Source organism: Pseudoliparis swirei, chromosome 5, assembly GCF_029220125.1.
Source record: "Pseudoliparis swirei isolate HS2019 ecotype Mariana Trench chromosome 5, NWPU_hadal_v1, whole genome shotgun sequence".
Lineage (NCBI taxonomy): Eukaryota > Metazoa > Chordata > Actinopteri > Perciformes > Liparidae > Pseudoliparis > Pseudoliparis swirei.
In genome coordinates this window covers 2,590,515-2,714,298 of record NC_079392.1, presented here as the reverse complement: position 1 = coordinate 2,714,298, position 123,784 = coordinate 2,590,515, and the positions used below count along the sequence as shown (strand labels likewise).

At 43.0% G+C, this 123,784-nt stretch overlaps 7 protein-coding genes across 11 annotated transcripts; 4 read left to right on the top strand and 3 right to left on the bottom strand.

The window, feature by feature from the left end:
- Positions 1-2,477: 2,477 nt before the first annotated feature.
- lsm4 (LSM4 homolog, U6 small nuclear RNA and mRNA degradation associated) lies at positions 2,478-6,941 on the bottom strand. Of its 2 annotated transcripts, XM_056414665.1 has the most exons (5): positions 6,849-6,941; positions 6,400-6,441; positions 5,126-5,224; positions 3,955-4,156; positions 2,478-3,288 (listed from the first exon to the last, which is right to left on the bottom strand). In XM_056414665.1, exons 1-5 carry the CDS (start codon positions 6,849-6,851, stop codon positions 3,167-3,169), a joined length of 468 nt encoding a protein of 155 aa, XP_056270640.1. In that variant the 5' UTR covers positions 6,852-6,941; the 3' UTR covers positions 2,478-3,166. The 2 variants fall into 2 exon arrangements, with proteins under 2 accessions (XP_056270640.1, XP_056270639.1); XM_056414664.1 differs by lacking the exons at positions 6,400-6,441; positions 6,849-6,941 and having other exon boundaries at positions 5,126-6,393.
- A 556-nt stretch (positions 6,942-7,497) lies between these two features.
- Positions 7,498-15,433, top strand: LOC130193867 (pyroglutamyl-peptidase 1-like). The gene is made up of 5 exons (XM_056414667.1): positions 7,498-7,669; positions 9,441-9,493; positions 11,508-11,624; positions 12,107-12,339; positions 15,151-15,433. Exons 1-5 carry the CDS (start codon positions 7,636-7,638, stop codon positions 15,344-15,346), a joined length of 633 nt encoding a protein of 210 aa, XP_056270642.1. The 5' UTR covers positions 7,498-7,635; the 3' UTR covers positions 15,347-15,433.
- A 4,004-nt stretch (positions 15,434-19,437) lies between these two features.
- Positions 19,438-34,867, top strand: LOC130193608 (regulator of nonsense transcripts 1). Of its 2 annotated transcripts, none has more exons than XM_056414173.1 (24): positions 19,438-19,823; positions 20,246-20,388; positions 21,741-21,830; positions 22,212-22,379; positions 23,052-23,232; positions 23,373-23,534; positions 23,753-23,840; positions 24,114-24,212; positions 24,614-24,722; positions 24,879-25,038; positions 26,008-26,126; positions 26,217-26,381; positions 27,499-27,613; positions 28,975-29,118; positions 29,801-30,014; positions 30,111-30,228; positions 31,332-31,488; positions 31,591-31,733; positions 32,031-32,205; positions 32,928-33,009; positions 33,102-33,266; positions 33,359-33,579; positions 34,055-34,177; positions 34,784-34,867. In XM_056414173.1, exons 1-23 carry the CDS (start codon positions 19,653-19,655, stop codon positions 34,172-34,174), a joined length of 3,309 nt encoding a protein of 1,102 aa, XP_056270148.1. In that variant the 5' UTR covers positions 19,438-19,652; the 3' UTR covers positions 34,175-34,177; positions 34,784-34,867. The 2 variants fall into 2 exon arrangements, with proteins under 2 accessions (XP_056270148.1, XP_056270147.1); XM_056414172.1 differs by having other exon boundaries at positions 24,114-24,226; positions 24,601-24,722.
- A 2,138-nt stretch (positions 34,868-37,005) lies between these two features.
- ddx49 (DEAD (Asp-Glu-Ala-Asp) box polypeptide 49) lies at positions 37,006-43,108 on the bottom strand. Its single transcript, XM_056414174.1, has 13 exons — positions 42,863-43,108; positions 42,328-42,451; positions 41,860-41,945; positions 41,651-41,772; positions 40,576-40,763; positions 39,762-39,902; positions 39,165-39,240; positions 38,909-38,985; positions 38,454-38,551; positions 38,004-38,078; positions 37,829-37,917; positions 37,601-37,672; positions 37,006-37,241 (listed from the first exon to the last, which is right to left on the bottom strand). Exons 1-13 carry the CDS (start codon positions 42,975-42,977, stop codon positions 37,089-37,091), a joined length of 1,416 nt encoding a protein of 471 aa, XP_056270149.1. The 5' UTR covers positions 42,978-43,108; the 3' UTR covers positions 37,006-37,088.
- A 1,711-nt stretch (positions 43,109-44,819) lies between these two features.
- LOC130193594 (homer protein homolog 3-like) lies at positions 44,820-77,241 on the top strand. The gene is made up of 11 exons (XM_056414147.1): positions 44,820-44,957; positions 46,793-46,837; positions 56,339-56,495; positions 58,166-58,297; positions 59,441-59,548; positions 63,881-63,889; positions 64,161-64,297; positions 66,166-66,322; positions 68,878-68,988; positions 72,638-72,718; positions 74,496-77,241. Exons 2-11 carry the CDS (start codon positions 46,815-46,817, stop codon positions 74,679-74,681), a joined length of 1,101 nt encoding a protein of 366 aa, XP_056270122.1. The 5' UTR covers positions 44,820-44,957; positions 46,793-46,814; the 3' UTR covers positions 74,682-77,241.
- Positions 77,242-77,795: 554 nt separating this feature from the next.
- Positions 77,796-79,493, bottom strand: uba52 (ubiquitin A-52 residue ribosomal protein fusion product 1). 2 transcript variants are annotated; one of them, XM_056414146.1, is made up of 5 exons: positions 79,447-79,493; positions 78,931-79,042; positions 78,552-78,638; positions 78,345-78,447; positions 77,796-77,988 (listed from the first exon to the last, which is right to left on the bottom strand). In XM_056414146.1, exons 2-5 carry the CDS (start codon positions 79,031-79,033, stop codon positions 77,961-77,963), a joined length of 321 nt encoding a protein of 106 aa, XP_056270121.1. In that variant the 5' UTR covers positions 79,034-79,042; positions 79,447-79,493; the 3' UTR covers positions 77,796-77,960. The 2 variants fall into 2 exon arrangements, with proteins under 2 accessions (XP_056270121.1, XP_056270120.1); XM_056414145.1 differs by having other exon boundaries at positions 77,796-77,945; positions 79,447-79,486.
- A 6,034-nt stretch (positions 79,494-85,527) lies between these two features.
- Positions 85,528-100,865, top strand: arrdc2 (arrestin domain containing 2). Of its 2 annotated transcripts, XM_056415135.1 has the most exons (8): positions 85,528-85,633; positions 86,528-86,782; positions 94,735-94,952; positions 95,591-95,693; positions 96,198-96,454; positions 96,576-96,738; positions 97,654-97,811; positions 99,567-100,865. In XM_056415135.1, exons 2-8 carry the CDS (start codon positions 86,533-86,535, stop codon positions 99,618-99,620), a joined length of 1,203 nt encoding a protein of 400 aa, XP_056271110.1. In that variant the 5' UTR covers positions 85,528-85,633; positions 86,528-86,532; the 3' UTR covers positions 99,621-100,865. The 2 variants fall into 2 exon arrangements, with proteins under 2 accessions (XP_056271110.1, XP_056271109.1); XM_056415134.1 differs by lacking the exons at positions 85,528-85,633; positions 86,528-86,782 and adding an exon at positions 91,247-92,432.
- The last annotated feature ends 22,919 nt before the right edge of the window (positions 100,866-123,784 follow it).

Genomic DNA, 123,784 nt, shown 5'->3' with positions numbered 1-123,784 from the left:
AGAGAGAGAGAGAGAGAGAGAGAGAGAGAGGGAGAGAGAGGAGAGAGAGAGAGGGGGAGGGAGAGAGAGAGAGAGAGAGGGAGAGAGAGAGAGAGAGAGAGAGAGAGAGAGAGAGAGAGAGAGAGAGAGAGGGATGTGTTTCCAGGCTGCGATTAGCTGCGGTTCCATAAATATGTTGGCGGCGTGGCTACGTTGTGCCCGCCGGTAAAAATAAACCTCAGCTCCCGAGGGAAACGATGACGTGTGCGGGGCCCGCCCGCATCATCGGCTTCATCCTCCTCTACCGAGAGAGGCGAGTGTGGGTGGAGCGATCGGCGATCGCCATGGCAACACATGCAGAGTGACGCAGGTGGAGGGAACAGGAAAGGAGGAGAGGCTGTGATTGGCTGGATGGTTTGTGTCTGTGTGTGGAAGAGATGTGTGGGTGGTGAAGAAGAAGAAGAAGAGGAGGAGGAGGACTCAATGACCCAGCAGTGAGATTAGCTCCCCCCCCACACACACACACACACACAGACCAAGCCTGTCAGCACGTGTACCTCCAGCGACACGGTGATATGATGTCGCCGCTTCAGAGGCAGAGGAGCGCAGAGATGTTTATTTATTTTCCTCCCTCACAAATACATCCTGGGTATTATGCGTGGACCTCGGGAGAAAGATATTCATTCCCCCCCCCTCCCCCCCCACACACACACACATGAACCAAATGCATCCTGCTCTTTCGTTTCAGGGCCATTAAAATAAACCTTTTGGCAGAAAGCCTTCGTTCTGGTTTAAATTACATTTCAGAGGTTGTTCTGTTTTTTTACTTTCTTCCACTTCTCTGTTCATCCCTGTTTTAAACCACTCACAGTTTAGATGCAGTTGGTTTCAAAAGAAAAGTCCCCCTGTTGTCTAGTATTGGCTATACATGACATGTAATGTAATGTGATATATAACTCATTTACAGAAATGATCAGTTTGATCTTGGACTGCTGCGAGATTTAAATCAACATTTACTCAAACAATACGGAGACCCGATGGTAAAGGAAAAGGAATGTATCACTTAAAAATAACCTCCACAAAGGCAGTGGTTTGAGAATTGTATCAGGAACAACTTTATAACTTTTGAAATCTTCTTTTATACACTCTGGATCTCCATAATTCCCATCAACATCTGCAGGGGCGATAGTCAGCGATGTCCATTCCAGTTCCAGGTGTGAGTCAGAGCAGGATGGATGCCTTCTGTCTTCCTGTGAACGTCTTTAACGCTGATCAGCCACGACTTCTGAACGGCTCGACAACATTCGACGACATGAGACGAGACTTTGAGCCCAGAAGGGAAAGTGGGTGAGAACAGGAAGAGGAAATGGAAAAGGGAAGTACACTAGAACCACTATCACAGGTTTGACTCTATTGAACTATATAATTTAGATAAATGAATATTGCCACCTAGTGGTGAGTATAGGATCTATTGAGTGTTAGTCACTCAACATTTTAACGTAATACTTCTATTTTGATTAAGTTTCCATTTGTTTACACATTATTTGTTACACATTATTTACTGTGTTTGGTGCATTAGAGAGAAAATACTGGTTTTAAAAGCCTCTTTGTTCATCTCTCAGTAAAATGTATTTTTTATTATTGAACTCTAACATTTATTTGACTATTGACCACCAGAATATGATATATATATATGGATATATATATATTATATATACATAAATATATATATATACACACATATATGCATTGGTACAATAAACTAGCACAAAACAATTATTTAACATTTGATATTTCCTACACATGTAAGCATATGTACCGAATGGTTTCTTTGATGTTTTATGAGTTATGTTTACTTAATTTGGGGTTATAGATGTTATGTGGATGAACTTTTCACTGAGAGCTCTCAGCTCCAGAAAAACTAAATCAGGAAATGTGAAGCGAATATCTCAGAGCTTTTATATTTAAATGGTTTTAGTGAAATATCTCATTTACTTTCTTTATAAATGTCAAATAATTGTGTTCCAAAGTTACCAAAATGTGCTTTTGGCCAACAGCCAGAGGATCAGAGCATAACACAAGTACGCTTTCAAAATTGTTAATCTGAGTAAGTGTTTATTAAAATGGGAAAATAATGACGTAATGAATAATCATTACATCATAAACATGTTTTTTTGGGTGATATAGTCACTGAATTAAAACAATAAAAATGTTTATTATAGCGTAATATCTTAATGTGGTGGTGATGGCAAAATATATCTATTAGCTTGGTCTTGGTCCCATTCAAGATATGAACTAATATCAACCTCTCCATTTTAACATTAGTCTTTTTTATCCAGCCCATTGTCAACATAAACTATTACTTCTGTCTTACTTAAAGAGCATAGTTAGCTAATCATGGCTTTAAAATTAAGAATTATAATTGATGTAAAAGCACTTATTGAAAAAGAAAAGTAAAGCGGAACAAACAGACGAGATAAATAAATAAATACGACCACTTTAACAAAAGGTATTTTATTCTCGTGTTCATAAATTACACCGTCTTTCTTTTACTAAAATAAAAAAGAAATCCAACCAACAAAAGACACATTGGACTTTTCCACTTCAGGTTTAAGAACGAGAGAATATTTGTTTTGATGGAAACCCTAATGATGACGACGCGTCGTCTTACAGATGCTTTAACCAAAGTGTTCCCGTCCAGGGACTGAAGTCTCGTCCCCTCTAACGGCCGCCGGCCGGTCCGCCTGCCGCGATCAAACCGCCCGGCGCTAAAATAAAGAGCTCGAGTTAAAAAAAAATAATACGATGCAACAGCAGTTGGGGGCGGGGCAAACGTCTTTACCTTGAAGCGTACACCCGAGGAGAGAAAGAACTACAATTAAAAACCTCATTCCAGTGTTCCAACAATGAGATTCACGACACTAAATGTTCCTGCAAAGCTGTAATAACATTATCGATGAAGCTAAAGACGGGCTCGGATACACTGGCATCGGGTCGGACTAAAAAAAAAAAAAAATCGTTAATACCAACTTACAGATGCTAAAAAAACAAAACTCTGTGCAAAGGGCACAGCTTCTCTTAACGTCTCCCGGTGGTCGGTCCAGACGAGCGTCAGCGCAGAAGGAGTTACTTTTTCTTTTTTTAAGGAGAAGTGGCTCGGGGGAACCGGACGCGTCCTGCTGGTCCGTCAGTGCTGGTTCTTGGCGCCCTGCGGTTTGCCCGTCTTCTTGTCGGGCGGCTGCAGCTGCAGCTGCTGCTGCTGACCCCGGCTGGGACCCGACATCCCTCGGCCGCGGCCGCCGAACAGACCTGCGGACGGGGAGGAGGAGCGTCAGTTCGGTTAGCCGAGGGAGAATTATTGTTCGGCCGAGTCGGTGAATGAGAAAGAGGCACAAAAGTTATTATTCGAGATCAGGGGCCGGGAACCTTTTTGACTGGGAGAGCCATAAAAGCCAAATATTTCTCTATATATTTAATTGAGCCATATACTATTTTTAACGTATAATAAATTAAATATGTCTTGCTTTTAATGCGACTTCTGGTGCTGCATGGTGCTCGGGGGTGAGGTGGGGGTGACTTTTGTTGTTGCTCCGCGAGCCGGAGAGCCGAGAAGTGTTAACGCGACACGTAGAGACAGAGTGACATGCTGCTCGTTAGATACGATCGATAAGACGTTTAGTTTAATAAAAGAACAAAGACGTCTTTAAGAAGAGGACCTTAAATTACTTCTGCTGTAATCTGGCGCGATAGAGAAAATTACAGGGTGGTGGGCAGAGATTTTTTTTTTCAACTCAAAATTGTCTGGGAGCCATATGCCGTCACCGGAAGAGCCAGATATGGCTCGCGAGCCTTAGGCTCCCGACCGCTGCTCTAGATGCTCCTGAGAGAGCGTGGACTTCAGAATAGCAGAGACATTGGGAAACGACCATAAACAGTCACGTTGACACTTCTATGAAGACGGTGTTGTTCAGTCACCTCGGCCTGCGCCTCCCCCTTGGCCTCCCTGTCCTCCTCTTCCTTTGCCCTGCTGCTTGTTCTGCTGGGGGCCTCCGCGCCCACGCCCCTTTGACACCACCTCCTCCTTCACCATGTCAATGATTTCATCGGGGATTCGCAGGTACTTGATGGTGCTGCCTCTGATGTAGCACTCGGGCATCCTCCAGAACTTGTCTCCATCCTGTTAAGAAGGGAGACGGTCGTTTAGGAAACCTCTCCGACCTCCATCCCTCTCTCACTCTCGTCTCACCCTTGTCTGATGTATTTCTCTGTTTGTATGGACACTCTCCCAAAATGTTCAATTTTACGTAATTTGAAAAACTGGATGGTATATTTTGAATACTACACCTGTGCTGATGTATACTTTGTAAATTAAGCTACTGTCCAAAAACAAAAAACTATAAAAAAGGGAGACGGGTACAATTATTACAAATGGGGGGGGGGGGGGGGGGCAGCAGCTGCTGGGAACTCAAACATGTGGTTTGAGGCGAGTTCCTCAACACAAGAACTCCTCTGATTGACCCCGCAGGAGACGTGGAACTCGTTTTTGAATAGAAAGAAAAGGAAGGGGATGAAGACAATGACGAGGAAGAAGAGGATGAAGAGGAAGATGATGATTAAGAAGAAGCGGAAGAGGAAGATGATGAAGAGAATGACGAGTAAGAGGATGAAGGGAAAGAAAAGGAAGAGGATGAAGAGTAAGAGAATGAAGACAATGAAGAGGATGATTAGGAAGAAGCGGAAGAGGAAGATGATGAAGAGGATGACGAGTAAGAAGAGAAAGAAAAGGAAGAGGATGAAGAGTAAGAGAATGAAGACAATGTAGAGGAAGATGATGATTAGGAAGAAGAGGAAGATGATGAAGAGGAAGAGAATGAAGACAATGAAGAGGAAGATGATGATTAGGAAGAAGCGGAAGAGGAAGATCATAAAGAGGAAGAAGCGGAAGAGAATGACGAGTAAGAGGATGAAGAGAAAGAAAAGTAAGAGGATGAAGAGGAAGAGGATGAAGAGTAAGATGATATTTTTCCATCTTGTGTAATTATTCATAGTCACGGAAACAAAACACTGACACCTCCATGTAAAAGAGCACAGAAGCAGTGTGTACAGTTTTAGTGAGAGAACACGTGACTCTAGAGCGCCGCTTTACCCGCGAGGTGCAGATGACTTCTCTCAGGTTGATGTTCATCCAGTTGTCACAGCTCACCAGGTGGCCGTTGTACGTCTCTCCGTTCTTCAGCTCCACCAGCTGAGGAGAGAAAGGACACGCAAAGAAGACGCCGGCTGCTTTAGAGCCTCGACGACACGACGCAGGACGGATGGTAGGAACCAGAAAACGAGACACTTCAATTATGGGACGCACGGAGCGCAACGACGACTCGCACTTCAGCCCGGTACATTTGAAACACTGATTTATATAGTGGACCAATACAAGATAAAAAAAAGCTAAATAACTGTAAAGTTGTATGCAGTTGTTTTCACCCACTTTGCTAAATATACCATAAATAATATCAGGTGTTACCATTTACTTTTAAAAGTGCAGGGACAACATTCAGGGTGGAGTTATACATTAAAATAACTTTAAATGTTTAGTTTTTTGTATTTATCTCAGTGCACGAATAAATCCATTATATTACAAAATGGAAATCAATACAGGGTTCTTACACATCTTGACCAATGGATTTCCAGGACTTTAAAACCAAATTTCAATGACCAAACTGAAATCTCGGTTTATACATGAAAAAGTGAGAACATTTAGTATTTAAACTGTGAATTCCAACGCAACAGTATACATTAAATTAAACACAGAAAAAAAATATTAACATTTCAAAATTCCATGACATTTCCAGGTTTTCCATGACCGTAGGAACCCTGCACACACCTGCCAGGAGGACCACTACGAACACCAGACTAGCACTTCAGTGGCACTTGCTTCTGGTTATTTTGTAGTTTGGCTTTCTTTAAGAAAAGCTACTTTCTTGATTCACGTTGTTCTGAGTTTGTTCTCATGGTTGAATTCACTTATTTTAAGTCGCTGTGGATAAAAGAGTCTGCTCAATGACATGTCACGCAATATGTTTTTGTTTTATTTATCTACAGTGAATAAATCCATTAGCACACAAAATGGAAATATAGCACCACGACGAGGATCAATACTAAGAGCAGACATAACCCTGGAGGAGCTGCAGAGCGGAGTCAACATGTGGGGTTAGGGTAAAAAATACATCTTTTCCGACTATATCTGGATTAAAACACAGATTAGCACTTCAGTGGCATTTAAATAGCTCTTATTATGGTACTTTTGTAGTTCGACTATGTTGAGGAAATGTTACTTTCTGTATTCTTGTTGTTCTTAGTTTGTACTCGAGGTTGATGCACTTATTGTAAGTCGCAACAACGAGCAGCAGGTCCGCGTGTGCTCACCATGGGATGGTTCTGGGCCGTTTTCAGCAGAGATAGTGGAAGCTGCAAAATAAACACACAAAAACAACAACAGGTGAACCGTCTGAACTCATCTGCCGTGAACAGTATGGAGTTACCAGAGTAAACGTGCCTCTTCATACACAGCTGTTCTCAGTTAAAACCCATCGTTCACACCGCTTAGCTTCTAGCGAAAGAGTAGTTGCTATTTGCAGCTTCTAATGGTGCGTTTTTAAATGTAGTTAGAATCCAGGAAACGTTTATACTGAGGTTTGTAAACCTTATTCACAGCGTAAAGCTAACGTGAGCTAACGTTAGCTTCTTTTAATGTAGCGAGCACACTTAGCATTAAGCTACGCAGTCTCGCGCCGCGGTGCTGTGAACGCGGTTGGATATAATATAAATATAACAGCTATCATGGTTTGATCTGAACACCGCAGGTGAATACTTACCATCGTGAAGGTAAGTATTTCAGGTTGTGTGTCTCGCGTGCTGCACGATTGATGATTTTAGCTGCTATTCTTCTTCTTCGTCTTCTACTCGTGAGCTTCCGGCGCGCGGTATGTAATCACGGCTGTGATGTTAGATGCTGCCCTCTACTGGCAGGAAGCAGGCACTGCGACATATTGGCTTATATTCAGACTTTTGATAAATATTTTTAAATTATATGAAAAAGATTTTGTTTCATTATTACAGCCGATTGTTGTAAATGACTATAAAAGTAATTACTTGGAAATAGTATATTTTAGTTGCAAAACCAGCGAAATAATACATAAATAAAATGAATGAGAAACAAAAAAAGTACAACGAGGTGCCTCGACGAATGTGTACACAGAAAACGGTTAATATAAAATCATAAATATGATTTACGGCAACAATAGGCGTTCACCATGAAATGTGGCTCCACCCACTCAGCTCGGCAGCTTCTTGATGATTTTTTAAATTATTTATTCAACAATTGTACAATTTAACAAAAAAAATGTGAAATACATTTAAACTAACATGCTAAAGACGGGCGCCGAACGAGTTTTCGCGGCCCTGTCGTGACGCCTGCCACTTTAAATCGCGCTCGCGCTTCTCTCCACGTCAACGTGCTTACGTCACGTCTCACGCAACGTCTCGCGCAGCCAGCCGCGAGCGGGTCCCCTCCGTGGATGTGTCCGTGTCCCCGCAGACGGAGAAGAGGCGGAGGGTGCTGGCTCAACAAGACCGACCGGAACACGGGCGACGGGACGGGAGATGGACAACGGCAAACGGACTGTGGTCGTTACAGGTGTGTGTGTGTGTGTGTGTGTGTGTGTGTGTGTGTGTGTACTCTTCCCAACCTTTGTTGTTGTTATTGTTGTTGTTGTCGGCGAAGTGAACATTTGGGCGAAGTGGTAGAAAAGTTGAGCCGCTGACTCTAATGGCGTCAGGCTGCTTCACTCCGATGGATTTGTACACACTTGAAACGAGTTACAGTTGTAATAACAACGTCACACCAGGGTATTTGTTTCTATATTATTATTTTTAATCGCTGCTGACAACCTCGGGGGACATTATTTTATTGTTGTTTACGGGTCTTTCTTCAAAAGCAACAACAAACAACATATAATAATAATAATTATAAATGTGGCCGCCATTCGTGTGGAGTAAAAACAAAGTTATCTCAAACAATAGTTTGCGATTATCTGGATATCAGAGACAACCATCACGTCGATGTGTGTCCATACATAAGAATCAGTGTTTTGTTGTGATGGTATTTTCAATATTCAGAGTGTCTGACAAAGAAAGTGGGTCAATGTGTTTCTTCTGACTTTTTCACAACAGTTGAAACAGCTGGACAAAGTAGTTAAAGTAAACAACACAAGTATTACAGTATTCATCTATCACTATTACTCCAGATTGCATCACATGTTTAATTTAAGGGAAAACAAAGCCCCACTTTGCATCCCTATTGATTAAATAATAATAGGAAAAACAAGATTAATTGTAACTTCACTTCCAGGCACTTTTTTAAATATAATATTTCCCTGCACATTGACGCCTGAGCTCAGACGCCTCAGACACAAAGGGGGTGCGGAGGCTCGCTGGGCCCAGCTGATGGGAAGATGTGTAGATTGCCTGGGAACCAGCGCCTTCACAATGGCGGGTCGGCCGGCAGCTGCCGGCGGCCCCTCGCTCGGCTCCTTTTCAGCAGCCTGTCAGACAGACTGATCCCCCTCCGCCCTCCACCCTCCACCCTCCACCCAACCCCCAGGGACCCGCTGACCCTGGGAAGGGTGGTGGAAGGGGATCAGGTATAGATCCCTACATAAACAAGCCGGAGTGAATATCCAGGGGCCGCTGCTGTGGTTTTATGGGTTTTACGGAGTGATGCGTGGGAGGGACTTGGTTTTTTTATTTGGTAATTCAAGTAAAGCCGGATGCTGCAATGATCTAGACATTTACATTTGTCTTATAGGAGTGCTTGTTTTCTGAAAATCTAGTTTTTTGGGAATCACCATGTCTTTTTCAACAGTTTTTAATACCTGTTTCCCCAGAATTAAATGTACATTTAGTTTTACGAGTATAATGTGTCTTAGAGATCCCACCAAAACTACAAACTAAAGAACAAACTCATTCCTTTCTGTTTGTGAAAATGCTTTTTTTTTTCTCTTGTCATTTAAATTTTGTATTTGTTTAGTGATATAAACATAAAACAAGTACAACAATGTCAGACATAAACATAAACATATATATACACACATATACATACACCTACCCCCCCCCCCCACACACACACACATATACATATACACACATACATATACACATGCATACATCCACACACATATATACACGTACACACACATACCACCCCCCCCCCAAAATAAAAAATAAATAAAATAAAAAGCAGCCCCAGCACCCCCTTAATTATCTTTTACTTGTAAGTATGTATACACCACCCTGCATCTGTATTTGCAATTCCCTCAAAATGCATATTTATGTCGTCGTCGTGTGCAGAAGCCAAACATAACTTTGTCGTTCACATAAAGTTAAATAATAATGTCCGTGTTTCTCAGGTTTTGAGCCGTTTGGTGAGCACACAGTCAACGCCAGCTGGGTAGCAGTCCAGGTGGGTTTGACCCCTCTATTGCTCGATATTGTATTTATTAATTATTTTTTGCCACAACATACAACATTAAGAGCAACTGTGACTTTTTCTCTCTCCTTTGATGACTCGCCTGTTTACGTGACGCTCTCCTAGTTCCCGGCCGGCGTCCCATCGGGCAGCCGTGTGTCCTGCTAACGGGCCGTGTGTGTGTGTGTGGGGGGGGTGACGCTGGTTGTCAGGGTGTCTAGACGGACTTGATAAGGATATTAAAAGGCAAACAAAAGGCCGCTTTGTGCCGGGGGGTCACAGCCGTGGTCAAACAAGCCCCTTTTTCAAATCGAGTGTGCGGGGGGGGTCAGTGTCCAGGAACCTGGGGGGGGGGGGGGGGGGAGCCTGTCCACTGGCTGTGGAGTTGACCATTTATCTTACTAATAATATGTACGATTGCATCTTTTTATTTCTTGCTTTTTTGTGGGGGGGGTGGGTGAGTTTTTGGACACAATTTTTTTTTGCTGTGTTTTCTTACTAATATTTGTAAGTGTAAAAATAATGTTATTTTGAAAGAACAACCAAAACAGAAACAGCTGCTTGAAGTTTAATTAAGTTTCACAAAATTACATCTGGCCGTGAGCATTGGCTCTGAATGGTTTTGTGCATCGCTAAAAAGAAAGTAAAGTTAAAATAGAAACCCATCCGCCGTTCCCCTCTCGATCCGGGGTCGGGTCTCAGACCCAGCCGGCCGACCCAGACTTCAACTCTCACCCGCGACGCTCTCCGGCTAATTCCGGGGATCCCGAGGCCAGCTGGGAGAAATAATCTCTACTTCTAAAAATAAAAATGTATAATGAAAATAATATGTAAAATATATACAGGACTGTCTCAGAAAATTAGAATATTGTGATAAAGTTCTTTATTTTCTGTAATGCTATTAAAAAAATATTAAAAGAATAAAAGGCTTGCAATATTTCAGTTGATTTGTAATGAATCCAGAATGCATGACATTTTTGTTTTTTTAATTGCATTACAGAAAATAAAGAACTTTATCACAATATTCTAATTTTCTGAGACAGTCCTGTATATATTTTTTAATGAAATAAGTAGAGCGTAAAAACAAAGAGAACCCAATGTGTTGCATTAATGTTTGAAGTGGAGACTTGACGTCATTATAAGATGTCATTAGAGTCTTCTTCAGTTATTTGTCTTGTTTTTTTTAAAGTATTATTTTTAGGTATTGGTTTAAATTTAAGATTATACATATTTTGCTATCGACTCTTAAGCTGACAAATCTTTGAACATATTTTCCGTGGAGAGAGATGAGGCTAAATTAATAGTGAATAAAAGGATAATATCAAGTTTCTCTACTTCACTTTTATAACTTGTGTGTTCTCTACACTTAAAGGTCCTCATTGACTTATTGTCACCGTGACCACGGGAACATGTTTGTAATAAACCATTTATTTATGGATGCAAAAAAGTATTTATTTAAAAAAACTTTATTGATAATGCACAATATGATATACAGTGATCACGTATTTTCATTTTTTGTGTGTGTTTCAATCAGATTACAATTTTAAAAAATAAAACAGGAAAAATAAATAAATAAAAATAACAAAGGCAAAACAAAATAAAAAATTATAATAATAAATAAAAATTAAATAAAATTTGTTTTTATATATATGTATGTGTCTATGCATGTACGTGGAATTTAAATTTATTTTCAGGCAAGGGAATATAAAAAAATTAAGATTAATTAATTAATCAATAAGATGGGTTGTGTCAAGTTTGTAAAAACATAGTTTTTCTAAGAAATATATTCAGTCATTAAATTAAAAAAAGTACTCATAATAAAAATAATATATCCTTTATTGATCCCACAGTGGGTAAATTCTTCTCTGCATTCGACCCATCCTTATTTATTCAGGAGCAGTGGGCTGCAGTGAAGCAACTGGGGGTTCACTGCCTTGCTCAAGGACTATTCAACATGACCTCCAGCCGCCCTTAATGGTATGTTTTGTGTTGTTGTTTGTCCTGACAGGAGCTGAAGAAGCTGGGTCTGGGTGGGGAGGTGGACCTGCACGTGTCCGAGGTCCCTGTGGAGTACCAGAGGGTCCAGAGTCTGGTTCCTACGCTCCTGAAGAAGCATCACCCGTTGGTAAGAAGAACACCTGATCTCGCTTTATTCCACATTCACAGGTGAAGCACAGGAACTCTCGTCCGTCCCAGGTTCGCTCTGATTTTATATTTTCTAGTGTAAAGGGGAAATTTATTATTTAATTTTAATTTTTAAATTTGTATTTAATTTAAATTTTTACATTTGTATTTTATTAAAAATTGTATTACATTTATAATGTTATTAAAAGTTGTAATTTGCTAGGCATGACAACAACAAAATTATAATAAATATTTTCAACACGTTAAATTAAAGCACAAACACACGTCTAATTGTGTGTTTTAGCTTGTAAAAATGTGAACTTTTTATACTTAAATCTGTATTTTGGATCAAATAAAAGAGTTTTTCTGCTCATTTTTAGACGCTTGAGGTTCAAGTCAGACAGAGATGCCACAGGCGCGTCGTGATTAATTAATTATATTATAATTCTGAGCTGTGTTTGTACTGTTTCCTCTGTTCTCCAGCTGGTGGTCCATGTCGGGGTCTCGGGGATGGCCACCACCGTCACGTTGGAGAAGTGTGGCAGAAACCACGGCTACAAGGGCCTCGACAACAGCAGCTTCTGTCCCGACTCGCAGTGTTGCATTGTGGGAGGCCCGGACTGCATCAACTCGGTGATCGACATGGAGTCGGTCTGTAAGCGAGTGACCGCCTCGGGGCTGGGAGTCGCTGTGTCCGTCTCCAAAGACGCCGGACGGTCAGTATTTACTTTTTATTTAGTTCAACCTAGTGATTCAAGTAATTCGATCATTGGGGGCAAACAGCGTGGGCTTTACACCTCTAGGGGGCGCTATAGGTGCATTTTTGTGTACCCAAAGTCTTTTTCAAAGTCTTTTTTAAATTTGTAATTTAAAAAAAAAAAATTTTATTGTCAGATGCACAGAATGACACAGGGTCAGACTGGGCACTGAAATTCTTATGACAAGGCACCACACAACAACTACCATAGCATAATATAACATAACATAACATGACATACACTCTGTACAAGTACTCTGAACATAATACTAACATATATACATATAACACACATATAGTAACATATAATAAACTAAACTACAGACAAATGGGAGTAGCAGGTAGTGAAAGCAGGTAGTGCAATAAAAAGTGTAAGTACAAGGCTGAAAGTGACAGTGTATGTAAAGTGACGAGTGCAAAAGTGTCGAGTGCAAAAGTGTCGATCGTGTGTCAGTGTCCATTTAGCAGCCTGATGGCTCTCGGGAAGAAACTGTTCTCCAGTCTCTGTGTGCGAGACCGGATCCTACGGTACCGCCTTCCAGAAGGCAGCGGGGTGAACAGTCTGAAGGCTGATGATGGCAGTCCTTTAGGATCCAGTTCTCCTGAGGCATCGTGTGGTCTGTGTCCTGCTGGGAGCTCCCTACTGATGATGAACTCCTCAGTCCTGACCACACTGCGTCGGGCCTTGCGGTCCTTGGCTGTGCAGCTCCCATACCACACTGTGATGCACCCAGTCAGGATGCTTTCTATTGTGCATCTGTAGAAATTGGTGAGGATGACTGAATCCATGCCAAACTTCTTCAGTCTCCTCAGGAAGAAGAGGCGCTTCCGGGCCGCTTTGACCACCTTGTCTGTGTGAGCAGACCAGGTGAGTTCGTTGCTGATGTTGACCCCGAGGAACCTGAAGCAGCTGACCATCTCCACTGCAGAGCCGTTGATATGCAGGGGTGCTCCTCCACCTGCCGTCTCCTGAAGTCCACAATCATCTCCCTTGTCTTGCTGATGTTGAGAGAGAGGCTATTATCCTGACACCATGTAGTCAGGGTAGCAACCTCCTCTCTGGAGGCTGACTCATCATTGCCAGTGATGAGGCCCACAATGGTTGTGTCATCAGCAAACTTGACAATGAGGTTGGAGCTGTGCATGGCTACACAGTCATGTGTGAACAAGGAGAACAGGAGGGGGCTGAGCACACAGCCCTGGGGGGTGCCTGTGTTGGTGATGACTGTAGATGAGGTGCGGTCACCGATTCTCACCACCTGTGGCCTCCTCCCCGTCAGGAAGTCGAAGATCCATTTGCATAGGGAGGTGCTGAGTCCCAGGTCCACGAGCTTCGAGACGAGTCTGGAGGGGATGATGGTATTGAATGCTGAACTGTAGTCAATGAACAGCATTCTCACATATGTTGATATGAATGTCAAATTTAACAACTTTTGGGATATAATAAAAGCCTCAAAAGGGTAAAAAAACATACAATATTCTTTCCATTTTATTTTCTTGTAACTTATGCTGCATTCAAGTGACCTTGGAAAAAATAAATAAAGACTGTGATACACCCATCAACATGTGGATGAACCTGTTCATTGGTCATGAGGATGAACCTGTTCATTGGTCATGAGGATGAACCTGTTCATTGGTCATGAGGATGAACCTGTTCATTGATCATGGTGATGAACCTGTTCATTGGTCATGAGGATGAACCTGTTCATTGATCATGGTGATGAACCTGTTCATTGGTCATGAGGATGAACCTGTTCATTGGTCATGAGGATGAACCTGTTCATTGGTCGTGTGGATGAACCCTGTTCATTGGTCATGTGGATGAACCTGTTCATTGGTCGTGTGGATGAACCCTGTTCATTGGTCATGTGGATGAACCTGTTCATTGGTCGTGTGGATGAACCCTGTTCATTGGTCATGAGGATGAACCTGTTCATTGGTCATGAGGATGAACCTGTTCATTGGTCATGTGGATGAACCTGTTCATTGGTCATGAGGATGAACCTGTTCATTGGTCATGTGGATGAACCTGTTCATTGGTCATGAGGATGAACCTGTTCATTGGTCATGGTGATGAACCTGTTCATTGGTCATGTGGATGAACCTGTTCATTGGTCATGAGGATGAACCTGTTCATTGGTCATGAGGATGAACCTGTTCATTGGTCATGAGGATGAACCTGTTCATTGGTCATGAGGATGAACCTGTTCATTGGTCATGTGGATGAACCTGTTCATTGGTCATGAGGATGAACCTGTTCATTGGTCATGGTGATGAACCTGTTCATTGGTCATGTAGATGAACCTGTTCATTGGTCGTGTGGATGAACCTGTTCATTGGTCATGAGGATGAACCTGTTCATTGGTCATGTGGATGAACCTGTTCATTGGTCATGAGGATGAACCTGTTCATTGATCATGTGGATGAACCTGTTCATTGGTCATGAGGATGAACCTGTTCATTGGTCATGGTGATGAACCTGTTCATTGGTCATGTAGATGAACCTGTTCATTGGTCGTGTGGATGAACCCTGTTCATTGGTCATGAGGATGAACCTGTTCATTGGTCATGTGGATGAACCTGTTCATTGGTCATGAGGATGAACCTGTTCATTGATCATGAGGATGAACCTGTTCATTGGTCATGAGGATGAACCTGTTCATTGGTCATGAGGATGAACCTGTTCATTGGTCGTGTGGATGAACCCTGTAACCTGTATAACTAATCTACGTTGGGTATGCAGAGACTGACGCGCTCCCCTCCCCCGCAGGTACCTGTGTGACTTCACCTACTACACGTCTCTGTACCTGAGCCGCGGCCGCTCCGCCTTCGTCCACGTGCCTCCTCTCGGGAAGCCGTACAGCGGGGAGGACCTGGGCCGCGCGCTGCAGGCCATCATCCACAAGATGCTGGAGCTCCTGGACCAGAAAGAGGAGAAGATCCACTGCCAGAAGCACTTCCACTGAGGGCCTCCGCCCCGAGCCCTCGACACACGAGAGAAAATGCACTTAACCACGAGCAGCCAAACGTTCCTCCTTCATCGCATCACCTGTTTGTTCCTCTTCTTTTTCGGTTTTTCTAGCCCCGACTCGGTTCTGTTTTTAAAGTCTCCCGATGGCGAGAAGATACGAAGGGAGTCTCAAACTGTTTCACTGGATGTTGAGTTGTTTCTTGAGTCCTTTTTCTTTATAAGAAGTTGTAATGTTGCCTTCTTTTACAAAGGTTATTTAAATCGGGGAACGGGTTGGTTCCAGCTCAGATTTCCCCAACGACAACGATAATAAAACTCAAAACTCCAGGCCCTGAGAAGTGTCCCGAGGCCGGCGGTGAAATGCTATTTTACAGGTTCATCAGAATTGTAATATGGCTGCACAGTTATTCTCAGGAGATTCGCTTCATTAAATCCGATATATCTGAGGATTTGATTTGGTGAAGCTGGAGTTGGGCCTGACATTTTTTATTTCTGTAGCACTTTCTTCATTTGGTTTTTTAAATGTTTACTTTGTATAGAATGTGGGCAGCAGCGCAGCCACACGGAGGCTTGCATTCAGTATTTTTATTTGTAACATACACACTTTTATTTTTTACGCCGCACAACAATGATAATAATGCACGTGAGGTGTCCTGCTTCATGGGCGGGTTTTGCTTAATTTTCCTGAGCTTTGGTTTGACCTCTTAAAGACTCAAATGATGGCGTACGTGTTCCGTTTTAAGGCGTTTTGATTGGACGGTCCAGTGTGGCCCCGCCTCCACAGCCCAGGTCCTCCACCTCCGCTTCAGCATCCCGTGTGTCCCCCGGAAGAACCGTCTGTCTGTTGTGAAGTGTCTAGTTTTCAGTCACCACCACTCAGAGCCTTTCTGTACATGTGTATTCAAATGTTTCTCCAGGTGAGCAAGTTGACAGTGACTTTAAGCAAATGTATTATTTTTAGCAGTGAATCGGTTCGCTTCTGACCTGAAAAACACTCGACTGCTTCTCACGCCTGCATTTTGATATCTTTTGTGATTCAACTTAAATCCGAGTCGTAGTGTTTTTAAATAAAATATCAAAACAGAACCTGTGAAATGTCCGTCGGGTGCTGATGTCTCAGCGTGTGGCCGAACCCTAAAAGCCTCAACTGTACGTGCGAGGTGACCTCTGACCCTGTGCCTTGATGTGGTTCATGTGTTTTAGGCCTTAAACATGCTCCTCGGGTCGGCTCAGAGATATGTTATTGATGTCGGATGTGCGCCTACCTCAACTATCCTCTGTTCTCGTTCTCTTGTACGATAATGTGACGGCTCTGGGGTTTATTGTGACATTCTCTGTCTGCTTCTGACATTTACAATGAGTAACCTTGGCTTTTAAAAGGAAATGCTTTGAATAAATAAAGGATTACAAAGAAACACGTTTGTGTTTTATAACTTATTGGTCCACTCCTTCGTTAAAACGCATTAAAGACATTTAAGTTAGGAGAGTTTTAAAGTTCAGAGATGTTTCTTTGAGGCACCATTGCGTCAATCGCATCTGCAGTCGTAGATGTAACATATTGCCTATTTATCAATATTATTTATCAATATTATGCTGTTTTATCACTCGGTCTGCATAAATCCACAACCATCTCAAATCAAACAGTCTGTATGAGAAATTCCAGTCTGGTTTTCGCTCTGGCCACAGTACTGTAACTGCTCTGGTCAGGGTCACAAATGACCTGCTGATGACGGCTGATGCTGGCTCTCCATCACTACTTATCCTTCTTGACCTCACCGCAGCATTTGACACCGTGGACCACTGCATTCTTCTACACCGCCTCCACTCCTCCATCGGACTCTCTGACTCTACCTTGGCCTGGTTCACATCATATCTCACGGACAGAACGGAGTATGTGTCCCTCGGAGGTGCTAAGTCAGAAATGCACCCTGTCAGCTGTGGTGTCCCTCAAGGATCAGTCCTTGGCCCCATCCTCTTCACTCTGTACATGCTCCCCCTTGGTCGTGTCATCAGCCGGCATGGAATATTTTTCCACTGTTACGCTGATGACACCCAACTCTACATCAAAACCAACCCAACCCCCTCTGCAGCCCTATCCACACTCTCCACCTGCCTGGAGGAGATAAAGGCATGGATGACGGCTAACTTTCTGCAACTTAACAGTTCAAAAACGGAAGCCATTCTCATTGGCACCCCACACCAGACCCGGTCATCCACTATCACCAGCATCAACTTCTCCGGCCACGACATCCACCTTTCATCCTCAGTCACTAACCTCGGTGTCAGAATGGACCCTCACCTGACCTATGAGGCCCACATCAAACATCTTTGCAAGACCTCCTTTTTCCACCTCAGGAACATTGCAAAACTCCGCCCCACACTCACTCTCTCTGATGCCGAAAAACTTGTCCATGCCTTTGTCTCCTCCAGGCTGGATTACTGCAACGCACTCCTCATCGGGATCCCTAGCAAGAACATCCAGCAGCTGCAGTACATCCAGAACTGTGCTGCTAGGATCCTGATGAGGGTGCGGAAGTACGACCACATCACACCCGCCCTCAAATCCCTCCACTGGCTACCGGTCCAGTACAGGATTAAATTCAAAGTCTCCTGCTGACCCACCAGTGCCTCCATGGCACTGCCCCTCTACCTTAAAGAACTCATCACCCCCCAATCCTCCCCACGCCATCTCCGCTCTGGACTGGCCAACCTCCTCCAGCCTCGGAGGACAAGGCTCCGAACCATGGGCGACCGCGCCTTCTGTACAGCTGCTCCCAGTCTGTGGAATGCTCTCCCCGACCATTTAAGGGCACCGCAGACTGTGGATTCTTTTAAAAAAGGCCTGAAAACCTATCTTTTTAGAAAAGCGTTTGATTGACTACTTTTTAAACTCTAAAGTCATTTATGTTTGGTTTTATTTTATTTATTTTAATTCTTCTCCTTTGTTTGTTTTTAGTTTTTCCCCTTTTTGTGCAATGTAGCACTTTGAGATCCTTCGTTGGATGTAAAGTGCGTTATAAATTAAATTTATTATTATTATTATTATTATTAAATAAACTGTTCAGGTGTGAGACAATTTAATAAAGGTTATCACACATCACAGGGGTGACAACTACAGCTAGTTTACAGTGTTCACTTTATTTCCAATTCCAACCAGAATGTAGAGATGTTGGTATTAATTACATTATGTTTACATACTTTGCCAAAAGTCCAGTGTAATATTGAATGGCTGGTAAAGTACTCTATAATATAATACATATTGATGCACTTTAATGTTGCAGTGGGGTAAACTTGACAGATTTATAAACTGCCTGGTCACTTAATCTATAATAATAATACATTGTCATGTATGTGTTGGATTATATGTTGTGTTAATAATCTGAACCTGTAAAGTAACAACACTTTTCTGATACATTTAGTGGCATGAAGAGTAAAATATTTGCCTTTGAGTAGAAGGATATATGATATGATATGATATGATATTCCTTTATTCATCCCACAGTGGGGAAATTTAAAAAATCACAGCAGCGGTGCACATCAGAGCATCAATGAAAATAAATATATAACACAAAACTAAATACTAAAAACTAAATACTAATACTAAATATACAGGGGGGGAATAAAGTGAAGTGCTGAGTTTGTTGCAGTGTTGCAGTGGGGTTAACTTTACAGATGTGTAAACTGCCTGGTTACTTAATCTATAATAATAATACATTTCCATTTATGTGTTGGATTATATGTTGTGTTAATAATCTGAACCTGTAAAGTAACAACAATTTTCAGATAAATTGAATGTCATGAAGAGTAAAATATTTGCCTTTGAGAAGAAGGATATAGTAGCAGAGAAATACCTAAAATGTCTACTGTATTAAAGTAGTTGAGTGAATGGTAATCAGTTCCCTTCCACCACTGGTATTTCCCACAGTTTATATAAAGTATTTCCACATTTGCCCTACAGGAGATTCACGATTCTGTTTTGGTACCCGGGAAAAAGATCAGAGTGAGAGCTCTTCCTCTTTCCGCGATCGGCCTCTGTGGTCCAGCCCACGGCAGCCCGGCCTTCAGAGAACGTCACACGTTGAGCGGCGCAGAGAAGTTCGTCACCGTTGGACCCGCTGAAAGCTTTCGAGGTTCCGATCGGTTCCATTTTTGTTTTGGTTCATATCCTTCCTCCGAGCGTCGGCCTTTCTACACCAGCATTTTCGCTACGCAAAACACCACCAGCGGAGGATATTATTGTCCATCTTTCAGGCCCGAACACCGGAAACGCGGCTCGCGTGAAGCGAAAGTTGAGACTCGCGATGAGCGTGGAGGCGTACGGGCCGAGCTCCCAGACCCTCACCTTCCTGGACACCGAGGAAACGGAGCTGCTCGGCGCGGACACCCAGGGCTCCGAGTACGACTTCACCGACTTCACCCTCCCCAGCCAGACGCAGACCCAAGGCCAGACCCAGAGCCAGCTGGACAGCCAGGTGCGAGGCGTTCACTCGTTCAGGAAGGCGCATTAAAGCGCGGTTTACCGACGGTTAGCCGCGTTAGCTACATGCTAACCCCGCTCCCATTGGCTCTAACGGGTTCATGCTAGCTCTATGCTAGCTGGAGCGGCTAACGCGCTGCTAGCTCACGAGCCCGCTTCTTAAAACATCCCAAAGTAACGCGAGGTGACGGGAGAGCGTTTCTTTTTTTCTAACCGCTCGATGCAAACCAGACACACGGGCTGTACTTTAATACCCAGAGATGAGAGTTAAGAGCAATGTCAGCATGTTAACTTTGTAATTTAGTGAACTGCCTTTCTTTTTTCTTTTTTTTTTCCGCGCTGCGTCTCCTAGCCGCTAGCTGCTGCTAACCGCTCGGCGTTCGGTTTGTTGTGTAACTGCTCCCGTCGTGCTCGCAGGTGAACGGTCCTGATGAGGGTCTTCTCAACGGGGGGGTCGAGGACTCCGTGGCCAAAGCCAGCCAGCTGCTGGCCGAGCTCAACTTCGAGGAGGACGAAGAAGACACGTACTACACCAAAGACCTGCCGCTGCACGCGTGCAGGTACACGGGCGGCGCGCCGCGCTGCTGTTAATGTTATTAAAGAAGTGGCGGGTTTCTCTTGATGATTAGATAATCACGACTGTATACACGGTGTTTATTTATAGTGTAGTCCCTGGTCGTGCACACCACATGCATAACCCAACATTCATTATTCTCACTAACTGTTACGACCGTTCTGACTGTACAAGTGGGACTCGTGTAACCCTCCTATCGCCTTTGGGGTCAATTTGACCTCATTCAATGTTTGACGTCTCTAAAAAAACTATTAACATCATTTTTTTGCTTAATATTTCATGACTTTTCCTAATTTATTGGGAACAACTGTGGAAAACATAAAATTCACATGAAGATACGTGTTTAATGTCCTGGACACAACTCGTACGCATCGGTGTTCTTTGGGGTCAATTTGACCCCAGGCTGTTTTTCACTGTGTAAAAAATATAAGATATCAACATTTCTATTTATTTAAAGGGCTATTTAGGTAGTAAACAAACAAACACGTGACACTTAAACTTGGGAAACAATATTAATTCTAATCATTTTCTGGAGGTTTTAACTGCTGTGGTCAAAAAGGGTAAAATATGTTAGTACATGTGAAGGTAACAGGAGGGTTAAGACACCAATGAAGCACACCACCCAGCTACAGTTACGGTTTTTATATCGTTATTCTAATTGCAAAGCTGTTGCCTATTCTATTTATTATTTACAGACGATTATACACAATTTAACCATAATTTGCCTTCAATATTTGTACAAAATATACATTTATACGGCTATTTATATGCATAGGTGTTCGATGTGATCTTATGAAAGGGAAAGTTAATATTATATTACTGTTTGTTATACTTGTATTGTCTTGGGATGGCTTGTTATGAACAGATCTGGTTTGAGTGTAACGTTAGAATTTACAGACACAATTAAAGTTGTTGACAAAAAGGCAATCATTAATATGCATTTCCTGCTTGCTGTATAATTTCTATTAGAGACAAAATAATGACATTTTCGTCAGTTTTCATAATTGTTTTTGGAATTAAATTAGTTGTGTACACAATGGAAATGAACATTTCAAGATTACCATTTTAACCGAGTGTTTACGAGTATTGTATGTCGAGAGCAGGAGCACACACGATGTCGTGTGACATGTGAAAACCTTTCTAGTGTTACATTTTTAAAAAATTAGCATGTTGCATACAATCTACTAACTGCTCCGACACTATCATGTGTGTATTATTTAAATAATTCATCCGTTTGTCGTGTCGGCTCGGCCTCGCTTCGTGATCTGTGTCCTCGTGCCTCTTTTTGACTAACTGCTGTCATTCAGATGCGGTTTTTAAAACATGTTGTTTTTGCAGCTACTGCGGTATTCACGATCCGGCATGTGTGGTGTACTGCAACACCAGCAAGAAGTGGTTCTGTAACGGACGTGGCAACACATCTGGCAGGTGTGTAGTCTCCTCGTCTTCGCCCGATTACCTCAAACGTAGCACCAGAACACGATGCTCCTGACATGTAAACTTGATGTAATAATTCAAATAACTAACTACAATAAATGTGAGTTATTCTACAATTAACACAATCGCATAATCTGTATGATGTGGTGACTGTTCTGTCAGCTGTTGACGTAAGCAAGCGATGCAATAAGGAACATACCATTGTTTGAAATTGAAGTCGTCTCTGATGTCTGTCGGGTTTCTGTGGGTCAATATGTGTTGTGCAAACTGTCAACAGATTTCTGAAGCGATGCTACTAGGAAAATGACGCGGAGATCTGAGTGTTTCTGATTATTTTCTCAATCATTTAACCCCCCCGACTCTGAATTGCAGCCACATTGTGAACCACCTGGTGAGGGCGAAATGCAAAGAGGTGACGCTGCACAAAGACGGGCCGCTGGGCGAGACGGTGCTGGAGTGTTACAACTGCGGCTGCCGCAACGTCTTCCTCCTGGGCTTCATCCCGGCCAAGGCCGATTCTGTGGTGGTTCTGCTCTGCAGGTGAGTGCGCGCCGGGCAGCGGTTCTGTGAGCGATCGCAGTCCTAGTCTGATCCGTCTTGAGGTTCCTCCAGGATGGAGTTGACGGTCACGTGCTACCCTGCATCCAAATATGCAAATCCTCTCTTTGACACTGGAGGCTCGTTCAGGTTTCAGCCCTCGTGTGTCACATGAGTCGTCATCGGGCCGTCTGACGCCCAGGAAACGGATGCAATGCTCCTCCTGAATAATCAGCCGGATAAGAAGAATAACAACATTATAAGCTTATGGAAAAAAACGTATTTCCCATATCTCCAAAAATCTCTCAATTAAGATTAAACTCATAATTCAAAGACACTTCTATTATGTCCTCCTCTGTAAATACTGTGTAATGGTGACGCTGGTTCAACCTCAAACATAACTTTTCACAATTTATCAACAACCTGTGAGGCAATTCACATTTTCGGGGAATCTGTCGGACAGAAGTGACACATCAGGTGTTTAGTCTGCAGCTGTTTTGTTTGTGGAACATCCACAGACCTTCATCAGCGCGTCCTGCTCTGTGGACATTACTTTATCTGTCTCGTGGTCGTGCAGATAGAAGTTCTTTTTAGAAATCAACTTGAGGCAGGAAGACCAAATATATTTTCCGTGCGCTAAGTGTCCGTCCGTCCGGACGCCGTGTCTCCGTGCAGGCAGCCCTGCGCCAGCCAGAGCAGCCTGAAGGACATCAACTGGGACAGCTCTCAGTGGCAGCCGCTGATCCAGGACCGCTGCTTTCTGTCCTGGCTGGTGAAGATCCCGTCTGAGCAGGAGCAGCTGCGGGCCCGTCAGATCACCGCCCAGCAGATCAACAAGCTGGAGGAGCTCTGGAAGGTACGCGGCTGGCGGGGGGGGGCGTGTTCAGAGCGACGCTCGCCGCACACGTCGAGTTCACGTGTGTGTGTGAGAAGACTTTGTGACAGGATGTTGGATGTACTTTAGGATTGACAATCGCCTTGACTGTTTCCGCTCAGGACAACCCCACCGCCACCCTGGAAGACCTGGAGAAACCTGGAGTGGACGAGGAGCCGCAGCACGTGCTGCTGCGCTACGAGGACGCCTACCAGTACCAGAACATCTTCGGCCCGCTGGTCAAACTGGAGGCCGACTACGACAAGAAGCTCAAGGAGTCCCAGGTACCCGATGTCCACTTTGTTACTCGGCGACTGATGTTTTTCATCCTTGAATATATGTTGTTGTTTATTCGTCTCAATTCAGGCGACAGAAACCCAGTCGGTCAGCTTAAAATCTACTTTTACGCGTTTATAATTTTTCTGGACGCCTAAATGTGAAGCAGGACTTGACGCGACCGTTGGTTTCATATGTTTGTGTGTTTTTGTTCTTCATCCTGCAGACTCAAGACAATATAACAGTCAGGTGGGACCTGGGGCTGAATAAAAAGCGGATTGCCTATTTCACTCTGCCCAAGACGGACTCAGGTGGTAATTCTCCAAGCTTGACTTCCTCCCAGTGGTTCTGTGGTGCCGATAGAAGCCCCGCCCATCTCCCTTCAACCCCGAGATTTGCACGCAACCCGCCCCCAAAACCCTTTAGTTTTTATTTTGCCTCTTTGTTTTTTTCCGTAATGGGTTGTTGTGCGTGCACGGTACTGTATCATTTGATTTGCGGCGATAGCCCCGCCCCCTTTAGTTTATTTCGTGGGTTATTTTGGGTGTAGAGCGTCGTCTAACTCGCGTGTCTTTCATCGATCCCAGATATGCGGCTGATGCAAGGGGATGAGATCTGCTTGCGCTACAAGGGAGACCTCGCCCCGCTGTGGAAAGGCATCGGACACGTCATCAAAGTCCCCGACAGTATCCTTTACACTGTGAGCAGCTGCATAAGTATCATCCATCCGTCACCTCATTGCCACAAAATACAGATACACAGATTCACACTTCCGCATCACACCTCTCCCCCTTTTCTGTGAGCCCCACTCCTCACCACCGGGGTCTTTAAGCTCATGACACAGCCAAATGTGTACATTTGAACATTTAAAGGGCTAGTCCCGGTGTTTTGAAGTGGGGTTCTGTCATGTATCCACAGTCGGTGTCTTACTGAAATGTAGGTGAAACTTCAGTGCACTGTTGAAAAACATAACAAATGTAGCGCACACTTTGAACTGATGTAAACACATGCAAAATCCCGTTTAACTATAAGACTAGACTGGTAAAGATAACATACTGTTTACTCCCTTAACAGCCTGTCTTTAAAGACTATGGGGACGAAATTGCCATCGAGCTGCGCAGCAGCGTCGGAGCGCCCGTGGAAATCCCCCACAACTTCCAGGTTGACTTTGTGTGGAAGTCCACGTCCTTCGACAGGTAAGCTCACGCGTGTGGCGCCTCGCCGCTCGCACTATTTACTCTCGTGTGAATGTGCCCCGTCCATCATTCGTAAAGACGTCGGGCCGAAGTCGCCCTCTCGGTCGGGTCGGCGGTTCAACGACGCGCTGACGACTCGAGTTTGTGTCGCCGCAGGATGCAGAGCGCCCTGAAGACCTTCGCGGTGGACGAGACCTCCGTGTCCGGCTACATTTACCACAAGCTGCTGGGCCACGAGGTCGAGGACGTCACCATCAAGTGCCAGCTGCCCAAGCGCTTCACCGCCCAGGGCCTGCCCGACCTCAACCACTCACAGGTCAGACCCCCCCCCCTGTGGTTCAGCTCATCATTCTGTCATTAAGTTTCCTCAGAATTGGACAGCAGGGGGGGGAAAGACAGTTAAGTTGTCTGTGATTTATCGTGTACATCCATACAGGGTTCCTACGGTCATGGAAAGCCTGGAAAAGTCATGGAATTTGTAAAGGGTTACTTCCAGGCCTGGAATAGTCACCTACGTTTTGGAAAAATCATGGAAATGTGTCATATTCAAAAGTGCATTTAAGCTGAGTTTTAATTCATTAATATGCTTTTAAAAGAACGACGCTCAAAATATAATCCAGCATACTTACACAATCTTGAACGCACCTCAACTAAAAATACATAAATGTTTATTCTTTTAATCTCAACTATTGTCTCTCATTCATTTGAGTCATTTACGGTTATTTACTGTATTCTTTGGAATTCTCATTGTAAGTGTGAATACGACATGTTCTCTTTTTTTAACCGAGATTTCACAAAATGTTTGGTCATGGAAATTTGGTTTAAAGTCCTGGAAACCCATCAACATGTGGATGAACCTGTTCATTGGTCATGTGGATGAACCTGTTCATTGGTCATGAGGATGAACCTGTTCATTGGTCATGTGGATGAACCTGTTCATTGGTCATGAGGATGAACCTGTTCATTGGTCATGAGAATGAACCTGTTCATTGGTCATGAGGATGAACCTGTTCATTGGTCATGAGGATGAACCTGTTCATTGGTCATGTGGATGAACCTGTTCATTGGTCATGAGGATGAACCTGTTCATTGGTCATGAGGATGAACCTGTTCATTGGTCATGTGGATGAACCTGTTCATTGGTCATGTGGATGAACCTGTTCATTGGTCATGTGGATGAACCTGTTCATTGGTCATGAGGATGAACCTGTTCATTGGTCATGTGGATGAACCCTGCATTTGACTCAGTAGGACGAGCAGTATTTTAAGCGATCGTCTCGTTCAGGTGTACGCGGTGAAGACGGTGCTCCAGAGGCCCCTGAGCCTGATCCAAGGCCCCCCCGGCACCGGGAAGACCGTCACCTCGGCCACCATCGTCTACCACCTGTCCCGTCAAGGCAACGGGTAAAAATGTTTTTATTTTTTTATAAATACTTACAGAAATCCGTCGTTATTCCACCAGTTGTTATCGTTTCACCTCTCCGTTGCGTGTAGGCCGGTGCTGGTGTGCGCTCCCAGTAACATCGCCGTGGACCAGCTGACGGAGAAGATCGACAAGACCGGACTGAAGGTCGTCCGGCTGTGCGCGAAGAGCCGGGAGGCCATCGAGTCGCCGGTTTCCTTCCTGGCGCTGCACAACCAGATCAGCAACATGGACAGGTGAGCGGCTCAACGGTCCTGAACACCTGCGGTCTGCTTCACACACACGCACACACACACTAATCATACCAACACGTCTAGTCGGTCACTTTTACATCAAATATCACCACGGTCGCTTCCTCGTACTCTCCAGTCGAAGCACCAGGTGCTGTCGTCATGTATTCACTTAAATAAAAGACGGATGGTATAAAGGAGGTATACATAAACGGATCTATGATGTCACTGCTTGGTCTTTGAGTGTTCCATTCATGCGTGTGCTTGGCTGTATTCTTACGGTGTGTGTATGTATAATTTTAGCGGCTAAATTATTGTTATCCACACCGTAAGAATTATAGTCGGCTCTATCGCGCTCCAGATGAGACGGTGATATGTTGTGTAATTTTCTTTTTTGTTGGTGTATTTTATTTAGTCAATCATTGCAATACAATATTATTCTATATAAAACAAAAATGCTTATATATTACTGTTATAAATTATAATCAAATAAATCAAAAAATGTATATGAAATAAATAAAAATACTAATTTTTAAAAAAAATATATATATATCCACATACATCAAATAAATCAGAAAATTAATATGAAATTAAGAAAAATAATAACGAAATAAAAAAATAATATATGCGTGTGTGTATATATCTCCACAGACATCTTTCATATGCAGAGTTGACCATTCTTATATCCATTTTAATGTTGTTCCATAATTGGACTCTTACAATAGAAATGCATCTTCTTTTAATCCCTTTTTTTTAGCCTTTTGTGCAGGAAATTTACAAACATCTCTCAAATCATGTTTACACTTCTATATGAATCTGTTTACACAGTCAATGGTGAACGCCGGGTGTATTTTAAGTCTGAACACAGACATAAATACATGTTTATATTCAGTGTAAAATCCATTAATTCACTGAATACATGGAAAGACGTTCCTTAAAGCGATACACTGCGTTCGAGTGTTCTTCAGTATGGTAGTAATCTACTAAACTGACTCCCAGGTCCACAAGATCCATTGTGGTTACCTTGAGGACTCGTGCCCTTGAGCACAGGTGATCTCATCCCTGTACTGCTCCGCTGTTTCCTGGCGTAACCGCGGTGACGTGTGTGTGTGTGTCCTCCTAGCATGCCGGAGCTTCAGAAACTGCAGCAGCTGAAGGACGAGACCGGCGAGCTGTCGTCCGCCGACGAGAAGCGCTACCGGGCTCTGAAGCGCACGGCGGAGAGGGAGCTGCTCATGGTGAGGGGAGCTTCAGAGCGTTCAGCCAAAACAACTCGGGGAGGAGATTTAAAACGGGCTCTGGTTGTTCTTATTGTTCATTATTCACCCGGGTCGGAGCCTTCAGCTTTTCATAAAAATAAAATAAAAGTTGTATTGACCAGTTGCATTTCATTTTTATTTACCGTATTTTCCGCACTATAGGGCGCACTGGATTATAAGGCGCACTGTCAATGAATGGTCTATTTTCGATCTTTTTTCATATATAAAGCGCACCGGACTATAAGGCGCATTAAGCGGAAAAAAAACAGTCAGATAAGTCAGTCGATCAAACTTTATTAAACGCGTTCACAATAATTCTCAACATTATTCAAACGTTAATGAGCGTATTCACAATAACTACCAACCTTATTCGGTTGTATTTTGGGATCCTTATACACACACTGTAATATCATGGTGAAGCACAGTATTGTAACGGACTGAGGGAAATGTTATGTCCGGATGTAACTGAACGTCTCACGAGCTGGTAGCTGTGAGGCGTGTCTGTGATTGGACAGCGAGTGATGTTGTTGTGTGTGTGTTGTTGTGTTCCGCGGGTTCGGATCGGAGCTATGACCCGGAGCAGACGTGAAGCTGGTTTTGAGGTTTCACGGCGGTTTGTTGTCGTTTTGGCGTAGGCTACGGCCAACAGTAGCTTGTTCTATGTTCCTTGAATAAACACCCTATAAGCCATCTATGTCTCGTAGCGTTCCTGACCCAGGGTCGCTACAGTATGTATGACGCTCCTGGCTACGGTAGCCGTAATGCTGCAAGCGGTGCGGCTTTGTAGTTTACCAAAGTCGTACTAAAACATTTTGACTTAGCGCCGTGAGCGCCTTGTACCACACAAAATCGCTTAGAGGTCAGTAAGCAAAACCAGAATTAATCCATATATAACCCGGATTATAAGGCGCACTGTCGTTTTTTGAGAAAATTAAAGGCTTTTAAGTGCGCCCTATAGTGCAAAAAATACGGTACATGACCTGCTAAGATTGTTTTAAAACAAGTCTTTACGGATCTCTATTGGTTGAGTTTGTTGGTAGTATTGGAGGAATTTTGATTGATATTTGGTATTATTTTATTAGTATTTGATACTATTTTGTATATAGTTATCAATGGCCCACACTCATATGTAGTCTTGTGTGTTCATAGCAGTTGTGTAGTTGCTGTCCACTGCTCCTCATTAAGATGCATGTGCTCCAGTGTGTGACAGTAAAAGTAGATTTACCCTGATCACCAGAAACCGTTCCATCCGACGCATCCTGAGCACGGGGACGCACCTTCTCGTTCCTCCTCCCTCTCTCTCCTGTTTTAACCCTTGTGAACTCTTCTTCGGGGTCCAGAATGCCGACGTCATCTGCTGCACCTGCGTCGGCGCCGGAGATCCTCGTCTGGCCAAGATGCAGTTCCGCTCCATCCTGATCGACGAGAGCACCCAGGCCACGGAGCCCGAGTGCATGGTGCCCGTGGTGCTCGGGGCCAAGCAGGTAAAACTCCCTCTCCCTCGGCTTAATAACGACTAATAAGAAGGAAGTCAGGCTAATGCAAGGGGTCAATTGCCCGTGATTTATAATTTAACTTTACCTGTAAAAAGGAAAAACAATTTAACTTTAATGTTTTCTATTGAAATCAGTGCATTAAAGCATCAACTGACAGTAAAGAATGATAGTTGTGCCGGGCGTCAGAGGAACATCTGCCACTGTCGCCATTTACTCAGGTTTTTAATCGATGTGTCAATTAAATGATATCACTAACAATAATATTGAAATCTTGTCGAGTTGGAGAAAAGTTATTTACACCATAGGAAGAACAACTTCCTCCATTCAGAAAAATATCATGAGTACTCTTTATTATTTATTTCAGGAAGACAGAACAGATCTGCACTTTTTATGCCTGAATCACAATTTCCCTTTTTAATTTATTTATTTTAAAGAAGATTCAAATGTATTTTTGTGTATGTGTATATATTTATATATAAATTTTTATATACACATTTTATTTTATATTTTTATACATTTCCTTTTAAATATCTATATTATAATAACTTTTTAATATTATTATTTCTCTTTTTAAATGTATTTTTATTGCACTTTTCTGTGTTTTGGAGTCCCGTTTTTATTTTATTTGGTTGTATTAACACCACTGTGTGACTCGCTGTCCTCCCCCCAGCTCATTCTGGTGGGTGACCACTGCCAGCTGGGCCCCGTGGTGATGTGTAAGAAGGCGGCCAAGGCCGGTCTGTCCCAGTCCCTGTTTGAGCGCCTGGTGGTTCTGGGGATCCGGCCGATCCGCCTGCAGGTCCAGTACCGCATGCACCCGGCTCTCAGCGCCTTCCCCTCCAACATCTTCTACGAGGGCTCCCTGCAGAACGGCGTCACTGCAGGTGTGCAACCGTCACGCAGTTCATTTTTAAATGTACGTCGGCGGGTGACTCGACGTTAGCGCTGCGAACGTGACGCTGCCTGTGTTCTCTCCTCAGCTGACCGCATCAAGAAGGGCTTTGACTTCCAGTGGCCGCAGCCAGACAAGCCCATGTTCTTCTACGTGACCCAGGGTCAAGAGGAGATCGCCAGCTCTGGAACCTCCTACCTCAACAGGTAACCCTAACCCCACGCCGGCTTCGGTTACTTTGCCCAATTTACCTTAAAAGCTCTAAATAATTCACAGTAGACAAAGTGCATCGACGACATTGGCGTATGGTCACATTGGTAATGGAAGAAATAATACAAATGTATATTAGATCAAATATATGTCTGCATTAGAAGAGATTTGGAGCTTCTGTCATTGATCTCACTAATTTTATTTTAATTAGATTTATATATTTATATATATATACATTTTTATATATTTCTTTTAAAATATATTTTTTTTTATATAGATTTTTTAAATAAATATATATATCTTTTTTTATATTATTATATCTCTTTTTAAATGTATTTTTATTGCACTTTTCTGTGTTTTGGATTCTCATTTTGATTTTCTTTTCTTTTTAATACATATTTAACTAGAACGGGCACTCGGTAGAGCGCATACCTTCGCATATCAAAAGATTGGGCATTGAATTATGAACATTTTGGCAAGAGTTGCATGCCAATTGGATAAAGATTGACCGTGCTATGGTAAAAAGAAGATTTTGACCTATCATGACCTTAACCTTTGACCCGATTGATCCCAATATCTAATCAAATGGTCCCCGGATAATAACCAATCATGCCACCAAATGTCATGCGATTCGGTTTAAAACTTTTTTTGTCATGCGAATAACACGCATACAAATAAATAAATAAATACACGGCGATCAAAACATAACCTTCCGCATTTTCAATGCGAAGGTAATAAGGATTGTTGGCGGGAACCAGATCTTTGTTGTTGTTGTTGAAGCCAACCACTAGGGGGCGCTCTCTTAGTCATCAGAACACTGAAGGAGAATTTCCATTTAATCTGGATCACAATATCTGGATATTCTGAAATGAACCGAGTTGACGGGAGGCTGTGATAAATAATCAGTCAAGAGAATCTCGATAGGATTATATTAAATATGAATAGTGCCGTGAAAGTTGCATCAAACCAACCCAAACAAATTGAAGGAAAATAACCACGACGGAAAGATGAGCGGCCATTCGTCTAAATGGCTTTCAGGAGGCGGAGCGGCACGACGTGTGCTCTATCCGTAGTGTTCATGTGATGTTTTGTTTTTCAGGACGGAGGCCGCGAACGTGGAGAAGATCACCACCAGGCTGCTGAAGGCCGGAGCCAAGCCGGACCAGATCGGCATCATCACGCCGTACGAGGGCCAGCGCTCCTACCTGGTCCAGTACATGCAGTTCAGCGGCTCCCTGCACACCAAACTCTACCAGGTAGCTGATCCTCCCCCAGCGGAGGCGTCTCGCGTTGAATGACCTCCCGTGGGCTTCTCTCCGTGGCGTTGACGGTCTCCCTTCCTCTGTTGTATTCCACAGCAAGTGGAGATTGCCAGCGTGGACGCCTTCCAGGGCCGAGAGAAGGACTTCATCATCCTGTCCTGCGTCCGCGCCAACGAGCACCAGGGCATCGGCTTCCTGAACGACCCGCGCCGCCTCAACGTGGCGCTGACCAGAGCCAAGTGAGAACCGCGGTTTATCATTATCTGGATTAAAACACAGATTAGCACTTCAGTGGCACTTATATAGCTCTTATTATGGTACTTTTGTCATTCGACTATGTTAAGGAAATGTTACTTTCTGAATTGTTGTTGTTCTTAGTTTGTACTCTCGGTTGATGCACTGGATAAAAGCGTCTGCTAAATGACATGTAATGTAATTATCGGCTCTTTAGATTAGACTCGCCTGCTATTAATGGGATGGTCTTCATGGTGTCTATGTGCAGTAGAAAGGTTCTGAGCGTGTGTGTGTGTGTGTAGGTACGGCGTGATCATCGTGGGGAACCCCAAGGCGCTGTCCAAGCAGCCGCTGTGGAACAACCTGCTGAACAACTACAAGGAGCAGAAGGTGCTGGTGGAGGGGCCCCTGAACAACCTGCGGGAGAGCCTGATGCAGTTCAGCAAGCCGCGCAAGCTGGTCAACACCATCAACCCCGTGAGTGGAGCGCACTACCCAGCATGCCCTGGGGCAGACGTCATCACGATACATGCGCCGTTTAAGGACTTTTACTTGAGCTCTTTCAAAAAAGTTCAGTGTGAGCACCGTGTCTCGTTTACTTGAGATCCGTTGGGCTCCGTCGGGAACACCAGGTTATAAATACTTTCTTACACAAAAGAAGTCCGCGTGTGCACGGCGACGCTCTTACAGGGTTCCTACGGTCGTGGAAAACCTGGAAAGGTCCTGGAATTTCTGGAAATGGTTATTTCCAGGACTGAAAAGTCCTGAAAATAAAATAAAAAGGCAACTTGTTATATTCACATGTTCATTTACGCTGAGTTTTACAGAATTAATATGCTTTTAAAAGAAGGTAATCTAAATATAAGCCGGCATTACGCTCTTTCATACTCACGGTGCACATTTTTCCGCGCTGCAAGTGAACGCACCTTAACAGAAAAGACGCGTATTTATCCTTTTATTCATACTAATGTCTCTCTCGTGTCATTTAAGGTTATATACTGGATGCTTTGGAATTCTCAATTCTTAATTTTCTCACTTTTTCATGTCTGCGCCTGAGATTTCACAAAAATGTGGTTCATGGAAATTTGGTTTAAAGTCCTGGAAAACCATCAAAATGTGTATGAACCCTGTTTGTTGTTAGTTGAAGCCCTGAATCTGTGAATGATGCCACCGTATGAAACGTGTACTTCCTGTTCCAGGGCGGCCGCTTCATGAGCACCGCGATGTACGACGCCCGCGAGGCGCTCATCCCCGGCTCCGCTTACGACCGCAGCAACGCCGGTATTCATTTAATATTCGTTCCCGGCATCGCGTGGTTTTATTAACGGTGCGGCGCGATGAGGAGCTGACGCCTCGTTCTCGCTCTCTTTCAGCCGGACGCCCGTCCAACATGTACTTCCAGACTCACGACCAGATCGGGATGATCGGCGCCGGCCTCAGTCACATGTCCGCCATGAACATCCCCATTCCCTTCAACCTGGTGATGCCCCCAATGCCTCCGCCCAGCTACCTGGGTCAGACCAACGTCCCTGCTGCAGGTACACGGCACTGAGATGGTCCACGATGAGAAAACTTGGGTCCAATGTTGTTGTTTTTTACTCTCGTGCTGATCTCCTCTTCTCCCCTCAAGGTCGTGGAGCCATGAAGGGTAAGCCGGGCCGCGGCGGGCGGCAGCGGGTCCGCGGATCGGCCCACCAGGGCGCCAGTCAAGGGAACGGACCGAACAGCCAGGCCAGCCAGGACGGGGCCTCCCAGCCGTTCTCCCAGGGGCCGCTGACCCAGGGCTACATCTCCATGAGCCAGCCCTCCCAGATGAGCCAGCCTGGCCTCTCCCAGCCGGAGCTGTCCCAGGTACCACTTCACCAACACGTGCTCGCTAGTTAATGGTCTTTATCAGTGGTACGGGAAGAAATAATACAAATGTATATTAGATCAAATATATATGTCAGATTTGGAGCTTCTCTCATTGATCTCACTGGTTTTATTTTAATTCGATTTATTTATTTATATATATATTATATATACGTTTTATTATATATTTTTATTTTATTTATTTTAATATATATATATATATTTTTTTATTAATATGTTATATATATATACTATATTAAATTATTATATATATTATTATACATTTTATTATATGTTTTTATATGTGTTTTTATTGCACTATGTGTTTTGGATTTTTATTTTTAATACATATTTAATTTAAAGCATTGTTGGCAGGAGCCTGATTTTTAAATACCAACGACTGCTGCGTAGATTAATTAAGACTTTAGACGTAATTAAGTGTCTGCAATGATGTTCCTGTCCTCCGGGCCTCCAGGACAGTTACCTGGGCGACGAGTTCAAGTCCCAGATCGACGTGGCTCTGTCCCAGGACTCGACTTACCAGGGCGAACGAGCGTACCAGCATGGCGGGGTGACTGGACTGTCACAGTACTAAAGTGTAAGTACATAAAACATAAAGTACATAAACCTCCGAGGCTTAGGGAGTAGTCATTGTGGTTCATTACCAAGTTTTATGGTTATTTAGTCAGACTTTAAGTTTATTTTCATGGAAATTACATTTATTTATTTATACCTAAACACCTAACTGAGCACGAGACTTTATAACAGGAGCTGAGCTGAGGTGCGTTCAAGCTCCACTCAGTAAAAAGAAGCTTTGAACTAAAGTAAATAACTTTTTTGATGATAAACTTAAAAATCTAGTTGTTTTAAGGAGATATTTTCACCGCAACATATTAGATGTTTACCACTAAGCAGCTGGTAAATACTTATCAGACTAAACATCGTTATTGTTTCTATTTAGTTTTTTTACCACGTCAAGTGCCGTGACTTTTAATACAATTTATTTTTAGAAAGTAGCAATGCCAATCTTCTCACGGCGTATTCTTACTCGGTAGAAGATGGTGATGTTTTTAATTTAGCAGATTATTAAACGATGTCTGACTATTAGTTAATTATTGTCGCAGTATTTCCCTCCGTGTTGTTTCTATTTAAATCTAAAGTCCACGTTGAGGACCAGAGGTCATGACCCCGTTGTGTGTTGCAGGTCACTTGAAGAAGGGAGCTAGGCTTGAACTGAGCTTAGTTCATCAGCTTTTTAATCTGGGAAATAATAAAAACATAAAATGGATCCCTGTTTTCCTCTGCTACAACCGAAGCACCACCGAGTGAAAGCGACGGGATAGCGAAACCAAACCAATGACCAGCGAGAGAAATAAGAGGGTAGACGAGGAGGAGGAGGAAGAGGGCGTGGCGATGGCGAGAGGCCGAGTGAACACGCGAAGGAGGCGGCGACCGACGACGCCCGGGAGGCGAGGCGGCGTCCGCCAACCCCTTCAAACCCGCCGGCGCCTCCGGGGACGGGAAGGAACGCCACCGCAACCGTCAGGCGGCGCCAGAGCTGACATTTTTGAAGAACTTGTTCTCCAAAAAAAGTTGCAGACGAGGAGGAGGGGGAAGACGGGACGCCATCGGACAGGAAACGCCTCCTCGTGCTCAAAGTCGGCTGGTTTCTCAACCTGCATCTCTTGAATTTGGTTTGTCGCGGGAGGAGAGCGGCGGCGGCGGCAACGATGATCTTCTCGACGGCTGGGGAAACAAATAGTTTTAAAAAAGCCTCGCCGGCCTCCCGGAGGACGCGGCGGTCGACACGCGGAGAACTCGTTCTCTGTGGTCTTTGAGTCTGAGATTAAAGAGCCTTGACTTGAACCTTCCACTGGCTCCTGCACCGGGGGCCTCCACCCGGGGGCCTCCACCCTGGGCTCCACCCGGGGGCCTCCACCCTAGGCTCCACCCGGGGGCCTCCACCCAGGTCTGCCACGGGGAGCTCGGACTGTTCCGCAAGGCGCGATAGTGACATCATCACGGGACAGTTCTCTTTCTTCTTTGAAGTACCTTTCTGATTTGTTTTTTTGTTCTTCTTCTTCTCACGGAGCAGATATTCGCAAATAAGTCATTTTTTAAACTTCTCCAAACACGACCAGCATTGGATATTCAACTCGATGTCATTTTGGTGTTTCAGCGGGGGGGGGGGGGAAATGCTTATTATCCTTATTTTAATCTTTAGGAAGCGGACGGCGTCGCCACCGTTATTTGTGTGTACGCTTCGAACGCTTTGCATTGATTGGTTAGTGGGAGGGGGATTGTGGGCGGGGCCACACTCGTCTCACACACACACACACACACACACATCCCTGCTCGAGGTGAAAAGCCAAACGAGAGGAGGATGAAGGTAGTCGAAAGAGGAAGGTGGCTGAGGAGGAAAAGGACTTCAGGAAAATGTTGAGCTTTAGGACCGAAGTCCCGAGACGCCAGCACACATTAGATGTCGCCCATTTTGATTTGGTGAATAATGTTCACGCGCTGACGGCCACACACACACACACACGACTCAAGACACCCGGGGTTGAAGAATTGAGGCGTTCACAAATGAGTAAAAACACGACCTACGTAAATCTAAAGGATCGTCGGGTCCTGTGGCTGAAATACGTCGAAACTAGTAAAACCCCAGTTTCACACGGGATTAAAACCATCAGTCCTGATTTTTAAATGACGGCCAGCAGCTGCAGACGAGTGAGTCGACCAATCACAGGCGTGAATGGAGTCAGGAATCCAACTGCCAGCGTAAACAAACAAACCAGGAATCCACAAGAAGAGGTGTGATGTGTTTGATTAAATCAGGCCGGGGAGATGAAGCCACCTTCCTTCCTTCCTTCCTTCCTTCCACGTGGAGTGAAACACGGCGGCGGCCGGTAGAATAACTTTCCTTCTGTGGACTCGATTGGTGGAACGCCGCATCGTGTGTTAACGGATTCCTCGAGTTCTTCTCGCGGATCCTGAACTGCGAGTCGATCCAAACTTTTTTGTGTGCTTTTTGTCGTTGTGGGATTCGCCGCTTTGTGTGTGTTATTTAGCCACGTCGTGTAGTTTATTTTATTAAAACATCTGTTGTCGTAGCGACTCGCCGGACGACTTCCCGTCGGCGTCTTCTCCCCGTGGGGTTTTTCAAAACCTCTTCCGGGAAAGACGCTGGGCGAGCGGCGAGGACGCGTCGGCCGACGTGACAATCATGTTCCATGTAGACGTTTCCATGTTTAAGTGACGTAGAAATATATATAAATGGCTGTTTTTGTCGATTCACTCTTTAGTTCCACCTGTAAAACGTGTCCCGGCTTTAGGAAGTGTTCCCCACCGGGGCTCACCTGTAGAACATGTGCATCCTGACTCCTTGTTAAACTGAATCAATAAAATGCTCCATTTGAGACGTGATGGTATGAAATTTCGATTTATTTGCATTGCAGATGCTGACACACACGATATAGATGATAAAACGTTCTATTTATATACATATTTCAGGCTGTTTTCTGTGCCTCCTTGTTGTTTTTCTTCTTGGCCGGTCCGCGCTGCTGGTGCTGGATCGTCTCCTGGATTCTCTGCTTAAACTTCTTCTTCTGACTCCGGATCTTCTCCAGCTCGGCCTTCCTCTTGGCCTCCAGGTCCGGGTCCTGAGCGCAAAACAACAACAAGTCAGATCCTCCTACTGAGACTCACGGGGAACAATTCAAGCTGATAAGACAGAATTACATTTTAATGTTCTATTTGTACAACATGACCTGAACTATGCTACAGATTGTTGGGGGGAAATGACAACCCTCATCAAGATGTTTAAATACTTTATTACTTAATTTAGCATGTCTTAAGGGCTCATTGTAGTGGATTACATTTTAAATATAACCACTGGCACACACACTTTCCAAAAAACCTTTAAAGTTTGTTTTGGAGGAAATCACAGGATTAACATAAACTGAAGTTTGTTTTGTAGCTTCATCGTGGTAATGCTGTTAAAAGTAATAAATTAACGTACCTTTCCCTCCAAGATCAGCTGTTTCCTCTTGTTGATTTCCTTTTTCTCATCAAAGTCTGTTGACTCGAGTTTCTACGACACAAAAACACAGTTATGCTCCAGCCTGAAAACATTGTGACGGGACTTTTATCTTAATATAGACATCAAGTTGAAGAAAACAAATGTTCTGGTTCCGACATCTAGACGGCTTCAACACTCAGTGGACAGAAGACGAAAATGGCGTCGCACTATTTCACACTTCCGCCTGGTCACGTTGACCTGGGTGAGGATCTTCAGGACGTCTTTCTCCACCACAGGATATTCCTTCAGCTTCGTCTCTGGAAACGGGAATAAATAAACGTCTTCCTGCGGGACTGAAGTTGACTCGCAGAAGGAAGAAGTCTTTCCCGTGTTCGGGACTCACGGGTCAGTCCTTCGATGGCGTGGACCAGGTGGATGTCGTACTGCGTGACCAGCGTGATGGACACGCCGTGCCGCCCTGCAGAGGAAGGAGAAGGCGTCGGGCGTGAGCTCCAGAGCGAGTGCAGGACCCACGAGAGGTCACCGTACAGACGAGGGCAAGCTCAAGACAACCGTTTAGTTTAAAGGCCGTCCACTACGCCGTGTCTTTAATGAATCGGGATGCCTCGTGTTCCACTGAGAACGTCTTTGGTTCCAACACCTTTAGTTATTTTTTAGATTCATCATCTTTCTGATGGTCATCTTCAGGTTTTGTGTGTTTCTTGTCTGTTGTGTCTATTTTTATTTATCTGTATGACTTGTTGGTGGCAAATGAGATTAATAAAGTTTTCTAATCCAACACATTTCAGATCTCGTCCCTTTAAGCAGGGCGCCGAAGGTGACGGAAGGTTACCGGCTCTCGCTGTCCGCCCCACTCTGTGGATGTAGGTCTTGGGGAGGCCGGGCGTGTTGTGGTTGATGACCACCTGGACGGTGGGAATATCCAAACCCCTGAGAGGCAGAACGGGAGGGTCAAAACACACCGACTCACCGTCGACAACGTTTAACTTCATCTAAACTCAAAGCGTGTATTTGACTTTCTTTTTCAAGAGCTTTCAACCACGCGTCACCGCCAGTAAATGGATTTTGGTGGAAGACGTTAAGTGAATCTTTAGTGACAGTATAAAGTTATTCAAATCAATAATATGTTCTAGTTTTATATACAAATGTGACATTAAATGTCTCCTTTGAGGAGTCTATTTTCATTGGAGCGTAGTTGTGCTCGAGTCAATATCTTAATTCTGAAACTGAGGGCTTGAGGAAACGTCTTGTTTTTTAAAGTGTCAAAATGAAGGCGGAGCTTCTTACCGAGAAGCCACGTCGGTCGCAATCAGGATTTTGAAGACGCTGGCCTTGAACTTGGCGAGGTTCGCAAATCTTTGTTTCTGTGACGATAAAGAGAAAACGTTTATTCTGCTTTCATCTCTATTACCACAAAGGCTTTGTGCATGCTGCGTGTTTCTTTAATGAGACTTACAACAGCAGCTTGTCGAGGAGTTCGGAGGACGAGCAATAAGAAACTCCAACACAAAATAAAAAGAGTATTGAGCAGCACTCGTCTCACCTGTTTCATCATGGAGTGCAGCGAGATGGTTTGAAAGTGGAATTCCCGCAGCATCATGGTGAGGATTTGGCAGTTCCTGTTCAAGAGACAACTAGTGAACATGTTTTCATGTGAACCACAACATGCACAGTGCGCCCCCTGGCTGCGGATTGCATGCAGTTTCACATTTTAAAAGATATAAGAAAAAAAATCTATTTTTTAAATATATATATTATTAATTATTAAATTACTTATTTATATCTCTTACATTTTTTATTTATATATATTTATTTATTTATATATATTTTTTAATTAATTATTTTTATATTTATTATTTATATATATACTTTTTAAATATATATATTTATATATATTTTAAATAGATTTATATACATTTTTTACATATATATATAGAGAGAGTTTTTAATATTTGTTTTATATATATATATATAGATTTTTAAAATCTATATATATATATATACATACGTATGTAGGGTGAATTTCTTTCCCCTGTATGCTGCAGGTAACCACAGCCTCAACCATCATCATGGAGTTCAATCAACAGCTCCATAAAGCTCCGCGGTTCCCTTGATGATGCAACACAGCCGGGCTCCTTACTTGCATGTGTTGGTGAAGATCATGAGGGACCAGTCGTCGTGCTCGTCAGTGAACTTCTGGATCAGGTGCACCAGGTAGGCGTCCTTCACCTTCTCCGGCGTGAGGATGTACCTCTGGTCCAGCTCCTCCACGGTCCGGGTCCTGTGGACAACAACATGTCAACGTTCCCGACGGATGGAGAAGAGGACACGGAACAGAAGCCCTCGACTCGGGGTCACGTGTCTGAAGATGATCCAATCAGAACGCCTTCACAGGCAGCAGCAGGAAGCGGAAATCTGCCCGACGACACACTTCAATAGCCCCGTGAGCTGCCGCCGTGGACAAAACAGATGTAATTTGCAGCATTTTGCATATAATGTATAATACATACAATTCAGTTCATGAACCTACACTTCTACTTTATTAAAGAACTATTTTCAAAGGCTTTTTTAAAATAGATGTTCATTTTAAATATGTCTAAAACAAATCTCACGTAACCCCATTGAGAACCACTGCCCTGCACCAACAGTCCAGACACGTTGGACTTCATGAGCTCTCAGTTACAGTTATTAGAAATAACACAATAATAATAAGAAAAAAACACTATTCAGAAAGTGCTTATATGTTCAGCTATGCTAATTTTGACAGTTTTAAATTGCAGAGGATAACATGTCACATATTGCACATGATAAGTGTAGCGAGGTGCTCCTGTTTTATAAATATCACGCAAGATGTCTCACAAAAAAAATTTACCCGAAAACTGAAATAAGTGGCGTCTCTGCACGCGGAGACCAGAAGGTCAGAATGAGACGGGCGATGGCCGCCGGTCACTCACTCGGAGACGCTCTCCCAGAAGAAGGGCCGGTTCATGGCGATGCTCTTCAGCTCGTGCAGCGTGTCGGTGAGCGTGGCGCTGAACAGCAGCGTCTGGCGTTTGGCCGGCACCGCCCCCAGGATGGTCTCCAGGTCCGCGGTGAAGTCGGTGCTGCCCAGCTCCAGCAGGCGGTCCGCCTCGTCCAGAATCTGAATTTCCATGACCAAACATTTTGTGAACTCTCGATACAGACATGAAAAAGTGATAAAATGTTGTATTTAAACTAGGGCTGTGAAACGATTAAAATTTTTAATCAGGTTAATCACAGGTTTCTGTGGATTAATCATGATTAATCACATATATACATTTACAGGCTCTCAAGACAGGCAAGAGCTCCGAGAAGAGTTGTTGGGGGGTGCTAGTGACTTTTTTTCGTCCCGATGTGCGCGCACACGCCGGCATCCGAGCTCTGCGGCGCGCGAGACGGAGATCGGAGTCGTGTTAACGCGACACTAGAGACAGAATGACATGCTGCTGGAGAGACGACCAACAACAGACGGACTGGAAGCTCATTCTGCGCATGCGTTAAATGCGTTAAAAATAAATAACTAGTTAAACCTGTAATTGAATTAACGCGTTATTTTTCACAGCACTAATTTAAACTAACAATGAGAATTCCAAAGCATACAATATATAACCGTAAATGACTCAAATGAATGAAACAATAATTTAAGTAAAAGAATAAACAATTTACAACTTTTCAGTTGCGGTGCGTTCACTTGCAGCGCGGAAAAATGTGCGAATATGAAAGAGCGTATGCCGGCTTATATTTAAAGCGTCGTTCTTTTAAAAGCATTATTTAAAACTAAATATAATACAAAATATGAATACGACACATTTCCATGACTTTTCCAAAACCTCTGGGATTGTATTTTTTCCCAGGAATTTTCCAGGTATAACCATTTGACAAATTCCAGGACTTTTCCAGGTTTTCCATGTCTGTACGAACCCTGTAAACGCATCATCTTGCACACGTAGACTTCTCTTTTAGCATAATAATGCATTTATGACCCAATGTTCCTCGTCCTGAACTCACCAGGAACTGCAGCTTGCTCATGCTGAAGGTGTCGGAGCTGCGGATGTGGTCGGCCAGCCGGCCGGGCGTGGCCACGACCACGTGGGGCTGGTTGGAGAGCTCGATGGCCTGACTCACCATGTCTGAGGAGAGGGGGCGCGCGGCTCAGAGGGAATACGCACAGCTTGTCATTTAACTTACGGCGTTAACGCTCGTGATGAATGGGTTACCCATTCCACCGACGATGATGCAATCTCTCAGACCCAGCGGCTTGCCCAGCACCCGGAACTGCTCTGCAATCTGATAGGCCAGCTCCCTGCATGACGTCACACACACGACATCAATACACCTCGACGTAAAACTCGTTCCAGCCCGACGTGCCGAGGACTCGATCGTTGTGTTTAGAGACACATGCTTTTATTTTGAAGCTAACCAGTTTTTGTTTTTATATTATACATATATGTCTGTATCCTGTTGTCTTTAAAGTCTTTTTTAATATATTTATCCTACTGTTGGTAAATGACGACCGGAGTCAAAGTCACGTACATGGCCAATAAAGCCGATTCTGATTCTCATTCTTCTCACAAAATATTTCATCTTAAAATCAGCAGCCTAGAAATAACCGGAAGTGAAAAGTTGGAACCGTGACATAAACAATCCCACGCAGATGGAGCTCTCCCAGAACACTCAGCACTGACCTGGTGGGAGTGAGCACCAGGCAGTAGATGCCGTATGGGTCCTCTGACAGTTTCTGCACTACTGGAAGCACAAAGGCGGCCGTCTTCCCACTTCCGGTCTTCGCACAGCCCATACAGTCCCGACCTGGGTGGAAAAGTACACGTAAAACAACACCTTCCTCATCGTGAGGTACATCCCTAACTCAACGAAAACACAGATAATGTGTTTATCGACAAGCTCCCACGAGAGGTTTTTATGATACATTTAAAAATAAAATAGTTTTAGTTGACTACTGATTGTTTATTTTGAAGGAAATATTGGAAAAAAGTAAATAAACAATATTAATTATTGAAATAAAGCTCAGCGTCACATTTATGATACTTTCAGAAAACTATCGTTGGCTGCATTCGGACTGTTTATCTTCTTCTAGGTGTCCTCCGCCCTGCCTGACCAAAACTGACCCTATAAGTAATGTATATATTTTTTCATGGAGACCTGCACTACTTCATAGAGCAGTCCAGGTAGATGCCGGGGGTCTGTTCGCCGCGGTCTTACCTTCGAGGATCGCCGGGATGCAGTGCTCCTGCACCGGCATCGGTTTGTTGACTCCGAGCTGTTTACACTGTTTCACGAGCCAGTCCGAGAGGCCCAGCGACGAGAAGTCCGCCATTTATAATGTGACCTCGTTCTCTGGGGCAATAGTTCCGTTAACTTTATTCTACTCGACGTTAGCTGGAATACTCGATGTTAACGCGGAGTAAAACAACATCCTCGTGTTGTTACGCGACGCTGAACTAAGATCGTCGCACTTTGATGACGTAACAGGGGGGGGCCGTTCATCTTCGTCTTCTTCTTCTCGGAGTTGGAGGCGGCGCATGCGCGGTACCGCCCTCTGTCGGCTGAAACGAGTATTGTTTTGGCCCTGCATACATTTTGAACTTAAAATTACTAAACACAAGTTTTACCTTTTAAAATAAATACATAAATAAGCTTATTTTAACTTTAACTTAGGTTAGTAAGTAATTAAAGTACTTATATGAGAATTACGTACCATTGTAGTAAAACCCAAGTTTTACGTGAATCACATATTTTGATAAGCTGAGCTCACCTTTAAAATAAATAAATTGATTAGCTCCTTTAACTAAGGTCACATATTGGTATGTTGTAGAGGGGACATGCCGTCATTATATGACACAAGTAAAGTAGCAATACCACAGTGTATACATACTATGTCACAAGCATTATCTTTATTCATAATAATACAATAATACAACATAATAATTGACTGTGTGGTATGTGTTGTATTAGTAAACTGAATCTGCAGAGTAACTAGTAAATAAAGTTAATCAATTATGATGTGGAGGAGAACAAAATGTTCCTCTGAAATGTAGAAGTAGACGTGTAAAGCATAAAGTAATTAAAGTAGTTATATGAGAGTTAAGTACCTACGAGTGAATGTACTTAGTTACTTTCTGAAAATGTCCGACATACCCTTTGAGTTAAAGGCCTGGAGGTTCAGCCCAGACCTCGGACCCCCCCCCCCCTTTAAAAATAAGTAAATGGTTCACGTGTTCTCCAGATTCCTCGTCAATTCTTGCCTATTAACTTTTTGATTTGATGTTCTTTGTGATATTTTAAGGATTATATTTGTGTTGTAATTTAATCCTTAATAGTATGGGATGTTTAGGAATATGAACACATGACTGCAGTTGTTTTGTGACAATGATTACCATGAAATATGCTCCCCTGCTCAATGAATACATCCCATTAGAGTAATACATAACATTCCTATAAATATTAAGGGCCTTAATGTAGTGAGTTTAATGAGCTTTGTAGGATTTCACAAGCACATTTCCACTCAGATATTTTCTCATCCTATTAACAGCAAGATATTTATTTTGCTGTTGATTTATTAGATTATAGCCCTCATAATATGTGATAGGATTACAATCAAATACTTTATGGACCGATTTATATAGAATAATCTGATTTAACGTGAGATGCACGTTGTACATCTGACGGATTATTTGCTTTATTGTAAACAACCGATTGACGATCCTAGAAACGTATCACTGAGCCTTCAGGACGTCTCCACATTCTGTGAGGAATACGTGTGGCCATGGGGGTCGGGGCTGTAGTTCGCTATTGCGGCCACCAGATGGCGCTGCAGAGGCTCCGCGGTCCCATCGAGAGAGTTGAATGGGATCCCAGTGAGGTCTGGCACGGAGGCGGGAAGGGGGCACAGCACTGAGTCCCGGACGAGGTTTGAGCCAGAAGGACTCTGCTGCCCGACGCGTGTCGACGTTCCTCCGTCAGTCGGCCCGGACTCAGCCAAACGAACCGCGGCGCGTAATTACGCACCGAGGACGACGTATCCGCGGCGTGTTTCTGCGCGGAAAGCCGCGGCGGACAAAGGAAGGAAAGCGGGCAGGAGTACAAGTGACTTGAGGAGAGAGGAGTTCTGCTGGAGGGGAAACCGGGGAGGCTGGAGTCGGAAGTGATTTGTCTTTTCTTTCTTTTCTTTTTTTCTTTCGGAAATGTGAGTTGCGTTCAGGATTTCGGGGAAATAAGCGAATCCGTTTCGAGAAAAGACTCAAAGTGTTTGTGAGTTCGAGCTCCAGCAGCTCCGGAGCCTCTGGACCATGATGGGGTGAGTTCACGTCTCTGCTGTCTGGGGAACTTCACGGTGACTTCATGTTCTGACGGTGACGCGTCGCTCTGATGTTATCGATCATAACATTCACATCAGTTCACTTATGAAAATACCTTTATTAATATTATTGTTTTCCAATCTGAAAGCCGTTTGCGACGTCTGATGTTTGTTTATGTAATAATAACTCGTGTTGCTCACAGGCAGAAACATCGGAGTGACATTTAACACTCAGACAATTAGTTTAAAATGTAATCGATCAGTTTAGAGTCAGATGATAACACACATAACCAGATTACTCAGCTCACAGCGTGATTTCCTGTTCTCTATTCTTGAGTTGTTATCACACACACACACACACACACACACACACACACACACTTCCACTGGACCACTTCCAGGTCGATTGTTGTGCAGGGGATCCTGGGTGCGTTTGCTTTGGGTGTCAAGGTGTGTGTGTGTGTGTGTGTGTGTGTGTGTGTGTGTGTGCGTGTGTGTGTGTGGGAGAGTGAGAGAGTGTGTGTGTGTGTGAGAGAGTGTGTGTGTGTGTGTGTGTGAGAGAGTGTGTGAGTGTGTGTGGGAGAATGAGAGAGTGTGTGTGTGTGTGTGTGTGTGTGCGTGTGTGTGTGTGGGAGAGTGAGTGTGTGTGTGTGTGAGAGAGTGTGTGTGTGTGTGTGAGAGAGAGTGTGTGTGTGTGTGTGTGAGAGAGTGAGTGTGTGTGTGAGAGAGTGAGTGTGTGTGTGTGTGAGAGAGAGTGTGTGTGTGTGTGAGAGAGTGTGAGAGAGTGTGTGAGTGAGAGTGTGTGTGTGTGAGAGAGTGTGTGAGTGTGTGAGAGTGTGTGTGTGAGAGAGAGTGTGAGTGTGTGTGAGAGTGTGTGTGTGTGAGAGAGTGTGTGTGAGAGTGTGTGTGTGTGTGTGAGAGAGAGTGTGTGAGTGAGAGAGAGTGTGTGAGAGAGTGTGAGAGAGTGTGTGTGAGAGAGAGAGTGTGTGTGTGTGAGAGAGTGTGTGAGTGTGTGTGGGAGAGAGAATGTGTGAGAGAGAGAGTGTGTGTGTGTAAGAGTGTGTGTGAGTGTGAGAGAGAGAGAATGTGTGAGAGAGTGTGTGTGTGTGTTGAATTCTACCTGCAGGCCTTCAACTGAACCCTCCTCACATTACTGTCCCCCCCCCCCACACACACACCTCTAGTGAACTTTAATGCAGAAGCTCCACAAACGAAGGGATGTGATTAATATTAAAACATCCTCGGTGCTCATGTGAAACGTGGTGTTTTATCTCCTCTTATGTTTTATTGACATGGTGGTGAACACTTTCCGTCCACCGGGGTTTCCAGAACCCTCCAGACGGAGACTCACTGCAGCGTCGGCTCGGCTCCCGGATCCCTCTGGAGTCCTGAAACCCGACGCTCGTCCACCATCAGAAAAATCTCTTTTCTTAATCCCACTTCAGGAAACTCTGCAGTGAGACGCCATTATTATCACGAGAGCTCCTCACGATCCCTGAAGAGTCCGTCAGTTTGTCAATGAAAGCCTGAGAGTCAGATTATTGACTGGGAGGAGACTCCGGGGAAGACCCAGGACCCGCTAGAGGGATTATATTTTATACATATTATCTCCCGGCTGGCCTGTGAACGCCTCGGGATCCCCAGAATGAGCTGGAACATGTTGAACATGGATGGATGGATTATTGACTCTTGAAGTACATTCCACCCTCTTTGAGTTGTGTTTTCCAGCCTCGGTCTCGTGGAGGTGTGGCTATCGGAGGACGCTTGCTATCGGAAGGATTTTAATCTGAATCTCTAACAAGTGTAACTTTCCTCTCTCTCTCCTCGCGCTGCAGACGAGTTCTCTGAGCCGTCAAAATGTTCGCGGTCCATCGAGAAAGGTACAAACACGTCGTCTCCGCATCGTCTCTGCATGGCGGGATGGGCGGGGGGGGAAAGACGGCGGGCCTCAGGCGACGGTTATCGACCGCTATCGACCGTTATTGACCTTTATTGTCCGTTATCGACCGCTATCGACCGTTATTGACCTTTATTGACCGTTATTGACCTTTATTGTCCGTTATCGACCGCTATCGACCGTTATTGACCTTTATTGACCTTTATTGTCCGTTATGGACCGTTATTGACCGTTATCAGCCGTTATTGACCTTTATTGACCGTTATTGACCTTTATTGTCCGTTATCGACCTTTATTGTCCGTTATCGACCGCTATCGACCTTTATTGACCTTTATCGACCTTTATTGTCCGTTATTGACCGTTATTGACCGTTAATGACCTTTATTGTCTGTTATTGTCCGTTATTGTCTGTTATTGTTCGTTATTGACCGTTATCGACCTTTATTGTCCGTTATCGACCGCTATCGACCGTTATTGACCTTTATTGACCGTTATTGACCTTTATTGTCCGTTATCGACCGCTATCGACCGTTATTAACCTTTATTGTCCGTTATCAACCGTTATTGACCTTTATTGACCGTTATTGACCTTTATTGTCCGTTATCGACCGCTATCGACCGTTATTGACCTTTATTGACCTTTATTGTCCGTTATGGACCGTTATCAACCGTTATTGACCTTTATTGTCCGTTATCGACCGCTATCGACCTTTATTGACCTTTATCGACCTTTATTGTCCGTTATTGTCTGTTATTGTCCGTTATTGACCGTTATTGACCATTAATGACCTTTATTGTCTGTTATTGTCCGTTATTGTCTGTTATTGTTCGTTATTGACCGTTATCGACCGCTATTGACCATTATTGTCCGTATGAAACAGCTTTTAAAGGAACTTTAAATCACGATACTGACTAAACCTCCTCACGAGGATCTTTCGCTCTGTTTCATAAGTCAGAAGTGAACTGTCGATGCTTCGGGGGTCACGCCACTCATCCCCCTCTTCATCACACCTCATCGCATCCCTGAAGTATCTGGATACTGTGAGATGTGAAGTGGAGGTTTCATGATGTCTTCATACAGCGTCTCCTCTCGACGTCTGTCCTCTTTCATCGTCTCGTCCCGCCGGCTGCTCCGCCGGTTGGATTCTTTAACGGCGACATTGTGTTTCACAAGTTGTGTTTTGCATGTAATTTTATGATTTAAAAAAAATATTTCCGCCGGTTTGGAGACGCCGAGAGGCGCAGCGAGCTCCGAGCGTCACGGCGGTTTAGTTTGTGGAGGGAACGTAATCGGTTGATGTTGAGCAATAAGAGCATCAGATGGTCGGGGTCCGCTCCCTCCCACCGGGGTCCGGGGGAGACAGCAGCTGCTCTGTGGGGACGAGAGCTTCTTAATGTCACTTTGAATAACGCTGACTCATCATCTCGGCAAACTAACGGAGATCCAGATAAAAGATCATCTGGTTTCTTTCGGCCTCTCCCTGACCTTCATATCTGACACTTCAAACACTTCAGCCATGTGTCGCCTCCTCGGTGTGAGAATGAGTCCTCAGTCCGGTGACCTTCAGATAACGGAGGTCGCGTGTCTGGCCTCCTTCCAGCTGCTCTCCCGCTGCAGCGGGAACGTCATTCAGGACGCCGGCCGACGACCTCGTTCCTCTTTCTACTTTTCACACAGAGAACTAGTGTGAACGCTTTGTGTGTGTGTTGTGTGTGTTGTGTGTGTGTGTGTGTTGTGTGTGTGTGTGTGTGTTCTACAGATACTCGCTGGACAGCTCCAGTTTGAGCGATGCTAATCTGGTGTGTGTGTGTGTGTGTGTGTGTGTAGTCGGGTGCAGCAGCGCGGAGTTGCGTGTAGTTGTGTGTAGTTGTGTGTAGTTGTGTGTAGTTGTGTGCAGCGTGTGTAGTTGTGTGTAGTTGTGTGTAGTTGTGTGTAGTTGTGTGCAGCGTGTGTAGTTGTGTGCAGCGTGTGTAGTTGTGTGTAGTTGTGTTGTGTAGTTGTGTGTAGTTGTGTGTAGTTGTGTGCAGCGTGTGTAGTTGTGTGTAGTTGTGTGCAGCGTGTGTAGTGTAATAGTTGTGTATTATTGTGTGCAGTGTGTAGTTGTGTGTAGTTATTAATGTGTGTAGTTGTTAATATGTAGTTGTGTAGTGTGTGTAGTTATGTAGTTGTGTATTAGTGTAGTGTATTATAATTGTAGTTGTGTATTGTGTGTATAATTAATAGTGTGTAGTTGTGTGTAGTTATTAGCGTGTGTAGTTGTGTGTGTGTTCGTGTGTGTAGTTGTGTAGTTGTGTATGTAGTGTAATGTGTGCAGTGTGTGTAGTTGTGTGTAGTTGTGTGTAGCGTGTGTGTAGTTGTGTATTATTGCAGCGTGTGTAGTTGTGTGTGTAGTTGCAGTGTATATGTGTGTAGTTGTGTGTAGGTGTAGTGTGTAATAGTTGTGTAGTTGTGTGTAGTTGTGTGTAGTTGTGTGCAGCGTGTGTAGTTGTGTGTAGTTGTGTGTGTAGTTGTGTGCAGCGTGTGTAGTTGTGTGTAGTTGTGTGCAGCGTGTGTAGTTGTGTGCAGCGTGTGTAGTTGTGTGTAGTTGTGTGCAGCGTGTGTAGTTGTGTGTAGTTGTGTGCAGTGTGTGTAGTTGTGTGTAGTTGTGTGCAGTGTGTGTAGTTGTGTGTGTAATGTGTGTAGTTGTGCAGCGTGTATAGTTGTGTGTAGTTGTGTATTGTAGTGTTAATATTGTGTGTATATGTGTGTAGTTGTGTGGTGTAGTTGTTATTGTAGTGTGTGTAGTGTGTGTGTAGTTATTATTACAGTGTAGTTGTTAATAGTTGTTGTGTGTAGTTGTGTAGTGTGTAGTTGTGTGTGTTGTTATTATGTGTGTGCAGTGTAGTTGTGTAGTTGTGCAGCGATTAGTGTGTATTGTTAATGTGTATTGTGTGCAGTGTGTGTATTGTGTGCAGTTGTGTGTAGTTGTTAATGTGTAGTTGTGTGTATTATAGTGTAGTATTGTGTGTAGTGTGTAGTTAGTTGTGTGTATTGCAGTGTGTGTAGTTGTGTGCTGTAGTTGTATTGTGTGTAGTTGTGTGTGTAGTTGTGTGTGTGTTCGTGTGTGTAGTTGTGTGTGTAGGTGTGCATTGTGTGTGTAGTTGTGTGCAGTGTGTAGTTGTGTGTAGTTGTGTAATGTGTGTGTTAATGTGTGTAGTTGTGTGTAGTTGTGTGTATGTAGTTGTAGTTATTGTGTAGTTGTGTTAGTGTGTAGTTGTGTGCAGTGTGTGTAGTTGTGTGCAGCGTGTGTAGTTGTGTGTAGTTGTGTGTGTAGTTGTGTGCAGCGTGTGTAGTTGTGTGTGTAGTTGTGTGCAGTGTGTGTAGTTGTGTGCAGTGTGTGTAGTTGTGTGCAGCGTGTGTAGTTGTGTGCAGCGTGTGTAGTTGTGTGTAGTTGTGTGCAGTGTGTCGTGCTGCTGGACCAGACACTTTCTCTGGCTCAGGAATGTGGACACGAGGGTTTTCTCTCCGAGGTCGGAGGAAGCCGAGCCACCGAGGAGAGAAGCTTTGAACGGCGACAAAGAGAAACAACAACAACAACAACAACAACAACAACAACAACAACAATGTTCCTCTTCTCTTTCTTTCTGTGAAGACTTTATTGTTCCACTCCTCTGGAGATGTTCCTCTTCTCGACACTGAGAGGAACTTATTTAGTTTTTGTTTTGCATAAAACGTCTGAAAAGAGAAATTCAATCACAGAATCTTACATAACGAGAACGTTGGCTTTTACGATGTTACACTACGCAGCTCAGGGTCTATTTGAGTTCAATTTAAAAACAATAGAGTACAATATGTACATTATATATATATATATACATACATATTTAAATATATATACTGTATATATGCATATATATACATATATATGTATATATGTGTATATATAGATGCATATATATGTATATATGTATATATACATATATATGCATATATATATGTCTATATATATATAGAGACATATATATATAGATATGTATACATATATATATATTTATATGTATACATATATGTATATGTGTTTATATATATTCTGTCGAGTTCAGAGTTTCTTTGTCCGTTTAGATCGAGGACGACGGAGCTTCGGTCCAACGAGGAATCCACGAAACAAGATAAAAGCCGAAAAGTGGTTGGAAGTCTTTAAGTTAAAAAATATATATATTTACTTTGATTTTGATAAGAAAAAACACAAAATAAAGACAAACAAACTTTCCTCCCGGAATAGAGTTCAGCTGCTTTCTGCTCGGCGACGTTTCCTGTTTCCATTTTCTGCCAAAGTCTCTGAAGAGGAATTGTAGTTTTAATTCTGTCATCTGGCACCGAGTTGTTTAGGGATTTAAATAAACCCAAGTTAAATATATAAATATATATACATATATATGTATATGTATAGATATTTATACATATATATTCATATATATGTATATATATATATATATATACATAACGTTACACTTCTATAACCCCAAGTATTGAAGGAGCAATACGATATTGTGTGTGTTTCATCGTGTGTGTTCTGTTGTGTGTGTTTGGTTGTGTGTGTTCTGTTTTGTGCGTTTGGTTGTGTGTGTTTTAGTTGTGTGTGTTCTGTTGTGTGTGTTTTAGTTGTGTGTGTTTTGGTTGTGTGTGTTCTGTTTTGTGCATTTTAGTTGTGTGTGTTCTGTTGTGTGTGTTTTAGTCATGTGTTTTAGTTGTGTGTGTTCTGTTGTGCATTGTGTGTTTATTTGTGTTCTATTGTGTGTGTTCTGTTTTGTGCATTTGGTTGTGTGAGTTTGGTTGTGTGTGTTTTAGTCGTGTGTGTTTTGGTTGTGTGTGTTTGGTTGTGTGTGTTCTATTGTGTGTGTTCTGTTTTGTGCATTTGGTTGTGTGTGTTTTAGTCGTGTGTGTTTTGTGTGTGTTGTGTGTGTGTTTGGTTGTGTGTGTTCTATTGTGTGTGTTTAGTTGTGTGTGTATTTAGTGTGTGTTTGTTTGTGTTTGTTGTGTGTTTTTGTGTGTTCAGTTGTGTGTGTTATTGTGTTGTTTGTGTGTTCTATTGTGTGTGTTTGTGTGTGTTTTGTGTGTGTTTTGTGTTTGTGTGTGTGTGTTGTTGTGTTTTTGGTTGTGTGTGTTTAGTTGTGTGTGTTTGTGTGTATGTTGTTTGTTGTGTTTTAGTGTGTTTTGCTGTGTGTTTTATTGTGTTTGTCTTGTGTGTGTTTTGTCGTGTGTGTTTAGTTTTGTGTGTTTGTTGTGTTTTAGTTGTTATGTTTGTGTTTGTGTGTGTTCTGTATTGTGTGTGTTTGGTTTGTGTGTGTTTTTAGTGTGTGTGTTTTAGTGTGTGTGTTTTGTGTGTGTATGTTGTGTGTGTTGTGTTATGTGTGTTTTAGTTGTGTGTGTTCGGTTGTGTGTGTTTTTGTATGTGTGTGTGTGTGTTGTCTTGTGTGTGTTGTGTGTGTGTTTTAGTTGTGTATGTTTTGGTTGTGTGTGTTCTGCTGTGTGTGTTTCGTCTTGTGTGTGTTTGGTTGTGTGTGTTTTAGTTGTGTGTGTTTTAGTCGTGTGTGTTTTGGTTGTGTGTGTTCTGCTGTGTGTTTCGTCTTGTGTGTGTTCTGTTGTGTGTGTTTAGTTGTGTGTGTTCCAATGTGTGTGTTTTCATTGTGTGCATCATTAAAACGGAGGAGAATAACATTTGTACTTATGAATCGTCTGTTTTTAAAACCTCGATAGAGAACTTTAAAGCACAGTAAATCCTTCATGATTCATATTTTAGTGATATAATTATGTATGAATATCTCTGTGCTCATTAAGGGCTGAAGGGGAGGAGCTTCAATGTCAGCAACTAGTTCCACGCTGACTTCAGAGCGGTTGAAATGACCATCATGTAATCAACAAAGGAACAATGTGTGTTTATTGTTGTTTATGAGGGTGAAATCCTTCTCACCTCCTCGATGATACACTGAAAGAAGTCGATTGTTTTCTCCTTGTTGTTGTTGTTGACGGTTGTGAAACATCGATGTGAGTTGAAGCGTGTTTAGAGATGCTTCTGACCTCTTTGGTTCCTGAGCTGTAATCTGATCGTCACGCATGGGTGTGTAGCAGTGAGTGTGTACAGGGGGGGAGGGGGGGGGGTCTATGTGACCTGGAAGTGATGACAATAATTGATCCAGATCAGAATTATTGATCCAGATGAGCCCTCCCTGGTTTAATGTTCACTTTAGCTTCACGTTAACGTTTAAAATATCCGTTTGCTGAGAGAGGAACGACTTCCTGTTGAAGCTGACGCCGTCGCTCCTTTTGTTTTATTGGCAGACATGTTGAAGAAAAGGGCTTCACTCCACTTGATTAGCCTCGTTATTAATGACAGACAGCCAGCATACCCAGAAGGCTATACCCAGTATACCCAGTATACACAGTATACACAGTATACACAGTATACCCAGTATACACAGTATACACAGTATACCCAGTATACCCAGTACCCAGTATACACAGTATACCCAGTATACACAGTATACACAGTATACCCAGCATACCCAGCATACCCAGTATACCCAGTATACCCATCATACCCAGTATACCCAGTATACCCAGTATACACAGTATACACAGTATACACAGTATACCCAGCATACCCAGCATACCCAGTACACACAGTATACCCATCATACCCAGTATACCCAGTATACACAGTATACACAGTATACCCAGTATACCCAGTATACACAGTATACACAGTATACCCAGTATACCCAGTATACCCAGTATACACAGTATACACAGTATACCCAGTATACCCAGTATACACAGTATACCCAGTATACCCAGCATACCCAGTATACCCAGTATACCCATCATACCCAGTATACCCAGTATACCCAGCATACCCAGTATACCCAGTATACCCAGCATACCCAGTATACCCAGTATACCCATCATACCCAGTATACCCAGTATACCCAGTATACCCAGTATACCCAGTATACCCAGTATACCCAGCATACCCAGTATACCCAGCATACCCAGTATACCCAGTATACCCAGCATACCCAGTATACCCAGTATACCCAGTATACCCAGCATACCCAGTATACCCAGTATACCCAGCATACCCAGTATACCCAGTATACCCAGTATACCCAGTATACCCAGCATACCCAGTACACACAGTAAGCTGTTAGTTAGCTGTAGTTAGCTGCTTGTTAGCTGCTAACTCTTCAGACAATAAATATATGAACAATAACTAATACAACAACACAACCTATTGAGTTCTTTCACTTTTTAGACGATATTTACCCCAAAATCTTCATTTGTTTGAATATTTGTGTCATGTAATAAATGATTGTGTCCTGAAGCTCACACAGTCCTGAGTCCTGGACTAACTATCAAAGACAAGTTTACATGTTACACTCTGAGGCTCAGAAAACCACCGACTGACACCAGAATCTGCTGCTGATGTTTATTGTTCATTGTTTATTGTAGCTTCAGTAATCTGCGAGGAAACAACAACGATTGTTTGTATGCAAATGTTCAGCAATTCAAACCCAGTGGGAACAAAGCTTCCTATAGCCAGAGCTGACCTACACACACACACACACACACACACACACACACACACACACACACACACACACACACACACATTATCCTCATTAATGTGAGTGTATAATTGACTTGCAATGAGCCGTTCCCATTGTGTACATTGACATTGTGTAAACTCTCTGAGCTGTGTAGTCGCTCCTCATCCCGTGGTCCTCTATCCAGGGTTAGTCCTCTATCCAGGGTTAGTCCTCTATCCAGGGTTAGTCCTCTGTCCAGGGTTAGTCCTCTGTCCAGGGTTAGTCCTCTGTCCAGGGCTAGTCCTCTATCCAGGGTTAGTCCTCTATCCAGGGTTAGTCCTCTATCCAGGGTTAGTCCTCTATCCAGGGTTAGTCCTCTGTCCAGGGTTAGTCCTCTATCCAGGGTTAGTCCTCTGTCCAGGGCTAGTCCTCTATCCAGGGTTAGTCCTCTGTCCAGGGTTAGTCCTCTGTCCAGGGTTAGTCCTCTGTCCAGGGTTAGTCCTCTATCCAGGGTTAGTCCTCTGTCCAGGGTTAGTCCTCTGTCCAGGGCTAGTCCTCTATCCAGGGTTAGTCCTCTGTCCAGGGTTAGTCCTCTATCCAGGGTTAGTCCTCTATCCAGGGTTAGTCCTCTGTCCAGGGTTAGTCCTCTGTCCAGGGCTAGTCCTCTATCCAGGGTTAGTCCTCTGTCCAGGGTTAGTCCTCTGTCCAGGGTTAGTCCTCTATCCAGGGTTAGTCCTCTGTCCAGGGTTAGTCCTCTATCCAGGGTTAGTCCTCTATCCAGGGTTAGTCCTCTGTCCAGGGTTAGTCCTCTATCCAGGGTTAGTCCTCTGTCCAGGGTTAGTCCTCTGTCCAGGGCTAGTCCTCTATCCAGGGTTAGTCCTCTGTCCAGGGTTAGTCCTCTGTCCAGGGTTAGTCCTCTATCCAGGGTTAGTCCTCTGTCCAGGGTTAGTCCTCTGTCCAGGGTTAGTCCTCTGTCCAGGGCTAGTCCTCTATCCAGGGTTAGTCCTCTGTCCAGGGTTAGTCCTCTATCCAGGGTTAGTCCTCTGTCCAGGGTTAGTCCTCTATCCAGGGTTAGTCCTCTGTCCAGGGTTAGTCCTCTGTCCAGGGTTAGTCCTCTGTCCAGGGTTAGTCCTCTATCCAGGGTTAGTCCTCTGTCCAGGGTTAGTCCTCTGTCCAGGGTTAGTCCTCTATCCAGGGTTAGTCCTCTGTCCAGGGTTAGTCCTCTGTCCAGGGTTAGTCCTCTATCCAGGGTTAGTCCTCTGTCCAGGGTTAGTCCTCTGTCCAGGGTTAGTCCTCTGTCCAGGGTTAGTCCTCTATCCAGGGTTAGTCCTCTGTCCAGGTTTAGTCCTCTATCCAGGGTTAGTCCTCTATCCAGGGTTAGTCCTCTGTCCAGGGTTAGTCCTCTGTCCAGGGTTAGTCCTCTATCCAGGGTTAGTCCTCTATCCAGGGTTAGTCCTATGTCCAGGGTTAGTCCTCTGTCCAGGGTTAGTCCTCTATCCAGGGTTAGTCCTCTATCCAGGGTTAGTCCTCTGTCCAGGGTTAGTCCTCTGTCCAGGGCTAGTCCTCTATCCAGGGTTAGTCCTCTGTCCAGGGTTAGTCCTCTATCCAGGGTTAGTCCTCTGTCCAGGGCTAGTCCTCTGTCCAGGGTTAGTCCTCTGTCCAGGGCTAGTCCTCTGTCCAGGGTTAGTCCTCTGTCCAGGGTTAGTCCTCTGTCCAGGGTTAGTCCTCTGTCCAGGGTTAGTCCTCTATCCAGGGTTAGTCCTCTGTCCAGGGCTAGTCCTCTGTCCAGGGTTAGTCCTCTATCCAGGGTTAGTCCTCTGTCCAGGGTTAGTCCTCTGTCCAGGGTTAGTCCTCTATCCAGGGTTAGTAGATGATTGTGTCTCTGCCCCCTGTGATGCGTCCGGCCGTGTGTTTCAGGGAGCAGCCCATCTTCAGCGCCAGAGCTCACGTCTTCCAGATCGACCCGGCCACGAAGCGGAACTGGCTGCCGGCGAGCAAGCACGCCGTCACGGTCTCCTTCTTCTACGACGCCGGGCGCAGCGTCTACCGCATCATCAGCGTCGGGGGCACGAAGGTGGCAGACACGCGCGTGGCCAACAGACGTGACACGTGACATCACACGTCAGACGTGACGCGTGACATCACACGTTCCGTTGTCTGGTTTTTAGGCCAGGAAGTTATTCTGAATATATAGTTGTTGTTTTTTTAAGTTTTTTTTTTCACTCAAACATTTATTTTAGGAAAAAACATCGGAAATGACAACAACAACAAAAACAAAAATAGAAAATAATCATTTAAAAAATAATCACAAAATCAACAACAACAAAATAAAAAAATAGAAAAGAAACATTTTTAAAAATTTAACAATTTTAATAAAAAAAGAAAAAGAAAAGACAGACCACCAGTAGAAAATATATAGTAAATTAAATTAATACGGGGTCATTAATCGCTCTTAAAAGAGAAGAAACGTTGAGAACTAAAATCATTCTTTTAAATCCTATTTTTTTCGAATGTAATTTACAATGTTAATTAATTCGGAGCAAACTAGATTTCCTTATGGATGATAATGCGTCGTGTTGTGGGACTGCGTGACAAACAGATCCAGGTTCAGCTGAGCCGGTTCCGCAGTAACGTTCTGCAGCTTGTTGTCGTCAACAGGAGTTCACAGTACTTTCCTCCTGAGGTCTCATATTACAGGGGCGGGGCTCTGTGTGCCTCACGTTCTTCAACTATAGGAGCATAAATCTGTTTTCCATCAGTTTTGGGGCTGTTGTGGGCGGGTACGCATTCGTGGAAGTTGCACATTGTCGGCGTAATATCAATAACGCGCCCACGTGGGTAATAACGCGTCCGTGAGAACAATAAAACACACGATGAAAACTCTTTATTGTCACCAGAAGAAACAAAATAAATCTACATTTAGTAACAAATCCCCGCGTGAGAATATTATAACGGATAATAACGGCCACAGAAATCTTTTCAACGAGATCTTCTTCCCGTTTGGTTTCTTCGTGCTCACTCGGTCCTCGGGGGGGACGCACAACATTTTAATCATGTGTGACGCAGCCGCAAAGACTCCAGAGGTGGACTGTACCACCTGAATGAGACGCGGGTGTTAGCGGAGCCGTCTCTTTTACTGTTGCCAACAGCGGCTTGTTTCCTGTCATCAGCTGCTGCACGGCGGCTTGTTGACGTTCTGATTACCAGACACACATCTGTGTTCTGGTCACGTTCATGCAAAGGAACAATATTATAGCGGTGATGAATTTGGCATTTAAAGGCGACATAAATGATTTTAATTCTTGATATTGTGAATTCTCTGTACTTTTTTTTTGGTAAAATATGATTTTTTAAATGACACAAGCTTGATAATTCCATACAAGCAACATGAAAGTTCATCACCGGAGCAGAATTATGATTGACTTACCTAGAAACTAAAATAAGTACAAAATATAGTTGGAAATAGTGCTTAAGGAAATATACAGTTTAATTTTAAAATACAAACAACCATATTTATATTAAAAGGAAAATGCTAAATATGAATAATAAATAAATGAGATGCAGTGAACAAATTAATTAGTTTTTATAGCAAACGAAAAAAACAATATTCAAATATTGTTCTCTTTTATCTATATCTCATATATATTTTAGGGTTGACCCCCCATGTTTAATATTTGCTCACCATTTGCTTACTGTTGTGTACATGTTTTTTTGGCTTATTGTGTTATTAATATTGTGTGTCAGGCCATCATCAACAGCACCATCACTCCCAACATGACCTTCACCAAAACCTCACAGAAGTTCGGCCAGTGGGCCGACAGCCGGGCCAACACCGTCTACGGCCTGGGCTTCTCCACGGAGCAGCAGCTGCAGCAGGTGATCCACACACACACACACACACACACACACACACACACACATCCACAACACAAATTATTACATGCAAGTAACAACTTAACATTTAAAACAGTGATTTAAATACGATGTTATTTGAAGCTATCTCGGCGTACCGTTCGAGGCTATCTAAGCGTACCGTTAAAGTCTATCTCAGCGTACTGTTTGAGGCTATCTAAGCGTACCGTTAAAGGCTATCTCGGTCGTTACCGTTCGAGGCTATCTAAGCGAACTGTTTGAGGCTATCTCGGCATACCGTTCGAGGCTATCTAAGCGTACCGTTAAAGGCTATCTTAGCATACCGTTCGAGGCTATCTCAGCGAACTGTTTAAGGCTATCTCGGCGTAACGTTCGAGGCTATCTAAGCGTACCGTTAAAGGCTATCTCAGCATACCGTTCGAGGCTATCTAAGCGTACTGTTTGAGGCTATCTCGGCATACCGTTAAAGGCTATCTCAGCATACCGTTCGAGGCTATCTCAGCGAACTGTTTAAGGCTATCTCGGCGTAACGTTCGAGGCTATCTAAGCGTACTGTTTGAGGCTATCTAAGCGTACTGTTTGAGGCTATCTCGGCATACCGTTCGAGGCTATCTAAGCGTACTGTTTGAGGCTATCTCGGCATACCGTTCGAGGCTATCTCAGCGAACTGTTTGAGGCTATCTCGGCATACCGTTCGAGGCTATCTAAGCGTACCGTTAAAGGCTATCTCGGCATACCGTTCGAGGCTATCTAAGCATACCGTTCGAGGCTATCTAAGCGTACTGTTTGAGGCTATCTCGGCATACCGTTCGAGGCTATCTCAGCGAACTGTTTAAGGCTATCTCGGCGTACCGTTCGAGGCTATCTCAGCGTACCGTTAAAGGCTATGTCGGCGTACCATTTTTAAGGCTATCTCGGCGTACCGTTCGAGGCTATCTCGGCGTACCGTTCAAGGCTATCTCGGCGTACCATTTTTAAGGCTATCTCGGCATACCGCTTGAGGCTATCTAAGCGTTCCGTTCGGGGCTATCTCGGCGTACCGTTTGAGGCTATCTCGGCGTACCATTTTTAAGGCTATCTCGGCATACCGCTTGAGGCTATCTCTTCATACCGTGTATAACCTCTGTCTTCTGTGTCCACCTGTAGTTCGCGGAGCAGTTCAAGGAGGTGAAGGAGGCGGCCCGTCTGGCCAGAGAGAAATCTCAGGAGCGGTTTGAACTGGCCAACCCGGCCCTGAACATTGCAGCTCCGGAGGTAAAGCACTGCTCCACTTCGTTTGGCTCGTTATAGCATTCCCTTGGTAGTAAATTAAATATACTGGGGGGAGAAATCAAAGCTATAAATCATCTCCACAGATCTGACAACTTGCCTTATCAGCTAAAAGAAGGGAACATTAACATAATAATAAATGCATTTTGCTCTGCTGTTTTCTAAATAATACAAACTTCATGAAAGCTTTTCATTCGCGGATCTGTAAACATCTACGACAGATCTCAATGGGAACAATAGGAAAAGAAAGTAAATAGTAATATACATATATATTGAGTATTTAGATCCTTTGACAACAACAAATATGGTTCATTCACCCCCACATTATATTGGTGTGGTGAAAGAATTATGAAATGGCTGAGATATAAAACCAACACTGTCTGCATTAGGGTTTTTTTAATTTTATTTTCAATTTACAAAATTAGACGAGTAGTAATCAATATGATAAACAATAAAAAGGGTGACTAAGGGCTGAATAACCACTGGTTTTATTCTATGAGCAGAGTCTGAAAAGCTCACAAGTGTTTGTTGACTTTAGAGGAAACACATTTTTAAACATCCGATACCACAGAGCAGAGCAGTGATATGAATTCAGCGGCTTTGATTCTATTTTAAACGTACGTCTAATCACGAGTTGATTAGACGTAACTTCATCTGACGGCTCAATTATTCTCCCGTCGGTTAACTCCATTAACTCCATTTCACGCATGACAAATAGAGACGAGCTGAAGGTGTGTGGAGGGCAGAGGATGAAGGAGAGAAGGAGGAGAAGGAGGAGAAGGAGAGGAGGATGAGGGTCATGAAGATGGAGTTGATGAAGTGAGGAAGACGAATCCTCTGGTTCAGTTTGAGAAGAGACGGTTTAGATTATTACACAAAAAACACCGTTCGAGGCTATCTCGGCGTAACGTCCGAAGAGAAGGTTTGAGGAGAGAAGGTTTGAGAAGGTTTGAGGAGGTTTGAGAAGGTTTGAGAAGAGAAGGTTTGAGGAGGTTTGAGAAGAGAAGGTTTGAGGAGAGAAGGTTTGAGAAGGTTTGAGGAGGTTTGAGAAGAGAAGGTTTGAGAAGGTTTGAGGAGGTTTGAGAAGAGAAGGTTTGAGAAGAGAAGGTTTGAGGAGGTTTGAGAAGAGAAGGTTTGAGGAGGTTTGAGGCGAGAAGGTTTGAGGAGGTTTGAGGAGGTTTGAGAAGAGAAGGTTTGAGGAGGTTTGAGGAGAGAAGGTTTGAGAAGAGAAGATTTGAGAAGGTTTGAGGAGGTTTGAGAAGAGAAGGTTTGAGGAGGTTTAAGAAGAGAAGGTTTGAGAAGATTTGAGGAGGTTTGAGGAGAGAAGGTTTGAGGAGAGAAGGTTTGAGGAGGTTTAAGAAGAGAAGGTTTGAGAAGATTTGAGGAGGTTTGAGGAGAGAAGGTTTGAGGAGGTTTGAGAAGAGAAGGTTTGAGGAGGTTTAAGAAGAGAAGGTTTGAGAAGATTTGAGGAGGTTTGAGAAGAGAAGGTTTGAGGAGGTTTGAGGAGAGAAGGTTTGAGGAGGTTTGAGGAGGTTTGAGGAGAGAAGGTTTGAGGAGAGAAGGTTTGAGGAGGTTTGAGAAGAGAAGGTTTGAGGAGGTTTGAGGAGAGAAGGTTTGAGGAGGTTTGAGGAGGTTTGAGGAGAGAAGGTTTGAGGAGGTTTGAGGAGGTTTGAGGAGGTTTGAGGAGGTTTGAGGAGGTTTGAGGAGGTTTGAGAAGAGAAGGTTTGAGGAAGTTTGAGGAGAGCGTCTTCCTGCAGTGGAAACTCTTCTTCCTTCAACTATTATACGACGGTATAAAAGAGTATAAACCACAAAAGTTTTTCTTTTCTTTTGACACCAACAGTAACGACACACTGAGTGATCGAGTTTGAGAAGCTTCACAGCTGCTATGCTATGCTGTGAGTGTGAGTGTGAGTGTGTGTGTGTGTGTGTGTGTGTGTGTGTGTGCGTGCGTGTGTGTGTGAGTGTGTGTGTGTCGTGTCCTAGCAAAGAGCCTCCCAGCAGGTCTGAGAGCTCTGACACTCGGATGTGAGCCGACTTTGTTTTCTGTAATCTTTCATATTCAGTTTCATATGAACCTCTCAGACCGAAGCCTCCGTGTATTTGACGTTGATCAGTGACTTTATGTTTGATCACTCTAATATCTTATCTTTAATTTATTGAATGACAAAAGCTCAGTTTGAGATCTCTGAGTAAATTTGTGAAAAGGAGAAGAATAAACCCGGTTGTTGCCGCATGGAAATCTTCTTAAAACTCTTTACGTTAAACTTGACAACCTTTAACTGGTGAGGTAACGGTAACAAGTGGAGAACACATCATCAAACACACGGTCAGCGAGCAGAGGGGCTACATACTGTTACCGTGACAACCAGGTAACACTCACAGCACACACACACACACACACCAGCTGCAAGGTCAGACACAAGCAGGCGAGCAGCCTGATTTCTAGAAAACAGCAGCCGTTGATTTCTGTGTTGTCCTTCATCATCTTCATCATCGTCAGCTGCTCATTGTAACACGTTGCTGACTCTCTGGTGAAATATGGAAATAACAGATTAGATTAGATTAAAAGTGAATTTCCAGCAGGTTAAAGTGTCCAAGAAAAGCTAAGTTATATATATATATATATATATATATATATATATATCCTGGTCAGTAGTCCTGGTCAGTAGTACTGTTCTGTAGTCCTGTTCAGTCTGTCCTGGTCAGTGGTCAGTGGTCCTGGTCAGTGGTCCTGGTCTGTAGTCCTGGTCAGTGGTCCTGGTCTGTAGTCCTGGTCAGTGGTCCTGGTCCTGGTCAGTGGTCCTGGTCAGTGGTCTCTCCTGTACTGTGGATGTGTGTGTGAGCCTCGGAGCACATCTCTGGTACGCAGACGGCAGCTGGAGATCTCGTGGAGCAGAGCTGCAGCTTCAGGGCTGTTTGCACAAAGAAAACAGAGGAGGAGGAGGAGGAGGAGGAGGTGGTGGTGAAGTTCAGTGAGATACAAATCAATATAAAGGCCGCTGCAGAACTGACGAGCACAAAGATGCAAAACCTGTTTCTGCTGTGTGATAACATTTAGGGAATACATTAATTATTTATGAGATTCTTGTGTGAGGGCTGGAGAGAACGTCGTGTTGTGGTGTTCAGCAGAGAAGATCAAGATGGTTTATTGAGTTATAACATAAGCTTATTATCTCGGGACAGGAACCACGATATGACATCATCACGATATGACATCATCACGATATGACATCATCACGATACGACATCATCACGATATGAATGCATCCGCTCTGGTGAAGGAGAAGGATAGTTGGTAATATCATGTATTGTCATTGCAGATCGAGTCTCTGCTCTCCCCTATGGGGACAAATGCACACACACACACACACACACACAGATTGGCCTCCGCTGGGCTGATTACCAGTCAGCCACCAGCTGAGGCCAATTAGACACCGTTCCCTGAACCACACCCCCGCTCCTCCCACACGACTCCTCCCCCAGTGTCCAAATGTGTAACTGCGGTAGACCTCCACGCAGAGCCGGAGGTTGAAGATTTAAACGTCTTATTTTCTGGCGATTTTAGACGAAAGAAAACTGAATGTGACATTCAGGGCCGGAAAAATAGCAGCAAACTACTTTTATGATGCATGTGACGATATCAGGGGGGGCGGCCGGTTGGAGCTCCCGAGCTCGTCTCTCCGTCTGCACTCGGTATCCGGGCAGAAAGGACAGTTATCAATATTTTATCTTAAAAAACAGCAAAAACATTGTGTGTGTGGTGGGGGGGGGGGGGGGTGCATGGTCACATGAATAAGTAAATGAGGGTTGTGTCTCGGTGAAGTAGAAGCTTCATCTGAAGCTGCGGGAGCAAACGGATGAATAAGTAAAACCTACTGAGGATGAAGAGCGAGAGGCTTCGGATGAATATTAAAGTATTTGGGATCTTTGGGATTTTTAAAACCTCTTGAAAAAAGTCGACGTGTGTGTGGATTAAAAACAAACGTATATATATATTATTTCTATTCCATTTAAATAGAGTTGGATGATTTGATCCTCGTCTTTTGAGCCTGTCACTCAAACAACGGGGGCGGGACCAGGACTCTTTTTTTTTTTTCTTCTTCTTTTTTTTCTTCCTTCAGTTGCAGTCGCTGCTCCTCTTCATCACTCTTCTTCTTCAATTCTCTCATAAACAAACCAGAACTAAGAATGAATCGATACCTGTGTCAACATGACGGCATTTACTCATCTGTGATCTACTTTTTCTTCCATTTCTCCTCATCTGGCACCTCCCTCTGCTGCTGATGCATCATGGGACATATGCAAAACCCTCAGCTCTCCCAGGTGCGTTAAAAAAAAACACACACACAAACACACACATCTGTGTTCGTAGTCGTGCGTCTCAGCGTCGCTCAATAATTGATCAGGAGTCTGATCGAATGTAGCTTCAGAGCCTCAGAGCTTCAGAATTTCAGAGCTTCAGAGCCTCAGAGCTTCAGAGCCTCAGAGCTGATGAAGTCCTTAAAGATAAAAAATTTAATGTGCACGACTTGATTCTTCACCTGTCCTGACGGTCTTGGTCCCTGGGGGTCCCTGGGGGTCCCTCTTGGTCCAGGACCTGTCCGAGGAGCGCCATCCCCCCCCGCTGCTCGCGGTGGACGGGCCCGGAGAGGAGAAGCTGTTCCGGAGTCAGAGCGCCGAGGTGGAGCTGACGGTGGAGAAGGAGCGCGTCAAGAAGATGCTGTCAGAGGGGTAACTGTCTCACAATGTGACACGGTTTGAGTTACTTTAAGTCGTCTTTTTAGTTTTTTATTATCCCAGGATTGTTTCACAAAATTCACAAACATTTATTATAGTAAGAAAATACATATTTTTGAGTAAATATCTAAGGATGGCTCCTTTTATAAAAGTTCATAAATAACCGAACCAAAGCAATTTAAGAGACTTTTCCAATTGTATTTGATCCGACATCCTGTACATAAATAATGGATATTTACCCATAATGCAAATGGTTTTGTGTGGAGTCCCCCTGCAAAGGGAGCAACCCGGTGACATTAGCTTGTGGCTGTAGATCGCTGTCAGGAACGTGGTGGAAGTAAAGTGTTGATAAATCTGCTGGATTCACAGAGTGAAATATAGAATATGAACAAAAAGATCAAAACAAAGACGTGGAACGAATGGGAGTTCTGAGCTGTGTACTCTGTGTACTCTGTGTACTCTGTGTACTCTGTGTGTACTCTCTGTGTACTCTCTGTGTACTCTGTGTGTACTCTGTGTACTCTGTGTGTACTCTGTGTGTACTCTCTGTGTGTACTCTGTGTACTCTCTGTGTACTCTGTGTGTACTCTGTGTACTCTGTGTACTCTGTGTGTACTCTCTGTGTACTCTGTGTACTCTGTGTGTACTCTGTGTACTCTGTCCAGGAGATGAAATGTTCTCCCACGTCCTCCACAACTAGACATTACACTGCGGAGCATTCAGAGATTCTCATTTACATCATATTTTAACAACATATATGTCTTTATAACGTGTTCATCTGCTTCATGTATGTTTCAGAAGTGATTGTGGTAGATGCTGTCATGGCAACGCTGTCACGTTGACGCTGTCATGGCAACGCTGTCACGTTGACGCTGTCATGGCAACGCTGTCACGTTGACGCTGTCACGTTGACGCTGTCACGTTGACACTGTCACGTTGACGCTGTCACGTTGACACTGTCATGGCAACGCTGTCACGTTGACGCTGTCATGGCAACGCTGTCACGTTGACGCTGTCACGTTGACGCTGTCATGGCAACGCTGTCACGTTGACGCTGTCATGGCAACGCTGTCATGTTGACGTTGTCATGGCAACGCTGTCATGGCAACGCTGTCATGTTGACGTTGTCATGGAGACGCTCTCATGGAGAAGCCTAGCTAAAAGTGTCTTCTGCCTGGTTCTGCATTAGTGTAGTTGTGTTGGTGTGTGTGTGTGTGTGTTTGTATGTGTGTTGTTGTGTTGGTGTTGTGTTGTGTGGGTGTGTAGTTGTGTGGGTGTGTAGTTGTGTGGGTGTGTAGTTGTGTTGAACACCCTGCTTCTCAACTTCTCATCCCAAGGTTTTGATTTGATGTCATCAGCCTACGCAGGATTGGTCCCCTTGTTGCCATGGTGATCAGTTTCATGGATGCCAAGCTGTTAGTTTGGTCGTCACGGTGTGAGATCTGGTGTATTGAGTCGTGACCTTGACACAGGACCGTCCCTCCAACCCGATGGGGCCCGGTCGGCCTCCAAACACACGAGAGACTGAGAGAAAATATTTTCGTAATAATATTTAAATTAATTGTCGAGGGGTTAAAACAAAAGTCTGTAAGGATGCGAGTCGGTGGAGGAGAGAGAGAACACACGGCCCAATGGTTCCTTAAAACACGAGAGTTCCCTCAAACAGCTGGTGATGATGTCATAACCTCTTCTGCATCTTCCTCACCAGCATCATCGTCTTCAAAGCTGCACTATAATAATTATAATCAATCTTTTATATTTTTACAACAATTCAAATGACTGTGAAATGCCAACGGGGAGTTTTCTTAAGATGAGGAGCTCTGGCGTTAAGTGAAGTGGGCGTGTTTTTGTGGTGCCTTCAGGTCCATGTGTGAGATGAACATGGAGGCGGAGCTCTTCACGCTGCAGGACAGCAACGCCAAGCTGGGGGAGGCGCTGCAGGAAGCCACGGGCGGCGTGGAGCGGTGGAGGACGCAGCTGGCCGAATACCAGGAGGAGACGGAGCGCCTCAGAGAGCAGGTGAGGACCGGGGCGCCTCGAACGCCTCATAGGCCTCAGAGGCCTCAGAGGCCTCGAACGCATCGCACGCCTCATAGACCTCATAGGCCTCGAACGCCTCATAGGCCTCAGAGGCCTCGAACGCATCGCACGCCTCATAGACCTCATAGGCCTCGAACGCCTCATAGGCCTCAGAGGCCTCGAACGCCTCATAGGCCTCTAACACCTCATAGGCCTCATAGGCCTCGAACGCCTCATAGGCCTCAGAGGCCTCGAACGCCTCATAGGCCTCGAACGCCTCATAGGCCTCATAGGCCTCGAACGCCTCATAGGCCTCAGAGGCCTCGAACGCCTCATAGGCCTCATAGGCCTCGAACGCCTCATCGGCCTCATAGACCTCGAACGCCTCATAGGCCTCAGAGGCCTCGAACGCATCACACGCCTCAGAGGCCTCGAACGCCTCATAGGCCTCAGAGGCCTCGAACGCCTCATAGGCCTCATAGGCCTCGAATGCATCACACACCTCAGAGGCCTCGAACGCCTCATAGGCCTCAGAGGCCTCGAACGCCTCATAGGCCTCATAGGCCTCGAACGCATCACACGCCTCATAGGCCTCGAATGCCTCATAGGCCTCATAGACCTCGAACGCATCGCACGCCTCATAGGCCTCGAACGCATCGCACGCCTCATAGGCCTCATAGACCTCGAACGCATCGCACGCCTCAGAGGCCTCGAACGCATCACACGCCTCATAGACCTCGAACGCCTCATAGGCCTCATAGACCTCGAACGCATCGCACGCCTCAGAGAGCAGGTCAGGACCGGGGCGCCTCGAACGCCTCATAGGCCTCGAACGCATCGCACGCCTCATAGGCCTCGAACGCATCGCACGCCTCATAGGCCTCGAACGCATCGCACGCCTCATAGGCCTCGAACGCATCACATGCCTCATAGGCCTCGAACGCATCACACGCCTCAAGAGCCTCGAACGCATCGAAGGCCTCAAGAGCCTCAAACGCATCGCACGCCTCAAGAGCCTCGAACGCATCGCACGCCTCATAGGCCTCGAACGCCTCGAAGGCCTCTCATGAGGGGATTATAAATATGTAGATGGGAGTAAATTAACTTTGTTTTACTCTTTATTAAACATAGTTTATTATATTTTTGACCAAACCATCAAACTTGAATGTGTCTGCATGTGTTTTATTTAAATGAAAGCAGAAATACCGCTTATGAATTTGTTCTGTGAAACATTTTCACACTCGGGTAGAAACTGTAGAGATATTATGCAGATTCATTTATTCAGACATCTAGAACCACCCCACACAGACTTGGTCTCTTCCAAACTGCGGATGCATTTTTGTCATCCAGCCCCCCCCTCTCCTCCTCCTCCTCCTCCTCCTCTGGATACTACAGAAGTCATTTCATCTTTTATTTAGGGGGACAGAATCGTGCCCGTGGTCGACCGTCTGCAACGGAACGATAAACCACCATGACAGGAGAAAGTGGCCCTTTTGTTATTTTTAGCCCCCGTTTCATCTCTCTGAGTCCAGGTGAAGGTTACCCCCCCCCTCCCCCTCCCTCCCCCTCACTCTGCAGCAAAGTCAACCAGGAAGTGGAGCAGGCCTCCAGGCTCGGTGAGGTTGAGGGTGGGGTGGGGGGGGGATGTTGTTCTTTTCAGAGGGAGGGGGGGCGGAGTTACAGGACGCCACATACTGCCCGCCCTCTTTCCTCCTTTCTGCCCCATTTACAGAAAGAGAGTAAATCATGGCGTGAGGCCGGCCGGCTTCTCTTCCCTCGTCACTCTCTATATTTATTTATTTCCTGAGTCGACCTCTGACCTCTGCTCAGTTTTAAGGAGATTCAGCAACACATGCCATGTGATAGTTATTGTGTGTGACTACACGATACGTCAGTAGGTCTTTCTGGACTTTTATATATTATATATTTAGTTGTTTAGTTGTTTATTAAATCATTAATTTGACGATCACAGCAAGATGTTTATTATTATCCGGATCGATTAATCTGCCAGTTATTTTGCTCATCAAATTAATGGTTTGGACTAAAAAAATTACAGAATATAATCTTCAAGCACAAAAACAGCAAATATTTACATTTGAGAACAATCTAATCGCTGAGATCTCACTCCCCACAGTCCAACGTGTGTCTGGCAGTTGAGAGATTGAGGATTATTCTAGTTATTCTCGACCATAATGCTCCAGTTCTCCTTGACTTCTGAAGGCTTTCAGACACATTTCTGAATATTATACCAACTCCAAGGCCCTTAATAACGTAATAAATTAATAACGCAGGCCCGCCTCCATGGTGTCTTCCTCCAGTCCACCCTCCCTGCTGGTTTTAAAAACTACTTGATGGATTGAAGTGCAGCATCACAGCCACGTTGACTCTTGTTATCTTGTAAAATGTGTTTTTGTTATGTTAATATAGTGTGTGTGTGTGTGTGTGTGTGTGGGTGTGTGTGTGTGTGTGTGTGTGGGTGGGGGTGTGTGTGTGTGTGTGTGTGTGTGTGTGTGTGTGTGTGTGTGTGTGTGTGTGTGTGTGTGTGTGTGTTCCAGGTGGCTGAGCTCGAGGCCCAGCTGGGTCCTCCTGCTGCTGGCCCGGCGGTTGGAGACGAGCTGAGTCGATCGGTGGAGGAGCTGGAAGCCCTGCTGAGCACCAGAGATCAGGCAAGAAACCAGACCAGTACACACAGTCCTCTACAGTCCTCTACAGTCCTCTACAGTCCTCTACAGTCCACTACAGTCCTCTACAGTCCACTACAGTCCACTACAGTCCTCTACAGTCCACTACGGTCCTCTACGGTCCTCTACAGTCCACACAGTCCACTACAGTCCTCTACGGTCCTCTACAGTCCACTACAGTCCTCTACGGTCCTCTACAGTCCTCTACAGTCCTCTACAGTCCACTACAGTCCACTACAGTCCACACAGTCCACTACAGTCCTCTACGGTCCTCTACGGTCCACTACGGTCCTCTACAGTCCACTACAGTCCACACAGTCCACTACGGTCCTCTACAGTCCACTATGGTCCACTACAGTCCTCTACAGTCCACTACAGTCCTCTACAGTCCTCTACAGTCCACTACAGTCCACACAGTCCACCACAGTCCACTACGGTCCTCTACAGTCCTCTACGGTCCTCTACAGTCCACTACAGTCCACTACAGTCCACTACAGTCCTCTACAGTCCACACAGTCCACCACAGTCCACTACAGTCCACTACAGTCCTCTACAGTCCACTACAGTCCACTACAGTCCTCTACAGTCCACTACAGTCCACACAGTCCACCACAGTCCACTACAGTCCACTACAGTCCACTACAGTCCTCTACAGTCGACTACAGTCCACTACAGTCCTCTACAGTCCACTACAGTCCTCTACAGTCCACTACAGTCCACACAGTCCACCACAGTCCACTACAGTCCACTACAGTCCTCTACAGTCCACTACAGTCCTCTACAGTCCTCTACGGTCCTCTACAGTCCACTACAGTCCTCTACAGTCCTCTACAGTCCACTACAGTCCACACAGTCCACTACAGTCCACTATAGTCCTCTACGGTCCTCTACAGTCCACACAGTCCACCACAGTCCACTACGGTCCTCTACAGTCCACTACGGTCCTCTACGGTCCTCTACAGTCCACTACAGTCCTCTACAGTCCTCTACAGTCCACTACAGTCCACACAGTCCACCACAGTCCACTACGGTCCACTACGGTCCTCTACAGTCCACTACAGTCCACTACAGTCCTCTACAGTCCACTACAGTCCTCTACAGTCCTCTACAGTCCACTACAGTCCTCTACAGTCCACTACAGTCCACTACAGTCCACTACAGTCCACACAGTCCACCACAGTCCACTACGGTCCTCTACAGTCCACTACGGTCCTCTACAGTCCACCACAGTCCACTACAGTCCTCTACAGTCCTCTACAGTCCTCTACGGTCCTCTACAGTCCACTACAGTCCTCTACGGTCCTCTACAGTCCACTACAGTCCTCTACAGTCCACTACGGTCCTCTACAGTCCTCTACAGTCCACTACAGTCCTCTACGGTCCATCAGTCCACTACAGTCCTCTACAGTACACACAGTCCACTACAGTCCACTACGGTCCACCAGTCCACTACAGTCCACTACGGTCCTCTACAGTCCACTACAGTCCTCTACAGTCCACTACGGTCCTCTACAGTCCTCTACAGTCCACTACAGTCCTCTACAGTACACACAGTCCACTACAGTCCTCTACAGTCCACTACAGTCCTCTACAGTCCACTACAGTCCTCTACAGTCCTCTACAGTCCACTACAGTCCTCTACAGTCCACTACAGTCCTCTACAGTCCACTACAGTCCTCTACAGTCCACTACAGTCCTCTACAGTCCTCTACAGTCCACTACAGTCCTCTACAGTCCTCTACAGTCCTCTACAGTCCACTACAGTCCTCTACAGTCCACACAGTCCTCTACAGTCCTACAGTCCTCTACAGTCCACTACGGTCCTCTACAGTCCACTACAGTCCTCTACAGTCCTCTACAGTCCTCTACAGTCCACTACAGTCCTCTACAGTCCACTACGGTCCTCTACGGTCCACTACGGTCCTCTACGGTCCACTACAGTCCTCTACAGTCCACTACAGTCCTCTACAGTCCTCTACAGTCCACTACAGTCCACACAGTCCACCACAGTCCACTACGGTCCTCTACAGTCCTCTACGGTCCTCTACAGTCCACTACAGTCCTCTACAGTCCACTACAGTCCACTACAGTCCACACAGTCCACTACAGTCCACTACAGTCCTCTACAGTCCACTACAGTCCACACAGTCCACCACAGTCCACTACAGTCCACTACAGTCCACTACAGTCCTCTACAGTCCACTACAGTCCACTACAGTCCTCTACAGTCCACTACAGTCCACACAGTCCACCACAGTCCACTACAGTCCACTACAGTCCACTACAGTCCTCTACAGTCCTCTACGGTCCTCTACAGTCCTCTACAGTCCACTACAGTCCTCTACAGTCCTCTACAGTCCACTACAGTCCACACAGTCCACTACGGTCCTCTACAGTCCACTACGGTCCTCTACGGTCCTCTACAGTCCACTACAGTCCTCTACAGTCCTCTACAGTCCACTACAGTCCACTACAGTCCTCTACAGTCCACTACAGTCCACTACAGTCCACTACGGTCCTCTACAGTCCACTACGGTCCTCTACGGTCCTCTACAGTCCACTACAGTCCTCTACAGTCCACTACAGTCCACTACGGTCCTCTACAGTCCACTACAGTCCTCTACAGTCCTCTACAGTCCTCTACAGTCCACACAGTCCACCACAGTCCACTACGGTCCTCTACAGTCCACTACGGTCCTCTACGGTCCTCTACAGTCCACTACAGTCCTCTACAGTACACACAGTCCACTACAGTCCACTACAGTCCACATCCACCAGTGGAAACATGGTGTAATGTGGCCGCTTGTTCGAGGCTATCATAGAAACATGGCGGTGCGTCATAGCAGACCCAATCTAAAGAAACATTAACAAAATAATTTGTATTTTCAGGAGATTAAACACGAAAGAAAACAACACTTTTTTAATAAGATATTCCATTTCTGCCAATAGATTCCCCTCAGTGCTGCGCGCCGGCCCTTTAAGGCTTTGAATGAGATCTTTCTGGTTCAGTAATCTTGTTTTTATCTCCATCAAGAGGCGACTCCTCGACACGGGCTTTAGGTATATAACTTATGCCCTTCTCGTTATCGTTATTAAATCCTTAATTTATCTTCACAGCACTGTAACGGTTTGTGTGGATCCATTAGACAAAGAGTCTGACTCTGTTTCCAAACTTTGCTTTGATATGATTTTGTTATGAGGCCAAAGTATCATCTTGTGAGTATTTAGTCTGCGTTTGAGCCCAATGCATGCTGGGTAAACTCAGCCAAAGCTCATCTTCTCTAAATAAATGAACCGCGTATCAACGCTGCTGCTGTCGCCCAGCGTCATTAACATAATCAAACAAGGTCAAAGGTCACCGTGAAGAGTCGGGGGCTCACGTGAAGAGTCGGGGTCTCACGTGAAGAGTCGGGGTGTCACGTGAAGAGTCGGGGTGTCACGTGAAGAGTCGGGGTCTCACGTGAAGAGTCGGGGTGTCATGTGAACCGTCGTCCATGAACGCCTCTTTCAGAACCACATGAAGTATTTTGGTGACAAATGTCCCGTGATCTGATAACCGAGGATAAAAAGCGGCGTGAACGTGTTGTTGTTGTGACAGTTTGGAATTAAAAAAAATATTTCTTTTTTTTAATAGGAAATTTGCAATCTACAGAGCAAGAAAACAGATGTGGGCGAGCTGGAGAAAGAGAGAGAGGACGCCGAGCAGAGACTTCAGGTGAGATGACTACCGTGTTGATGCAACCTGTCAATCAAACTCAACCTGTCAATCAAACTCAAGCTGACAATCAAACTCAACCTGACAATCAAACTCAAGCTGACAATCAAACTCAACCTGTCAATCAAACTCAACCTGACAATCAAACTCAACCTGTCAATCAAACTCAACCTGTCAATCAAACTCAACCTGACAATCAAACTCAAGCTGACAATCAAACTCAACCTGACAATCAAACTCAACCTGACAATCAAACTCAAGCTGACAATCAAACTCAACCTGTCAATCAAACTCAACCTGACAATCAAACTCAACCTGTCAATCAAACTCAACCTGTCAATCAAACTCAACCTGACAATCAAACTCAAGCTGACAATCAAACTCAACCTGTCAATCAAACTCAAGCTGACAATCAAACTCAACCTGACAATCAAACTCAAGCTGACAATCAAACTCAACCTGTCAATCAAACTCAAGCTGACAATCAAACTCAACCTGTCAATCAAACTCAACCTGTCAATCAAACTCAACCTGACAATCAAACTCAAGCTGACAATCAAACTCAACCTGTTTCTGGGATCCGGCACAAACTTTATTAGAAAATTATCTCTCAAAACTTGAGTGATATAATTTCTTTATATCATCTTCGTGAACTTAGCCGCTGCGTGTCGAGGTCTTAAGAAGTTCTAACTCTTGGAGGAGGATAAAAGATAAAAGCTTTTCATCTTCACTCTGAGCAGAGATGCTTGAATTATTTAGTTATATTTCGTCCTCTTCTAGTAAAATCTAATATATACTCTGCAGATATTCGTAGCAGAAATATTCCTGGTGTATTTTGTTCCCCATCGTGTTGTATGCCTCTAACGGAGGCCTGGGCCTCCATGCTCAGGCCGGACACTGGACCTGATGCATATTGCAGAGCCTTAATGAAGACTTTATTATTTTTAGAAGTAGTGTCAGTTTTTAATTATGCATATTCATATTTGACCTGGTCTGTCCTCTTCATTTATTAAACAGAATGATCTCATAAAGCACTTTTAAAGTTGTGGTATAAACCGTTTTAAAGCAAATACGCCTGTTAGAACATTCTCATTTAACTTTATTTTAAAAAAAAAAAGACATGTACGGCTGGCTGTGGAACAAAGAACGGTGACGCTGGGATGACGATACATATTTAAATTTAAATGAACACGCATACCGTACTGACAGTAAAGACATGCACACGCACACGCACACACATCTTACTCATTATTTTACTCAGATATAAACATTTGTGTAAAATGTCCTAATTTCAAAATACTTTTTGTCTTTCGCTGGCCAACTTTAGACAAATGTGTATTATTGTTATTTACTTTACGCAACTTAATAATCAGGACATATTTATGGAGAGATGCAGCAAAAAGAACAGCAGGAAGCAGTCAACTTAAGACGGAGTATTCCACAAACAAATTATATATATATATATATATACATGTATTATGAACATTTAGGAGCAACGGTAGCTAATTCGTTTTATTTTAAATAGCCCAATATCACAAATTACGAATTCCCCTCAGAGGGCTTTACAATCTGTACACATACCACATCCCTGACCTTTGACCTCACATACGATATCCCTGACCTTTGACCTCACATACCACATCCCTGACCTTTGACCTCACATCGGATCAGGAAAAACTCCCATGAAATATTTTTAAAAACTTTCATGAAGAACCAAGGTCAGAACCCGTTTGAGGCCAGGTGAGAACCCTCAGCATGTCCCTGAACGTGTCTGCAGGACCTGGAGAGCCAGAACCTGGACCTGGAGCATCGCGTCCAGACGGCCGAGGAGACGCTGGCGTCCAGCCGGGAGGAGCAGAGCCGGGCGCGGGCCGAGGTCCGGCGTGCCATCGACGTCCTCGACGTCAAGATCTGCGACCTGAGCGACTTGAGGCGGAGCCTGGAGCAGCTCATCGACAAGTAGCCGGGCCGCGGCTCCACGGGCGGCACCGGCTCCGCCCACGTGGCCTCGGCTCCACCCACGTGGCACCGGCTCCGCCCACGTGGCCTCGGCTCCACCCACGTGGCACCGGCTCCGCCCACGTGGCCTCGTCTGGAGGTCCACGGGTTCAGCAGCAGAGAAGACGTGTTGTTTACCTCCAGGGATCTTCTCCAGATTAGTGATCTTTAAATCAGTGATCTTTAAATCAGTGTGCTTCAGATCAGTGTTCTTAGGATCAGTGATCTTAGGATCAGTGTTTTTAGGATCAGTTTTCTTCAGATCAGTGATCTTGGGATCAGTGATCTCAGATTAGGTAAACGGCAGCGATCACAAACCTCTTTACGCCGTGCAAAATAAAAAGTCCCGTGCTCAGTGCGGCCTTGGCATGCGTCTCGTAAACAAAGGGTCGTGTGATGTAACCACGGCCGGTTTTCCAGAGCGGCGCTCCCAGCAGCTCCGCCTCCTCCAGGAGAGATTCTGTATCAGATGACGTGTTTTAGAAACAGGTTTTTACTTCGTTTTCCATCTGCCGTCGTTTAAAAAGAACTCTTCTGGAAGAACAACGTCCTCTTCCTCTTATTTTAGAAGCTGACGGTCTTTTCCGTGATGGACTCAATTATTCATGAATCATTCTCTCAAAAGGACTTTTAAATCATGATTTATCGGTCGCAGATAATCAAACTCAAATTACCCGTTTAAAAGATTATAAACATGCTATTTCATCATTTTTAACAAGTATCAAAAGATATTTTTATTTTGTGTAAAGTATCTTTGTTGTTGTTTTTATACAAAGTGGCCCCTCCCCTTTATTGTAATGTTTTATTAATGAATGAAGAGACGAGAGCAGCAAAAAATAGGCGAAAAGGAAACGACCGGGTTTATTATAAGATAAAGTTCTGACGGTCTCAACCGTCCAATCAGAGCAGAGGACTCCAGGTGGTTGTAAAATAACATTTTATGGACGATTACTTTTGTACTCCTATATTAAACATAAATATTTGATCATAATTCAGAGATGCAGTTTTGTTCACTGCGGTTTGCAGGAGACTCGACGCATTACTCATCATAATATCAATAATCCTGTATGAAGACACATGAATATACCTTTTTAAGATATGTATTTTCTCATTCTGCAAGAGACTCAGTGAAATATCTGCTTCTACACGATAACTTGAGTTGATGATCGTGTGACGCCCTTTCACCCTGTGGGGGGTGCACCCAGCAGGAGGTCTGCGGGGTCACTGAGGCCGAGACCTGCAGGAGGAGCTCCAGTCCACCATCAGAAACTCTGAGGATCTTCAGCGTGCCCACGTTCTCTTTCTGAGGAGAGGACTGCTCTTTACTCTCTTTACTCTCCTTATTTTATTATTCTATTATTCATGAACATCGATGCGTTGCTCAGGAAACCAGAGATGCTACCGGCAGAATTTCTGCTGAATACAAGACGAAGATGAAGACCAGTGTGCGAGGCTGCCGAGGCGGTCTCGCCCTGAAGGAGTTGAACCTGAACCTGACATTGTGTTTGTGCCAAGTTGTTGAGTTTGTTTACATTTCAGAACCTTTTTCTCTGTGTTGGTCATCTACCAGAATAGTAAATAACAACACATCATCGTGAGCTCCGCTTCACCCCCCGAGGAATGTGAACCTGTGTGTGTGTGTGTGTGTGTGCACAATGTGAATTGTGCAGTGGTCAGGTACTTTGGTCACATGACCCGCTACACGCAGCAGCTCGTCCTCTCCCGATGAGGTCATTTCTTCTGTTATATTTGGTTAAATAAGATTAAATCTCTAGCCGATGCAGAACCCAAGAGGTCAAAATGTAATTTAAGCGTTTCACAATCAAATCCATTGTGATAAACTACCAGATAATGAACCCCGACAGTGTTTTACTGTGTGGATTGTCCCGTGTTCAACTGATGGTGTATTTATAACCACAATTTATATTATAGCGTAAGAACATGACAAAAAAATACATGTCCAACTCATTTAATACTGAAATGTTACTGATCACATTTAGTTTATATTGTTCCTCCAGTAAACTCAGATTGACACGTTGCTAAACTCAGAGTTCTGACCAGCTGCTGCTGAAGCTTCACTGGATCAGCAACGAGTCTCCAGCGTGGATTAGTTGAGGCGAGGAGCTCTGCACACACACCTGTTCATCACGCCAACAGACGCCCCCCCTCCACTGATGACGTCACAACAGCCTTATTCCAGTCATCAGAAGTCTTGATTCATTGTACTTACGGTATAATAACACAACACATCAGTTGTGGACTTTTTTTTTTAAATGTTAATTTGATCTTCAGTATTTTGCATTTACAGGTTTGAGGAGATCTCCACTTTATCTTTGAGACTCGAGGGAACTGCTGAATTATTTACTGAATTAAAACAATGTGACTCAGCAGCAGCTCCCTAAACACTCAAGATTCTGGATTAAAGCTTTTGGAAAAACTATAACGGGAGAATGTAGAACCAAAGATGCATCTGTCATGAGACACAGCTGGAATAAACATCTGCATGATGCAGTTCATCTACGATATTTACTTTGTCTAAATGCCTCATTAGTGGGTAGTTTTAATGACGTGTTGGTAAAGTGACAGAGCGGCTTGAGGACGTGTTTGCGCTATTGGACAGCGAGACGTTCCTTATATACATTTGTATAGAACTGTTTGACATTAAAACTGATTGGAGGGGAATAAACTCATGATGATGTAATCGTATCCACTCAGCTGCTCGGAGGCGTCTCTCCGTCAGCAGATGGAGGCGGACCGGTTCTCATTCAGACGCCCAGCAGTTTAAATGTGTCGTTGATGCAGTTCATTCAGTCGTGACCTGGTCTGAACCAACCAGCGGGAGGAAGAGGCCTCCAGCAGCAACGTGCTCGGCGTGTTTTTAACCACCAGCTCAAGTAGGAAGCCGGTTTACTGAATTACCAGATAACTAAACAGACGTCTGACAAATAACTTGAATAATTCTCGTTCTTACATTTGATGTTTGGCAAACTAACTAGTTTATTCGTCCGGTTACCTTTTCCTCTTGTTGCGCACATAAATACAAATTAATTTCCTCTGAATAACACGATTCAGACAGCCGTTTCATTTTCTTACATTTATTTTAACAAAATGGCAGCGAGTCCATTTGGCCGACGTCTACTTCAGCTTCTTCTTGGGGCGCAGGTTGTTGGTGTGGCCGCACTTCTTCTTGCGGCAGTTGACGGCGCGCGGGTGCAGACGGGCGTAGCACCTGCAGCACAAGAGGTCAGGGGTCAGCTCTAAGGAAGAGTCTCCTGAACCAAACGGAAACACCGGATTTTTATTCTGCTTCTCAAATATGAGAATCGGTTTGTCTAGAAAAAAAAATCCAGAATTACTCAATTTGAGTTATTTGACTCAGATTCTGTCAAATGGAGCCTTACAGATAAATGATGCGTTCTAGTATTTCAGTTAATATTTCATAATTTAACCAAAACACCACGCCACCAAATTACAGTCCACACCCATTTCACTTTAAATCTGTGTAATTACTTTAATTAAATACGTGTTGTACCTGCTTATGTTGTCATCACTTCCCAGTAAAACAGCAGTATTGTACAACCTTAAAATTAAAGTAAAAGGCGGCGTGGCGGTGGTTTTCAGGACTTACTTGCGGCAGATCATCTTGTCACAGTTGTACTTCTGGGCCAGTTGCCTGAGAGACGGCTCGATGATGCCGCCACGCAGACGCAGGACCAGGTGCAGAGTGGATTCTGGTGGGCAGTTAAAAAACAACAAGTCAAGTCACGTCCACAAAAACACATTCTTGCATTGTAAATACTTAGTTCTGAAGATTCAGGTTTTTTTATGAACTCACCTTTCTGGATGTTGTAGTCGGACAGCGTGCGTCCATCCTCGAGCTGTTTGCCAGCGAAGATCAGACGCTGCTGATCGGGAGGAATCCCTGCAAACACGACACTCGTCAACCAGAGATAAACATTTCCAACATATTTGCATTAATGTCTACAGACTAAATAAGTTATTAGCAGAGTAAACATGGTGGCCTGCATGCAGGACCTGGAATACAGTAACTTTAGACCAAATCTACTGGCTTATTAACTCTTCATACTTCCATTTAGTGTACGACCACACTGGACATAAATAGTCAGCCTGGAGATAAGAGCGGGCTTTAAACGACGTGTTTATTGATTAAAAGAGGAACCGGTAAGTGTCTCTAGCTAAACGTGACCCCTTACCTTCCTTGTCCTGGATCTTTGCCTTGACATTCTCGATAGTGTCGCTGGGTTCGACCTCGAGGGTGATGGTCTTCCCCGTCAACGTCTTCACGAAGATCTGCATGTTTGCAGGCTAGAGGATGGAGGAAGCACCGCCGTCAGCTCCCGGGTGGAGGACCGTTGACAACACCAACGTTCACACAGTCAGCGACACACAGACCGGCCATTCACATTCAGCAGGAACACAATTATAATTGTTTCAGTTTTATTAACTTTTATAACGATCGTAAGCAACTCATTTGGCTCGGTGGCTCCCGATGCTAACGTTAGCATGGCGCGAGGCCTCGCCGCATGCGGACCGCTGGCTGTAGCGCTCATTTAAATTTTCTATAATTATCCGCTTTCGAACAGAGCCGATAATACTCGGTACACATTTACTGTCGATGTACGACGAACAACACATTGTTTTAACCGCGTTCAACCAGTCAACGTGCGCCATAGATCGACAAATAGGTGCCGGACAGAACGAGTACCCACCCGGCCGCTAGCTGAACCTCGACGAAAAGAGAGCGGAAGTCGGTGTGACGCGCCACACGTCACTTCCTCCTTATGGTTGAAACGCGAAGGCATGTTAAATTTTTTAATTTTTTAAATTAATTATTTAGAAACATTACAACTTATTTAGCCACGTTTCATGTAAGAAAAAAAATAATTAAAGTCAGCCGCTATCTGCCATTCAATAAATGTATAACACATGTAGATAGGAGGAACGACAGTTAATATATGGTCCAATAATATATTATTATTATTATTATTATTATTATTACGCTCTTTGTAAATTATTCAATAAATATTTTTAAAAATGGATTCCACAAAAATATACCAATGGTGGTGAAATCGAGCAGTATAGTATATGGTAGTATAGTATATATATATATATATATAGTCTAACTGACAGGTATTAGAAACAACGCTGACGTGTCTAGTTAACCAGATTAGAGTGTTAAATTTAATTTTGAGGACTTTTCGGTTTAGTGTGTTGTGGGTTCACTAGTGTGTGTACGTGGCTGGACGTGACGACTCTCCAATTACATGAGACTGCCCCCTAGTGGTGTACTGTTGAAGCACATCGTGAACGCGCATCGTGCATGAAACAGCATCATGTGTCAATGTCGACAAGTAGAGCAAATACAGTGTGTTATTACATTTTAAATAAAACATTACATTACATTTGGGCAGTCTACTTCATTTTCTATAAATATATTTCCATAATCTGCGTGTTATATCTAACTAAATTGATATATACAATTATATATATATATAGAACACTACATTATATATATATATATATATTTATAAAAATGTTATATATAATATTTGAGCACACAATGCATATATATTCAATGGGGTGTCTATAAAATGGAATATATATATCACTCCTATATATACAGTATATATACATTATATATATAACTCCTATATATACAGTATATATATACTGTATATATATTTATACATATATATAAAATGGAATATATATATCACTCATGTATATATACACTATATATATTTATATATCTATAAAATGGAATGAATATATATACATATATATATATATATATATATATATATATATATATATATATATATATATATATGTGTGTGTTGTGTAATAATCCAGTGTCCCGGGTCACTGGTTGCACGTGGCCGGGTAATAGGACACCGCGGCATTCAGGAGCAGCAACAGTGTCGACATCATCGTGTTCCACACAGGTTTCCATGGTGAGGCATTGTGGCAATTTCACCTGCTGCACATTACAGGGGCTGTCGCTAAAGAGTTGCAGTGAAACACCAACAACATCCTCCTGTCTGCCAACACCCCACATCTGGACAGGAACAATCCAGATTAATCTTCAACGTGTTTCCAGGAGAACTTTGAGGCCTTTTTTTCGAGCATCCGACCCGAGCTCTGGAGGACCACAAGGACTTGAGGTTATACACCAAGGAGTCCCTCACAGAGGCGATGGTGTCCGACACGTTGCCACTGATCACCTGTACCCCACGCTGGCCTGCACTTCACACACCAGACCATGAAGAGGTGGCACAGTCCCAGAGACTACGGCCCCAGGCCCTCCAGCCCCCTCCCTCAGAGGCCATGAAGAAGACCCCGCATGTGGACCGACTCCCAGAAAGCACCTTCAAAGCCTCCTTCACGCCACACCGCTGCTGTCCTGTTCGGCTTTATTAAAGAACTTTTATATTTTTTATTTTTTTGAGGTCAAGGTTTTTTTTAATTTTTATAAAATGTGTTTTTGGTTCAATGACTAAATATTATCCGTGAATAACAACAAGCTTATTGCTTTCTTTACGGTATTAAAAGACGTCAATAATATTCCCACGTGTGAATTGTGCAGCGGTTGCGTGTGTTTGAGTTGTCGGCTAACGTTGCCTCTTTATTTCTGTTGCTTTCACGCTTCAAAGATCAATTATAGAGATTATCGTGGAAGTATTTTATATACTTTTGTTTGCAATATAACTTATTTCTTCCCTGCAGCACTAAACTACGAAGACTACACCACCACACAGTGAAGACTACACCACCACACAGTGAAGACTACACCACCACACAGTGGAGACTACACCACCCACAATGGAGACTACACCACCCACAGTGGAGACTACACCACCCACAGTGGAGACTACACCACCACACAGTGGAGACTACACCACCCACAATGGAGACTACACCACCCACAGTGGAGACTACACCACCCACAGTGAAGACTACACCACCACACAGTGGAGACTACACCACCACACAGTGGAGACTACACCACCCACAGTGGAGACTACACCACCACACAGTGAAGACTACACCACCACACAGTGAAGACTACACCACCACACAGTGGAGACTACACCACCCACAGTGGAGACTACACCACCCACAATGGAGACTACACCACCCACAGTGGAGACTACACCACCACACAGTGGAGACTACACCACCCACAGTGGAGACTACACCACCCACAATGGAGACTACACCACCCACAATGGAGACTACACCACCCACAGTGGAGACTACACCACCCACAATGGAGACTACACCACCACACAGTGAAGACTACACCACCCACAGTGGAGACTACACCACCCACAGTGGAGACTACACCACCACACAGTGGAGACTACACCACCCACAGTGGAGACTACACCACCACACAGTGGAGACTACACCACCCACAGTGGAGACTACACCACCCACAGTGGAGACTACACCACCCACAGTGGAGACTACACCACCACACAGTGAAGACTACACCACCCACAGTGGAGACTACACCACCCACAGTGAAGACTACACCACCCACAATGGAGACTACACCACCACACAGTGAAGACTACACCACCCACAGTGGAGACTACACCACCCACAGTGGAGACTACACCACCACACAGTGAAGACTACACCACCACACAGTGGAGACTACACCACCCACAATGGAGACTACACCACCACAGTGAAGACTACACCACCCACAGTGGAGACTACACCACCACACAGTGGAGACTACACCACCACACAGTGAAGACTACACCACCCACAGTGGAGACTACACCACCCACAGTGAAGACTACACCACCCACAGTGGAGACTACACCACCACACAGTGAAGACTACACCACCCACAGTGGAGACTACACCACCCACAGTGGAGACTACACCACCCACAGTGAAGACTACACCACCACACAGTGGAGACTACACCACCCACAGTGGAGACTACACCACCCACAGTGAAGACTACACCACCCACAGTGGAGACTACACCACCCACAGTGAAGACTACACCACCACACAGTGAAGACTACACCACCCACAGTGGAGACTACACCACCACAGTGAAGACTACACCACCCACAGTGAAGACTACACCACCACACAGTGGAGACTACACCACCCACAGTGGAGACTACACCACCACACAGTGGAGACTACACCACCCACAGTGGAGACTACACCACCACACAGTGAAGACTACACCACCCACAGTGGAGACTACACCACCACACAGTGAAGACTACACCACCCACAGTGGAGACTACACCACCACACAGTGAAGACTACACCACCACACAGTGGAGACTACACCACCCACAGTGGAGACTACACCACCACACAGTGAAGACTACACCACCCACAGTGGAGACTACACCACCCACAGTGAAGACTACACCACCCACAGTGGAGACTACACCACCACACAGTGAAGACTACACCACCCACAGTGGAGACTACACCACCACACAGTGAAGACTACACCACCACACAGTGGAGACTACACCACCCACAGTGAAGACTACACCACCACAGTGAAGACTACACCACCACACAGTGAAGACTACACCACAGTGGAGACTACACCACCCACAGTGGAGACTACACCACCACACAGTGAAGACTACACCACCCACAGTGGAGACTACACCACCCACAGTGGAGACTACACCACCACACAGTGAAGACTACACCACAGTGGAGACTACACCACCTACACTGCGCTCAGTGTGTTATAAAGTGACAGAGAAACAACACCTGGTCACTTACTCTTGTGTTATTGTGCAACTCCTGATCAAAATTTTTTTTTAATATGCAGCCTATTCCACATATAAGTTTGTGTACCTAAAAATGCTGAAACTTTTTGTCAATTAGAAGAAATAAACTCAGAATTACAATTTTTAAATGGGCACCTCCTTAAAAACGAACACACACGATGCAGTTTAACATGAATACGTTTCTCTCTCCCCGTCTCCTTTTCTTAATGATATGCAAAATAAATCCTTTATTGGTGACATTGGGCCAAGAGTAACAGAGATATGACGATTAGTCTTTTCAAGTTATTGTCTTACATTTCCCCAAATTCTTATAGGTCAAATAAAAGAGGTGTAGAACTTTAACCCTGACCCTATTGCAGCTCATTTAACTCCTTTAAATGTAAAGCACGCACCTCAAGCCACTCTGTCATATCACCCCTCAGTGTTGTGTTTATAAATGAATTGCATAAGAACCAGAAGGTGAAACATTGAACTAGTGTGCACGTTCAGCTTTAGTTAGGTGGCTTAAACATAAACCTCATAAACCTTCAAACCTGTTTACTGTCAATGCAAACTTCTACCAAGGTTACAAAGGAAGATCCCCATCCCCTCCGTCGAGCACGATCGACCACACAACCCTGTAAAAACAATGTTTGCTGTTGTAGGAATAACAAAGCCTTGACCTATAAGACGCAGGCTCACTGAATCTGGAGTTCATCGACCCGGTGAGAGGCAGCGGGTCGGGTGCGGGCCGGCTGGCCGACACGCTCAGGTCCAAGCTGCAAGGACATTTAATAGACAACTCTTCTTGGCACATACAGGTTAATTTTCAGCCTGATATGTTAATGTAAGACTGTGGTATGTATGAAAACAATAACATGCATATTTCAAACGCTTTAAAAACAGTAATGGGTGAGCAGGTTGTTTGTATGACCTTTCATATTTGTACAATACTGTTGTAGTCGGACCACAATTCATGCACATATCGAAGAATTATTATTCCTATGAGCACTGTAGTATATTACGGTGATAGCATCTGATAAGAAATGACTGAAAAGATGTTTATCATTTACTGAATTAAATTTTTTTCGCCATATGAAATATTGTTTTTAATTGGTTTACGCCAAAAGTTTGCAAATGTAAAGGTTTTACAAAGACATCTGCTTTAGTGATACCATGTCATAAACATGTCCTTATCAGATGAGAGACTTTGCTGAGGCACATTATTTAAAAGAACACATGGTTGTTCAGATTTCATCCTTTAAAATGTATTTTAAATTAGGCCACATTTTTATTTGTACAAGCCTACTTGTGAAATAGTTTTCCAGGGGTATTATTTAAGTATCACAGGCTACTTTTACTCTGTAATTTTTTCTGTATTTTTATTTTACAATAGAGAAGAAGAACATGGGTGATTGAACCGTTTTCAATTGAAAAAAGACACACTGCCTTGCGTAAAACAAAAAGCCGACTACTTTTTTTCTACATTTTTGTGAAATACAGTTTAACGGAGGTCTCTTTTAAGTATCACAGGCTAGTTATATTCTGTACTTTTTTTCTTTATATATATATTTTCACAAAAGAGAAGGAGAACATTTGTGATTGAACCGTGAAAAGACACTACCTTCAAAATAAAAGCCTACGTTAAAAAATAAATAAATCAAGTCTTCTTTTACGTCGGTACTTTCAAGAGCATATTTATTAAATGTTTAAATATTCTGCTCACAAACAGATCTACACGGAAACGATATAAAAAAGGAGGCGTGAAATCATCATAAACACGCTTTAAATGTGAAAGGTAAAGCCGGAAAATAACCTTGTAATGGCCCCCCCTCTCCTGCTTCTCCCGCTCCTCAGTGTTAAAGTGGGCGTGTCTCGTGCGTGCTCTTTATGGTTGGCGGGCTACTCAGCGTCAAAGTGGGCGTGTCTCGCGCGTGCTCTTTATCGTTTGCTGTCTCCTCAGTGTGAAAGTGGGCGTGGCTCGCGCGTGCTCCTCGTGGTGTGAAGCAGGGAGCCGCTCGCTGTGTTTCTGGGCGTTGGAAGCTCGTGTTTTAAAGCCGGGCTCTGCGCTCCCAGTCCGGCTGCTCGTCTTCGTTGGACCGGCTGCGTTGCTCCGGACCTGCCGGTGAGTCTTTAAAAGACATTTGATTAGAGACGTCGATTCGACATTAACGGCTCTCAACCCTAATTGGCTGAGAGACGTTAAGAAAAGTCTCGATTAACCATAAACACACACTTAACGGAACATAAAAACACTATTAGACCTATTAGTAATCATGATGCTGTTATTAAAATGTTATTACAAGAATAAGATTCAGTTATTTGCTCTTGTTCGACATTATATGCTCTCATATTGAATTTGTTAACATTTTTGGCAAATGTTTTTTATTGCTTTTGTTTTAGTGAAATGTAAAATTGTGTCTACATATCAGAGGTTATTATAAACTGAAATACCTGAGTGATCATTTTGTTTAGTTACTTAGTGAAAGATCACAACAAGAGAGAAACATGTACCATTGTGTTTATTTTATTTTCTCTTATTTCTACATTTCTAAAACATGTTTTAGAAATGTAGAAATAAGATTAAACCTAAAAGATAAAAGAAATGTAGTAATAATATTAAATATAAAAGATAAAAGAAATGTAGCAATAAGATTAAACATAAAAGATAAAAGAAATGTACCAATAAGATTAAACATAAAAGATAAAACATGTTTTAGAAATGTAGCATTAAGATTAAAAATAAAAGATAAAAGAAATGTAGCAATAAGATTAAACATAAAAGATGAATATTTTTTTAGAAATGTAGCAATAAGATTAAACCTAAAAGATCAAACATGTTTTAGAAATGTTCCAGTAGCTATTGAAGGGCCTGGCTCTGGCATGGACTCTAAGCAGAACCACCGAACTCCACCAAAAATACGATGTAATAATAAGAATAGCAAACATTATCAATAAGTTCCATTTCTGTCCACGAGCATCTGTTCGTGTCAAACGGCTGAACTATCTTCCTTTTTAGGAAGGATGTTGAACTCCATCAAGTATTTCCAGCTGGAGCTGGACGGCCCAGCCGACGCAGCGTTCACCGGGGGGGAGGTGGTGTCGGGCCAGGTGGTACTGGAGCTCCGGAGGGACACCCGGGTGGAGTCGCTGAAGGTGCAGGGCAGAGGGGTGGCCGCCGCCCACTGGCTGGAGAACCGCGGCATCAACTCTGTCTACAACGACTTCACCTCCAAGATCACGTACTTCAGGAAGCGACAGCATCTGATCCGAGGTCAGTGAGCGCCTTGTAGGGTTAATATTCTGCTGGTTGATCTGATCCGAGGTCAGTGAGCCAACGTAGGGTTAATATTCTGCGGGTTGATCTGATCCGAGGTCAGTGAGCCCATCGTAGGGTTAATATTCTGCTGGTTGATCTATATTTAGAGCATTTTAAAAGTGCTAGAAGAGAGACAACTCAAAAACAGACTAGTCGGCTGTGACTATTTTCAAATGGAGAACACTGTCTTCTTTACGATGCATCTGGGGCATTTTATTTATAATTTGTGCTGACCGTGCAGTTTTGTTCTTTCGCGTGACATCACCGTACGATACCATCCATCACTGTGGCGCTGCTGTGGTAAACATAGTAACTGTACATCAGCATGTACAGGTTCTCTCTCCAGTCTCAATTATCGGGTAGAAAACTGCAGCTTTGCTCTTCGACGTGGGCGCTGAGCCGCACGACCAGCGTGAGAAACACACCGGGGCAAAGGGCAAAACTGCCCCTAAGAAAGATACATTTGCCCCTGCTATCTTTAGGAGAGGAGGCACAAAACGCCCCCATAATTTCCTCTTAATAATTTCAATAATTTAATAACGTTTTGCTTTGGTTCTTTGTTGTGTGTGTCCTATCTGCATTGCCTGCACTAGGTTGGTACACACACAATAAATCTATAAATATGATTTTGATTGGTTTTAATTGTTAATAGTTAAAAAAAATCATCACAATAACTAACAAATACAAATCAAATGTAATATTATTGTCAGATTTTTGTAAAAAATGTGAAGAAAACACTTTGAATCTGTAGACTATTGCCTAATATTCTTATTATTGCCATTTTTATGACAATTGCTCATATCCTGTCCGCCTAAATAAGTATATTTATTATTTTTTAACAAAGGTTAAATGTTATTTCTCAAGTTGCAAAAAATGCCCTCAATTTATTTTTAGATGCCCCTGGAATAATAGTTGTTTAAAAAAATGTAATAACAATAAATAACCACAAAATTTTTGTTAAAAATGTCAAGAAAACACTTTAAATCTGTAGACTACTGCCTAATAGTTGTATTAGTGCCTTCTAGTCTTATTATTGCCATTTTTATGACAATTGCTCATATCCTGTCTGCCTAAATAAGTATATTTATTATTTTTGAACAAAATGTAAAATGTTACTTCACAAGTTTCAAATAATTCCCTCAATTTCTTTTTAAATTCTCATGGATTTCAGTCAGTGGGGGAAAAAATTGCCCCCTAAAAACATATGTAAATGTCTCCCTGACACACGACGCTGCAGTTTGCAAAACAAAGCCATCTGGACCAAATGTGTGGGTCCACGCCGGCTCGTCTAGGGACACAACCTCCCGACACTCAACACAAATCAGCCCAAATAAACCCGAGCAGTGATGTCTGTGTTCAGGACATAAAGCTGCAGAGTGCATTTCCCCCGGTGTGGACGGCAGAGAACAGAGACGCAGTGAATAAACTGTAGAGAGCGGTTAATGTTTCATTCCATGTCAACAGCTGGCCGGACAGGTAAACACGGCACGCTCAGATAAGAGCAGTGTGTGTGTGTTGTTGTTGTTGACCTGCAGTACAAAAACTAAAAGAACATTAACGTGGTAATGCAGGAACGTCTGGACCGATCTATGCACACGAATCCAATGTGGAGCCACAATGTACTCAAACAAATATGATATCATTAAATAAAGAAAAATAACCCAAATAACTCTGATAATTTGTATTAAAGTAAGGATGTTTAAATGAAGCTGGCGACTCATCAGCAACAGGTAAAAACAATAAAACTGGATAAGATAAGATATTTAATAATAAACACAAATAAATAAGATTAAATAAAACATATCATCAGTGGCTTAAAAGGCTGAGCGTGCCGAGCCGCCGCATACATGCCGGTAACAGATATACACATTTAGTATGTATGTAAAACATAATTAGACTCTGTATAAATTATAATAAAGCCACATATATATCAAAGGAAATGTTATAGAAGCGTTACGGGAGAATAACACGTCTGGGATTCTTTGAGCTTCTTCACCCAGAATATCTGCCAGGGCCAAGAGAATGATCCATAAACCAGCGGACCGACTATTAATGAACTCTTACCTGGTCAGTGGAAAGGTTAGAATGTGGGAGGTTTCACCTGCATGTCTCTCTGTGGACAACAACAACAACAACAAGGCTGAAAGGGAGGAAGAGCAGAAAAGGAGGAAGAGCAGAGGAAGAGGAAGGATAAAGGGAGGAAGAGCAGAGAAAAGAGAAAGGGAGGAAGGTAAATGGGAGGAAGAGCAGAGGAGGAGGAAAGAGAAAGAAGGGAGGGAGGAAGAGCAGAGAAGGATAAAGGAAGGAGGAGGGAGGGAGGAAGAGCAGAGGAGGAAAACAACTTGTTTCTCATGCAAACATTATTGATGAATGCAATGTCCTCACATCCCTCTGTGCTCTCAAGTATATATATACAGGACTGTCTCAGAAAATTAGAATATTGTGATAAAGTTCTTTATTTTCTGTAATGCAATTAAAAAACAAAAATGTCATGCATTCTGGATTCATTACAAATCAACTGAAATATTGCAAGCCTTTTATTCTTTAATATTGCTGATTATTTTCTTAAGAAAAAAAAAAAAATCCATCTCATAAAAAATTTGAATATTTCAGACCCCAAAAAAAAAAGATTTATAACAGCTGAGTGTTTGTCAAGGCTCAGGAAACTCTGCAGGTGTTTTGAGTTAATTAGACAATTCAAGTGATTTGTTTAATACCCTACTAGTATACTTTTTCATGATATTCTAATATTTAGAGATAGGATATTTGAGTTTTCTATAATCAGCAATATTAAAAGAATAAAAGGCTTGCAATATTTCAGTTGATTTGTAATGAATCCAGAATGCATGACATTTTGCATTACAGAAAATAAAGAACTTTATCACAATATTCAAATTTTCTGAGACAGTCCTGTATAATACTTGATCAATATATATATTATATATATATATATTGATCAAGTATTATTGATCAGGATATATATATATATATATATAGTTAATATGTGATCACCAATGGTCCTCAGCGGCCTCAGAGAGCGACGTGGGGGTGGACGTGTTGACTGCAGCTGCTCACAGGAGGACCAGAGACCTGGAGAGCGGCGCTGCTCCGGGTCTCCAGCAGGGGGCGTGCTGACTACATTTCCATCACCTCCTGCGTGTACTTTGAAGCAAAAACTGACATATTGATGCTTTTGAGTCTGATTACATGAGTTCTGCTGCTGTCTTCACTGATTATACCCAAGAAAAGATGCAGGACATCTCTTTGTAATTTATACTTTTATACAAACCGGCAAGAAGTAAAGTAACAGTGACTTTATTATTCTGTGAGCAGCACCATCTACAACTTTTCATAGATACACACACACACACACACATACACATATGGAGGACTTAAAATGTCTTAAGTATAAATAAATAAATGCATGAATAAATAAATAATTAAATAAATGTATAAATACAAGAATAAATAAATAAATGCTTAAATAGATGTCTAAATAAATACAGGAAATACATAAATATAAATTATGCCTAAACAGGACATCATTAAATAAATCTATTTCTACATTTCTGTATTTCTTCATTTATTTATGTGTGACATTTATGTATCCTTGTATGCAAATGAGCTGTATTTATTCATTTATTTAAGCATTTATTTATTTATTCCTGTTTTTATTTATTTAGTCATACATTTATTTAAGCATTTATTTATTTATTCATTCATTTAAGAATTTTTGTATTCCTGTTTTTATTCATGCATTTATTAATTTATACTTAAAAGTCCTTCACACACGCACACGCACACACACACACACACACACACACAGGCACACACCCTGTTCAGGCGGTGTCGAAAACATCCTGGTTGTCCTGTAGCTGTTCACTCTGCCTCCACAAGGGGGCGCTGAAGAGCTGACTTCTTCCTACCGGGGAACAAAGGAGTAAACAACTTTGTTTTTCAGAGTCCAGACTTGATTTTTGTTCAGTTTTACAATCAACTAAACATGAAAAGAGTACCCCAGTTAAATATGTAAGCAGGTTTTTCACTTTTTAATTGATTGCTGCAGGGTTTTAAAGAAAAAAAAATCAATGTTGCTCCTTTTTTCTTTTGTTTGCACATGTTGGAAGTTGATAAAAAGCCTCCGTGTGGTGTATGATTCATGCAAGTGGCTTAGTTGTGCACACGTTTCAAGGGGGACATCTCTGTGTGGTATCCCTTTTATTATTGGAGCTGGGATAGCAGTTGTTTTCCATCAGTGGCTTTGGGGGCATTAAGTTGCATGCTTTTATAGCTTTGTGGTTTCCACGAGTGCGCCGGCTGGGAAACAGTATTTTAATAGCAACGTGGAAGAAGCCGAGTCAACATCTTCGGTACAGAGTGAAACTATTTCCCTGTGAGCTGCTCAGGGCGGATCTCTGCCAGACGGAGGCATGTTCAGTAAGTCTGTTTTCTTCTAGGAACCTGTAACCATCAATCACCAGCAGCAGGCCTTGTTTTCCTCTCTGCTGCCTCCACACCCAGTCTGCATGTTTATGATGCTGCCTTCAGGCTCGGCCAGGAAATATGAGCATGTGTTTTGATGAGCGTTGCACACGAGTTACCTCACTAAAGTTGTAAGTAGGACTGAGGAAGTAAGACACCGGCGTTGTCAGGATGTTATCCTTAAGTGTTTGTGGTTGTCACTACGTCACAACGTTGTGTTGTTGTTGTTTTGTGCAGACTTGTTCTCATGCTTTGCTTCTGTGGCCTCGCCTGCACTAAAAGGACAGTCTGTTGATATCTTCTTACCGAGAGCGTGTGCAGTCGGTGTCAGATATGCAGGAAAGAGGTGAAGGTTGATCGGCCCCGATGAGGTCGTTGTTATGAGACTTTGTAATATGTCATACGTAACAGTCGGGGTCTTGAACCTGGATGCATGGTCTGGTTTTTAGCCGCTGCAGCGGATTTCACTTTACACAAACACACACACCGAAACCCTCTAAGTGTGTTTTATTCTTGTTGAAAAGTTTTGAGAAGTTTTGTTGTTGTTTTGACCAAATAACGTTTTTAAAAAGCTCACGTCAACAAGTGTCAAGCACTGAGAAGTCGGCCCGTCAGAGGAGCACCTGAAGGCATCACCAGCCTTTCGAGCTGCTCTCTGGAGGCCTTACATAACGTGGAGGCCACGCCCACTTTCTCCGGCTGAAATAGGGCCGCGGACGGAAGGCTCCACAGTCCGAGCGAAAAGTGAATGAAAAACACACTTCAGGACACGAAAATATATTTGAATACACCGCGGGACCAGAACTCAGAACACAGGAGTCAGAACAGAGGACTTTGCACACAAAAAAAATGATTTTCGACAAGTTGAAAAAGTTTGACGTGGTCTTCGACTCCCCGGAGGAGGACTGCCCTCCGGTGTTCAGCAGCGGGGACGTGGTGTCCGGCCGGGTGGTGGTCGACCTGTCCGGGGAGACCCGGGTGGACTCCCTGAAGCTCCACGCCGAGGGGTTCGCCAAAGTGCACTGGACCGAGTCCCGGTCCGCCGGCTCCAGCACCGCGTACACCCAGAACTACAGCGACGAGGTGGAGTACTTGAACCGGAGGGAGGTGCTGCTGCCGGCAGGTCAGTCCGCTGTGGAGGGCGCTGCGGCGGGGGGAGCGCAGGCGGGGTGCGGGGTCTGGCCCCCGGTGGTCAGGCAGGAGGACACAGAGCTTCCATTCAAGAGGGAAAGAGGTTATTTATTTGGTTGTTAGTGTTTCATAATTCAGTATGAGAGTTAAACTAATCATGAGTAATGGACTTATTTATTCTGGTTGTATTAATGTCTGCTGTCGTCATGTTGGAACTTGTTTTTGTGTAATATTCTGACTTTATTCATAACAACTGGTTCACTGAATCCCATTTTTTAAATGAAGTTAAACTCAACTTGAAAACAACATTTTATTATAAGCTTTTATGAGAGGTGATTTATTTGTTTGTGTTTCATAATTAAGTGTGAGAGTTAAACTAACCATGAGTAGAGGACTTATTGTTCCCTGGTTGAAGTCAAGTTGTAACTTGTTTTGGAAGTGAGTTTTTTGTATTATTCATAACGCAATGGATCACCTACTGCTCTTCAAATGAAGTCGAACTCAACTTGAAAATATCTCTTTATTTTAAGCCTTTTAAGAGGGCATTTCTTTGTTGTTTGCTTCTTCTCTGAAGAAGTAAAAGAGAAACTTCAGTAAACTAAACACACGCTGGTCATTCAGGACAAAAAGCATTTCTAGGACTGTTTGTTCTTTATTCTGCCATCTGAGAAGTTCCTTGTTAGTCATAACTCAGTATATAATATATACGGTTTCAACAGCTGTCTTTGCTCTTCATTCTGAAAACATCTGTTGAGAAAAGTCTTGACAGGAAACTTTTTCTCCTTCGAAGAAACTCCAGAGTGATTTTTCTCCTCAGCTCATGGACTCAGAGTTATTTAGAAGTGCACACCGGAAACTCAGTTTCAGTTTTAAGTTCTGTTCTTGCATTATTTTGTCTTTTTGCTTGATTTGGTATTTTATTGAAAAAAAAATCTGAATATTAAAAGTTGAATTATTTGCTTGATTTGTTCTTTTCAAAACAAAACAAAAACTTCCTAAAAAAAATCATGTCAACATTTTTTATTTTTTATTTTATTTGGTATTTTTATTTTTTAAATCCTGACAAACAAAACGTGACAAAAAAAATCATATTCTTAAAAGTTTATTTATTTTTGCGCTTGATTTGGTATTTTATAAAAAAACTTCCTGACAAACAAAAAGTGACGAAAAAAAACCCAACAGTAAAAGATTTTGCTGTTGTTTTTAAAAAGTGATGTTGCTGGTGTGCACATAAACTAACAAGAGAAGGCTCCTAACAGCCCACTTGACCTCTTGAGAGGATTACTATTGTTATTTTAATTAAGAAGCTGCTTCCAGCCAACAAAGGGAAACTAAACCAAAGTCGCTTAAACGTAAACACGTGTTTCATGGACCTGCAGCAGGAGAGGAAACGCACACAGAGCAGCCGAGACGGCCATAAACACATAATACAGCTTGAGAAAAACATGTTCTCAGCACAATGGAGGAGGCGCCGCCCCTCTGGGCACACGGGTCATGTGACTGCACAGAAACAGAGCGATTTCTAATAAAGAGTCGTGCTATGAAAGATTTCACTTTCAGGGGATTTCTAAAGAAACCAAATGTGTTTTTTTTATTGTAGAACATATTGAAACTAACGCAGAAGCAGAAACTCGATTAAAAAACATGAAAGCTTTGTTACGTAACTGCGCTGTGCTGGTGGTTTTATTGGTTTCGTAATACTTTTTGTACACTTTATGACACTGAAACTCTTTAAGGAACATTTAATCTTGAAATCAAAAACAAGTGTGACCTGGAACTTTAAATTTCATCTTTTTCTTCATTTTCTCTAAACACAGTTTCTATTAAATAAAGAGTCTTGCTTTTAAAAGATTTCACTTTCAGGGGATTTATAAAGAAAAATTCGGTGTATTTTTTGTAGAACATGACTGAAGCTCCCGCAGAAGCAGATAATCGATTAAAAAACATTAAGACGTTTCTTAATTGCGCTGTATTGGTTGTTTATTGGTGTCTTTATTTACACTACCATTCAAAAGTTTGGTGTTTTCTATGAAAACTCTCACTTTTATTTATCAAATGAATTGAAACATGAATATAAAATATAGTCAAGACATTGACGAGGTTATAAATAATGATTTATATTGTAAATATTAATGTAGTTCTTGTGGCTCAATGGAAGGCCAGTTTTATAGCTTCTCTCACCAGGATAACTGTTTTCAGCTGCGCTCACATAAAAAGGGTTTAAAGTGTTTTTTCTACTCCGTTCGTCTTCTGACGTGTAACTTTAATCTTCATCTCTCTCTCTCTTCTCTCAGATAACGGGGAAGCGTTCGTCCTCCCCGCCGGCCGACACGAGTTCCCCTTCAGCTTCCAGCTGCCCGAGGAGACGCTGGTCACCTCCTTCGAGGGGAAGCACGGCAGCATCCGCTACTGGGTGAAGGTGAAGCTGCACCGGCCGTGGGCCGCGGTGAGGAAGATGAAGAAGGAGTTCACCGTCATCGAGCCCATCGACATCAACACGCCGGCCTTCCTGGTGAGCGCCGGACACACACCGGGGCGGAGGGCAAATATATATAATATAAATAGAAGAAATATAATGTTGCCCCATATATCACGAGGAGAGGGGAACCCCCCCCCATAATTTAGATAATTTATAATAATTTAATAGCGTTTTGATTTTGTCAATAAATATCATTTTTAATTATTTTAAAAAAAAGAAAATTATAATTGTTAATAGTTGTTTAAAAAATATACTAAAAATAATTAACCACAAAGGAATGCGAATAAAATTGAATATGATTGTCTGATTTATGTTTTCTGTTTGTTTTTTGTTAAAAAAATCTAAGAAAACACTTTATACTACTGCCTCAGTCTTATTATTGCCTAATAGTCTTATTAGTGCCTAATAGTCTTATTATGACCATTTTAATGACAATTGCTCATATCCTGTAAGCCTAAATAAGTATATTTATTATTTTTGAACAAAAGGTTAAATGTTATTTCACAAGTTTTAAGAAGTCCCCCCAGTTTCTTTTTAGATGCTCCTGGATTTCAGTTGGTGAGGGGAAAAAAATACCCCCCTCCCTAAAAAAATATATATAAGTGTCCTCCCCTGACTTCATGACTTATCGGGCGGTTCAGAGACACTCATCTCTTCTTGCTCATTCTCAGGAGCCGCAGGCTGGCACCAAGGACAAGATGGCCCGGACATGGTACCGCAACTTTGGACAGGTGTCCGTGACGGCCAAGATCGACCGCAAAGGCTACACACCAGGTGAGGAGCGGCGTGCAGCCGGAGCGACGCCATCATTTAAAAAAACCTGAATTTTCAGGCCAGATTAGAAGCCTCTCGTTTTTTCAATTTCTTTTGGGGTCACCCAGACAATTTGGTGTTTTCCATGAAAACTCTCACTTTTATTTATCTAATTAATTGCAACATGAATATAAAATCTAGTCAAGACCTTGAGGAGGTTATAAATAATGATTTTTATAGTAAATATTAATGTTATTCTTGTGGCTCAAAGGAAGGCCAGTTTTATAGCTTCTCTCACCAGCATAACTGTTTTCAGCTGCGCTCACATAAAAAGGGTTTAGAGGGTTTTCTACCCCTCCGCTAGTCTTCTAAGGCGATAACACAATGTACCATTAGAACACTGGAGATGGGCCTCTACACACCTCTGTAGAGACTTCATTAAACACCAGAGAATAGTCATGTACCACATTACCTATGTAGAGAGTATTTATGATTCATTAAAATGTATTTTTCCCTCCTCCCCAGGTGAGGTGATCCCCGTGTTCGCGGAGTTCGACAACGCGACCTCCAGGTCCATCGTGCCCAAAGCGTACATCACCCAGACGCAGACGTTCATCGCCCGCGGCACCATGAAGCAGAAGCACGCGGTGGTCGGCGTGCTGTCCGGCGACATCGTGGGCGCCAGGTGCAGGCAGACGTGGCACGGCCGCGCCATCAAGATCCCCCCCGTGGGCCCCTCCATCCTGCAGTGCCGCATCATCAAAGTGGAGTACATGCTCAAGGTGAGCTTTCAATGAGACGCTTTACTCCTCCTGTCGTTTTAAAATGCCGTGTTCCCTCTTTTCGCTGCACTTTACTCACATTCCGCTAACTTTTCTTTTTCTTTTTTACTCCTTCCACCAGATTTGTGTTGACGTTCCCGGCTCGTCCAAGCTGTGCCTGGAGCTGCCGCTGGTCATCGGGACCATCCCGCTCCATCCCTTCGGCAGCCGGACCTCCAGCGTCAGCAGCCAGTGCAGCGTCAACCTGGAGTGGCTCCGCATGGCCATCCCCGAGCAGCCGGAGCGTAAGGGCCCTTTAACACTCGTAGTTTAGTTTAAAGTTCACTTTAATGCTGGTAGTTTAGTTTAAAGTTCACTTTAATGCTGGTAGTTTAGTTTAAAGGCTCCTTTTAATACTGGTGGTTTAGTTTGAAGTTTACTTTTATACTGGTAGTTTAGTTTAAGGTTGAGTTTAACACTAGTAGTTTAATTTAAAGGCTCCTTTTATTCTGGTAGTTTAGTTTAAAGTTCACTTTAATACTAGTAGTTTAGTTTAAATGCTCCTTTAATACTGGTAGTTTAGTTTAAAGTTGAGTTTAATACTGGTAGTTTAGTTTAAAGTTCACTTTAATACAGGTAGTTTAGTTTAAAGTTGAGTTTAATACTGGTAGTTTAGTTTAATACTGGTAGTTTAGTTTAACGGGTCCTTTAATACTGTTAGTTTAAAGTTGACTTTAATTCTGGTAGAGTTTAAAGTTGACTTTAATACTGGTAGTTTAGTTTAAAGTTCACTTTAATACTGGTACTTTAGTTTAAAGTTGACTTTGATACTGTTAGTTTAAAGTTCACTTTAATACTGGTAGTTTAGTTTAAAGTTGACTTTGATACTGGTAGTTTAGTTTAAAGTTGAGTTTAATACTGGTAGTTTAGTTTAACGGGTCCTTTAATACTGTTAGTTTAAAGTTGACTTTAATTCTGGTAGTTTAGTTTAAAGTTGACTTTGATACTGGTAGTTTAGTTTAAAGTTCACTTTAATACTGGTAGTTTAGTTTAAAGTTGACTTTGATACTGGTAGTTTAGTTTAAAGTTCACTTTAATACTGGTAGTTTAGTTTAAAGTTGCTGAATGTTCGGTCAAATCGGTGTTGCACATGTTTTTAAAGAGTTTTCCCTGTTGATGTTTGGACCTGAGGACTCATCTCGCCTCCTTCTCCTCTGCAGCGCCTCCAGACTACAGCTCCGTGGTGACCCGGGAGGAGGCGGAGCAACGCACGGCGATGGTCCGGCAGCCCGCCGAGGACCTGAGTGGGATCCTGGAGCGCCCCCTCATGGCGTTCCTTCAAGAGTTTCGCTTCCGACCTCCGCCGGTGTACAGCGAGGTGAGTCGCCCGATACTGGAAATCCTGGAAAAGGTCATGCCATTTTAAAATGGTTATTTTCAGGCCTGGAAAAGTCCTTGAAAAGAATATGAATCCCAAAACTTCTGAAAAAGTAATGGAAGTTAGTTATATTCACATGTTCATTTAAACAGTTTAATTAAAAGAATAAACATTTATATAAATATTTATTCTTTTAATCAAACTATTTTCTCATTAATTTGTGTCATTTAAGGGAAAATACACGTGTATACACGGAGATTTAAAAAAATGTTTGGTCATGGAAATTTGGTTTAAAGTCATCAAAATCCATCAACATGTGGATGAACCTGTTCATTGGTCATGTGGATGAACCTGTTCATTGGTCATGAGGATGAACCTGTTCATTGGTCATGTGGATGAACCTGTTCATTGGTCATGAGGATGAACCTGTTCATTGGTCATGTGGATGAACCTGTTCATTGGTCATGAGGATGAACCTGTTCATTGGTCATGTGGATGAACCTGTTCATTGGTCATGTGGATGAACCTGTTCATTGGTCATGTGGATTAACCTGTTCATTGGTCATGAGGATGAGCCTGTTCATTGGTCATGAGGATGAACCTGTTCATTGGTCATGAGGATGAACCCTGTTCATTGGTCATGGTGATGAACCTGTTCATTAGTCATGTGGATGAACCTGTTCATTGGTCATGAGGATGAACCTGTTCATTGGTCATGTAGATGAACCTGTTCATTGGTCATGAGGATGAACCTGTTCATTGGTCATGTGGATGAACCTGTTCATTGGTCATGAGGATGAACCTGTTCATTGGTCATGTGGATGAACCTGTTCATTGGTCATGTGGATGAACCTGTTCATTGGTCATGTGGATGAACCTGTTCATTGGTCATGAGGATGAACCTGTTCATTGGTCATGTGGATGAACCTGTTCATTGGTCATGTGGATGAACCTGTTCATTGGTCATGTGGATGAACCTGTTCATTGGTCATGAGGATGAACCTGTTCATTGGTCATGTGGATGAACCTGTTCATTGGTCATGTAGATGAACCTGTTCATTGGTCGCCATGAGAATGAACCTGTTCATTGGTCATGTGGATGAACCTGTTCATTGGTCATGTAGATGAACCTGTTCATTGGTTATGTGGATGAACCTGTTCATTGGTCATGTGGATGAACCTGTTCATTGGTCATGAGGATGAACCTGTTCATTGGTCATGTGGATGAACCTGTTCATTGGTCATGTGGATGAACCCTGTTCATTGGTCGTGTGGATGAACCTGTTCATTGGTCGTGTGGATGAACCTGTTCATTGGTCGTGTGGATGAACCTGTTCATTGGTCATGAGGATGAACCCTGTTTATTGGTCATGTGGATGAACCCTGTTCATTGGTCATGTAGATGAATCTGTTCATTGGTCGTGTGGATGAACCTGTTCATTGGTCGTGTGGATGAACCTGTTCATTTGTAGTGTGGATGAACCTGTTCATTGGTCGTGTGGATGAACCTGTTCATTGGTCATGTGGATGAACCTGTTCATTGGTCATGAGGATGAACCTGTTCATTGGTCATGAGGATGAACCTGTTCATTGGTCATATGGATGAACCTGTTCATTGGTCATGTGGATGAACCTGTTCATTGGTCATGAGGATGAACCTGTTCATTGGTCGTGTGGATGAACCTGTTCATTGGTCGTGTGGATGAACCTGTTCATTGGTCACCATCTAACGCCCTCCCCCCCTGTCCCCTCCAGGTGGACCCCAACCCTCAGCCCCTGAACATGAGGCGTCGCTGCATGACGTGTTGAACCGTTGATCGTCCATCAACTTTAACTTAAAGAAACAAATCACGAGATTTGTTTTCTCCTGGATCCTCTCCAATCAGCGGGCCCCCGGTTCCACGGGGACAGCGTCGCCAGGACGTGGAACCGGAGCGCCTCGGGGAGCTCAGGAGGCGGAGTTTACGGGAACTCGACGTCGGCGGAGAAGCCAACCGCTTTGTTTTTCCAAACCCGTGAAGAAGAAGAAGAAGAAGTGGACTCTTTGAGGAAAGCAGCTTCTCCACGTCGGCTCCCGTCCTCCACAAGTGACTTTTTATTTTTGACTCCTTTTTTTAATGACGCGAGTTACAAATATCTCACGATCAAACGATTCCCTCATGTGAGGTGGGTTTTGAGATTTAAAGAGTTTAGGACATATTTGGGGGGGGGGGGGGTGAAAGATCACTTTGTTAGGCGGAGAGTTAAAGTTTCACCTGAGTGTCGTAAAAAGGTGCACTCTTACCTTCACAACTCTTCTTCCCCCGGCACCACCATGTAGATCTCAAGAACCGACATTGCTGTCGATGACGTCTTCTCTTAATTAAGCACATCCTGTACCATGTGGAGCAGGTGGAGACGCACCTGCAGGTCACATATGGGAAAAGGGGGAAAAATACACATGACGTAATTATCTGCAGTTGCAGATTGCGTGAGTTTCATGGACTCCTTCTCTCCATAGAGATGAATGTAATCTGAGGAAAAGTGGGTTTTCATGTATGTGGATGGACTCCAGAGGAGTCGAGGGCTCCAGGAGATGAAGATAGACGGCAGACCGGCGGCTGCGGTGGTCGATTCTAGCGCAGCGTGGAAATAGGATGAAGCTGCACGAGGGTCTCAGATTAGCTGCTAAACAACAACAGGAGGAGGAGGAGGAGGAGGAGGAGACCTGAGCCACGTGTTCTGGAGCTCCTGATGGGATCCAGATGCCTCCGTGCCGTGTGACGCTCCAGCAGAACACAAGAGCCTTAAACTGGAGACGCCACCGAAACGAACGGACAAAGAACATTCCAGAACCCGGAGGATTGTCAGTTCTCCTCTTAACTTCCAGACGGACTGTCGCAGTCCGACAGAAGACTTCCTGGTTTGCCGAGCGACTTTTTAAAAAGTCGTCACGCACTGAAAAAAACAGAAAACACACATTTATATCTTTTTTTTTTTTATACAGAAATTGTAGATTCACAATCTTGTCGAGGTTTTGTAATCTTTTTTCTAATAAAAAACAAATGTTCCTCAGTGTTTCTCAGCTGTGACTTCTTCTATCAGTAGAGTGCGTGACATCGGGGCCTCTGTGTCGGGTTGCGTGCCAGTGAATCTGGTACATCGTGTTCATCAGAATGAGTCAAAACAATCTCGCTGCCGAGAGCTCGGTGAGCACGGGGAACGAGACGCCGTTAAAACCCAATCATTACGATCAGAGTTCAGCATGTGACACCTTTTTTAATTGAGCAGTTGCGCAAATCCCTTCCCTTGTGGCCTCGTCTCGGCCTGCGGCAGTGAACTCGCTGTGGAGCGCGGAGAGTTTCCTCTGGTTCAGGTTGTACTTTGTACAAGTAGCTCATAAAACACCAGAAAAAAAACATATTACACAAAGTTATTAACGTGGGTCAAAGGTCAAGCTGGAGAAATCCTCTCGGGGTGCATTCAGTGACGCAAGTCACAGGAGGTTTTCGTGTGTGTGATCACGAGCTGTTGTTCAGAGCTTGTTGACAAGCAGCTGGTTGATCACACCAGTTGTTTCTAACCCCGCCCTCTCGGTCTCGACCAATCGGTGCCGCCGGCCCGCTGAGTTGGTCTCGGCCGGCCAATCAGCAACCGGCATCCGACCTACTTTACATGTAATTGTAGAGCACGTTGAATGTGAAGAAGTTAAAGACGCCGAGTTGAGTTTCAGTGGAGACACACTGTGTGTTTCAGGAAGCGGTCGGGGTTTCTGCTGACGCTGCGTGTTTCATGCAGATGTTTCCTTCCTGTCGGTGAACTTGGTCGGACTAAACTTTCCAAAATAATTACATTTAATTTAGGAGATTATAATCAAGAACTCAAAATGTGTGTGTGCTGCACGGTGGGGGTGTGGCCTGTCACCTCACAGCAAGACGGGCCCCGGGGTCCGATCCCCCGGGCAGAACCGTCTATGTGTTCTCCCCGTGGCAGCGTGGGTTCCTCCTGGTTTACTCCGGGTTCTTCCAGGTTCCTCCTGGTTTCCCTCCAGGTTCCTCCGGTTTCTTCCAGGTTCCTCCTGGTTTCCCTCCGGGTTCTTCCTGGTTTCCTTCCAGGTTCCTCCGGGTTCTTCCTGGTTTCCCTCCAGGTTCTTCCAGGTTCCTCCTGGTTTCCTTCCTGGTTTCCTTCCAGGTTCTTCCAGGTTCCTCCTGGTTTCCCTCCAGGTTCCTCCTGGTTTCCCTCCGGGTTCTTCCAGGTTCCTCCTGGTTTACTACGGGTTCCTCCTGGGTTCCTCCGGGTTCCTCCCGGTTTCCCTCCAGGTTCCTCCTCCTGGTTCCTCCAGGGTTCCCTCCAGATTCCTCCTGGTTTCCTCCAGATTCTTCCAGGTTCCTACATGTTCCTCCTGGTTCCCTCCAGGTTCCTCCAATGTTCCCTCCAGATTACTGCTGGTTCCCTCTAGGTTCCCCTGTGTTCTTCCAGGTCCCTCCAGATTCCTCCTGGTTTCTTCCAGGTTCCTCCGGGTTCCTCCTGGTTATTATATTATTACACAAGCTGTCTGCAGACATGCATGTTTTCACTTTGCTGGCATCAGTCCTCTAGGGACACATTTGGCACCATTGTTTACTGTTTTCCTTTGAGGATATAACCCAATATAAAATAAACCCAATCAGGACGCCTGTGAGCAGAAACAACTGGTCCAGGCCGCCGTGAGGAAGTCATCGTTCCGATGTTTCTTTTCATTTTCTTACGTTTAAAATCATTATCGCCTCACATTCCGAACAGATCCCGACAAGACGGAGGAAACGGGGGCAGACAAACCAAAACAAGCTTCTCCCTCCGGTGGCATCGAGGCGTCGGAGAGGAAGGACACGTGACGTCGGGAGGCTTTGTTGTGGAGACGTGTCGGTGTTTAGGTGTGCAGATCGGCTCCAATCCAGCTGTGTTTGGTCTTGAGGGCCAAAGAGTCGACTCTGAATGTATTGGAGCTGTTCCTCTGGACCGGATTGTGGAGACAAAGAAGTTCCTGCAATCAAAATGTAGCATATTACATTTTTTATGCAATGTACAACATCAATGTTAGAAAATTCTAACACCAATATAAAACATGTATATATATATAATTGTTATATATATATGTAAATATAAATTAAAATAAATATATATTAATATATATATATATATATATTTCTAAATACATATATGAATATATGTATATTTATATAAATATATATATATAAATCTAATTAAAATATATACAAATTATAATAACACCAATCAACTGGAGCTCTTTGGTCATGTGACGCCCGCAGGCCGCTCCGTACAAACAGGGGCTGTGACATCACGACGTCAGCGAGAGTTCAGATCCACGTCTTGTTGATGCGGGTGGGGATGGGAGGGGGGGGGGGCGTAGGGATCGGTTTGCAGCCCCCCCCCCCCCTTCCCCTTCCTCCTCCTTTTCAAGGCTTCATGGAAATCAGTGTAACTCCAGAGGGTCACGCAGCAGCCAGCAGGGAGCTGCACGCCACGCCGACCCCCAGAATATTCCTGAAGGGGAAAGACAAACAGCATCAAAATAAGAGCAGCGCTGTTCCTCCCACGCTTTAATTCTGGGTTCCACGAAATCTCCTCGTGTCGTTGTGCTGTTATGATCCATCTCTCTTTGTCTCCGGGCTCTGAGGCGCTCTTTGTTTTCGGACTCTTCCTCTGCACAATGGAGGCTCCACACTGAGCCCAAAATGCACCATGTGACTAATACATCAATCTTCAGTGTCTTTAGGTTCCATCACCACAGGACACAGCTGGATTTAATGAAACGCACAAGCATAAGGAAGATCTCCAAGTCTAAAATCTCTGAAATCAGAACAAAAACACTGACATGTGAGTGTTTTAGTTGTTTCTTCATGTAACTCTCGAGCCTCACAGGTCCTCTTCCTGCTGACATTATGCAGCCTTCACGTTCCCTCTCTGTGGACTGAGATTCAGGACTAGACCTTCATCAGTGTGAATGTACAGACGCACCATGAGGATGAGGTAAGACTGGAAGACTCATCAGGATTTATGTGTCACTGTACAGTGAAGTATCCTGAAAACATGAAAACATGAAGACCTGAAAACATGAAAACATGAAGACCTGAAAACATGAAAACCTGAAGACCTAAAGACCTGAAAACATGAAAACCTGAAGACCTGAAGACCTGAGTGTCTCCAAAACAACTTTTAATGAGAACTGTAAACCTGCCTTGTTTCCATGAGGAGAGGCACGTGACGGGCTGTGTTGTTGGAGAGCTGGACGCCCGCCAGGAGGAGGAGAACGTTCCTCCTTCTGCTGGATCTCCTCCACAATGTGACACACGTGAAAGCAGCGCTCAGGAATGTGTTTTTCTTGGAAAGAACGCCAGATTAGCACATAGCTCTCCTCAAGAGAAAAACAATGTGTGTGTGTGTGGGGGGGGGGGGGGGGGAGGAGGAGCTGATGAGACATTTTCACTGGGGTGACTTGAACGTATTGCGCAATCGCCTCCAAGAGAACAGAGAACACCGTGTGCTGCAAAACAAGTCGGTAGTAAATACTGTGAGAGCAGAAACAGAGGCGTGGCCCGGAGGAGGAGGAGAAGAATGAGGAGGAGGAGGAGGAGGAGGAGAGAAGAAGAATGAGGAGGAGGAGGAGGAGAAGAAGAATGAGGAGGAGGAGGAGAAGAAGAATGAGGAGGAGGAGAAAAAGGAGGAGAAGAAGGAGAAGAAGGAGAAGAAGAAAAAGGAGAAAAAGTAGAAGAAGAAGAAGAATGAGGAGGAGAAGATGAACAATAGATGTCATGTGACGAGATGAACAATAGATGTCATGTGACGAGATGAACAATAGATGTCATGTGACCAGATGAACAATAGATGTCATGTGACCAGATGAACAATAGATGTCATGTGACTAGATGAACAATAGATGTCATGTGACCAGATGAACAATAGATGTCATGTGACCAGATGAACAATAGATGTCATGTGACGAGATGAACAATAGATGTCATGTGACCAGATGAACAATAGATGTCATGTGACCAGATGATCAATAGATGTCATGTGACCAGATGAACAATAGATGTCATGTGACTAGATGAACAATAGATGTCATGTGACCAGATGAACAATATATGTCATGTGACCAGATGAACAATAGATGTCATGTGACTAGATGAACAATAGATGTCATGAGACCAGATGATCAATAGATGTCATGTGACCAGATGAACAATAGATGTCATGTGACCAGATGAACAATAGATGTCATGTGACCAGATGATCAATAGATGTCATGTGACCAGATGAACAATAGATGTCATGTGACTAGATGAACAATAGATGTCATGTGACCAGGTGAACAATAGATGTCATGTGACCAGGTGAACAATAGATGTCATGTGACCAGATGAACAATAGATGTCATGTGACCAGATGAACAATAGATGTCATGTGACCAGATGAACAATAGATGTCATGTGACTAGATGAACAATAGATGTCATGTGACCAGGTGAACAATAGATGTCATGTGACCAGGTGAACAATAGATGTCATGTGACCAGATGAACAATAGATGTCATGTGACCAGATGAACAATAGATGTCATGTGACCAGATGAACAATAGATGTCATGTGACCAGGTGAACAATAGATGTCATGTGACCAGATGAACAATAGATGTCATGAGACTAGATGAACAATAGATGTCATGTGACCAGATGAACAATAGATGTCATGTGACCAGATGAACAATAGATGTCATGTGACTAGATGAACAATAGATGTCATGTGACCAGGTGAACAATAGATGTCATGTGACCAGGTGAACAATAGATGTCATGTGACCAGATGAACAATAGATGTCATGTGACCAGATGAACAATAGATGTCATGTGACCAGATGAACAATAGATGTCATGTGACTAGATGAACAATAGATGTCATGTGACCAGGTGAACAATAGATGTCATGTGACCAGGTGAACAATAGATGTCATGTGACTAGATGAACAATAGATGTCATGTGACCAGATGAACAATAGATGTCATGTGACCAGATGAACAATAGATGTCATGTGACCAGATGAACAATAGATGTCATGTGACCAGGTGAACAATAGATGTCATGTGACCAGGTGAACAATAGATGTCATGTGACCAGATGAACAATAGATGTCATGAGACTAGATGAACAATAGATGTCATGTGACCAGATGAACAATAGATGTCATGTGACCAGATGAACAATAGATGTCATGTGACTAGATGAACAATAGATGTCATGTGACCAGGTGAACAATAGATGTCATGTGACCAGATGAACAATAGATGTCATGTGACCAGATGAACAATAGATGTCATGTGACCAGATGAACAATAGATGTCATGTGACCAGATGAACAGTAGATGTCATGTGACCAGATGAACAATAGATGTCATGTGACCAGATGAACAATAGATGTCATATGACTAGATGAACAATAGATGTCATGAGACCAGATGAACAATAGATGTCATGTGACCAGATGAACAATAGATGTCATGTGACCAGATGAACAATAGATGTCATGAGACCAGATGAACAATAGATGTCATGTGACCAGATGAACAATAGATGTCATATGACCAGATGAACAATAGATGTCATGTGACCAGGTGAACAATAGATGTCATGTGACCAGATGAACAATAGATGTCATGTGACCAGATGAACAATAGATGTCATGTGACCAGGTGAACAATAGATGTCATGTGACCAGGTGAACAATAGATGTCATGTGACCAGGTGAACAATAGATGTCATGTGACCAGATGAACAATAGATGTCATGTGACCAGATGAACAATAGATGTCATGTGACCAGATGAACAATAGATGTCATGTGACCAGATGAACAATAGATGTCATGTGACCAGATGAACAATAGATGTCATGTGACTAGATGAACAATAGATGTCATGTGACCAGATGAACAATAGATGTCATGTGACCAGATGAACAATAGATGTCATGTGACCAGATGAACAATAGATGTCATGTGACCAGATGAACAATAGATGTCATGTGACCAGATGAACAATAGATGTCATGTGACCAGATGAACAATAGATGTCATGTGACCAGATGAACAATAGATGTCATGTGACCAGGTGAACAATAGATGTCATGTGACCAGATGAACAATAGATGTCATGTGACTAGGTGAACAATAGATGTCATGTGACCAGATGAACAATAGATGTCATGTGACCAGATGAACAATAGATGTCATGTGACCAGATGAACAATAGATGTCATGTGACCAGATGAACAATAGATGTCATGTGACTAGGTGAACAATAGATGTCATGTGACCAGGTGAACAATAGATGTCATGTGACCAGATGAACAATAGATGTCATGTGACCAGATGAACAGTAGATGTCATGTGACCAGATGAACAGTAGATGTCATGTGACCAGATGAACAATAGATGTCATGTGACCAGATGAACAATAGATGTCATATGACTAGATGAACAATAGATGTCATGAGACCAGATGAACAATAGATGTCACGTGACCAGATGAACAATAGATGTCATGTGACCAGATGAACAATAGATGTCATGTGACCAGATGAACAATAGATGTCATGAGACTAGATGAACAATAGATGTCATGTGACCAGATGAACAATAGATGTCATGTGACCAGGTGAACAATAGATGTCATGTGACCAGATGAACAATAGATGTCATGTGACCAGATGAACAATAGATGTCATGAGACTAGATGAACAATAGATGTCATGTGACCAGATGAACAATAGATGTCATGTGACCAGATGAACAATAGATGTCATGTGACCAGATGAACAATAGATGTCATGTGACCAGATGAACAATAGATGTCATGTGACTAGATGAACAATAGATGTCATGTGACCAGATGAACAATAGATGTCATGTGACCAGATGAACAATAGATGTCATGAGACCAGATGATCAATAGATGTCATGTGACCAGATGATCAATAGATGTCATGTGACCAGATGAACAATAGATGTCATGTGACCAGATGAACAGTAGATGTCATGTGACCAGATGAACAATAGATGTCATGAGACCAGATGAACAATAGATGTCATGTGACCAGATGAACAATAGATGTCATGTGACCAGATGAACAATAGATGTCATGTGACCAGATGAACAATAGATGTCATGTGACCAGATGAACAATAGATGTCATGTGACCAGATGAACAATAGATGTCATGTGACCAGATGAACAATAGATGTCATGAGACCAGATGAACAATAGATGTCATGTGACCAGATGAACAATAGATGTCATGTGACCAGATGAACAATAGATGTCATGTGACCAGATGAACAATAGATGTCATGTGACCAGATGAACAATAGATGTCATGTGACCAGATGAACAATAGATGTCATGTGACCAGGTGAACAATAGATGTCATGTGACCAGATGAACAATAGATGTCATGTGACCAGATGAACAATAGATGTCATGTGACCAGATGAACAATAGATGTCATGTGACCAGATGAACAATAGATGTCATGTGACCAGATGAACAATAGATGTCATGTGACCAGATGAACAATAGATGTCATGAGACCAGATGAACAATAGATGTCATGTGACCAGATGAACAATAGATGTCATGTGACCAGATGAACAATAGATGTCATGTGACCAGGTGAACAATAGATGTCATGTGACCAGATGAACAATAGATGTCATGTGACCAGATGAACAATAGATGTCATGTGACCAGATGAACAATAGATGTCATGTGACCAGATGAACAATAGATGTCATGTGACCAGGTGAACAATAGATGTCATGTGACCAGATGAACAATAGATGTCATGTGACCAGATGAACAATAGATGTCATGTGACCAGGTGAACAATAGATGTCATGTGACCAGATGAACAATAGATGTCATGTGACCAGGTGAACAATAGATGTCATGTGACCAGATGAACAATAGATGTCATGTGACCAGATGAACAATAGATGTCATGTGACCAGATGAACAATAGATGTCATGTGACCAGATGAACAATAGATGTCATGTGACCAGATGAACAATAGATGTCATGTGACCAGATGAACAATAGATGTCATGTGACCAGATGAACAATAGATGTCATGTGACCAGATGAACAATAGATGTCATGTGACCAGATGAACAATAGATGTCATGTGACCAGATGAACAATAGATGTCATGTGACCAGATGAACAATAGATGTCATGTGACCAGATGAACAATAGATGTCATGTGACCAGATGAACAATAGATGTCATGTGACCAGATGAACAATAGATGTCATGTGACCAGATGAACAATAGATGTCATGTGACCAGATGAACAATAGATGTCATGTGACCAGATGAACAATAGATGTCATGTGACCAGATGAACAATAGATGTCATGTGACCAGATGAACAATAGATGTCATGTGACCAGATGAACAATAGATGTCATGTGACCAGATGAACAATAGATGTCATGTGACCAGATGAACAATAGATGTCATGTGACCAGATGAACAATAGATGTCATGTGACCAGATGAACAATAGATGTCATGTGACCAGATGAACAATAGATGTCATGTGACCAGATGAACAATAGATGTCATGTGACCAGATGAACAATAGATGTCATGTGACCAGATGAACAATAGATGTCATGTGACCAGATGAACAATAGATGTCATGTGACCAGATGAACAATAGATGTCATGTGACCAGATGAACAATAGATGTCATGTGACCAGATGAACAATAGATGTCATGTGACCAGATGAACAATAGATGTCATGTGACCAGATGAACAATAGATGTCATGTGACCAGATGAACAATAGATGTCATGTGACCAGATGAACAATAGATGTCATGTGACCAGATGAACAATAGATGTCATGTGACCAGATGAACAATAGATGTCATGTGACCAGATGAACAATAGATGTCATGTGACCAGATGAACAATAGATGTCATGTGACCAGATGAACAATAGATGTCATGTGACTAGATGAACAATAGATGTCATGTGACCAGATGAACAATAGATGTCATGTGACCAGATGAACAATAGATGTCATGTGACCAGATGAACAATAGATGTCATGTGACCAGATGAACAATAGATGTCATGTGACCAGATGAACAATAGATGTCATGTGACCAGATGAACAATAGATGTCATGTGACCAGATGAACAATAGATGTCATGTGACCAGATGAACAATAGATGTCATGTGACCAGATGAACAATAGATGTCATGTGACCAGATGAACAATAGATGTCATGTGACCAGATGAACAATAGATGTCATGTGACCAGATGAACAATAGATGTCATGTGACCAGATGAACAATAGATGTCATGTGACCAGATGAACAATAGCTGTCATGTGACCAGATGAACAATAGATGTCATGTGACCAGATGAACAATAGATGTCATGTGACCAGATGAACAATAGATGTCATGTGACCAGATGAACAATAGATGTCATGTGACCAGATGAACAATAGATGTCATGTGACCAGATGAACAATAGATGTCATGTGACCAGATGAACAATAGATGTCATGTGACCAGATGAACAATAGATGTCATGTGACCAGATGAACAATAGATGTCATGTGACCAGATGAACAATAGATGTCATGTGACCAGATGAACAATAGATGTCATGTGACCAGATGAACAATAGATGTCATGTGACCAGATGAACAATAGATGTCATGTGACCAGATGAACAATAGATGTCATGTGACCAGATGAACAATAGATGTCATGTGACCAGATGAACAATAGATGTCATGTGACCAGATGAACAATAGATGTCATGTGACCAGATGAACAATAGATGTCATGTGACCAGATGAACAATAGATGTCATGTGACCAGATGAACAATAGATGTCATGTGACCAGATGAACAATAGATGTCATGTGACCAGGTGAACAATAGATGTCATGTGACCAGATGAACAATAGATGTCATGTGACCAGATGAACAATAGATGTCATGTGACCAGATGAACAATAGATGTCATGTGACCAGATGAACAATAGATGTCATGTGACCAGATGAACAATAGATGTCATGTGACCAGATGAACAATAGATGTCATGTGACCAGATGAACAATAGATGTCATGTGACCAGATGAACAATAGATGTCATGTGACCAGATGAACAATAGATGTCATGTGACTAGATGAACAATAGATGTCATGTGACCAGGTGAACAATAGATGTCATGTGACCAGATGAACAATAGATGTCATGTGACCAGATGAACAATAGATGTCATGTGACCAGATGAACAATAGATGTCATGTGACCAGGTGAACAATAGATGTCATGTGACCAGATGAACAATAGATGTCATGTGACCAGATGAACAATAGATGTCATGTGACCAGATGAACAATAGATGTCATGTGACCAGATGAACAATAGATGTCATGTGACCAGATGAACAATAGATGTCATGTGACCAGATGAACAATAGATGTCATGTGACCAGATGAACAATAGATGTCATGTGACCAGATGAACAATAGATGTCATGTGACCAGATGAACAATAGATGTCATGTGACCAGATGAACAATAGATGTCATGTGACTAGATGAACAATAGATGTCATGTGACCAGATGAACAATAGATGTCATGTGACCAGATGAACAATAGATGTCATGTGACCAGATGAACAATAGATGTCATGTGACCAGATGAACAATAGATGTCATGTGACCAGATGAACAATAGATGTCATGTGACCAGATGAACAATAGATGTCATGTGACCAGATGAACAATAGATGTCATGTGACTAGATGAACAATAGATGTCATGTGACCAGATGAACAATAGATGTCATGTGACCAGATGAACAATAGATGTCATGTGACCAGATGAACAATAGATGTCATGTGACCAGATGAACAATAGATGTCATGAGACCAGATGAACAATAGATGTCATGTGACCAGATGAACAATAGATGTCATGTGACCAGATGAACAATAGATGTCATGTGACCAGATGAACAATAGATGTCATGTGACCAGATGAACAATAGATGTCATGTGACCAGATGAACAATAGATGTCATGTGACCAGATGAACAATAGATGTCATGTGACCAGATGAACAATAGATGTCATGTGACCAGATGAACAATAGATGTCATGTGACCAGATGAACAATAGATGTCATGTGACCAGATGAACAATAGATGTCATGTGACCAGATGAACAATAGATGTCATGAGACCAGATGAACAATAGATGTCATGTGACCAGATGAACAATAGATGTCATGTGACCAGATGAACAATAGATGTCATGTGACCAGATGAACAATAGATGTCATGTGACCAGATGAACAATAGATGTCATGTGACCAGATGAACAATAGATGTCATGTGACCAGATGAACAATAGATGTCATGTGACCAGATGAACAATAGATGTCATGTGACCAGATGAACAATAGATGTCATGTGACCAGATGAACAATAGATGTCATGTGACCAGATGAACAATAGATGTCATGTGACCAGATGAACAATAGATGTCATGTGACCAGATGAACAATAGATGTCATGTGACCAGATGAACAATAGATGTCATGTGACTAGATGAACAATAGATGTCATGTGACCAGATGAACAATAGATGTCATGTGACCAGATGAACAATAGATGTCATGTGACCAGGTGAACAATAGATGTCATGTGACCAGATGAACAATAGATGTCATGTGACCAGATGAACAATAGATGTCATGTGACCAGATGAACAATAGATGTCATGTGACCAGATGAACAATAGATGTCATGTGACCAGGTGAACAATAGATGTCATGAGACCAGATGAACAATAGATGTCATGTGACCAGATGAACAATAGATGTCATGTGACCAGATGAACAATAGATGTCATGTGACCAGATGAACAATAGATGTCATGTGACCAGATGAACAATAGATGTCATGTGACCAGATGAACAATAGATGTCATGTGACTAGATGAACAATAGATGTCATGTGACCAGGTGAACAATAGATGTCATGTGACCAGATGAACAATAGATGTCATGTGACCAGATGAACAATAGATGTCATGTGACCAGATGAACAATAGATGTCATGTGACCAGATGAACAATAGATGTCATGTGACCAGATGAACAATAGATGTCATGTGACCAGATGAACAATAGATGTCATGTGACTAGATGAACAATAGATGTCATGTGACCAGATGAACAATAGATGTCATGTGACCAGATGAACAATAGATGTCATGTGACCAGATGAACAATAGATGTCATGTGACCAGATGAACAATAGATGTCATGTGACTAGATGAACAATAGATGTCATGTGACCAGATGAACAATAGATGTCATGTGACCAGATGAACAATAGATGTCATGTGACCAGATGAACAATAGATGTCATGTGACCAGATGAACAATAGATGTCATGAGACTAGATGAACAATAGATGTCATGTGACCAGATGAACAATAGATGTCATGTGACCAGGTGAACAATAGATGTCATGTGACCAGATGAACAATAGATGTCATGTGACCAGATGAACAATAGATGTCATGTGACTAGATGAACAATAGATGTCATGTGACCAGATGAACAATAGATGTCATGTGACCAGATGAACAATAGATGTCATGTGACCAGATGAACAATAGATGTCATGTGACCAGATGAACAATAGATGTCATGTGACCAGATGAACAATAGATGTCATGTGACCAGATGAACAATAGATGTCATGTGACCAGATGAACAATAGATGTCATGTGACCAGATGAACAATAGATGTCATGTGACCAGATGAACAATAGATGTCATGTGACCAGATGAACAATAGATGTCATGTGACCAGATGAACAATAGATGTCATGTGACCAGATGAACAATAGATGTCATGTGACCAGATGAACAATAGATGTCATGTGACCAGATGAACAATAGATGTCATGTGACCAGATGAACAATAGATGTCATGTGACGAGATGAACAATAGATGTCATGTGACCAGATGAACAATAGATGTCATGTGACCAGATGAACAATAGATGTCATGTGACCAGATGAACAATAGATGTCATGTGACCAGATGAACAATAGATGTCATGTGACCAGATGAACAATAGATGTCATGTGACCAGATGAACAATAGATGTCATGTGACTAGATGAACAATAGATGTCATGTGACCAGATGATCAATAGATGTCATGTGACCAGATGAACAATAGATGTCATGTGACCAGATGAACAATAGATGTCATGAGACCAGATGATCAATAGATGTCATGACCAGATGAACAATAGATGTCATGTGACCAGATGAACAATAGATGTCATGTGACCAGATGAACAATAGATGTCATGTGACCAGATGAACAATAGATGTCATGAGACCAGATGAACAATAGATGTCATGTGACCAGATGAACAATAGATGTCATGTGACTAGATGAACAATAGATGTCATGTGACCAGATGAACAATAGATGTCATGTGACCAGATGAACAATAGATGTCATGAGACCAGATGAACAATAGATGTCATGTGACCAGATGAACAATAGATGTCATGTGATCAGATGAATGTGACCAGATGAACAATAGATGTCATGTGACCAGATGAACAATAGATGTCATGTGACTAGGTGAACAATAGATGTCATGTGACCAGGTGAACAATAGATGTCATGTGACCAGGTGAACAATAGATGTCATGTGACCAGATGAACAATAGATGTCATGTGACCAGATGAACAATAGATGTCATGTGACCAGATGAACAATAGATATGTGACCAGGTGAACAATAGATGTCATGTGACCAGATGAACAATAGATGTCATGAGACCAGATGAACAATAGATGTCATGTGACCAGATGAACAATAGATGTCATGTGACCAGATGAACAATAGATGTCATGTGACCAGGTGAACAATAGATGTCATGTGACCAGATGAACAATAGATGTCATGTGACCAGATGAACAATAGATATCATGTGACCAGATGAACAATAGATGTCATGTGACCAGATGAACAATAGATGTGACCAGGTGAACAATAGATGTCATGTGACCAGATGAACAATAGATGTCATGTGACTAGGTGAACAATAGATGTCATGTGACCAGATGAACAATAGATGTCATGTGACCAGATGAACAATAGATGTCATGTGACCAGATGAACAATAGATGTCATGTGACCAGATGAACAATAGATGTCATGTGACTAGGTGAACAATAGATGTCATGTGACCAGATGAACAATAGATGTCATGTGACCAGATGAACAATAGATGTCATGTGACCAGATGAACAGTAGATGTCATGTGACCAGATGAACAATAGATGTCATGTGACCAGATGAACAATAGATGTCATGTGACCAGATGAACAATAGATGTCATGTGACTAGATGAACAATAGATGTCATGAGACCAGATGAACAATAGATGTCACGTGACCAGATGAACAATAGATGTCATGTGACCAGATGAACAATAGATGTCATGTGACCAGATGAACAATAGATGTCATGAGACTAGATGAACAATAGATGTCATGTGACCAGATGAACAATAGATGTCATGTGACCAGGTGAACAATAGATGTCATGTGACCAGATGAACAATAGATGTCATGTGACCAGATGAACAATAGATGTCATGAGACTAGATGAACAATAGATGTCATGTGACCAGATGAACAATAGATGTCATGTGACCAGATGAACAATAGATGTCATGTGACCAGATGAACAGTAGATGTCATGTGACCAGATGAACAATAGATGTCATATGACTAGATGAACAATAGATGTCATGTGAGACCAGATGAACAATAGATGTCATGTGACCAGATGAACAATAGATGTCATGTGACCAGATGAACAATAGATGTCATGTGACCAGATGAACAATAGATGTCATGTGACCAGATGAACAATAGATGTCATGTGACCAGATGAACAATAGATGTCATGTGACCAGATGAACAATAGATGTCATGTGACCAGATGAACAATAGATGTCATGTGACCAGATGAACAATAGATGTCATGTGATCAGATGAATGTGACCAGATGAACAATAGATGTCATGTGACCAGATGAACAATAGATGTCATGTGACCAGATGAACAATAGATGTCATGTGACCAGGTGAACAATAGATGTCATGTGACCAGGTGAACAATAGATGTCATGTGACCAGATGAACAATAGATGTCATGTGACCAGATGAACAATAGATGTCATGTGACCAGATGAACAATAGATGTGTGACCAGATGAACAATAGATGTCATGTGACCAGATGAACAATAGATGTCATGTGACCAGATGAACAATAGATGTCATGTGACCAGATGAACAATAGATGTCATGTGACCAGATGAACAATAGATGTCATGTGACCAGATGAACAATAGATGTCATGTGACCAGGTGAACAATAGATGTCATGTGACCAGATGAACAATAGATGTCATGTGACCAGATGAACAATAGATGTCATGTGACCAGATGAACAATAGATGTCATGTGACCAGATGAACAATAGATGTCATGTGACCAGGTGAACAATAGATGTCATGTGACCAGATGAACAATAGATGTCATGTGACCAGGTGAACAATAGATGTCATGTGACCAGGTGAACAATAGATGTCATGTGACCAGGTGAACAATAGATGTCATGTGACCAGATGAACAATATATGTCATGTGACCAGATGAACAATAGATATGTGACCAGGTGAACAATAGATGTCATGTGACCAGATGAACAATAGATGTCATGTGACCAGATGAACAATAGATGTCATGTGACCAGATGAACAATAGATGTCATGTGACTAGATGAACAATAGATGTCATGTGACCAGGTGAACAATAGATGTCATGTGACCAGATGAACAATAGATGTCATGTGACCAGATGAACAATAGATGTCATGTGACCAGATGAACAATAGATGTCATGTGACTAGATGAACAATAGATGTCATGTGACCAGATGAACAATAGATGTCATGTGACCAGATGAACAATAGATGTCATGTGACCAGATGAACAATAGATGTCATGTGACTAGATGAACAATAGATGTCATGTGACCAGGTGAACAATAGATGTCATGTGACCAGGTGAACAATAGATGTCATGTGACTAGATGAACAATAGATGTCATGAGACCAGGTGAACAATAGATGTCATGTGACCAGATGAACAATAGATGTCATGTGACCAGATGAACAATAGATGTCATGTGACTAGATGAACAATAGATGTCATGTGACCAGGTGAACAATAGATGTCATGTGACCAGGTGAACAATAGATGTCATGTGACCAGATGAACAATAGATGTCATGTGACCAGATGAACAATAGATGTCATGTGACCAGATGAACAATAGATGTCATGTGACCAGATGAACAATAGATGTCATGAGATGTCATGTGACCAGATGAACAATAGATGTCATGAGACTAGATGAACAATAGATGTCATGTGACCAGATGAACAATAGATGTCATGTGACCAGATGAACAATAGATGTCATGTGACTAGATGAACAATAGATGTCATGTGACCAGATGAACAATATATGTCATGTGACCAGGTGAACAATAGATGTCATGTGACCAGATGAACAATATATGTCATGTGACCAGATGAACAATAGATGTCATGTGACCAGATGAACAATAGATGTCATGTGACCAGATGAACAATAGATGTCATGTGACCAGATGAACAATAGATGTCATGTGACTAGATGAACAATAGATGTCATGAGACCAGATGAACAATAGATGTCACGTGACCAGATGAACAATAGATGTCATGTGACCAGATGAACAATAGATGTCATGTGACCAGATGAACAATAGATGTCATGAGACTAGATGAACAATAGATGTCATGTGACCAGATGAACAATAGATGTCATGTGACCAGGTGAACAATAGATGTCATGTGACCAGATGAACAATAGATGTCATGTGACCAGATGAACAATAGATGTCATGAGACTAGATGAACAATAGATGTCATGTGACCAGATGAACAATAGATGTCATGTGACCAGATGAACAATAGATGTCATGTGACCAGATGAACAATAGATGTCATGTGACCAGATGAACAATAGATGTCATGAGACTAGATGAACAATAGATGTCATGTGACCAGATGAACAATAGATGTCATGTGACCAGGTGAACAATAGATGTCATGTGACCAGATGAACAATAGATGTCATGTGACCAGATGAACAATAGATGTCATGAGACTAGATGAACAATAGATGTCATGTGACCAGGTGAACAATAGATGTCATGTGACCAGGTGAACAATAGATGTCATGTGACCAGATGAACAATAGATGTCATGAGACTAGATGAACAATAGATGTCATGTGACCAGATGAACAATAGATGTCATGTGACCAGGTGAACAATAGATGTCATGTGACCAGATGAACAATAGATGTCATGTGACCAGATGAACAATAGATGTCATGAGACTAGATGAACAATAGATGTCATGTGACCAGATGAACAATAGATGTCATGTGACCAGATGAACAATAGATGTCATGTGACCAGATGAACAATAGATGTCATGTGACCAGGTGAACAATAGATGTCATGTGACCAGATGAACAATAGATGTCATGTGACCAGATGAACAATAGATGTCATGTGACCAGATGAACAATAGATGTCATGTGACCAGATGAACAATAGATGTCATGAGACCAGATGAACAATAGATGTCATGAGACCAGATGAACAATAGATGTCATGTGACCAGATGAACAATAGATGTCATGTGACCAGATGAACAATAGATGTCATGTGACCAGATGAACAATAGATGTCATGTGACCAGATGAACAATAGATGTCATGTGACCAGATGAACAATAGATGTCATGTGACTAGATGAACAATAGATGTCATGTGACCAGGTGAACAATAGATGTCATGTGACTAGGTGAACAATAGATGTCATGTGACCAGGTGAACAATAGATGTCATGTGACCAGGTGAACAATAGATGTCATGTGACCAGATGAACAATAGATGTCATGTGACCAGATGAACAATAGATGTCATGTGACCAGATGAACAATAGATGTCATGTGACCAGATGAACAATAGATGTCATGTGACCAGATGAACAGTAGATGTCATGTGACCAGATAGACAGTAGATGTCATGTGACCAGATGAACAATAGATGTCATGTGACCAGATGAACAATAGATGTCATGGACTAGATGAACAATAGATGTCATGTGACCAGATGAACAATAGATGTCACGTGACCAGATGAACAATAGATGTCATGTGACCAGATGAACAATAGATGTCATGTGACCAGATGAACAATAGATGTCATGTGACCAGATGAACAATAGATGTCATGTGACCAGATGAACAATAGATGGACAATAGATGTCATGTGACCAGATGAACAATAGATGTCATGTGACCAGATGAACAATAGATGTCATGTGACCAGATGAACAATAGATGTCATGAGACTAGATGAACAATAGATGTCATGTGACCAGATGAACAATAGATGTCATGTGACCAGATGAACAATAGATGTCATGTGACCAGATGAACAATAGATGTCATGTGACCAGATGAACAATAGATGTCATGAGACTAGATGAACAATAGATGTCATGTGACCAGATGAACAATAGATGTCATGTGACCAGATGAACAATAGATGTCATGAGACCAGATGATCAATAGATGTCATGTGACCAGATGATCAATAGATGTCATGTGACCAGATGAACAATAGATGTCATGTGACCAGATGAACAATAGATGTCATGTGACCAGATGAACAATAGATGTCATGAGACCAGATGAACAATAGATGTCATGTGACCAGATGAACAATAGATGTCATGTGACCAGATGAACAATAGATGTCATGTGACCAGATGAACAATAGATGTCATGTGACCAGATGAACAATAGATGTCATGTGACCAGATGAACAGTAGATGTCATGTGACCAGATGAACAATAGATGTCATGAGACCAGATGAACAATAGATGTCATGTGACCAGATGAACAATAGATGTCATGTGACCAGATGAACAATAGATGTCATGTGACCAGATGAACAATAGATGTCATGTGACCAGATGAACAATAGATGTCATGTGACCAGATGAACAATAGATGTCATGTGACCAGATGAACAATAGATGTCATGTGACCAGATGAACAATAGATGTCATGTGACCAGATGAACAATAGATGTCATGTGACCAGATGAACAATAGATGTCATGTGACCAGATGAACAATAGATGTCATGTGACCAGATGAACAATAGATGTCATGTGACCAGGTGAACAATAGATGTCATGTGACCAGATGAACAATAGATGTCATGTGACCAGATGAACAATAGATGTCATGTGACCAGATGAACAATAGATGTCATGTGACCAGATGAACAATAGATGTCATGTGACCAGATGAACAATAGATGTCATGTGACCAGATGAACAATAGATGTCATGTGACCAGATGAACAATAGATGTCATGTGACCAGATGAACAATAGATGTCATGTGACCAGATGAACAATAGATGTCATGTGACCAGATGAACAATAGATGTCATGTGACCAGATGAACAATAGATGTCATGTGACCAGGTGAACAATAGATGTCATGTGACCAGATGAACAATAGATGTCATGTGACCAGATGAACAATAGATGTCATGTGACCAGATGAACAATAGATGTCATGTGACCAGGTGAACAATAGATGTCATGTGACCAGATGAACAATAGATGTCATGTGACCAGATGAACAATAGATGTCATGTGACCAGATGAACAATAGATGTCATGTGACCAGATGAACAATAGATGTCATGTGACCAGATGAACAATAGATGTCATGTGACCAGATGAACAATAGATGTCATGTGACCAGATGAACAATAGATGTCATGTGACCAGATGAACAATAGATGTCATGTGACCAGATGAACAATAGATGTCATGTGACCAGATGAACAATAGATGTCATGTGACCAGATGAACAATAGATGTCATGTGACTAGATGAACAATAGATGTCATGTGACCAGATGAACAATAGATGTCATGTGACCAGGTGAACAATAGATGTCATGTGACCAGATGAACAATAGATGTCATGTGACTAGATGAACAATAGATGTCATGTGACCAGGTGAACAATAGATGTCATGTGACCAGATGAACAATAGATGTCATGTGACCAGATGAACAATAGATGTCATGTGACCAGATGAACAATAGATGTCATGTGACCAGGTGAACAATAGATGTCATGTGACCAGATGAACAATAGATGTCATGTGACCAGATGAACAATAGATGTCATGTGACCAGATGAACAATAGATGTCATGTGACCAGATGAACAATAGATGTCATGTGACCAGATGAACAATAGATGTCATGTGACCAGATGAACAATAGATGTCATGTGACCAGATGAACAATAGATGTCATGTGACCAGATGAACAATAGATGTCATGTGACCAGATGAACAATAGATGTCATGTGACCAGATGAACAATAGATGTCATGTGACCAGATGAACAATAGATGTCATGTGACCAGATGAACAATAGATGTCATGTGACCAGATGAACAATAGATGTCATGTGACCAGATGAACAATAGATGTCATGTGACCAGATGAACAATAGATGTCATGTGACCAGATGAACAATAGATGTCATGTGACCAGATGAACAATAGATGTCATGTGACCAGATGAACAATAGATGTCATATGACCAGATGAACAATAGATGTCATGTGACCAGATGAACAATAGATGTCATGTGACCAGATGAACAATAGATGTCATGTGACCAGATGAACAATAGATGTCATGTGACCAGATGAACAATAGATGTCATGTGACCAGATGAACAATAGATGTCATGTGACCAGATGAACAATAGATGTCATGTGACCAGATGAACAATAGATGTCATGTGACCAGATGAACAATAGATGTCATGTGACCAGATGAACAATAGATGTCATGTGACCAGATGAACAATAGATGTCATGTGACCAGATGAACAATAGATGTCATGTGACCAGATGAACAATAGATGTCATGTGACCAGATGAACAATAGATGTCATGTGACCAGATGAACAATAGATGTCATGTGACCAGATGAACAATAGATGTCATGTGACCAGATGAACAATAGATGTCATGTGACCAGATGAACAATAGATGTCATGTGACCAGATGAACAATAGATGTCAAGTGACCAGATGAACAATAGATGTCATGTGACCAGATGAACAATAGATGTCATGTGACCAGGTGAACAATAGATGTCATGTGACCAGGTGAACAATAGATGTCATGTGACCAGATGAACAATAGATGTCATGTGACCAGATGAACAATAGATGTCATGTGACCAGATGAACAATAGATGTCATGTGACCAGATGAACAATAGATGTCATGTGACCAGATGAACAATAGATGTCATGTGACCAGATGAACAATAGATGTCATGTGACCAGATGAACAATAGATGTCATGTGACCAGATGAACAATAGATGTCATGTGACCAGATGAACAATAGATGTCATGTGACCAGGTGAACAATAGATGTCATGTGACCAGATGAACAATAGATGTCATGTGACCAGATGAACAATAGATGTCATGTGACCAGATGAACAATAGATGTCATGTGACCAGATGAACAATAGATGTCATGTGACCAGGTGAACAATAGATGTCATGTGACCAGGTGAACAATAGATGTCATGTGACCAGATGAACAATAGATGTCATGTGACCAGATGAACAATAGATGTCATGTGACCAGATGAACAATAGATGTCATGTGACCAGATGAACAATAGATGTCATGTGACCAGATGAACAATAGATGTCATGTGACCAGATGAACAATAGATGTCATGTGACCAGATGAACAATAGATGTCATGAGACCAGATGAACAATAGATGTCATGTGACCAGGTGAACAATAGATGTCATGTGACCAGATGAACAATAGATGTCATGTGACCAGATGAACAATAGATGTCATGTGACCAGGTGAACAATAGATGTCATGTGACCAGGTGAACAATAGATGTCATGTGACCAGGTGAACAATAGATGTCATGTGACCAGGTGAACAATAGATGTCATGTGACCAGATGAACAATAGATGTCATGTGACCAGATGAACAATAGATGTCATGTGACCAGGTGAACAATAGATGTCATGTGACCAGATGAACAATAGATGTCATGTGACCAGATGAACAATAGATGTCATGTGACCAGGTGAACAATAGATGTCATGTGACCAGGTGAACAATAGATGTCATGTGACCAGATGAACAATAGATGTCATGTGACCAGATGAACAATAGATGTCATGTGACCAGGTGAACAATAGATGTCATGTGACCAGGTGAACAATAGATGTCATGTGACCAGATGAACAATAGATGTCATGTGACCAGATGAACAATAGATGTCATGTGACCAGGTGAACAATAGATGTCATGTGACCAGGTGAACAATAGATGTCATGTGACCAGATGAACAATAGATGTCATGTGACCAGATGAACAATAGATGTCATGTGACCAGGTGAACAATAGATGTCATGTGACCAGATGAACAATAGATGTCATGTGACCAGGTGAACAATAGATGTCATGTGACCAGGTGAACAATAGATGTCATGTGACCAGATGAACAATAGATGTCATGTGACCAGATGAACAATAGATGTCATGTGACCAGATGAACAATAGATGTCATGTGACCAGAT

What these genes read in the sequence shown, in the direction of transcription:
- LOC130193594 (XM_056414147.1), top strand. Translation starts at nt 46,815, where the DNA reads ATGTTCGCGGTCCATCGAGAAAG. An exon ending in CGGAGCAGCAGCTGCAGCAG is followed by an intron (nt 58,298 to 59,440) that starts GTGATCCACACA and finishes GTCCACCTGTAG; the next exon opens with TTCGCGGAGCAGTTCAAGGA. An exon ending in ACGCCGAGCAGAGACTTCAG is followed by an intron (nt 72,719 to 74,495) that starts GTGAGATGACTA and finishes ACGTGTCTGCAG; the next exon opens with GACCTGGAGAGCCAGAACCT.
- LOC130193867 (XM_056414667.1), top strand. Translation starts at nt 7,636, where the DNA reads ATGGACAACGGCAAACGGACTGTGGTCGTTACAG. An exon ending in ACGGACTGTGGTCGTTACAG is followed by an intron (nt 7,670 to 9,440) that starts GTGTGTGTGTGT and finishes CGTGTTTCTCAG; the next exon opens with GTTTTGAGCCGTTTGGTGAG. An exon ending in CCAGCTGGGTAGCAGTCCAG is followed by an intron (nt 9,494 to 11,507) that starts GTGGGTTTGACC and finishes TTGTCCTGACAG; the next exon opens with GAGCTGAAGAAGCTGGGTCT.
- lsm4 (XM_056414664.1), bottom strand. Translation starts at nt 5,500, where the DNA reads ATGGTAACACCTGATATTATTTATGGTATATTTAGCAAAGTGGGTGAA. An exon ending in AAGTCATCTGCACCTCGCGG is followed by an intron (nt 4,157 to 5,125) that starts GTAAAGCGGCGC and finishes CCTTCTTAACAG; the next exon opens with GATGGAGACAAGTTCTGGAG. An exon ending in AGGGGGAGGCGCAGGCCGAG is followed by an intron (nt 3,289 to 3,954) that starts GTGACTGAACAA and finishes CCCCGTCCGCAG; the next exon opens with GTCTGTTCGGCGGCCGCGGC.
- arrdc2 (XM_056415134.1), top strand. Translation starts at nt 92,159, where the DNA reads ATGATTTTCGACAAGTTGAAAAAGTTTGACGTGGTCTTCGACTCCCCG. An exon ending in AAGTGGAGTACATGCTCAAG is followed by an intron (nt 96,455 to 96,575) that starts GTGAGCTTTCAA and finishes TCCTTCCACCAG; the next exon opens with ATTTGTGTTGACGTTCCCGG. An exon ending in CATCCCCGAGCAGCCGGAGC is followed by an intron (nt 96,739 to 97,653) that starts GTAAGGGCCCTT and finishes TCTCCTCTGCAG; the next exon opens with CGCCTCCAGACTACAGCTCC.
- uba52 (XM_056414145.1), bottom strand. Translation starts at nt 79,033, where the DNA reads ATGCAGATCTTCGTGAAGACGTTGACGGGGAAGACCATCACCCTCGAG. An exon ending in AAAGATCCAGGACAAGGAAG is followed by an intron (nt 78,639 to 78,930) that starts GTAAGGGGTCAC and finishes TCGTGTTTGCAG; the next exon opens with GGATTCCTCCCGATCAGCAG. An exon ending in GACAAGATGATCTGCCGCAA is followed by an intron (nt 77,946 to 78,344) that starts GTAAGTCCTGAA and finishes CTTGTGCTGCAG; the next exon opens with GTGCTACGCCCGTCTGCACC.
- ddx49 (XM_056414174.1), bottom strand. Translation starts at nt 42,977, where the DNA reads ATGGCGGACTTCTCGTCGCTGGGCCTCTCGGACTGGCTCGTGAAACAG. An exon ending in CTGGTGCTCACTCCCACCAG is followed by an intron (nt 41,946 to 42,327) that starts GTCAGTGCTGAG and finishes GACGTCATGCAG; the next exon opens with GGAGCTGGCCTATCAGATTG. An exon ending in CGCCATCGAAGGACTGACCC is followed by an intron (nt 37,918 to 38,003) that starts GTGAGTCCCGAA and finishes TCCCGTTTCCAG; the next exon opens with AGACGAAGCTGAAGGAATAT.
- LOC130193608 (XM_056414172.1), top strand. Translation starts at nt 19,653, where the DNA reads ATGAGCGTGGAGGCGTACGGGCCGAGCTCCCAGACCCTCACCTTCCTG. An exon ending in AGAGCCAGCTGGACAGCCAG is followed by an intron (nt 19,824 to 20,245) that starts GTGCGAGGCGTT and finishes TCGTGCTCGCAG; the next exon opens with GTGAACGGTCCTGATGAGGG. An exon ending in GACCAACGTCCCTGCTGCAG is followed by an intron (nt 33,267 to 33,358) that starts GTACACGGCACT and finishes TCTCCCCTCAAG; the next exon opens with GTCGTGGAGCCATGAAGGGT.